This window comes from Platichthys flesus, chromosome 11 (assembly GCF_949316205.1).
Source record: "Platichthys flesus chromosome 11, fPlaFle2.1, whole genome shotgun sequence".
Classification (NCBI taxonomy): Eukaryota; Metazoa; Chordata; class Actinopteri; order Pleuronectiformes; family Pleuronectidae; genus Platichthys; species Platichthys flesus.
The window spans coordinates 15,169,454-15,303,253 of record NC_084955.1 but is presented as its reverse complement, the minus strand read 5'-3'; the positions used below and the strand labels follow the sequence as shown (position 1 = coordinate 15,303,253).

Here is a 133,800-nt window from a genome sequence, read left to right as displayed (position 1 = left end):
AGACGGACGAGAGCAACATCTGATCTCCTCCGCGGCAGACAGGAAACAGTGTGTGTGTTTGTGTGTGTGTCAGTGCGTGTGTGTGTGTGTTACGCACGCTGACTCTGAAGGTCTCGATGGTGCCGTTCAACAGCTGAACCAGGCAGAGAAGGTCCGGTTTTGGCATGTCTGTTACCAAGGTAACTCTGCCTCCCTCTCAAGACAAACACCTCGCCCTCAGCTCGTCACTGAGCGGGGACCTAAAAACACACACACACACACACACATACACACACACGTAAACACGTACACACACGCACACACACACAAAAACAGTGTCAGATGTTTGGAGGAAATGTCTTCCAATGAAAGCCCCTCCCTCAGGATGACATTTTGCAGTGAGTAATATATGTGCTACATGAAGCATCAGGCTGCAGTGAGTAATGCACCATGAATGCAAAGGAGTGACTCTCTGTCTGTGTGTGTGTGTGTGTGTGTGGTGTGTGTGTCTCTGTGTGTCTGTGTGTTTGTGTGATTCCTTATTATTCGGCCTGGTCTGAACATGTCCCTTCCCTCTCTCTGCTGCTCTCCCTCTGCATCTCTCCGCCTTTCGCAGGCAGCTGAATGATAAGAATGTTAAACATTTTCAGAGTTGCACACACCCAGCGGCGGCTCTGCAACTGACCTGCTGGTGGAAGCAGTGCCTGTGAACACACACAAACAAGCACTGCTAATGCATGCATGTGCACAGGCACTCAGAACCCAATAACCGGCCCTGTATTTGCCTATAGTTGCCCATGAGAGCTTGTGTGGTTCTGTGCATGTGTGTCTCTGTATGCATCCGTGTGTTTGAACGTACATGTGTCCTGTGTTGTTCTCCAGGTGAAGGATTAATGGAACGGGGCCGGCCTGTCTCTCAGTGTTTTTCCTGAAAGGGACACACAGTGTTTGAGTTAATGTTTGAACACAAGCGACTGGCTGTGAATGCATTAAGACCAGAGCTGGTCCCAGCCTGGTGACTAGTCCTTCATCACAGACAGGCCTCTGAACAATAAACAAGTGGATGCTATATGTAAAAGCAGATTCATTATGATGTGGCAGGCTTCACTGGCTGTTTGCATCTATTTGTGAACTTCCTGTGTTACTGTTTGTATCCACACAACAGATACACACAAGGAAAAAAATGAGGTTATCATCACTGATGATGCTTTAAAGGGATGGTTCACCCAGAAATGATGGTGTAAATGACTTTGTTTATAGTCAAATTAGAATGTTAGGACTGATGACATTTAGATGACACCACAGGAGCAGTGTGGAGGCATTTTATGTTTTTGTTCTGTTTTGTTTGTTATGTTTGAAGAAGTGCTCACCAGCTACTTCAATTCTTTTGGATCTGTCTGTTTACCCCTGAAATTCCCAAAGTGGATTTTTATTTTTTGGGGTGGACTATCCCTTTGAACACATATCTATACTGTTCTGACTCATCTGTATAAATGAACAATAAAGAATAAATAAACACCATGGAGAGTAGAAGTGTGACAGCCTGGCCTCTCCTTCTGCACATTAGATTTAATGAATAACCAGGAGCCTGACTCTGAGGAGCCGTGTTCTCTCACAGCTCCAGTCGATCATAAACCCTGCTGTGATTTCTCTGCACTTTGAGCCGCAGCGCCGAACAAGGAACCTGTTGACAGGCTGAACTTTCCTGCAGCTACACCCCGGACGAGGAACTCAGCCCGGGCACACTCCGCTCCGCACGTCGCGCTCCTCGCGACTTGGCAAAGTGGCTGTTTTCTGTTAAGTTGTGTTTGGGGGAGAGACGGCGTGAAAGTGTGTGAAAGAGAGAAGAGTCTACCTCGGTCGTCCCGCTTCGGAGACGGATCACACCTCGGCCCGGGGCGCGTCGGAGGATCCAGGTAGAGTCAGGAGGTAAATATCCGGGACAAGTTTCATCCCTGCCTGCGCTGCTCACTGCGCGGCCCCGCCCCTCCGCCGCGCGCGCTCCCGCCGACATGCGCGCTCTCCGGGGGGCGCGCTGCACAGCTCAAGAAAGAACGTCCAACAGAAGTACTGATAAGTACTTGGAAGTACTGAGTATAGTAAGGGGTAAAGGGTATGAAGTAAACGTAAAATATACCCTAAAATTAGGAGTATCTTTAAAAATAGAATTTAAAAATAAAGGGACTATGCTATTAATGTAACCAAAAAGTCTTATTTAAGATGTATATAAACAAGTGTGATGATTTGCATTACATGTCATTTACCTGACACTTTTGTCCAAAGCAACTTACATTTTTAGTATACACTCAACATGTATGAGGGGCCATTTAGGGATTCAGTATCTTGCTAAGGAAACATAGGCATGCAGATGGGAAAGGGTTGGATTTGAACCAGCAACCTTCTTATTGCAGGGCACCTGCTCTATCCCCTAGGCCACGCTCTCCCCGTACCACACTAGATGTATCAATCTGGTATAGTAGGGGTGTCTGGCATAGGCATTTACAGGGGCTGTGGTAAAGCTGAGCAGTGTTGTGCAGGTTTACACCTCTCATGAACTAGTTCAAATTTCAGTTCATACAAGTAAACATGAATAGGTCATGTTCATAGTTCATCATTTAAATTCTGAACTAGTTCATAGTTCAGTTCATGTCATAGTTTTAAGGTGGAAATTGAGAATGAAAGACTTAACTTGTTAAAGAAAACCTTATCCATCGCTACCCCTTGCCTTTACTGTCGGTATCTTTATCAGACAGTGTGTAAAAATCCCTCTCTGCTTCCTCTTGCCTTCTGTACATGAGACCGAGAGCTGTTGTGTTGCAGGTATGGCCTGACCCTTTAAGGAAAGTTTGTAGTGTGTGACGTAGTGCATCTGGGTATTGTGGGTAAAGACGCTAAAAGTGTGTGTATAACGAGAAGTGACGGACCACCTGGAGGTGATGCCAGTGTTGCCCCTGCTGTATATCCAAGAAATAGAGTGGCCGCATTCCAAGTAAAGACACATCTCCTCCTCCTTATTCTACTGCGCACATCTGCGCAGAAGCTCATTGCACATGCTGCGCAGTAGCCCATTGGGCACGTGCTGCGCAGAAGCCTACTGCGCACATCTGCGTAGAAGCCCCTTGCGCACATGCTGCGCAAGGGGCTGCTTAGTGATGGTTGTTGTTTTGAACTTTTCTTTATGCACAGATAATGAAACATTTACATTTTACAACCCTGACATGGGTGAGTTATGTTTTATACCTCTTCACAATACTTGCACAATGCATGAGCAATATATTGATATGTATTGTACTCACTTATATTGCCATTGATGAAGAATATAGAAAGATAATTATTGATATTGTTTTATTTTCCAGGCTTACAACCCACTGGAGTACTTCGACCCTTTAGTTAAATGAAAGAATCTTTGCCACACTGTAAAATGATCCCATTACCTAGTAAAAAGTTCTGCATTGAATCAGTGACTGAAAGATAAATACGGAGCTCTTAACAAAGGACACTATTATATGGAGACTGTTTTGATGAACCACTTCAAGGGTAACATAAGTTCACCAGCTACACTTGAGGAGATACAGGACAGAAACGTTAATATTTAAACCGATTTTTTACCTTTTCCTGATTAGATTCTGGTTTGCCTGAGTCTAAAGATACTCACCGACAGCAGGCAGATGAACTTAATAGTTATATGAAGACAATAAACACTCACAGGAGGAAGAAGGGGAAAAAAGACTACTGTCAGTTCCTCTGGTTTGCTGTCACCATCTACAGGACAGATGGAGTACTGCTGCTGTCATGTGTGATCCAAGTCTTACGTTGTTTTGACCTTTCTGCATTTTAAATGATCCCAGATTTCTGACTATGTGGGAAAAAAACTTGACTCCAGTTTTTCAGATATCACTGATTTGAATGTTAATGCTGATTAAAAAGATAGAAATGAGTTCGGTGCTGAAGGAAAGCGGCTTGGGCAATAGTGGATGAAGGCTGGTGAGGATTGGGGCTTTCTAATATTGAGGCCAGAGGGTGCTGTGGGCTTTGGGGAAAAGCTTGGTTCAACTTGCCTCCTGTTACACCTGTTATAGAACCGTGTGCCACATAAGAAATGGGACAAATACAAACAGGTTACAGCCTCAGTGGGCTCTGTACCTCATTCATTCGTTACCACACATCTAAAAATAACTGAATCGACAAGTGCATGCATACATCTGCAGGGGTTATCAGTATAACAAGTAACCTTCAGTGTCTAACATACATTTCAGAATGTCCGTATGATAACATACAAATATGTAAAACGTTTTTCTTTTATCCTTTGCCATCATTCTTATTATTTTATATGTGTCCTTTATGATATATGTTGTGTCATATCATTAGCTATCTTTGATTTTCAATGACATTAAATTATTTAGCTGTTATTATTATTAGTATTATTATTATTATTATTTCTGATTCTTCATAAGCAAACGTTGTGGCCCCTATACACAGATTTATTTTCTTTATAAAAAACATGACCAAACAGAATATTGTTTTGAAGAATTTATGTTAATTACTTGTGTTAAAGTACGCAACATAAAGGTAGAATAGTTAAACTTATAAATGAAATGTCACTATCAGTTTGTACACAAAGCCCCCGTATCAACAGTGAAAACAGAGGAGAAGAACCTGTGATCACTCTCGAACCGATTCACTGGTCATTACACAGGAAGTAAGGTTGAACTAAGAGGCTCTAGCATTCTGTCAGATACAGAAAAAACAATCAATCAAAATTGATCTACTTTTACTTTTGATACTAATACCAGTGTGTATTGGTAGTACTTCTACCATGTAATTCTACTCAAGTAGTATCTCCAAAGGAGGAGTATACTCTACTTACTTTTCATACTAATGTATGGGTACTTTTACTACTACTTCTTCCACCACCAGATCTGACAGCTGAATCGAGCGCTTTGTGTTCAACATCACCTGTCGCACGCTCCCCCACAGTTTATGCAAACCAGTCCCAACCAGTTTGCATGGTGTCAGTGTGATGAGGCAAGAGGCTGCAGTCTTGTCAGTCAGACCAGCAGAGACCGGTTCACTTTGGGGTGACACCCCCCGTGCACCCCAAGCCACTGTGACAGAGAGGAACCTCCCCCGGTCGCTGTCTGAGGATCAGCTTTCTGGAACAGTAACCGCGACACCCCGGACTCTCACTCTCCAAATTTAGACCCCCACCATGACACAAGGACCAACCTGGCGTTATTTCAGTAGCTGCACCTCGTGTCCCATCTATCTGAATCTCAACCTCTTATTCTCATATCACACTGAAGTCCTCTGCCACTACACTTTTACTCAGTTCCATTCTAAAACAATATTTCCTGTTGAATATATTGTTCTTATTTTTATCTCAGGACAAAGTAGCAGTAACTCCTCTAATCGCTCTTATGTGAGTATATTTTTTTTTACTGATGCACAAGACACATTTTTTTTGCTCCATCCCTCTCTGAAGAACTTGTTGACCACCTGCTGTGTCAGACAGATTCAGGACAGCTCCTCTTTCTATTTCCACTTATTATATAATCACCTGTTGATAATGAGCCGTTCTTATGCTTCTTGCCTTCACGATGTCAGAGAATAACAGGAGCGTATGAGCTGCTGTGATATAAAACAACGAGCCCCTAAAGCTGCATGGGAGCTGATGCAGGAGTCAGCTCATGTATCACAACCATGAAACTGGGTCTGCCATGGAGTGGACAGGCTGTGCCGATTCTCAGGCGCGCGGCAGCCACATGAGACCGGAGGACAGATGTATGGAGTTGTCATATGCCGGTATGCTGTCAAGAATTGACGCATGCCGTTTAGTTTCCATTACCCATTAATGACCCTTTGAAAGTGTGTGTTGCAAAACCTCCCCTGGTAAAAGTGGTACTGACTCTCTATGTGAGCTGGTGTGTGAGTGGAAGGAGCCTTAAACTGACATGTACCAGCCTCTTGATATACATACATGTCACATGGGGTAACACACACATGCACACATCAACTCAGTACCTGTCCCACTGTCAGTCACAGACTTACTGGTGGTGTGCCGGCCTCCCTCCAACCACTAGCGACTGGAATATGTGAGGAGGAACCCACACCCATAATAAAGAGGCCTAGGGAAACAGGCAAATAAAAAATAAAGAAGGGTGTGTTTTCAAAGTCATAAAAATAAGTTCCCTCTAGAAGTAAGTCAAGTGGGTTACTATGTCGCTGGGACACGTTCTTTTTCGCACAGGGAGCATGAGCCGGCTATGCTGCCCTTCACGAGCCAGCAACTCGCCGTGCATTCAGGGACCCAACACCTATCGCCCTCCCATTCATCTCCTTTGACTGCAAACTAGTGACACATAATAGCCCAACTCATTTTGCAGGCTTCTCACAGACCATTTAGCCTTTCAAGCTCTGGCCTGCTCACAGACTACACTTCAATGGTTCATGTCTGTGTGGTAGAAGTGGATTTCTTTCCGTCTTAAGTATATAATTATAATTTTTTTCCTCACCAAAATTGAACAATATCTACTGACTATAAAAAGTACATAGATTAATTGTAAATGATAAAGAGAAAAAAAGACACACTTGGGGTGGGTGAGTGTTTGCTGTGCGTGCGAGTGTGATGGGGTCAACCAGGGTGACTCCAACCTTTAGGTTGGGATACAAAGTAGTTCACCCCTGCAGCACTGTGTGAGGGTTAATAAGATATGATGGATGGTTTCATCAATGTATAATGCAGAATGTACTAATGCTTCATATATGAGCAATAGCCCACTCCTTAAAAACTGCTTATCTAATTTTTAATTGCATTTAAAACTGCAGACATGATGGACTGTATAACACTTTATCAATTGCATTAATGGCAGGTCACTTTTGCTATTGATCAGAAATTGTAAACCCAAAGCCCTGGTATTTATGTATTATTAATATTTATGAGTGGAAACCTGATGAGGTATTAAGAAGTGTGAATTTTGCAGACATATCCTGTTGAACGTGTTAATTAACATTGTTCAAAAATATTTTGTTGTTTTCCATGTTCCACTGACTCAAGAGCCAAAACAAGGTGCCACATGAAATAATATTCAATTGCCAGTGGTTCTCAAACTCGTATTCTGGCTAAATAGTCAATGGTAATAATAACTTTATAAAAACTAATGAATATAGATACAAGGGAATTTTTAAACCTCAAAACATAAGTTATTAAGGCTGAGACCAACAATCTCTTATTTGAGATTTTCCACATCCATGGCAAATCGAAAGTTGATTTTAATGGCTTATTATTGATCTACAAAGCATAAACAAATGGTTTGTTACAGCTTTTAAACAATCTATTAAGTATTTCCTATCAGAAAGTATGTCACATTTCCAAATAAATGTTCCATTAGATGGAACTTTTTTAGAGCCTGATAAGACAGCAGCTTATTCGACATTTCGTTAGTTCTGCCTCAGAGCTTCTTGGTTCTCCTCCCGTAGAGACAGACTCGGGAGTAGAAATGACTGAGGCAGATTCTGAGCCAGATGCTGACGCGGACTTCTGCTCGGTTATAAGCGCGCACATCTCACAGTCGTGACTTCTCCCAGGCGACTCAAACGCTCCGCACCCTCGCGTATCGTGTTACGTAAGCAGTGTGTGAGCGCGCGCCGGTGACGCTGCGGGTCACTCGCTGAGCTGCTCTGCCGCGAGTCGCTGCGTCTCCATTGACTACCAACTTTCTCTCCTCTTTTCAACCTCTATTAAACATCAACGACTCTTTTCACCAGGATGACGGTGACTCCAGAGCGGACGATGACTTACGCCAAGATGACGCGGCTTGTGTCGTTCTTTTCAGGTGAGCGTCCACTGTAACCTGCGTTTTTAAATCATATATTATATTTATTTTATTCTTTTAGCTTTTGATTAACAGCATATTGATCAAATACAGACACATACAGAAAATAACTTACATTTCCTTTTCAAATATCCTCCTACAAGTGACAGATTTGTAAATTTGTGATCGAAAATACTATATTAAAGGGCTTTTAATAAGTTTCAATACCAATAAAGTCAAAAAAGCATGTTTTAATGATCACATACTTTTTTGTTGAAGTGTGTCAGTGCAGCTCACCTTCTGTCCCCCTGTCTGTCTGTCCCCCTGTCCGCCTCACAGCTCTGCTCAAAGGGAAGAAAGTGGCCGTCAGTGATTTCTTACACAAACTTGTCTCCAGTCAACAACTTTGCCAACAGTGAGTGTGAGAGTCTGAAGAAATGCACGTGCATAATTCCTGTTTTGTGTTCAAATGCATGAAAACAACTGTCCTGTTTTCCGGTGTCTTTAATTGAAGTTTGGACGCCCAGAAAATCCTGCGGCCACCCAGAAGACCGAGAAAGGAGAAGGTCAGGAAAAGCCCGGCGGTGAGCACAGAGAGGAGGATTTTTAAAATACTGAGTGTTGACAGGACATGAAACTGAATCTGACCTCCCGACCCTCGCTGTCCCTCTGTGTCTTCCTTCTCCGCAGAGCTCAGTGGACACAGAAACCTCTCAGTAAGTCATTTTTGCCCTCTGCCGTCTCTATAACCCTGAGCAGTCATAAACAGGGTATAATACGTTTCTGCTGAATGTTTCAATAAGGAGTCACAAAACATAAAGGAAATCTAGATACTCTTTGCTACTTGATGTGACCAGAGAAGAGTAAATGATCCCGTAACTTTTGCTCTCTCAGTTTCAGATTGTTCTTCTTGAATTATTCTTACAGATTTAATATTATTATTCAGTCGTTCTGATAATAGAAAATAGAGAAATGTTAATCAACTTGGGCCCCAAAGCTCTAGGGGTCTCAAACGCAGCTGGGGAACCACTGGACAAAGTATTCTGTTCTGTGCACTAGCAATAAATTGTTTATTATCTCAAATCTAAGTGATGAGGGATTTACAGATTGTGCCTGATTATGTAGTTCTGTCAAAATCTGACTGATTTCCATTGCTGTATCATCAGGACGAAGCCGTCAGACTTTGACTACCTCAAAGTTATCGGCGTTGGAAGCTTTGGAAAGGTGGGAATTCCATTTTCTTGTTTTTGGTAATGTTTTTTTTTTTCTCCAGAGAGGGGACAGGCACATGACATGTCATATTTCAAATGTGTACAGGTGCTGCTTGCAAGACACAGAGAACAAGGGGGCTACTATGCTGTGAAAGTGCTGCAGAAAAAGATGATTGTCAAGAGGAGAGAGGTGATCTGTCTGTCTGTCTGTCTGTCTGTCTGTGTCTGTCTGTCTGCTGTCCTACCTGTCTGCCTGTCTGTCTGCTCACTGTGTCCCTCTGGTCTCTGCAGCAGAGGCATGTGATGGTTGAGAGGAGCGTTCTGCTGAAGGGGCTGCATCATCCGTTCCTAGTGGGACTCCACTTCTCTTTCCAGACGCCGACGATGCTCTACTTCGTCCTGGACTATGTCAATGGGGGCGAGGTATGAGTGTGAAAACTCTCTCTGTCATCCGTATGATGGCTGAAAACTGTAGTAACAATAGTAACTCTCACTTTGCCCATACCTATCAGTTTTTATGGACTTGAAGATGAGAGTTGAAGTAATCTGTACAAATCATGTGGCTAAAACCTATAAATACATATGTGTGCATATTTAATTTAAATTCAAAGATGCTGCAATTCTGACCGTCAGTCTTTGTGTCACTTATGACAACGCTGTATCTGTTTGTCCTCAGCTTTTTTACCACCTCCAGAGAGAGATCTCATTTCCCGAAGCCAGATCTGCTTTCTACGCGGCAGAGATGGCCACGGCGCTCGGCTACCTCCACTCCAATGACATTGTTTACAGGTACCGAAATCACAATGAGAGCACTGCATAGAACAGGGTTTTTTTCACAGACACCCACCACTGTCTTCCAGCATCACTTCAAAAAACTATAAAGAGAAAAGAAGCAGATGTAAAATGAGAAGAACATATAAGAAGATCAACAGCAAGAAATCCTCGTAAACTAAACCGACACGTCTGTCTGTCCGTCTGCCAGAGACCTCAAACCAGAGAACATCCTGCTGGACAGCCGGGGTCATGTGATGCTGACTGACTTTGGGCTGTGTAAAGAAGGCGTGGCCGCAGGGGGGGTTATGCACACGTTCTGTGGGACTCCAGAGTACCTCGCTCCGGAGGTGCTACAGGGCGGCCCCTACAGTCCAGCAGTGGACTGGTGGGGACTCGGCACTGTGCTTTTTGAGATGCTCTATGGACTGGTGCGTAGAAGTGAAACAATCTCCTTCCTGTCCATCCTCTTCCTTATCTTTCCTCAGCACCTTCACCTCACTCTCCCTCTTCTGCCTCTCAGCCTCCATTCTACAGCCGCAGCAAAGCAAAGATGTTCGAGAACAAGCTCTACGCTCCTCTGCAGCTGGGGAGCGGGGTGTCTCAGGCGGCCCGCTCACTGCTAGAGGGCTTGCTGGAAAGGGACGTCACCAAACGCACGGGGGCAAGCTATGACCTTGTAAGTGCATCCCTTAAAAAAGAGAAACAAACTGTGACACAAGCACAAGCACAGAGGATCTAATGGCGATGTGTTTGCAGGAGGAGCTGCAGGAACATCCTTTCTTTGCCTCCATCGACTGGGACGACCTCCTGGCCAGGAAAGTGGAACCTCCCTTCATCCCTAACGTGGTACGAGTCATTCGGAAGTGAGTGGAGGGCACTATCGTTTCTAATGAAGGCAGCGTACATGAGTGTGTGTTTGTGTTTGCCACAGTGTGGACCCTGTGATATCAGCCACATCGACCCCGAGTTCACGCTACAACCCATCCCGGCCTCCGTGAATGAGTGCTGCCGGGCGAGCTGTGCCAGCGAGGCCTTCCCAGGGTTCTCCTTCATGAACCCAGTGGAGTACATGACACCATAGCCTGTGTCATAACCACAACCAATCCTCCGGGAGCACAATTGTTCAAATATTTATTTTTTTACATAATAAATTATGAAATTAAGGCTAATTTAAAACAGATTCTTACACTAATACAGCAACAGTGTTATTTCACTGCTTCCACTTGACTAAATGATGTGTTTGCATATTTTATTACAGTCATTTTAACTGTGTTGTCATCATCATAAGAAATAGGCCGGTCACTATTTCACAAGTCCTCGGTACTTCAATGTTTAAGGGGCATGAAACAATAAACACAAAGCAGCTTCATTGTTCAACACTTGACATTTAAGTCTTTGATTCACAACATATATTGCAACATTCCCATTCAGCTTCTACATTCACAGTCTACAAAGGTAAAATACTTCACAGGTCTTATTTAAACCCTGCAGAGTGACAAGGGGATTGTGCATCAGAAGCAAAATACAGAAAACATCTCCTTGTGGCTTTAACATGACAATCCTTAAGCACTCTTTTGATACAGCTCTGACTTAAGCCATTTTCAGACATATGTCAATGTCAACTTTATTCATATAACTCATTCAAACAAGTTGACTTGACTTAGTTGACTAAAGTGCCTTACAAAGTAAAAGAAAACAGCAATACGCAGCATATCATAAAAGTAATGATAATAAAATCTGCTGGGATAAAAGCAATAAAGAAGATATCTGTCTTTTACAATGATTTTGGGGCAGATTTAATATGGAGTTGTAAACTGTTCCATGAGTTTAGGGCGGTTAGTGCAAAGGCTCGGTGGCCTCTGTTTACAAGTCTAGTTTTAGGCTCATCCAGGAGCAGCTGAGTGGCTGAACTCAGCTCCCCAGCTGGAGTGTGAACATGAGGAATTGTCCGGGTCAGACGTGTTCACATCAACATTCAGGTGAAGGTTTAAGCCTGGGTAGAGCAGGAGGCAGGACACAATGTATTCTCTCTGTTGTGTTCTGTTACAGCACATCTACACGATAGCTTCGGCCCTCCTCGGCAAAAAGCTCCAAAGTCTAAATCTATTACATCCTGAGATATTTGTATTATTTTTTCTTTCTTTTTATGCAGCCATTACGTCACCCACTCGCTCGCTGTGAATATTCCGGACATTTTCCTGCAGCGTTCTCTTTGGCTCACTCTGACCTCTGCCAGACATTTTACTAGCTAGCAGGAAAATGTCCACACTTCAGTTAGTGTCTGAAAGCAGCCTCAATAACGCAAAGGTGAGATTCTTTTCTAGAAAAGAGCAAAGGTAACGGAACAAGCCGAACACTGACTGATGTCTCAGGACCAGAGCTTCTGGTCTGATCCCTTATTCTCCTCTTTACAATTCTGTTAATAAAGCTATTCGAAGTTAATCAATCAATCAATAAATTTAAATAACTTCTAAAGAATTTAAAAATTAAAAATACAGTAATTTTCAGTCTTGGACTATGTCATCTTCAGTAGATGCTGATGGAGGAGTAGCTCTGGTCGCTCTGGCAGGTGAAATAAGCGATCAGCTGACCGTTGCAGATCATCAGAAACAATCCGCTACCTATGGATCAACAGAAAAGGCAAAGAGCATTAAAGTCAGCCGAGCTTACAAAGACAGAGGCAATAAGTTACAGGTAGACTCTAATTTAATTTACCTAAAGCCAGCCACCACTGCCACACCATGGGGAACTCCAACATCACTGCAGCATGGAAACAAAACATGCAGTTTCACAACACGTTTGGTAACTTGTGTGACTAACCTGGCTGGATGCGTTGCTATGTTTGTCCTCACCGACGCTGGTGATCGCAACATGCAGAAGTGTGACCGTGAGGGCGTAGTCCCACACCCGCCTCCTCACCACCGCGGCAAACAGGAGGCCGCTGCAGAAGTAGGTGAGCTCCAGGGACAGGAGGTTCACTGAGGGAGACCAAGGCAGCGGGAAAATGCATCATCTGTTTCAAAGTTCACACTCATCGTTCATTGTGTCGGCTGCGTTAGCGGCGCTCACCCAGGTATTTGGAGTTGGATTCAGTGGGCTCGGTCTTAAAGTCGAATGGGATCAATCCGTCGAAGTGATCCAGCCTGAATGAAGAGGGATCACTGTTATTGGTGCAGATTGGTAAAGTGACGAAAGAGCAATAAGTGTTGATGTGCCTCAGCCCTTCAGGTAAATACAGTGGGTCACAGGATGTGGACAAACTAACATAAAACTCATGAAACAGGACTTTAAATCTGAATTAAACCTCCCTCCATCGTACACCACAGCTGTTTGTATGTACTTAATGTGAGGTCATACTCCTGCAATGATGACTCCATGGCCAGATTGACCTACCAATTTGGCCCTCAGACCTAAATGAGACACTAGGGTCCTATTGACCCCCAGTTCCTGCTGCTTTTCTCAACAATGCCATGGTTTGTGTGTGTTATAATTTTTAAACAGATTTATTTAAGAATATTCACCACATAAATAAAATAAGATAAAGTTTATAGCAGAACCCTCTGTCACAATGAGTTAAGGATGCATGAGACGTTAATTTTTTTGTAATCATGTATGGATGAACATATTCCACAATTTGGAATCTGCAAATTTGCCGTTGATGTGTTCTCTTATTTGATAACACTTTATTGTACATAAACGGCAGCTTCCTGTAGCTTCTTTGAAAGGAACAAATATGTAACTGACAGTTCCCGGAAATTACTGTAATTAGATAATAAAGATAATAGAGTCTGGAACACGGCTCAATTGGTACACTTGTACAAATTAATTCCACTAAAATACTAGGGGGACCCAGATATTCATTCAATATTTAAACTAGATAACATTTTACAGTAGTCTTTCTAAACTCGACACAATGTATTAATATTGTTTATTATTTTCTACTATGTCTAATGAATTACACAGATCTTTCCAGGTCGGTACAATAGAATGATTAGAAAATAGTAGAACCTGCTAAATAAAGTGGTAATGCTCCTTATAACTGTTGTGTTAACTGTTTAAACTACATGACGATGCCTTATATGCCATCATATAGTTGTGTGGTATGGAAACTAATAACCAAGCATGAGGATAAGCATTATGATCCGTTATTAGCCACACCCTTGTGGTTATGGGGGATTGAGGTGTGTTTGTGTCTGGGGGGGCAGCTTTCATGAGTGCATTTTGCGTGGTGCGTGCATGTGCGCATGCGTGTGAGGGATTCAAACCTGAAGGCACCGAAGCACACGCTGGCGATCATGTAGAAAAGAGAGTAAAATATGAGCAGACACAGCAGCAGGTTGAGGAGCACGGTCTGTGGGACGGAGACACATACACAGAGACAAGGGAGGAGACATGATTTCACAACAACACACTGTTTTATAATCTGTCAACAATGCAACACACAGACCAACACACAACACGAGCAAACACCTGGAGCTGTGTGAGCAAGCAGACACACACCACCACTCTTTAACTGCTGCAGAACCTGACCTGCTGCACACTTTGACTATTGATAACTGATGAATAATCGATGCATGTCACAATAAAACGCACACGACAGCAGCCTCTGCACCATCGATCTCCTCACAGCCACCGTGTCGCCCCGCACACACGCGTCCCCTCGTCCCTGCTTACCTTCGAGTCGACCGCTTTGCCTTTGAATGCCATCTCATGCTTGTTTATAGGCCCGAGCGAAATAATGCGGGGCTGCTGCGGGGATGCGCGACCCCGTTAATCCCGCGATTCACCGGACCTCTCGCGCCATCTAGCGGCAGAACGCAGGGCGCAGGCACGAAAGCGGCGCCCCTGCGTCCACAGCCCCGAGAGTCTGAACTCGTTTCACCTCGTATCGCTGATCTCAAACACTCTCCCCTGCGTGCGTGCGCCAAGTGATCGCAGAGTCATTCATGCTACTGCAAACAAAGTAATGAATTAATAAAATATAAACACACGCGGAGGGTGCCGTCTATTTCCTGGAGATTTTCGTGCGAAAACGGCGACTTGTGCGAAAACGTCCGTCAGAAGGAGAGCCGCCCTGTGGTGGGAGGGATTGAACACTGCTGCAGGTTAGCTGGAGACGATCGTTTGTGTTGAACAGGAGTGTGTGTGTGTGTGTTTTGACACAACAAACACACACAAGTAACGATCGGTCCACAGTGGTGACTTCAAATGATGAAAACACGTCCCCGAAGTACCACATGTCTTTGTGCGCAGGAGCTCAGGATCCCTGCCAGAATAAAAAAAAAAACATGTCTCCACGTTATATCACCCTGGATGTTATTGTTCATTACAGAGCGGAATAAGATGCACATGTGGTGCCTGTTGTCCCCGATTCTGCTCAACGCGGCTTGTTTCCCTTTGTTATCGCATCATCTCACACACATGGATGCGTGTTAGCAGTAGAATGTACAATTTGACGGAAGATGTCACTTGAGGTGATTGTGACAGGGCTGATCTGATTTAATCCAGCTCTCAGCTCCGGTGTGAACGCACCGATCGCAGCCTGAGCTCGGGAGCTGGAGGTTTGGGGCTTTGAGGGATGTGGGGTGTGGGGGGAAACAACCGGTTTCCAGCCCGCAAGATGAGGCGGCTGCTCCCGGACGTTAATGGGAGAACACTGCGGTCGGTCCCTGCGCTCCGCCGGTCCACACACACTTCTTAACAGGGGAGGAGGGGAGACTTGTGCGTGCACCGGGTGAAACATGAGCCCGGGTGTGAGTCCCGGTTGTATCGGCATGCGAAGTGACTTTTAGTTTTTTTATTCGGGGGCCGTGTCGCGGCTGCTCACGCGCCTGGGATCGAGCCCAGATACAGAACTTTTCCGAGCCCCAAAGTTGTCAGGCAGCGCATCTTGCACGCATGCGCACATCCGTCCTCCGCTGCTCTAAATAAGAGTTAAAACAGAAACGAGGTGAGTTCCACATTTTTTTTTTAAACAACACCGCAGCTTAACACATTTTATTCCCACGAGCCGAGAGGACATTTGAAAAGCCGACATTCGTGCTCCTCCGCGGGGTCAGTTCACATTTATTTCCCTCTGTGATTTAAAACGGAGAGAATAAATCGTTTTTTCTCCCCCAAGTTTCTATTGAAGAAATTAAATGAAGCAACAATGGAGACAGGAGCGTCGTGTTGTTGCGAGGGTTCGTGTTGCTGAGGGAAATATTCGCGTGAGGTAAAATGCGTTTTCCTGCTGTTATTATCCGGGGAAACTTATTTATTACATATTGTCCCTAGCTGGCTGCATCCAGTCACAATGCTACGGAGGCTAGCCGCGGAGCTAACCCCCCTCCGTACGTTCAGCTGGGCGGAGTGGAGCTAGCTGCCTGCTAGCTTCATGTCAGCGGTAGCTAGCAACCTGGGCTGACATTCCGTGACAAGGGGAAAGTGAAGAAAATCGCCGGAGCGAAGGAAAACACCAAGTCGGGAAATTACACCGCAAACATCGGCTCCTGTTCGACGCGTAGCGGCTCCGCGCGGTTTGTTTAAATGGGTAACTTGAGTAATTTACATAGTTTAAACGTGTTGGTGGCCTCTTCCTATGCTCCGCCATTTTGTATAAGACGAATGCTAATCATGGGCGCTCTTGAATACACTTTATTTATGGGCAGAATAAAACTGGGCTGCGAGGAGCGGAGTCAAACTTCCCCCAGTCGCAGTGGCCCGGCCTGTTGTTTACTTTGCACATGGTTATGGCCGCGGTGCAAGCCCCGAAGCATCCCTTAATTCATTGTTGATCCTGCGTCAACACTAAAACGTTATATCGCAATATTAGTCGGATTAAAACGTGTTGAAGTTTGGCCGCTCGGCGCAGCAAACAGTGTTCTCCTCAAATGTGATAAACAAGCGATCGCGTCGTTTGTTTGTTACCAGGCGAACGGCGGATTTGAGGAGATACTGATAAAACAAGAAAAAGATGAACTTGTGTGGTTAACTTAAAGTTGAGGCGTCTCTTCTCGCCTCTGACAGTGATCGGGGTGGAGGTTCGGTCTAACGAGGCCGGTTGTGCGCGTATCCGCCCGCGTGTTGACCAGCAAAACATTATTATTATTGACTGTTTTGTCTGAAATCGAAGTGCATGGTGTCTCCTGCGAGCCGGTGCACAGTCGCCATCTAGCGGTGATGCTGCGCAGTGCTGTGCACAAGTGCAGGTAGACACTGTTTGTGTGTGTGGAGCTCAACGCAGGTATCATGATGATCACACACAGGCAACACAAGAGATACAGACCAAACGGACAAAAAACAAAGGCGTGATTAGATCTGGCCCCCTGACGCTGTCTCATCCATCATTTTTGTATATTTTGCACATCTGTAATGTATAAGGTTGATGTATGACAGTGTTTTTAAACCTGGCTTTTCTGTTGGTGCAGGTCAGGGGTTATTAGAGGAGTGGGAATGACCGACACTCCACCCAGCGATGGACCCCCCCAGGGTTCGGAGTTCGACATGATGGGTGCTCTGGACTGGAAGGACGGTATCGCCACTCTCCCAGGAAGTGACATCAGGGTACATGAGAGACATGTGTTTGTGTTCATGTCCAGAATTCGTCATTCACTGTTTAATTGTTTGTGTAAATTTCACTGATTACACACAGATTTGTCTTTGTGGTTTTAAGTGTTTCCATGTGAAGGGAGAACATCTTGCTTGAAACAAGGGCTGGGTGATTTGGACAATAAAATTATATCACATAAAAAAATGAGATGTCTCTGTTCACAGTAAGTAATTTTTTCCTGAGTGAAGGTTGTGGTATTAAAATCTCTTCCTTCTAGACAGAGAATGCAGTAGATCAATTATTTCTTACTTGAAACAAAGACCACATCTGCAAGTATCATAGACAAAAACAAATTGTTTAAAAAAAGAATAAGGACAAATGCCGATGTTAGGGAGTGTGACGATTGCTTTGGTTGTCATTTGGAGAAAAGCTGAAAGAAATTACCATCTCGGCTTAACAATGTCCTTGTAGCTACGCTGATAAACATATCTGCTTTTCTTTTCTTTGTGCCTTTCAGTTCCGCATGACGGAGTTTGGGACTCTTGAGATTGTCACAGACCCAGAGGTCAAAGGGCGAGAGGCAGTGCCTAAACGGGAAACCTTGGACCCAGCTCCGACTCACACGCCCACCCCTCCACCAGAGGGCCAATCACAGACCAGCAAAGCCAAAGTTCCAGCCAATCAGGGTCAGCCAGGATCATCTCAAGCTAAAGGTACGACAGCACCTGTTTAACCCCTTTTATCAGTGTTTTTTTACAGAGTTGCAGTATTCTCTTTAATGATCTACTCCATATTTTTTATGATAAAGACCTATTTTTTGTGTTCCCTATCATCAGCTTCTGGTCCTGTGCTTCTGTCCCTAGCGGAAGGCCCCAGTGTGGAGGATGGTCCCAGTGTTGAAGTTGGCTCCAGTGCTAACATGGGCCCAAATGGGGAGCTGTCAAGGTGCCGGGCCTGTGGCGGTCGTGTTTCTCGGGATGCCCTCTTTCAGGGAAGGTTCTGTAGCTCCATTTGTGCACAGCCTTCCAGCGGCAGGTGAACTCACATACCTTGTTTACTCTAATGCACAGGTTTTCAAAATGTGAGTCTGTGGGCCACCCCTCGGACAAAACTTAAAAAAGGGCCCTCCCACCACATTGTAGTTCACTTGCTTAGCTTCACTCAATTTCACTCAGGAATAAGATTTGATTCAGGGAAATAAAACAATACAAATATCCTGAATTGAATCTCTGAACCATCCCTTAATTAAATTACATCACAGATTTAGGCAGTTTTACATAATCTCCTCTTTTATAGTTAATATAATTTTCGTATCTCCATTCACTTGAGTGTCCCATATACTGCAGCTGTTCGGAGGAGAACCTGGGGAGGCCTGCCTCCCACTTTGAAAACGTCTGCTCCACCTCCTCCTTGTGGTTCTACAGAAAAAGTTGGTTTGTTATTTTCTCTCGGGTCAAATATTTCTTCCTTTATTTATTAAGATCATCTCCAGGGGAAGCACGGGAGAGTCAGACAGTTGAAGGTGAGAGGCTCGGTAAACGTGTGCGCAAAAAGAGGAAGATCTACATGGACTCCGGTGACGAAGAGGAGGACAACCAAGAGGAACCAGAGGTCAGGAGCATACTTCTCAGCATTTGTTACTAGTATTGTTTTCTTCCATAACTACTGGCAAATTAAAATATAATCTTTTGTACATTTTCAATTGTTTCCCTGAAGAGTTAAGAGAACACACAGGAGCCCTGAGAAAAAACATTGATGGTTCTGTCATTTCTCTTTTGTAGGAAAAAGCCAAGATTCCCAAAGGCAGGAGAGGCTCCAAAATTGCAAAACTGGGTATGTTAGACTACTGGCTGGAGAAAATGTTTTTCTCGTCTCCAGGTCTCTACATCCTATTAAAATATAAATTCAAGGCTGTAAATGGTCGATGTAAAGCACTATTCCTCAAATTAAGTTTTCAAAACGTTGCAACGTTTTTCTGGTGATAAATTAAGTCAAATTCGAAGAGTTTCCTCTTATGTATCACCAGTAGCTTTTATTTTTTAATATTTGTTTTCTGTTTGGAATTTAAAATGTCTTAGCTTCAATTGAACCTTTTGTCTGTAAATTTAACAGTTGACAAGAAGGAATTAGGACTGATATATACTTAAGTTCTATCTCTTTATATTTTGTGCATTTTCTTATCTACATGAAATTCATAGTTATACCATTACGTATACATATATCATACAGATTCTATGGTGAAATTTACTGCCATTTAAACTGGGCTGATCCTTTAAACTGAATGGGGAGTTTTATTGTGTATCCAATAATGTTTTTCATGCCCCTGAAGGGACCGCCCCTCCCACTAAGAAGCGTGCTTGGAGCTGGCCTGCTTACATTGAAGAGGAGAAGGCCGTCGCTGCTCCTGTTAAACTATTCAAAGAGGTATAGTCCCGTTATTTTTAGATTGACTAGATGATGTTTTTGGTTTTACCGGTGTCTGTTGAACTGAATTGTGCTGTGATGTATCTCTTGCAGCATCAGTCGTTTCCTCAAAGCAGGAACAGTTTTAAGGTGGGGATGAAGCTTGAGGGACTGGACCCGTCACACCCATCTTTGTTCTGTGTGCTCACTGTTGCAGAGGTATGAGTGCTAACGTGATTTATGGCTTTCGGTTTAGCCGAATATTGGGAATTTCTTTACATTTGTTCATAATTTTGAATGTCACAGTCGTTTATTCGAGTGTCTCTTTCCCTCTCAGATCCAAGGATACAGGGTAAGGCTTCACTTTGATGGCTACCCAGAATGCTATGACTTCTGGGCCAACGCTGACTCGTGGGATATGAAACCAGCGGGCTGGTGTGAGAAGAACGGACACAAGTTGCTGTTGCCGAAAGGTAGACACAAAAATGCTCACAACATACTGCCTTTTCACAGTCTCACAAATGAACAAAAAAGTGGAATGTAACATTTTTATAAATAGTATTTGCAAACGTTAAGACACAGTTTGTGTTGTAGGTTGTAAGGATGGAGAGTTTAGTTGGAGCATGTATGTGAAGAACTGCAGAGGACAACTGGCCCCAAAACACCTTTTCAAGAGCCTCAACACAGTGAGCATTGACCACACTCTCTGACACCACCGGACAGCTTTGTGTATTCACAGACTAAATTCGAGTTTAAAATGTATTTTCCTTTGCAGTCTGTGACTCCGTCTGGATTCAGAGCCGGGATGAAGCTGGAGGCGATTGACAGGAAGAATCCCTCGTTGATCTGTGTAGCAACCATCGCTGCTGTGGTCGACAACCGCTTGCTCATTCATTTTGACAACTGGGATGACACCTATGATTACTGGTGAGAGCCTGGCTTGACACTGAAAAAACAGGGATGATCCAGAGATATTCGCTAGTCCACCTAGGGCTCTGCTGTAGATTGAAATCAAGTGAAATAATTAGAGCTGCTTTCAGGGAGGCACTGAACCCCAGATAATCTCCTGAAATTATTTGAAGGGGCTGAATGCGTTAACACAAATGGTCGAGTCAGTGACTCCAGACTATTTCAGGAGACTTCTCTTGGAGAATGTCCAAATGAACATGTGTGAAATTAGTCACCACCACCAAGATTCACAACGAGTGACGGACGCAAAATTGGAAAACTATGAAGAAGAGAAGCCATTCAAATAGACGACTCCAACAAAGATGTCAACTTGGAAAGACAGCGAGACTCAAGAGCTTTTGGTGAAAAGGGCCGATGTTGATGTGCTGCAAACAAAAACATGTGATCTCTGCATTGGAATTGATTCGTTACATCCTGTCTTCTCGTCCAACCGTCTCTCAAACTTTTTTTTTCTGTTGTGAAATGTCTGACTAGAGAGGGTCCTGCTGCATTCTTCAAACGTAAAATGCAAACTCAGGAGAAAGTCCAGAGCCCTTTTCCTGGACTGTTGTCCGTCTACATAGCTCCTGAACGATGCTAATGTAGTGTGCACATGAAAAGGTTCACAAAATGAATGCTATGTGGTTTAATAAGTTTGCAAATGGATCAGATCCACATCACCAGATACAGGTTGTATCTGTATGTTCACCTGCGTGTTGTGATGTGTTAAGGTGCGATGCGAGCAGTCCGTACATCCATCCTGTTGGGTACTGTGAAGAGGCCCAGCTAACTCTGACCACCCCAGCTGGTAAGACACAGACCAAGACACATGTGGGTCAGTATAATCTACTTTCATATATTGTAGGGCCGGACTAATATAGGATCTAACTTTAGCTAATTAACGGTTTGACTCTACTAATAAAGCTGAAATTATTTAACACTTTTCTGGTATATTGATTTACCACTGTTAGAATGAATGAGTCAACTCTTTTTAATATTAAATATTCAGGGTAATTTTAAATTGCCTGAATGGTGAAATGCATGCTGCTGTCATTTCTTGCAGATGCAAAGCTAGTCTCGTTTTGATCTGTAATACTATAATGGTGTCCGTGTAAATGTTGGTCTCTGGTCAGTGACTGATGGATCTAATGAGATTGTATTTCACTTTCTTAGAATATAAACAACCTAAGAGTTTTTCATGGGAGAAGTACCTGGAAGAGACGGGATCACAGGCGGCTCCTGCTCGGGCTTTCAAACCGGTACAATTTATAAGCACAAATACACAAACGGAAGATGTATATTCCTATATGTACCTATATGTACAGTAGCAGCCTGTGTTTTTATTATGATGCTCTGTATTTGCAGCGACCTCCTCATGGCATCCAGTTCGGGATGAAAGTGGAAGCTGTCGATAAGAGGAATCCAATGCTCATCCGTGTTTCAACGATAGTCGACACAGAGGACCATCGACTGAAGGTGCGACATCTTCTCCTCATCAAGATGCTCTTTGGTTTCCACTCTGTGTTCAGCTTATGTCTAATTTTCTGTCCACTCCCCCTTTGCTCATCTAGATTCATTTTGATGGCTGGAGTTCAGAGTACGACTACTGGGTGGAGACGGACTGCCCCGATCTGCACCCTGTAGGGTGGTGTCAGAAAACAGGACACCCACTACAGTACCCGAATGGTGAGACACACTGAAACTCTGCCTGTCTCTTCTGCTCTGCCTGCTATTCAATCAGAGGAGTCGTAAAATTGTAATTTCAACAGATGAGTCAGCAGTTAGCAGTCAAAAGAGTTCGCCTCTTCCTTCATTTAACTTATGTAATGAATCCAAAATCCTTGTGTGTGTGTGTGTGTGTGTTTATTTCAGGCTCCAATGATAATATGTTGACTGCCCCAGGACAAGGATGTCCTACCCCAGGATGCAACGGGGTTGGCCACATCAGAGGACCTCGCTATGGGACCCACTACACGTTAGTAGTACAGACTCAGTTTTATGATTTCACAGGAGAAATCCACATATGTCCTCTTTTGAAAATGTGTCAACTCTGCTGCAGATAGATACTATTACTAATAGCGAAGTTTGGAAATTTCGCTTGATCGCCAAAAACTTCGGGTCATTGTTTGGTGTGGACGGACGGAAACAAACTTGCTGATTGGGTTCTTCTGCGATTCGTCGTGCTCCTATCATATGATTCCATTCTAGCAGTAAATAACTGTCCTCATAACAGTGTAGAACGCAACATTGACAATCAATTTCAAGTGTTGCTGATCTTGTTGTCTTCGCTATCAGATGCAGTGAAGTTAAATTCTGCATTTGCAATCCTACAACTGCTAACATTGATAAGATGCAAGCTCTTACTAGAGTAATATGTGTGAATTCCCATGTCTGTCGCTACGTGAATGTCTTCCTGTTTATACAGGCATGCACCTGTCCAGTGTATGATTGGTCATGTGACATGCATTTGGATAGGATTGGATTAAAACAAATACAGAGCCAAAACGCTCTTGTGAACAGAAATTGTCTCTGTTTGACAAAACATGTTTACTTCTTTTCTTACTCTGATAATACATTCTATTTAAATGCTCTAGTGTTGACTCTAAAATCCATATCTTCTACATTTAATTTGAATTCAAAAAAAATCTTATCAATATTTCTCTCGTGCTGCTCAATGAGTTATTTCTCATTGGTAAAATCTCATGAATTCACATTTTATCTTTGTTTGGATTCTGTGCTTTCAGTTAGTGCAGGAGTAGAAGAAATGGGTTCAGTGATCATAAATGTCGATTGTGTTTGTGTGGGTTGCCGCCAGCATAAATGTGTTGCTTGTGTTTGTGTGTGTGGGTGTTTCGAGCCTTTAAGGTGATCTTTTTAGCTGCAATTCCCTCCTAATTGTTGTAACTTGTTTAATGATCTCATTCACAGTTATATAATGAGTGTTTCTGGCAGTGATGGGCCTGGGTAAAGTTTGTGTGTCCTTGTGTGTGTGTGTGTGTGTGTGTGCAGCCAGGTGAGCTGTCCCTATTCTGAGATGAATATGAACAAGGAGGGCCTGCTGCCAGACCGTCTCAGCGGAGAGCGACCCCTCGCCCTCAGTGGACCTCATCCTCGCGGGCGACGCCCCGATCTTCAGCCCAACACTACGACGCAGACCTCCTGTACGCCTGAGCCGCCCGAAGGAGCTGAGGACTCCCAGAGCAGGTCTGCCGCTTAACACGCACAAGGACGACACTCTACACCGCACAAACACACTGTGAAAAACACTTACACTCTCAGGAGCTCTCCAATCAGTGTGTTGAATGCAATTCTATCCAGTGGTCGGCTCTTGAGATGTGGGTAATCTGTGTTGCTAGGAAACCTGGGACAGTGGAAGCTGAGCGTGTGGGGCGCAGCAACCAGCCTGAGCCACCGGGTGGAGCCAGCGACCAGAGCCACAATGGAACGAGACCTAAACGGTGGGAGTTGTGACGCCATCGCACCAAACCGTGCCGCTGCAGCTCAGTACAGAGGATGTTCCCGTGCCTCAACATTTAACTTACTGTACATTGTTGTCTTCCTCAGGACTGCACCAGTTCCTAAATACCTGAAAATGCACTATGTTAAAGAGGAGGTCAGCGACAGTAAAGGTGTGTGTTAGTGTGTGTGTGAATTTATGTAAAATGAGATGACAAAAAGTAAATCACCCCCTCATCCCCACTGACTGCTGTCTCCTCCTCCTCCTCCTCCTCCTCCTCCTCAGCCTCCCCAGATGCCATCTCTCTCCAGCAGGCCCTCCACGAGTCTGTGTTCTCCCCCGGCCTCTCTGCCTCCCCCCCTCACCGGGTGGCTCTCTGCTGGGACAAACACTGCCAGCTGCTGCCCGAGGTCCTGGGGCTGACTGCCAAGAGAGTGGCCACTTGGAGCGCCGAGGAGGTCAGACGTGCTCACTCACTCACACACACAGTGTCAACACATGAAAAGCAGACGATGTCCTTGTTCCCCGAATAAACATGAAGGCCTCGAGTTGTTCAGAGAAACAAAATGAATTAACTGTCACCCCGAGATTCATGTTAGCCACTTAAGATAGTAGATAAACACGTATTGAATAAAATATCATGTGTTTGGCTGCTTGATTGTAACATTTTGTCTCTTTTTGTTGATCAGGTGGCCAGTTTTGTCAAAGGACTCCCTGGATGTAAAGAACATGCTGCTACTTTTAAAACAGAGGTGAGAACTTCATACAGATAGAACATATAGAAACTCAATCTACTGACAAACACTATGAGAAATAATACTTAAATATTTGTTTATATTGTAGATTTGGATTCATATCTTTTATAGTTTGAATGCTAATAAACAATGTAAAAAATCCCGCCCACATGATAATTTCAATGGTTCAAGTTTTTCAGTAATGCCAAAGAATTGTAAAAGGTATGTTATACCCCCATGCAATCCCATGCTATCTTAATTTATTTTCAACATGTTTTCGTATGATTATTAAGAATCATTAGTGTGCAACTATGTTTTATCGAAAGGGGGCCGACAGTGTTTGTCACTGGCTGATGAAGGTTAATGAGCACAACTCAGCAAATCCAATAAGTAGCTGTGTGTTGCCTTGCAACCACTGGATGTGTAAATAATAGATTAACTGTTGTGGCAATGTGTGATGAAGATAAAGAATAGGAATCAGCCACTTCAGTTGAAAGAAGATTGGTCTAAAAAAAGAGTGAAATGAAATTGAATCTTTATTTTGTGCCCTTAGCAAATAGATGGCGAGGCTTTCTTGCTACTCACCCAAGCGGACATTGTCAAGATCCTGTCAATCAAGTTAGGACCCGCCCTGAAGATCTACAACTCCATCCTCATGTTGAAGAACGCAGACGAAGAGTGAGACCTGGCTCTGTGAGGAATCGCTTCCTCATTTCCAGGTTCCTCAGCTCCAGTCTCCTCAACAAACACTCGGCTGAAGAGATTTGAGATTGATTTCACGATTGCTGCATTGATGCAGCTACAGAAAAGAAAAGAAAGCCATGATCTTGAAAAACGTCCATCTAACCCCCCCCCCCCCCCCCCCCCCCCCCCGCCCATCTCGTCTCTCTGCAAGGGGCACCGGTCGACCCTGAGGGAAGACACCATGAGGAGTCCACTTATATTGTGTTTGTTTACCTACCAAATCATATACAAAAAAAAACTACAGCACCTTTAAGGCTTCTTAATATTGTACAGATAATGACTTGGATTTAGTGTCTCCATTCTGTTGCATTTCTTGTTTTATTTGAAAGGTATTGAAATGGTGCTTGAGCTCGGAGCAGATTGAACAAGCGTGTTTGTGGTTTGTTGCTTTTTACATAGCAACCGTAATGCGTGTGTTTCTTTCTTTTTTTTTTTAAAGCTGCAAAATACAATCGTGGGGCGTCGAGGTTTTTCAATGTGAAACCCAGTGGAGCAGAAGCACTATGTAGTTCAGCCTTTCTCCTCTAGATGGAGAAAGTGAGCCACTCCACAGGCCCAGAGGCAAGAGAGTTGGGTTAATTTGGAGTTGGCTGAAGCTATGGTTGAATGGGAGGGGGGTATCAAATTAGTGTGCATGTGTGTGTGTGTGTGTGTGTGTGTGTGTTTGAGAAAACGAGGATGTAATTTCCCAGCAGCCTGTGTGTGTGTTGCTTCTCTGTTGTGACGAGCAGGGCTAAGGGCTAATTGTTAATTCAAGGAAACTTGCAGTTTGTTGCTGTGGAGTGAAACAATGAACCAGCCTGTGTTTGTTTGTCTGTTTTAATTTTGGAAATGGCACATGAAACTGAATGTTTAAAAAAACAACACATCTATAAGTTGTTTTGTTGATAACGATCATTTTGTTTGGTTCAAATAACCTCTTTTCATTCACGTTGTAAAAAGTATATCGCTACAAAACGGACCGTCTCTGCTTCGTTCAAGAGTTTACTCCTGCTTGGTTATGCAAAACCTTGACATCTGTCTCCAGGGAAGGACATTGTGACAGTGGACTGAAAACACAAGCCTGGATTCCTGCATAGATTTTGCGAAGACAAAAACAGAAAGAAAAGGAAAGCATTGCCGGTGTCTTTGTAAATGAGCGTGCACTTCAGCCAGTTGGAATGTGTACATCAGCAACTGTTTATATGCAAACAGCTTTTATTTATGTATTCTAATTTAAGGGGTAATGGTACGCTGGCTGCTCTGGAGGGAGATGTGGCTCTTTGACGGAATGTGTGAATGGATGAAAATAAATGAGATGCACACTGCCTGCTGTCCTCAACTGACCTCAGTCAGCACACATACACCCACACGCAGAAACACACACAGACAGATTATCTCCAATTGTGGTCTTTATCTGTGCATTTTGGAGTTAAAGAGGTGGAAAACACATATACTTAAGTACTCCACTTAGTACATTTTTGAGGTACAAGTAGTTTGACAAACAGTCACAATTTAAGGTTTGTGCACTTTTCTAGAGCTTTTAACAGTATCATGGACTGTTTGGGCAAATAGAGATTCCTTCTGTGGTGCAAGTGACTTGAGCTCTAATGCAGGAGGAATCTTTTTAGGCTGACTGATACGTTTATCCTGTATTTCAGTTTTTCTTCCAACACTGATAGTTGGACAAAACAACTTGCAACTTCAAACTCAACCAATCAAGCCGCATTCATTTAAACATCTTATAGATATCACCTCCTTTAATGTGCCTGGTTTTCTTTTCATTAAGAACCATGAATTGTTCTCTGGAAATGCCTCATCTCACAATGTTAATGAAACTGATAAAAGTTATGGTCCCTTTAGTCTCATGTCCCCTCCCTCTAATTTTGTGAAAATCTGTTCTGTAGTTTTTGTGTAATCCTAAAAACAAAAAACAAACAGTGGGGAAATCATGACCTCCTGGGTGGAGTTAATAATCATAATGAAAACCAAATTTGCTGTATTTATCAAAATGTGGTTCCATTGCCACCAGTTAATTTCATTCACATTAGGTTCAGAATCTCTGGATGGGTTGGGGAATCAATCACAGTGACCTGAAGCTCACACCAGACTGATCATGATGTAATTCACTGTACACGTTTCAAATCAGTCTGCTCTTGGATTTCACTTCACGACTAAAGACCAAGATAACATTTACTTTACAGAAATCTAATGAATGATTGAGGGCAGTTTCTTCACCTGTGTGCTCATAGACATTTATTTACTTCACTGTCAAATCCACGGCTCGAGATTATAGAGATATTATGATTTCAGTCACAAAACTTAAACAAGATTCAGAAAAAAAATATGTATTTTCACTTTCAATTTCTTAAACCTTTGAAATTAAACATTGAATTTTTTATCTCAGAAATACTGTAACATGAAGTTAGGTTTGGATCAGATATGGGAAACATCAGGACACCTGAGCATAGAGCTTTATAGTAAATACCTTTAAACTGAAAAGCTCTGAGGTTGTGGCCCCTGTTGACTGTAAAAAACATGCAACTGGGTCGCTGTTACACCCATGACCCAAATGGGAAAAAATTGTGAAAGCACACCCACACGCCAGTGTGCTGTGTGGGCCACATGTGGCCCGTGTCCAACAGAATGCAACTTCCTGTACAATGACCAGGCCATGTGTTCACTACACCTGGTTCATAGGCAACAGGATGCAGCATTAAAAGCCAAGAATCCACAACCAGCGTGTGAGTATAAAGTGTATTTCTACTCAGCCAAACATTTCACCAGTACACCAGCATGTCCAAAACTCCTGCTCCTGCCTGGTAAGACAAATGACCCACCACTCAACAAGGACACCTAGGGACCCATTGGTCTAATGGTGTCCTGCATTCTACAGGGCTCCTACAAGTGGGGTCCTTTAAGTCAGCAGTATGACTCACTGCTATTTGACTTGATCGTTTCCTACAGGCTCCTCTGGATGCACTCCTCTGAAAAAACACTCGATGGTTGATGATCACTCAGAATAACAGAGCTCACCGTGGGACTGGCCTGGAGCAGCCACAGATTCCCACGACCCCTCCTCCACCACACACACACACACCATCACATACACACACAAACACACACACACAAAGACAGACACACACTCACACACACGGGGCTGCACAGGCGCTCAGGCAGTGAGGAAACAGAGGCAGAGCAGCTTTGCACCACTTTTTTTTACTGAGACTGTTATTTACTATAAAAGCGTCACTTCAGCAGCAGCAGCCGCACTGAAAAGACGAGGAAGAAGAAGAGAAGCGTCTTCATCCGAGGAGGAACGAGGTGAGAGAAGAAGTGTGGATGTAAGCATCAAAGTGCTGGAGAAGAAGAAGAAGAAGCAGAAGAAGAAGGAGAAGAGGAAAAAGACGCACACGGCGGAGTGGGAGGAAAAACGCAACTCTGCCTGATTTATCCCGATGATGCCGAGGATCCAGTTTCTGCTCCGGATTCACGTCCACAACAAGGCAAGTACCCGACGCGATCGCTCACTGGCCGCGTTCACACAGCACGACACTGATCTGCAGTGAGTCAAGCCATGAATTTAAAGAGGAGCCGCATTAAAGATTCATGCGTAAAAGCGCATGTGAAATGTGGCTGTTGGATCAGCCGGTGTGTCGGAGGAGGGAATCAAACAGTGAGTGGAGTTGGGGCAGTTATTGTTCCAACGTGACTCCTTTTATTCTCTCCCCTTTAAAAGACTGCAGTGTGACAGTGAAGTGAAGGGACAGGGTCCTGTCCTGTTCGATTCCACTGATGGAGACATGAGAGGTTCAGGAGCAGTTCAGAGGAGGGGGGCTGCAGGGGCCGAGGGGGGGCTGGCATCTCATTAACTCGGCCACATGTCTTATTAAAGCAGCTATTTCCTGTTGTGTGCAAAGCAGAGTGAACTATCTCCTCCGTAACACCCCCTGTGCTCTTCTTCCTCTCTTCTTCAGTGTGAAGCCAGAGGATGACTGCAGCCAGTCCCGTCTGCAGCACCGCCTCCTCCCTCTCCTCACCTGCCTGCCTCCCAGCATGCCACAGGCACCTGAGGATAGGCAAGGCCTTCCAGACCAAGCTGCCCCTGCGCTCTGCCCCCGGCGTGTGGCTTCTCCTGGGCGTAGTGGTGGTCGTGGTGGGCATGAGCGTGGCGGTGGCGGGCTATGTGTCCGCCGAGCCGAAGCCCGTGGGAGGCCGTGGCAGCACCCACGCCGAGAGGATGAAGCTGACGGGGCCCGTGGTCATGGGGGTGGGCCTGTTCATCTTCATCTGTGCTGCCACGCTGCTGTACGAGAACCGGGACCAGGAAGTCCTCAAATACGAGACGTCTGAAGACCTGGAGGACCTGAAGGGGAGGAACAGCTGGGAGGACTCGCAGGAGCAGCCCAGCTTCGGCTGCCAGGAGCAGTGGGAGTGTAAAGGCACAGAGCAGGGATCCTGGGCCTCTCCAGCCCACACACTCCCACTCTCAAACCACAGCTGGGGGCCTCCTCTTCCTCCTGATCTGCCTCGCACCAACAGACACACCATCAGCAGCAGCACACCGTCTCTGAATGCAGGAGGTGGAGGTAAGGAGAAGGTGGACATAGAGGAGGAGGAGAAGGAGGAGGGAGGTTCAACCCTACTGGCCCGAGTCCTGCACCACCAGGAACCGACTCCTCACCCACCCTCCCCCTGCCTGTCCATCTCCCACTCCGCCGTCTGCTCGGACTCCTGCAACTCCAGTGAGATCCACTTCAACATACGGACAGACTCTCCTCTGCCGCATCAACACTGAACCCCCCCCCCCCCCCCCCAGCTTCTGCTGTCTCATGAAACATGCATGACGAGACGCATTCTGAAGTTTTCATGTGCATACGCAGACTATGCATTCCTCAACGAACTCACGAAGCGTGAGCTTGTACGTTTTAGTCCCTCGGAGGGGCACTGAGGCTCTGAGTCACTGTCTGGGAGGGTTTTAGTTTTTTTTACCCCACTTCGTTCCCTGACTCACTCGCATTTAAAAGATTGGAGCTACGCTGTTTGATGTCAACTCAGCATCTTGTACGACTTTGATCGCTCCCGTGCCCAAGAATCCTTAAAGCCACTGCTTTCCTGACCATATTTGGACGCAAGGAGGTTTGCTGAAAAGTTATTTGGGTGCCACACTCAACTTTAGGCTTTCCCTCATTCCCTCTCTCTCACACAAACACTCACACTCACACAAACACTCACACTCACACATACACACACAAAAGCATCTACATTTCTCTGCTTAAGAGGTTCACTGAAGAGGATGAGCTAGATTAGGGCTCAAATGAGTCTTTATCTAATCTCACACACACTGTAATCTGTTCTTTATCTGAGAAAATTGTGTCTCGGTATAAACAAGAGAAGCACACACACACACACACACACACACACACACACACACACAGAGGCCACACTCCTCTCACTCCCCACCTACAGCCCCGCTATAAATACCCGCTGCTGCGTTGTGCAAGTGTGGACTCCACTTCTAGTTTTTGGTTTTACAGTAATTCAAAACGTTTTTGCGATTCCCACCGCTCAGCTGCTCAGTTCCCTCGAGCGTGGCGAGGCGAAATCTTCAAGAGTTTGGAGAGAGAGAAAAAGAAAAGAGCAAAAATCTGTTGAGGCTGGGACGAGTTATTCCTGACGCAGAGCAACGGAGAGAAGCTGTCCTCTCTCCCACCATCACGACCTTTCATCTCCTCTCTCTTCATCACCACCGCTTTCCTACGCGTTATTCAAATCCTCCTCAATCCTCCTGCTGCAGTCCCCCCCCCCTGCAAAAATAAAAGAAAATAGGGCACAAAAACAATGCAGAGTGAAAAATGTTATCAGGGAAAGTTAAGCCAAATGAGCGTGGTTGAACAGTCGGAGGAGTACGCAGGGTTTTAGGGTTTCAGGATTTTAATTATCACCAGCATTTTCTCCTGCAGCCTCTAATTACACCGGGGATCGGTGTGAAGGTTTTTATAGGTGCTTCAGGACTGCAGAGTATTTCCTTGTTGTTCGGGCCCATGCTGGGATCCTGCCATCCAGATGACGAGCGAGACTGAAGTGTACAGTCATTTGCAGCCACACATTTTGCTGACTAAAAACATCACCCCTCACACACACACACACACACACACACACACACACACACACACACACACACATACACACACACTCAGTCGGTGGAGGGTTTTCTGTAGGGGCGGTGTTTTGTATTTTTCAGTGGCCGGGATGATTCGGAGAGACGTTTGTGAATCCTGCAACGAGCCGTGAGCAGAGTCCTCTGCTCTCATCGCTCGGAGGAGCAGCTCCCTCCTCAGCCTCGCTCACACACACACACAGCAGTCCTCAGTGTGACATCATGGGAAGCAGTGGTGGATCGAGGATTCCTTCGACTTAAGGGGCCATAAAGGGGCCACAATTTACCCAGAGGGGGCAATTATAGGTCCATCGTCAATGCAAAAGTCCTGATTCAGAAAGGTGCCTACTGAAGTCATTCCTTGTTTACCGTTTTCCTCTATGGCTCTGATTCAAAGCCACACATCTCTGAATATATTGGAAAAAATTGCTCCTCGTTCAAGCACATTATGTTCTTCAAAAAATCTTAGAAATATGTTGTTTTCTTTAAATCACATTGTCACATTTATTGTTTGAATTGTTAGGTTATAAAAGGAGAAGACTACTGTCAGGACAGGGGTACTACAGGGGTTAATCCGATTTCAGCTTGGGCCAGTGCCCCCCTGGTCCCACCCCCGGGATCCGCCACTGATGACAGAAAGATGATGGATTGTTGAGCTGAAGCTGATGTTTTCATTATCGATTAACCTGCAAATAATGTCCTGGATTACTGTCATTTTATTTTGTCTTCACTCACTCAGAGTTCTGCAATAAACCCGACATTCATCAAGGTTCTAATGTCCAGTTTGTTTCGAAACACTCTCATGGTGGCGGCTGCAGTTTGTGTTGACGGCTGAAATGATAGAGCTCCACGGTGGAAGAAGCTGTGACCACTGTGATATATGACGGCTTTCACCACATTGGATTACTCTATTCACCCCAATCATATAAGTGAGGATGATGGAAAAACAAACAGCTTATTGTGTAATGCAGCAAGTTTAACAACTTCATTCTCCACTGTGAAGGCTGTCAGAAAAGTAATGGCGCACCAGCATTCCGTTTGTTACCACTGCCGAAGGTTCTGTTTCAACCCGTCTGTTGCTTTTTGGCTGGTGTTTGTTTGTTAGCGAGATAATGCAATTACCAGACGGATTACCATGAAACCTGGAGGAGGGAAGAGTCCGGGGAAACTGGGGATCCGGATCAGGGGCGGATCCAGGAACACGTGATGATGTTATGTTGAGGAGACTGATATTTATGAGTGTGCAATTTGTTGTAGATCCAAATAAAAAATCCTTTATTGTCATAATTTGAACAGAGTTGAATGGAACTTGTCTTGGTGAGCTGACCCAGGCACGGAGAAAAAGAAAATCCACACTCACTAACGTTGAAAAAACATCAATAAAATCAGAGCCCTTAAAAAGAATAGAAAAAAATCCTAAAATCTATTTGAAGTCAAAGTTAAATTAATAAAACCAATGTTTAAATGAATTAAACTTCAATGTTTGAAAGACTTATCAGCAGCGACCCACTAGATAAAGTGCATGGTAAAAAAAGAGATCTGCTTTACTGACTATAATTAATATGACTCATGTTGATTTATATCAAAGTTATTAGAAGTTAACAGAGGTGATTAACTGTTTCTGGCGGCTGCAGTTACCATCATTTATACTGATGGTCACATTACACTTAGATGTGAAATCTCACGCCATGAATTTCAGTATCGTCACACACCTGCACACATCACTGCAGCAACAGAGTGTTCAGGAAAATCTGTAAGGTTCCCCTCCAGCACAGCAGCGTTACATAATTCAGCAACACACGTTTTATGCTGCATTGAGAATATGACTCGAATCGAATCCCCTCCTGTGAGAGAACACGCTGTGTGTGCGCGCGTGTGTGTGGGTGTGTGTGAGTGTGTGTGAGTGTGTGTGCATTGATACATATCTGAGCAGACGGACAGTAGGCTGTAAGCTGCTTAACCCCGCGCTGACTCAGAAAACATGCAATTTCTCGGTTCCTTAAGAGGCAGAGGAGCCATCATCAACATTTTTCTTTGTATAGAAAGATGAGAGGCTGAGGATCAACCAGCCTGAAGACGCTGCTCTGAAAAAGCAGCTTCCTTTTACACCTGTAACAGCAGAAACAGGGATTGGGTTAAGACGTCTACACGACCAGGTGGATGGATGGAGATATGTTTTCCAACACCACCTTTGTCCACATCTGACATTCAGTGTATTTTTTTTTTAAATCAGAGAGAACCTTCTTTTGAAACAGCTTAAAAACCAAATGTCTTTCCCTGACATTTAAAGAGACATAAAATCCTTCCGGCGTCGTTGCCACACTTCTCTTCTCTCCTGCAAATTGCTGCTGTTTCCCTGCTACTTTGCAGTTATTCACTTTGATCATTAGCCGCCTCTCAGTAATGTGACCGGCGCAGGGCAAATAGAAGGTGTATTCCTGACTAATCCAATTTCAGTCCGTGCTTCCGGTCTCCTCCACAGTCCTCGTGGTCCATTCAATGGAGGTAGCATCATGCTCAGAATGAGAAATCTAATATTCTGTGTTCTCGCCATCACGGCGCTCGCCCCGACTCAAGGTAAGAGGACGTAGTATCAGGGCTCTAGATTAAGTGAGCTGTATATTGTAAATCTAGATAGTTTATTTGGTTAAAAAATATTAGTTCTACAACTTCTAAAAAACTTTATTTACCTCTAGTCGATGAGTTCTTGTTGATCAACAGTTTTTTGCTGGTTTGGATTAGAATTGAAATTTAAGGACATTTTGGAACATGACAGCATTTTTGTCAAGATCAGGACACATGGCCCATCATGGATAGATTTAATGAAGAGTTAAGTGATTGATTAGGGATAAAGAGTATTTGTTAATTCATACCAAGTTTAATAAGCTTTTAGATTTGTGAAATATCAGCAGGGCCATCGTCATAACGTGTTACAACTTATTCTCAGTTGACTTGAATCCACTGCAGTCTACTTTCACTCCTGGAACAAGTTTGATCTGCAACTAATTTGACCTTATTCATCAAATTATAGATGATTTTCTTAATTATTCAGGGTCATTATTTGGTTTTTAAAACTTCATGAAATAGTGTAACTTTTCTCAGTGGCTCAAAGGTGAAAATGACCCAAAAATATTCAAGTTAATGTGAAATGAGAAAAAGCTGAAAAATCCTCATATTTGAGAAGCTGTCACCATCACATATTCAAAAAAAATTCCACTCAAATACATTTTCTGTTAATTAATTATTTGCGGGCCTATAAAAAAAAACTCCCTTCATTAATGCTGTAAAGTTTCTGTGGAAAGTGTTTTGAAAGCGGTGTTTCATGGTAATTTGAGATGCTGTTGGACAGTCTGCCCTCATTGATCTAAATGAGACAGATTATGTAACACAGAGCAACAGCCTTACACACTAACGTTACATCCTCTGTAATGAATTCAACTGCTTTCGTCAACATGCACCTAATTAACCGGCGGCTGAGCCCAGATTTAGACCAGGAGGTGAAAATAATGAACGGTGCAGAGTCTGTTCTTCCCTCTCAATAAGCCTCACTCCACTCGTCTTTTATCTGCTTGTTCACCTGAGCTAGCACGAGCTAACAAGATGAGAGGGGATAAGGATTGTGAGTCTCCCTGAAAAACATCTTACGGTCCTGGTGAAGAGATTAGACTTCCTCCCAGCCACAGACGATGGCAGCGCTGAAGCCGGCCACATGGTCACAGCATGTGGTCCGACAAAAAGGGGATAAGTGCTTGAATGCTAATGTTGAAATATGCCGCCTTCGTAGTTATTTGAATATCATACAGATGTGTTCAAATGTGCTTAGAGTTGCCACTCGCGTTTGGAGGAGCAGTGAAGCGCGGTGCAGTAAAGTCACAACCCTCCTCCTCCTCCACTGTGGGTTTCTGCCAACGTTTTCTATTAACTCCAGTATCTGCCTGGTTAAATAAAAACACAATGCTGCCCCTAAGACTTGGAGCCCACTCTAAATAACACAAGTCGCCCAGTCAAAGAAACACATTCCAGACTGCTGCGGAATAAACAAAATGTTTCCAAGATGATGGAGCGCTCGGCAGAACGTGGCTCATCACTTTGGCTCGGTGCCCTCCAGCAGCACGACACTTCCCCCATTCAGCCGCCCCTGAATTATAAATGTGTCCAACAAGATATTACATGAGCGCTTGGAAATCTGAATAATCCAACGCATTTTATCCTTTAACCTAACATGCAGTGTTGATGACTGTATATTCACTGGTATCCTGATTTTAGCATGTCTTTTAAATGTTCATGTTTAATATTTATATGCTGTTGTTTTCTTGCTTTCTATGCCACAGGTCTCCTGTGCAGCAGGTTTAATGGGGTTATATAATGCTTACAATAAATAAATACACCTGTATCTGTATCTGTAGAGAATGGGAATTTAAAAAGAACTGTTGGGCCTTGGCAGAGGTTTTCTCTCTACTGAGTGATATTCTACTTTTGCTTATTACTTTGCTTTTATTTGAGAGTCTCCTGCAGCATCTGAGCTGTTTTGTGTTGTTCTTTGGGTTCAGGTGAGGAGAACAAGCAAGGGGAGCCGCTCATGGATTCATTTACAGAAGATGGAAAGTATCTGGAGTGTTTCCGCTGTGACCTGGGCTTCTGGGACACCTGCTACACCACCCAGACCAAGTGCGGCCTCGGCGAGCGCTGCTTCACAGGCCGAGGGAAGGCAGGTGTGGTGGATAAGAACTTGTATCAATTCATATCTGAGCATTAGAAAGTGTGTCAAGGTTAGCAGGATGAATGCATTTTATCTTGACACAGAACACCTTCTTATCTCCCTAGCGGATGTTCTGGAGGTTAAGACTCTGGGTTGTGTGAAAGCAGAGGAGTGCGATGTGGAGAACTCGGTGGAGCTCTTCCCCAACCAGACTGTCTTCGTCATGACCAAACACTGCTGCGACAAACCGTTCTGTAACTCGGCCCACAGACTTCCTCTCTGTACTCTTTTGTATGTCACTGTGGCTATTCTAACGGCCTGGCACGTCACTGGACCCTCAACGTGATCACAGCAAACATTCTACATTTAGTTACTGATCTTAAGAGAAGAGATGATGAATGGACTGAAAATTCACCAGCTTTTACAGATTCTTTTGTACTGTCTGGTAGGCCACTGAATTATTAAACGTTACTTGTCAAGGCATAAAATGTATTAAAATAGAGTGAATCTGTTTTGTGTCACATTTATTATTCTGAAATGTACAAACAGTACTTACATTGTACAAAACACAAAAGGAAATTGAGCTGGGATTTTGTACCTCAGTGCCACAGTTAATGTACAGTGTGAGAAGATAAATGTAACCAGGTATAATATCCCTTAACGCCCTCTCCCGACACCGACTGACCACCACTGAGAACTGAGACGAACTGACCACAGAGCTGCAGCGAAAGGTTTGCAGAGGCGAAACTGATCAGGTGTGGTTCAGCAGCTCTCCAGCAGAGGGCAGGAGCTCGTCCTTCATGAAGCTCTGCAAATCCAACTCTTTGTCCTCCAGGTTGAGGTTCAGAAACCTCTCCACCACAGACCTGCATCTGTCAGTAGAAACACAGTAGAAACACACACACACACACATGCTTAATACTCGAACACGCACTGTTCTCTAGTGTGGGCCTTGATTTGTCTTTCTGTGCAGTTAAAGTTTAACAAACCGGTTTGCCTGTTCTGTTGAAGCTTTGTCAATGCGTTTGATGGGTCTTCCTGTCCTGTAAAGTTCAGACACCTGGAGAAGAACACAACCACCAACAGTCAGCCTATCAGAGCATAATTCTGTGTACCACTGTATATGTACGTGTGTGTGTGTGTGTGTGTTTACCTCCACTCCTCTTTGTACAAGACTAACTGGCAGGCCTGCCAGAGTTGCAATGTTGGCAGCATAGCTGGAGTGACAGATCCCTTCTTTCAACTGGTACAGAAACACCAACTCATCCCCGTCCACTGCTGTCTCTAGAGTCTAACACACACACATACACACACACACACACACACACACACACACACACACACACACAAAACATATCTGAAATGAAGACATGGTTTACATCAGTAGATGATGGTTATTTGGAAGTCTTCATCATTCTGCAGCAAATTAGTTGGACCTGATGTGTCCGTCAGTACCAGGAGAGACAGCAGGGAAGAGGAGGGTAGAAGGCCCAGCTGCAACAAGCTGTGGAAGTTAGTAGCCAACAGAACGTGAGGAACGTCCACTGGGGCTTTCCTCAGCCAGTGAGACATGGATGCAGCCAGCAGCGACAGCCCGTCCACCTGTAGGGGGACATGACACCGTTTCTGAACAGGGAGGACGCTGCTGTGGGTCAAAGTCTTCAGTCTTAATTCAGGTTAAGCTCTTTACTCAAACCCTTTATAGATTGACATTGAGTTGTTGCCACAGATAAACAAATGAACAGGACTGTCCTTTATGTTGGTCTGTGGATGAAGAGAAACACACACCAGATGTTCCCCTTTCTGTTTGACTCAGTTTGTTTTTTGGGAGTTGTAATGTTTGTGCTCTTTGTTCAGCTTGTTGTTGGCAACACTATTTTTCATTTCGAGTCGTGATTCTAACATCTCCTGAGGGAAATATCTGGCTCCTCAGCACTTAAATGTTCCTCTGTTCACCAGGTGGTTTCTAACTGCGTCTGTCTGTGTCATTGTCACATTGTTTTCACTTTGTTTTTCATCTCTTATATCGATATAATAAAAATAACAATCATAGCCATTTTAACTTCTTGTCATTTTCCTACATGAACCTGGACCCGTCACAGAAATTATTAAATCGAAACTGCCGATTTTATTGGGATGTGTTTGTTTGGCCTCTGCCTCCCACGCCTCTTTTTTTTCTTCTTCAGGCAAATCAAATTGGTTTGGACTTTGGCTGTCCCTCTCCAGAGTGAACTTCCAGAGAGTGATGGAGGACAGAGAACATAATGACACTCTGAGTGTAAACTTGCTAGTATTTACCAGCAAATATGCTCCAATTATCAAAAATAAAGTATATTATAAATTCCAATAAAACCAACACAGCAGCCATTTCAAATAGCTGTTATAACGTTCTATACATGTCGCTTTCACAACATTCAAAACGTAATCCTTTCTTTCCTGCTAAAACCAAAAAAGAATTCCCCTATTTTGCATATGTGTATTTAAGAATATTCAAGTACACACATTCAATAAATTACCTATATCAACTCCTAATCATTTATAAGCAACTGTGTTTATTCATTTATAGTATTTATAGTAGACGTTATACTTGTTGACAAATACTTTACATCCATGAACACTTAAATATTCTTACATCTACTTAGAAAAACTAAACAGAGGCACTGGAAGTAAAGTGTTACTTCCCTCGCCTGTAGGTGGCGCACATCAACACTTCTATAACTGCAGGTCTGAACAGCTGCTGCTAAGTGGCACATGGTGATCTGCCCCAAGGGTGTGTTCGTGATGTAGCTCTAAATGGGATAATATTGTCTGGGATTGTTTTCAGGTGCCTCACATTAATGACACTGTGTGTCCTTGTTATGTGCACACATGTGTTTCTTATTCACAAAGTGCTGGAACAAGTTGGTTCTTACTGTGTTAGTTCCTTTTCCAAATTCATCGATGAGAACTAATGAGTTGCCAGTACTGCAGTTGAGAGCCTGGGCCATCTGGAGAATAAAGACACAAACAGCTATAGTACACTACATTTGTGTGTTTGCAGTTATACACACTGGTTGCTTCATTTTTAATTTCTCGACAGGTGGACAGTGGGAGGTTGGGACTGTATTCCTGGAAGTTCATGTTTTTTATTTCACACAAACGCACACAAACACACATCCACATTGTAGACAACATTTGTGTACATAGAAGTGAGTGTGTCAATGTGTGTGTTGGATACCTGGTTGAGGTCAATCATGAAGGTGCTGAGGCCCACGGACACAGACTCTCTGCTCTGCATGCGGGTGAAGAGCCCATCCACCAGACCGATCTCCGCCTCCTTCGCCGGCACGTTTGAACCAATCAGAGCCATGAACACAATCAGACCCACCTGCCTCAGTCAAATCAGAGAAACAGTCAGTTACAGGTAACAAGCCAAACAACATTTTAACTGAGGTTCTAGAACCGAAAGACAAACTGGTCTGCCGATGCAAAGCTAAAGTTAGACCGTCTGGAATTTTGCTATATATAATTTTTACATAAGATAGTTGTCATTATCTATCAGCATGCTAAGGTAAGTAGTATCTTAGGTGCAACGACTGGTTCTGACTGTTCTGACTGTCTTACCTGTTTGAGGTAGATGCTCTTGCCAGATGAGTTGGGTCCCGTGATGATCTTGACTCTGCCCTGCGACTCTGTGCTCTGGAAGGAGTTGTCCACAAACACAGGAGCACACAGCTCCAACAGTGGATGTCTGGAAAGCGGTGGAAAAATATACTCAATGAAGATTTTTGTGTTGCAACAATAATTCACATCTCACGTGTGAGTGCCTTTACCTGCCCTGTGTGATTGTTATGCTCCTGTGGCTGGTAAGCTTAGGTGAGGTATAGCCATACTCCTGGGAGGCGCTGCTCATAGCCATCAGACAGTCGAGCTCTGCAGCGAGATCCAGGACCTACACAACACAACACAACACATTAAACCTGCTAAAAAGAGGTCTTCTTTCCAGAGACAAACAGTGACAGGTGACGCAAGAGTAATATATTGGAAGCTGTATATTTAATCATTTGATTTAAACTGTAGTGAAATTATAAAAAAAGTAAACATTCTGAGCAAATGCATAACAGAGAAGCACATTGTGTAACTGCAGAGACTAGCCAGTATGAGGGTGGTGAGTCTGAGTGTTTCATTCTCAATAGAGAGATTTGGCTGAAAGACCAGTTTAACAAAGCTTAATAAGTTTAAAATGAGTCTAATGTAATAAAGCTGTTAAATGTTAGTATAAACTACAATCTACCCAACAGCCAGGACATTCTTACCACAGCTAAAATATATTAAAAAAATAAATAATTATTTGTCATCTGCCCTCAAAGATAATAACATTAGCAGTTGCATCATGAAATATCCACACATCAACCATGAGGCAAATATCATAGCACTCAAAAATGACCTTTTAATGGGTTCGAGGCCTGTTTCAATTCAAAATGAACAACATTTCCCAACTTAGGGAAACACAGTCAATCATAACAAAATTCGCCTACGCACATTAACAACATTACTTTCACACCAACAGTCATTTAGTCAGAGTCCTGTTTAAACACTTCAAGTGGACAGTGAATCACGCCAACCTTGTAGAGGGAGCTGCTCCGCTCCAGGATTGAGTTTTGCAGTTGTGTCATCACTGCCGTCTCCATGTCTGAGAAAAGGGGAAGTGGACCATCTGGGACTTGAAATCTTTTGTTTATCTCCGCCAACCACTGCAGTTTTGGTCTATATACAGTCACCATGACCTTTGACCTGTCACCACTGATATCCAAACTGGTCGAAATTTGAGTGAACATTTGTGCCAAATTTAAAGAAATTCCTTAAAAGCGTTTTTGAAATATTGTGTTCACAAGAATAGGATGCCTTCGGCCACTGGTTGTCTTTGGCAAGGGGGCATAAACATATCTTGGGTAGTATGCAGTGATTGGTGTAAATCTGAAAGGGAGAAAGTCAAAGACCTCTGATGTCACAGTGCAGGTCTCCCAGGAGGTGGTCTAACTCCTTGGTTCTCTGGCTGCGGTAGTGCAGACGGTCCTCTGAGAGAAACTAGGTCGCACACACACACATGGTTTAAACACTGATAATGCAGATGAGAAAAACATGAGCGATTTCGTCAGCTTTAAAAACCCAAACAAATACGACAAAATCAGAAACACACCATAAAATCCAGCCCCTCTATCTCAAAATCCTCCCTCTCCACCATACTGGGCAGGCGAGGAACAGTGAGCAGGAATCCAATCTGTAGGAGAGATAACTATGGTATATGAGCACTCATATACAGTATATACAGCTCTAGGTAAACAGTTTTCCGTATATCTGAGAGATATGACTCCCGCAACCAACATGCAGACAAAAGGCAGAAAACAAAGTAAAAATGTTATTGTTGAACAGTTGCAGCATGTAGCAGTGCAGATATAAAGACTAGACCAGAGGGATGTAGATGACGCAACAGGAGGGGATGCGAGCCTCCAGATGCTCCAGCTCTCTTCTGGCGACATCTGTCAGGAAGTCAGACAATCCCATCATCCTCCTCTTCTCTGACAGAGGGAGATAGTGTAATGAGGAGTTCATGTTAAAGTTACACTAACTAAATGTAACACTTTGTACTCACTCTCATCTATAGCTGGGTCCACATTTGGTTTGATGGTGAACCGATTCTCAGCGATGCTGGCTTCGAAATCCACCTGCATGTCCCAGTTCAGAGATGGACTCAAACTCATTAATGAACAATAAATACTTTTTTAATCGGCATGAACAACCAATTAGAAAATAATAAAACAGTAAAAGCAGAAGAACAAGGACTGAACCAGTGAAACCTTAAAAAGGCTAAATGGCTGTTTAGTTCGTGGATTATACACATGTTGATTTACACCATTTTAATCCCAAGAGAGTTGTGTTGAATGTAATAAAGAAATTGGTTCCCTGGTAAAACATATATACAGTGAGAACCAGATATGGTGATCATGGATATTGTGATCAACTGTATGGATCCAAAAGCTTGGGACAGAAATGTACACCTATAGTGATCAAGTAGTCCGCTTACAGTGTTCATTTCTGGTGTTTTTTGGTGTGTGTATCGAGAGAGAGAGAGACAGAGAGAGAGAGAGAGAGAGAGAGAGAGAGAGAGCGGAGTCAGTGTTATCCGGTTATAGTAATCAACTGCTTATAGAGATCAATTTGGCCCGGGAGAAACGTGATCAGTACAAGTGGTTTCCACTGTTATTGAGGTGTAATCAATCCTAAACTCACAACTCGGCTGATGACGGAGGAGATGTGGTGGAGGTCATCGGAGAAGCCCTCACTGATTTCACGAAAGAGCTGAATGGATTGAGGCAGGTGCCGCACTGTGTCCCTGATACACACTGTACTGTACACCGTCTGACAATCACACACAAACACAACATTTTGTTCACATTCAATATAGCTTGTCACATGGAAATAGCGTGCATGTTAACACTGCAGCTCCAACCTTGTAGAGCCCTTGCCAGTCAGTCACTTTGGTGTGAGAGAGTGACATCCTGCGTAGAAGAGTCTAACACACAGACACACACGCACACACAACCACAATGACACGTGATGTTAATGTACTGGTAGTGACGCATTAAGGTTAAGTGTTAAATAGTCACAGATGTGGTCATTCATTTGCTCAGAGTTGTTACTGGTATGTTTCTGATGTTGCGTAGTGAAGACTGCAGGGTGCTCTGGATGTCTGAGTTCTGAGGCGATGAGAAGAAACGTATCACTTCCTGTCTCCTGTGTAAAACAGCCAGGTCCTGTGTGGGCCTCAGAAACCACTGGCTGACAAAAGAAAAGACATTTCAACTTATAGTAAAAGAAAATAGTACAAACTCACAACCTTCAAATGTTACCATTTCGTCCCAGAATTTGTTGTGTACTCCAATATGATTGTGTAAAGACAGACTGAAGATTTACATCAATGTACATTCCCACGGTGATTGCAGCATAAAAATAAAACCACCATAAAATAATCACTTTAAAAGTATATATAACTTAATACCTTGCTAGAATTATGACGTAAAACATTGAACTATATTATATAAGTCAATATTTTATTGGCAGTAGTAGAAACAAACAAAGGCAACACAACTAAATTGAGTTTTGTCAAACAGTATTTTATATTTGCTATTATTGTTTTTTATGAATGATGTAGAGAACATTGAATTTCCCCTATTTATTCACATGTGTAACTGGAATGAGTTGTTTCTCACCGGAGCAATCTGGAACCAAACTTACACCTACAGCGATTTAGTATACCTGTATTAAACAGTTATAAAAGATAGTTGTTAGCGGTCACAGAAGCTAGAGAAAAATTAAACATTGCTATGCAACTGCATACCATAAAGACTGAGTCCTTCTTTTTCGCCTGAATGCAGCTTGTACACTGATGGATGGAGTTCAGACTTGAAGATCTGCAGTACACTGAAACAATTCAAATTCAATGGTGATCTCTCATTCATCTAGTTCTCCTGTGCTCACCTGCTTCAGGTTATAACAAACCTGGAATAAGGTATTTCATATAATCTGATGGGTCACAGCACAATAGGTGCCAAACCACAACACTGAAGTAACACTCTTAAAATTGTAAAAAAAATACAACAAAAATTCAAAGTAAAAGAATACACAATCTAAAAAAAAATAAAAATATATAACATAAGAAAAGTCTGTCAAATGTAAAATCTACTGGTATTCGGTGTCGCTGTATATGGATTACGAGCAGCTAATTCAATAAGAGACTCATCAGATTGCATTTTTTATAATAAAAAAATGTATAATGAATTCTTGATTATTGATTTGTGATCTGTTCATCCTTACCTGTACGTGTCTCGATCAATAAACACCACACCTTTCCTACATAGAGATGAAGCATAAGCAAAAGAGAGATTTAACTGCTTTGGAAAAAAATATGTATTCAGTGTTCTCATTATGAAAAATGTGTAATCACAGTCCTACGTGTGTGTGTGTATGTGTGTGTGCATGGCTACATTTATGTGGGTCTTACAGCGAGTAGGCGTTGAACTGCAGGATAGGAACTCTAACACTGCTGTCTTCCAGTTCCACTCCCACTCTCCTCCTGTCCAGACATTTTAGCAAAGCGCCCACTGTCCTCAGCTACACAAACACAGACACACACACAAACAAAAATGATGGACAGTTTGCAGCCAGCTCCTGCAGGATGATAGGTTGATTGAGAGGATGATATGTAAACAGCCGGCTCACCATCAGAGGCGAGTCAAAGGAGATGCAAGAGGAGAGGTAGGACATTTTGTCTCTCTCTGAAATGGAAGGTGGAAGAGAAGGAAGATGGGCAGAGAGCAGCCTCTGCTTACTAACCTCCAGACCTGCAACATTATAAATCATGTCGTACATTGTGGTAAATAATGCAAATTTTATGCAAAAAAGGAAATTCTGCCATAAATGATGAGAATATTGTTTTCTTTACCAAAGTCAACATATGGATAAGTAACCACCTCTGGTTTGTAGTCTGGGTTTGAACCTTGGATACAAAAGAGAGGAAAATGGCAGAACTTTAAATAAAAGGTAATTGTCAAAGTTGTGGTTTCACATCAAGAAATTGTTACTAAAGTTTGCTCAGAAAGATATTTCTCATATCAGCGTATAATAGTTATACAACCACTAACTGGCAGCAGTGTCAAGTAACTCCTAGCTCGTTTAATTGCCTTGACCCAGAAACAACTTGTCTCACGTCATATCAAAACTAAACTCTCTGTGACATTTTTACGTCTCCCCTTCGCTATGCTAATCACGTCCCAGAGCTCACCCAGTTGTTGCAGGAAGCGGGTCATGCAGCGCTCCTGCTTTGCACTGGTGATGATCACATGGGGACTAACCTCCTGGATAACTAAAAAAGAGAAATAAGATGAGGCTGAAGACTTTTAGACTGAAGTTTTAGACTGAAGTGTCAGTCTAAAAGTCTATGATATTTAGACAATGCAGTGCATAAGAAAACATGAACCAGTCTCTTTGGGAAAAGAAGAATTATTAGTGTGTGAATAACAGTTGTGTTTACCTCTGGCCAGCAGTTGGAGCTCATGGTTGTCAGGCATGTCTATCATATAGTGCAAAGAAGAGTTCTCACTGTTGTAGAAGCAGAGGCCCACTTCTCCATGCTGGGCCAAAACACTGAGTAAAACCTGAAGATATGCAAAACGTGTAAGAGGGTGCATCTGACTTCTGCAATGACCCTGATGGTGAGTGTGACAGCTGAGCTTACTGCAGCTGAGTCTTCCTCCTCTTCATCACCATTTATTCCTGTTCGATCAAAAACTAGTTCTCCTCCTCCTCCTCCTCTCAAACCTTCCAGTGTTGCCATAGACATTTTACTCTGCAAAGGACAAGTAAAGTTAGAATAATTAATTATCTACATCAGTTATTGACCCGCCAAAAAGGCCGGTTCAGGGAATGGCCAACTATACTTCACCTTTGAAAAGAGAACAAAGAGCATCTTAAAACAGCCCTGTACTTTGAAGGCCTTCCCTTACACGCTGTTTTTTACAGACTCAGAAGCTCATTCTTTGAACCACTAAGCCTCAATGTTCCACTGAACCACTAAGAAGGTGTTATGTTCCAGCAGCGGTCAGATTTCTTCATGAACACTTTTAGTTGTGGGCTGGATCCATGGCAGGTCAGCTGAAAATCTGGTCATCAAATGGCTGTTTACGGTGTTCTTATTATTTTGTGAATGCAATTTTTATGTTAGTCTGCATTTGAAGGCAAATGAGTTTCCTGGGAATTTATAAAGGTGTCTAATCCAGTATTGAAGAAGTATTTAAACAATTTACACCAGTAAAAGCAGATGTAGCACACGGTAAAAATACTCCATTACAAGTTAAAGACATGCATTCAAAATTGTACTGAAGTAAAAGGCAAAAGTACAAATAATTTGTGTTTGTGTTGTTACTGGATAGCTTTTAAATGGCAACTATGTGGTCTTATAATGCATCAAAACTTTAACCTCAAATCTTAAACAGAAAATTAACGAAGAACTAGTTCCGGGAATTTTACTGAAGAGAAGTACTTGTAAGTAAAAGTACTTTAACACACTTTAACACAGTCAGTATCATATCATAAGGATAGCTAACATTATAGAGAGCTTTAGCTAGCATTAGCTTAACCAATGTGCGCAAGCTAGCCCATTTTAACCAGAAACAACCGCATTATTAGCAGAATTCAATTTAGTCAGTGGACATACTCACATGTTGGGTTTGGACTTGTTACAGGAAAGCAAAATGAAGCATTTACAGTTAGTAAACACGACTTTAAACAGAAAATTAGCGTTAGCTGTAGCGCTGCTTGTTCTCATTCACTGTGCCAGTGGCGCCATTTTTTCCTGTCTTGTTGTTTTCATGGCAACATCTTTGGAAAGTGGACACTGAGGGTTGAATGTTGAGACAGGATGGGGGCCCTCAAAACAGGTCAATCTGAGGAGGGCTGTTTCAGACAGGCTAAGAAGGTTCTGTTTTAAATGATCCTTGTGGTATTTTGACCAAAATATGTTACAGACATTTCATTAAGACCCCAAGGAACCATATCAACCTGTGGTAAAATGGGCATAATATGTATCCTATAAAGTTTAGTTACTTTTAGGTATCGGTATCGACCAAGAATTTCCATATCAGTGGATCCCTAATAAAGAGAGATACATTTTTAAGTAAGACAAAGATTCAAGTAGAAAACAAGATATATCTGATGAATTCAATCACAAGAGGCACGATTATCAACTGTCAGATAGTGTTTAAGTGTCCCTGAGGTATGAGAGACTCTAGTTACGGGTCAATTTTCAGCTTTTTCCATTTTATAAAGAAAAATCATGTTATGATTATATCTTTGATGATATTATTACTACTACAATTATTCGTTTTATTTATTATTATTTTAATTTATAGTGATGATTTACAACTACAATAACTTTGATGGTAATTTAGTCTTGTTGCCATTGCCACCATTTGTTGTTGGTATGGACTTAAACCTCAAAGTAGCTCTAAACAAAATATCCATCCTTTTGATTTTGTATTTCATACTTAACTTTGTAAAAGGTTCTTCACAATTTAGGCCTAATCTCATCAAGCCTGCTCCCTTATCTATAATATATATGTGACAGATTTAAAGGGGAGTTTGACAATGATTCTAAAAGAGGTTCTGCAGTTTAAGATTTTGAATATAAAATCTCAATGCTGTGAGCACAACCACCAATATTCTGTTCAATTCACTTATTCTATGATAGTGGTAGAAATCTCAGAGATGCTAGCAAAGCAAAACGTGTCTTTATTGACCTCTAGTGGTACCTCTAGTTATTGACCTAAACTTCCTGCTGCGAAGTAGTGGTGAAAGAATGTATTTTGGTTGAGGTGCTGCAGACTCCACAGAAACCCTTAAAGACAACTTGCAGGTTAAAGATATCAGTGAACTATTGGGTAGGAAACTTGATGATGAAACTTGATTTTCTAAATATTATATTTATATTTGCATGACATCTGTGGAGTCGTTTTTTGTGAGAGAAATTATGGCTAAATCCAGCAGTACCACATTTCACACACTCATAGATATGAGTCCTCTTCACATGCCTGTTTTTTGTCATTAAGATCCATTAACCGTTCCCTGGGACATCATGAAATGAAGGTCTGTCGCACAGCGTAAAAGAAAGTGATAAAAAAAAATTGTCACATCTCACTGAACTTAACCCCACTTGGTGTCAGGGTGAGGAAACATTCACTAAAAGGTGTTGCAGTCATATTATACTTTCATTTTCTTATACTTTTATACTCTTAGTTACTGTCATTGCTGTTCAAATACTTTCAGAGCCGTGAAAGTGTATGTATAAAAAATAATAAAGTCAGAAAGGTTTGACTTGGACACTGGATTTCCAATTTAAAACACATAGTTATTGTACATTAGCTGTGTTTGCTTTTCATTCACCAACAGCAGAGAGTTGAAACCCTGAAACTGAAGAAACACAGTTTAACTATTAAACAATGGAGGTGTGTTTGTGATTAAAGAATCCTCCAGTGATTGATTGATCAGTTGACTGATTGGCTAACTGATTAAAATGCAAGACTTAATATGCGATCCACTCATCAGCTGTGTTGAACTGCCATTGTTTCTGCTGTGTTTAATCTCATCCAGGGAGATCTGATGAATCGCTCCTTTGAGGACAGACGAGGCCGGGCCTTCAGTCTGTCCTGCCGCACTGTCTTTATAATGGAGGAGCCTGACACTTCTTCAAACTTGGTGCAGGATCTTCAGCAGATCAACCAGCAGCAGCGTGGAGGAACATCGCAGAGGCCTGTGTAGGTAAAAATCTATTGTGAGGATTCTGTGGGTTGTAATAACTTTATTACCTCCATCTAAGAGGTTATATTTTCATCTGCTTGTTCTTTGTTCTGCTTTCCAGTATATTTTATTTAAACATAACAAGATAGGATTTCTTTATACATTTTCACAAAAGGGGACTGTTGGGCCATTGAACGAAGTATGTACTCTTCTGAGTCTAGTTTCAGATATTGAAAGCATTAGTCGAACAAATATAAAATGAATCACAAGCCCTCTGAAACGAAATAGTTAGTAAAACCAAGGAAGTGACACCTAAATATGCCGCAGAGGATTTTGGGGTCACATTATAGACAGAGAGTGACATCTTGTTTATTCAAGTGGTAATCTGAAGTTAAATCTGTCGACAGGGAGGAAACAAATATGAAACAATCAACCATGCTTCAGGGACTGATATGAGTTTGTGTAATTTGGTGCAGATCCAAATAAAAATCGTGATCCAGTGAATTTAAATATGTTTTCATAAGGGGACTGATTGGCCTTGATTCTACTGCCTGCCATTCTAGTTTAATCTGTCAATACAAACATATTCATTTGGAGCATTCGCATTTTTTTGCAAACACAGATCTGCTGCTGGCTTATCCCCAACTTCCAGCTCAAGCACATATTCCCGACATGGGTAACTCTGGGTCCACCAGCCTCATCATCCCCACTCCCAGGAAACTGTCCTGGGGGAGGCAGAAAGACGACTGTGTCAAGCTGCAGGACTTGATGACCCAGTGCGAGGAGGATCTCTGGAGAGTCAAACAGAAGCAGCATCTTTCTGTGAAGAAGGTCCGACGCACTCGCAGCGCCGGCTACGCTGATCTGGCCGTTCAGGAGCGCAACAGCTTCCATCCGAAGAGGGGAGAAATGCTCAACCCTGCTTTCGTTGGAGATCAGGGTCTGTGGATGAACTGAAATCACCATGGCCAATTGGAACTCAGCCAGAGGATCCTCTCGACTGTGAAGGTGCAACAGCAAACAGCTCATATGATACTTTTGCAACACCTGCTGGTTTGTCACACATGACCTCTGATGAGTGGATTCTCTATTCTCAGCACTGTAGAGCTGATGAACGGAAAGAGAGACCTTGTAGGGCAATCAGCCCGAGATGCGGTAACTTATATAGAAGACAACAGAGACAAGGACATCCTGTCTTCACAGCTCTCTGTTCATGGTGCACACAGTGACAGGTAGAGTGAAGTTCCTTTTCATCGTCTAAAATTGGCTTGATTTCTTAACAAGGTTTGTAATTCTCAGCAGATGAACCTCCAGGGACCTTTCGTTTACTCAACTTGTCATTTCTATCAGCACTTGCTGTAAAGGTTTCATATTTGCCTAACCGGGATCTTGTCGTTGTATTATACCTTCTTTTTTTTCCACATCATATTTGTCCAGCTCTCTGCAGAAAATGTGTAATATAGACGTAAGCAAGCGTGATGGGAAAATACATTCAAACCTTTCCGTCGATACTGTTTTGACCTCTTGATTTAATTTTAGAGACATTGAGTTGTTTTAGAAAAAACAAGTTTGTGGTTTTCTCTGAAGTTTGGTCATGTTGTTTGATGGAGCAAATAAAATCAAACATACACTTCATAAATAATAAACTACAATTCATCGATTTAAACCAAAATGTTCTATTGTTGACTTTATTTCATGTACCACCTGTTGAGCACGTCAGGGCACGGTGAAGCGATTTTACAGCCTCATTGTTTCAATTGTCACCTCTTCACTCTTTCTCTTTGAACTCAGGATAACTAAGCAGTTTACTTACAAACGGCCCATTAGCAGTAATTACGATAATTTAATCAGGTGGGCTATAATCCTTTTAATTATCTGAGTATCTAATGATTAATTAGAACCAGCTACACAGAAGATTTTGGGTCACCACAATAGGTTTCGTTTAAGTGAAATAAAAGAGGAGAAGTAAGAAGCAACTAAAATAAATAAAATGTCCCCACTGTATGTCCAAAGAGGGAAGTGAGAGCAGGGGGGGTCACAGTTGAAATAAAGAGATGGTGATTACAGATGCATAACAGATATTACTTAAAATAACTCTTCTTACACATTTATAGTTTTTTGTGTGTTTTTTGTGAGTAAAAATATGGGGAAGAGTTGGAAGTTCAGTAAACAGCAAGGTGGAAAAGAGGGATACTGAAAGGATGATTAATAAGACTTCCCTAATGTCTCGTGAGACAAAAGTCCAATTTTGTGTGTAACTTAGTGGACGTGCGGTTGAATAAAAATGGAATGGAAACTAGTCATCTCCCATGAGGGGAGGGACAGCGGTGCCACATTAATCTGGGAATGTTTGTCACTTCATCTGCAGGTCCGACCGCGACAGGACAAGATGGACGCTTTGAATCGGCGTCTGTTCTTAGTGTGGCTCTGCTTTAACGGTAAAGTTCATATACAATAATCTTTTATAGTTTTTTTCTCTTTCTTTGTGCTTGTATTATCTCTTTCCTGAGAATAATAATTATATTTTTCTTTACATTTTATGACAGTAGCTCAAACCGAAGCTTCGTCTTGGACCATGAACGTGCCGTCCACAGTTAAAGGGCACCCTGGCTCCTGTGTGGTGATTCATTGCTCTTACAACTACCCAGATAATGGACAGAAGGCGACTCAATTCACAGGGATTTGGTACGATGCCACGCATCATGTTGTCTATCACCCAGTCAAGTCTAATATTGCGCTGCAGTATCAGGGTCGCACAGAGCTGCTGGGAAACATCGAGCACAAGAACTGTACACTGAAGATTGATCCGCTCCAGCAAAGTGACCAAGGGCCGTTTATGTTCCGGATTGAGTTGGCACACTTGGATAAGTTTTCATACAAAGATCACCAAGTCGACATTACAATGATTGGTAAGAAATGAACAACAACTTTCTAAATAGCTCAATTTTTACGTGATTCTCTCTTCTTGTAATAATATAAACATTTATGAAATTATATTCATTTTTGTCTGAGCATTCATGAATCACTCATTCAACTTGAGATGTGATAATATTTTACTTAAAATTAGAAACAAAAAAGACTTAAACACTTAAACACTACCACAGTGTTTTCTTCTGCGGTAAATGTTTGTTACCTCAGCCAAGGAGGTTAGGATTTAATTTTCTGGTTGTTCGTTAAATAGTTAGTATGTCGGCAATAATAAGTAAGTCAGTAAGTAAGTACTCAGCCGATTTCATGCAATTTGGAGGGGAGGAACAATCCAAATCAGGAGCAGATCCAGCATTTTTTTTCCATTTCTTCAAAATTGCGCTATAGGGTATTTTTCATCATTTTACTAGATTTCGCCGAGAATAATTCATGGAACTTGATGATACACCAGGCATGTTTATGGGACTGTTATTTATGAATGTGTGACATTTGGTGCAGATCCAAATAAAAATCAGGATTCTGGTGATTTTAAATGTGGTCTAGTGGCAGAAACTTGGACTATGGGCAGAGAAGGTCTCTGGTTCGTCTCCGGTTCGACTCCACGGAGAGACAACAAAAGACGAACCTGGATTGATCTGTCCAAAAAATCCAAGAGTCTCCCTACCCTGTCTAGTGCCCCTGAGCAAGGCATCTTACTCCCCCAACATCTGCTCCCCGAGCGCTGTAATGGTCGCTCACTGCTCTGTGTGTCCTGCACCAGATGAGTAAAAAGCAGAGATTAAATTTCCCTACCTGCATGAGTGTGTTGTGCATGTCTGTGCATGTGTTTGGGACGAATAAATGGATCTTAATCTTAATCTTAATGAGGGGACTGATTAGATCGAGGTGTGTGCTCGACTGAGTGTCCCACTAGTTGTTACAGCGTTGGAAAGTTCAGGTCATAACCTTGACCCAAAAGACAGAGGTGTCAAACAGCACACCATTATGTGCAGATTGGGATTATTTTAAATGTCTAATTTAAGCAGTGATTGGTTCCTCATTTGTCACTAGTTGGTTTCCCTCATCTGGCTCATTTGATCATAACAGTATAACTTACGATTCACTTCTATTGACAGATGTGTAAAAATTAAGGGAGATACAACAGATCTCAACAATTCCCTCAAGTAAAATATTGTGTCCACAGGAGTTCTCTCAACACGTTTAATAAATATCAGACTGAAAAGTTTAGAATTTATTTGAGCATGATATGAATCAGTGGGACCTGCTGTGTAGAAAGATAAAGTGACTTAAGGGCAACTGCTTGAATCAACAGGAAATAGTTTTCGCACATTTCTCTGCAGTAGTCGGTTCCTGGGTTGAGGATGAACACACTTTAATTTTTTGCAAGCTAATGGTTCCTGTTTTTTGGGCAAACTAAGCTTTGAATATTTTAGACTGGAACACTTATAGTGCTCATCTCAACCAAGGCCTAACTGTGCCCTTATAAAGCCACATTTAAATTCACTTTCATTTGGATCTGCACCAAACTACCCAAACTCATATCAGTCCTCTAAACATGCCTGATTTATAACCAAGATCCTCTGAGAAAACAACAAAAATGTTGAAAAATGCTAAAAAAAATCTCAGAATCTTAAAGAAAGTGAGAAAAGAATTCTAATCTTAATCCTCAACAGAAGTTAATAACAATTATAACTTTATTTGTAGTGCCCTTATCTAAACAAGGTTACAAAATGCATCACAAAATACATGGCAATAAAAGAACAAATGAATAAAACAATAAAAAGGTAGGCAGATGTTAGGGACATATTCAAAATACTTATCGCCAAATCATAACATATTAAGGTTGAGAACCATGGGTTCTTCGTTGGGTCACACCCCACCCCTCCAATAAATTGCCTGGAAAATGGTTGGGTAGTTTTTGTGTAATCCTGCAAACAAACAAATGAAAACATTATCTTCTTGGTGGAGGTGATGAACAAGTGAGTACAGAATACAGAAATTCAGAAGACTGCATCATCGCTTTGAACAAATTAAGTGTTTTCCTTTATTTTCATGACAGAACCCTTACAATCCCGACCTTCCTTTTGTTCCAGGTAAAGTCGATGTGGCCATCTCACTGTCAGAGGACATAGTTGAGGGTCAGCTTGTGGTGGCGTACTGCTCCGTGTCTCCCTCCTGTCCCACCTCCCTTCCTGTCTTCAGATGGAGTCACTCTGGAGAGGAACATTTCCATTCTCTGCAGTTTGACGACAACCAGTGGAAAGCGACGGCCGCTCTGACCTTTAGCCCAACCAGCGCTGACCACAACAAGTATTTACAGTGCACCGTACACCACAGCGGAGGGCAGCAGCAGAAAACATCCAAGCTCCTCAATGTTAAACGTAGGTGTATACAGCGGAGCTGTCAGTAAAAGCAGGTTTTTCAAGAGTCATAACGTTGGATGCAGGAGTGAATCAAGGGGCTTTTGGGACAGTCACAGATTTTGCCACAGTCTATAATGGTGGTGAGGGCCCCCCCTCCCTCCAATCAGCTCAAAGGCCTGCTTTGCCAACCCTGTTGCATCGCCCCTAACTGGATTTAGGTTTTTGGTAACCGCTATATAGACTCTTTTTATTTTGTTCATATATGTGCAGTGGCCCCTGTTTCACCTTTATAAAAGGCTAATAAATATAAACATAATGTAACACATGTTGGTGGAATCACAACCAGTTCCTTTGTTTTCTTGCAGATGCCCCAGTGAATGTGAGGGTTAAGTACAAGTCTGATGTGAAGGAGGGAGAAGCCGTGCAGCTGACATGCAGCAGCGACGCTCACCCTCCCGCCAGCAGCTATGAGTGGTTCAGTGAAACTGGTGCTCAGCTGCATCGGGGAAACCTCTACACGATGCCGAACGTCTCCAGACACACGGGAGCATTGTACTGCACAGCCATTAATACAGTGGGACGAGGCAAATCAAGCCATGTGCGTATCACTGTGTTGTGTAAGTACAATCCATGAAATGTTATGATAAGGAAGGTTTTATTTGGTTTTATTTGAACATTTGTCGTACGGCTAACTCATAATTACTCCTGGTTACAGATGCCCCTGAGATTAAGAGCATCTCCTCCTGCTCCTCAGAGGGAAAGATGGTAAAGTGTGTGTGCATTGCTGACTCCGAACCTCCCTGCATGGTCCACTTTGTGCTTTCTGAAAGAGTCCTACCAGGCACCAAGATAGAGAAACACGGCTCTGTCACCATTGGAACTCTGCAGGCCGAGTTTGAATCCTTTGAGTTTGTCCACTGTCTGGCAAACAACACGGTGGGCAACGGCAGCCTTGTACTCTCCCTACCTGTGAACGGTAAGGAAGTGTTTCAAATTTGAACACATGATATTTCTTATATGTGAAAAAAGTACCGACGGTTTAAACTGTGGAATATGAGGAAAGTGACTGCCGGTGGCTTCTGTTTGGACAGGTGGGATGCAGAGTCTCTATATAGCCATCGGCATCGGGGCAGGCGTGCTCCTGGTGATAGCTGTGGGACTTGTTAAGAAATGGTAAGTGGGAATAGAAAAGTTTTCCTCACAATGAAAGTAAAGTCAGTGATATGGTAAAGCATCTTGGTACTGCTTACTTGTGGTAAAACTTCAAAATAGCAAGCTTAAAGAAACTGAAAGTTGATTATAAAGATGCTATGATTATTTATTATGACTGATATGATTATTGCCTAAGAAAAAAGATGGTAGAGTGCGAGTGAAATGTTTGTGGCTGCAGGAGTCAACACTGTCCGATCTCTCCTGAGAAATCTCATGAATGAATGTATTTGTCTGATCAGTGATTCTGAAAATGAAATCCTCTTTCACTTGGTTTTGCACGTACTTCTGTAGCGGCATTGTTATGGTTGTCTTAATGTTAGACACTCATAATTATGTATTTATATATTTTATCTTTTGGGCGTATGGATCTAATAATATGTCTGATACTAGATAAGCCACTACACTTTGGCCTCTGATGTAGAAGTTTGTAAATGTCTTAGAGGAGATGATAATGTCTGTCCAGGTTTGCAGTTGGCTGGGACAGCACGCTGGTAAAGTGGTTAACACTGTTGCCTCACACCAAGAAGGTTCCGAATTTTAATCTCAGTGGTTTTTGTAGAATTCTCCTCTCACCTGGGTTTTCTCTGAGTACTCTGGTTTCCTCCAACAGTACAGAAACATGCAGATTGGGTTCCATAGGTATGAATGTGTGTGTAAATGATTGTTTTGTCTTCAGCCAACCACCTGCAAGATAAGCCGTATAGATAATGCACAAGGATGGTGTGACTACTTTTTTTTTTGCTGGATTCTAAATTAAAAGTCCTTACTCTTCCAGTAGGGGGACATCTGGAGAAACACCAACACCTCACCTGAGCGATGTGAGGGAAAGCAAAGAAGAGCTCTCTGAATGCGCTAGAGTCAAAAGGTGACAGATATCAGCCTCAGTTTGAGCCAATCAAAAGTTTCCTCATGACTTAACACGACACAATCTTGTATAGTCTCATGTACATTTACTGTGTGTTTGTGTGTTTGCACTCTTCAGCAAAGACAGGAACTACGCGGTGGTAACGAAATCGTCACATTATGTCGACGAGCCTGTGTATGGCAACGTGGAGGCATGTGAAGTTTTCTTTATTCCTTCATTATTTCAGTGAGTGAATACAAGTCTAACTGTTACTTCACCTCCTACACAGAATGATTGGGATGACGCGATCTACGCCAACGTGTAACATCGCTGAGTTTGGTGCCGCTGCAGTTCCTCTGTGTGGAGGATGTGGGTCAAGACAACTGTAAAGACAAATAAATGCTAAAATGCAATTTTCTGTATCTGTTAAACAAGCATGCCATTATTTTCCTGTGTGCTAAAATTAACATATACATTTATCAGAAAAAAGTTTACTGTTTTAAAACCACTTTGTGATTGATGCACACTAGTGTCTGCAGTTATTGTTTCTCCGCTTCAGAACTTTCCCTGTTTGTTTTTCAGATCAACATTATGATCCTGTGTGTTGTGGTTAATCCCCATTAAAGAATTACAATGATATACTTGTGAATGTGGTACTCTCGATTTTATTTGTTTAGTTGTCAGTTTCAAAGCAAGATTAAGCAAAAACTACTGCACATATAAGACGTGGTGGAAGGATGTGATATCGGACAAGAAATTACACCATTACTTTTTCACTTCCTTTCACATTAAGAGATACGGCATTTTTCAATATGATCATTGATTTCTCAGAGAATGATTCATGGATCTTGATAAAACAAATATCAGGCATGTTTCGGTGTGAAATTCGCTGCAGATGAAATGTGGATCTAGTGAGTTCAGACAGGGTTTCATCAGGGGACTGTTGGGCCTTGGCAGAGATAAGCAGCCTTTCTAGTTAATGCAGTACCAGTTCCACAAAACAATTAAAAGTGTTTCCTCTTAGCTTTTACTTAAAACACAGTGAGAACCCACAGCGTTTGAAAAGTCAGCTCCTTGCTGATTACAACTGTTTGAGTCAAATGCGAAACCGACAGAAAGGGCAAAGGGGAAGCTGGTCACCACCTTGGATTGACAAGAATACTGAAGTAAGGCTATCAAACATTACCAATGTCCTATAGAGTGATACTTTCAGTTCAGCTTCACACTTAATGATCATACATCTCGCACGACTGAACTTCACAGTTGTAGATAATATAGCAAGACACACTGCAAAAAGCAAGACACACTGTGGCCTGCACATTAACACAAGTGACACAGTCCAATACTATTTCCTTTTAACCGTTTTTACTTTGATAATGCCATTGAACATTAGGCAACAGGTAACAACTTAATCTCTGGATATATGCAAACAGCATGTAAGAAAACAGAAGTTTCATCAACAGCAGAGGTGAAACAGGAAGTTCATTTTGCAAAAAAATTGAGAAAGAAAAAAAGTAAAAACAACCCAAAAGTTCAGGAAAGGTTATGCAGTCATATGACAAGGCTTTCTTTATAATACCTTACATCACATGAATCATTTCCACAGAAAAAAGATTGGTGCTTTAGTACTCACAACAAACAATCAAACATTTTTACAATAAAAGGATTGACAAAAAAAACATAATGTAAGGCAACAGACTATAACCTATCTGTCTACGGTACCTGCATGTATATATGTTAAGTTGAAGCTCAGTGAGGAAACGCAGTCCACTAAAAACACAAAAGGGAATTTTTATTTTAAACAGGTTTTGGCTATAACAGACTGTAAATTATTAATTGTTAAACTTTCTTAGATGAACAACTTAAAATTTATAAAAATAAATAATGTAAATAAATACCTGCTATTTGCAATTCATGTTAGCCTACAGCCGTGAAGAAATTATAAGAAAATAAACATCTGGACACAGGAGTAACCGACACACATAAAAATGACAAGACAACCAAACTGAAAAAGACACGAAGTGACAACAAATTATTCTGACATGTTGTCCTTATAATATTGAGCTTTTTATGCTCTATTTATGTCTCCTTTTAGTGAATTTGAGTATCTTTGTGGTCGTTCAGGGTCCTTAGAGCAGAACTGGATAGAGTCTATGTAGTTCTAGTAAGGAACATGCTGACACGATAAAACGCCGTTTTATTTTTAGGGAACATCTGGGTAATACAAAAAAAAACAAGATCACATTTTCAAACCTTTACTGGGCGGCCGCTCAACGTCTCTCCAACAGTAAGCCAGAAAATTATAAATAATAAGCCGGTAGTTGCTGGTTCTGCAATAACATTATGACACACAGTTAAACTTCCATGGCCTAGAGCAGTGGTTCTCAAAGTGTGTGTTTGTGTGTGTGTGTGTGTGTGTGTGTGGGGGGGGGGGGGGGGGGTGGCACTCTCCAGGTGGGCGCAATGTCACAGACAAAAAAAAAAAACGACGACCTGTCACTGGTTGGTGAAAGCTCATAGCCCCAAGAGCTAGCCTTCTAGCTAGCTAACTTCTTCCAGCTGCAGCTAGCCCTTTTCTACACCTACCTTTACATCTTCAATCATCAATTTTGCAACAAAAAAAAACACCAGCACTTGAATACTATTCTGTGCTGTCCCTGTCTACATTGTGTACTGTTCGTTTTGTTAGTAACCATTGCCTAGCACAGCCTTACTCATTATTCGTGTTCAAGTCGCTAACAGCCACACATACAAACACACTCACAAGACCACAACGTTGCAATTAGAACTTTATTAACATCACACACACTGTATCAGCTAACAAACACATCTATGGACAAGTTTCTGATTCATAAAAGTCAGGCAACTGATGCGCCAGTTGCGAAGAAGCCAAAGCTTTGCAAATATGACGAGACCTATTTGCAGTTTGGTTTCACCGTCACTGGCACAACTGAGCAAAGTCCTCCGTGTGTTTTGTGTGCCGAGGTGCTGGCAAATGACAACATGAAGCCATGCAATTTAAAAAGGCACATCGACACCAAACACCCCGACTTGAAAGAGAAGCCTGTGGACTTCTTTAAAAGGTAAACGTGATGGCCTCCAGCAACAACAATCCACCATCTCCAAGCATAGCACTGTCTCCAAACTATCTATTTACCTATATATTGTGGTGTAGTTGAGGGCGGTGGTGGTGGGCGGTGCGGGGGGCCAACTACCCCTTACCAGCTTTGGGGGGGCCCAGCTTGCAAAAGTTTGAGAACCCCTGAACTAGAGGATGTTTCACATACATGAACAAAACCCCAAACAAAGCAGAATTCAAAGGTTGCAATTGAGACAAAGGTTTAAGACTAAATAGAATTATGAAATTCAGCTATTGTGCAAATTATGAGTAATCTACATTTCCGTACACATTTTGTACGTGATCCTCTTCCACCTGATCTGTAAGGGCCTGCAAAGACACAAGAATGTCACAGTTAGGTCAGCCATTATTGTGTTAGCTACTTTTTTCTTCGGACAGTACAAAACAAATTGAGTTGGTGTATTGTACCTCGGTGTTGGCGTAGATGGGCTCATCAATATTTTTCGGTTCAGAAAATGTTTTGCTTTGTTGATTTTCACAGGATACCACTCTGAAAAGACAAAATGAACTTGTTTGGTTTCTAGTAGAGCAGAAAGAAGAGAGAGGAGATCACAGATGTGTCAAGAAGAATGTGTCACTTCACATGCGAGTCAGAATTATCCACAAATATCTTCAGGTTTTATGTGACTGGTGCGAAACTTTCACTCTTGTATTGCTCACGTACACAAAATAACGATGCAAAATAACATTGGGTTGTGATTAAATAACTGTATCATAAAACATACCTTTGGGCTGGGTCCTCTGATGCTCTGCTAAAATTTGCATAGTATCCAGATTCCTCCCTGGTGAAAGATTGTGACCTGTAGAAAGGAGTAAAGCCGGAAAGTTTGTGGACGTGGTTATGAATGAAATGCAAAGCTTTAAAAAAAAAAAGGCACTTGAGGATAACCCCAGGATCAGTGGCAAATACTTTTACGTACAATTTACAAACGATATAAAAGTGATGTTACTTTTTGCACTTTTTGTGACAGCAAACTGCAGCAACGACGACGACAAAGAGGAGAAGAACAGAAAGTGGAACAGTGATGGCTGCATACAGGGTTGAGTTGTCCTCGATCATAGGTACTGTGGGGAAATTACAACCACTGAGAACCGTAATCTTCTCTATGAGACAAAAACGACTGAATTAAAGATTTTCACGTGATAAATATTTGTTTGAAGTAAACGCAAAAAACTTACTGATTGTGGTTTCGACGGTGAATAATGGGGGGTTTGTACCTTCAAAAAAACACAAAAATAATTAGTTAATTAGATTACATTCTATAATCTTTGTAATCTGTTGTGATATGAAACATTATACATATTATAACTTGTTTATCTTACCTTGGCTGGGAAAGACAGGTGCAACACCTGGCCAAGTAGAAGAAACATGGGAAGTGTTCATTTAATTTGACTTTTCTCAGGAATAAAAGCATAATTTAGACCATATATAAAAAACTTTGCCGATATTCTCACCAGACACTGAAATGGACACAGGTTTCCTTACGAAGCTGTAGTTTTGACCCTTTGCGATGAGTCTCACATAGAGACTCGGTTCATTGTAGGTGACATTCCGAATCTTGAGGGAGCAGTTTCCTTCATCATTTTTTCCGATTAGCTTTGTGTTTCCTCTGTATTTCTCCACCACGAACGTTTCATTCGTATGACAGACAAACTGGTTTTTGTCATTGTCTCCGGTATTGAAGCTGCTTCTCTCACGTCTTTTCCAGTAAACCAGAACACCACTGGTGTGGTATTCTTTCGGATAAGTAAATGTGCACTGTATGATCACAGTTGAGCCCTTTGTTGCATTAATGCGTTGATCGAGATTGATATCCCATTTTTGACCTGTGTTCAAAACCAAACCCAGTGTTTACATATGGATTTACTAAGTATAAACTTCATAAGATCATATTTAAAACACAACATGTCTCCCACCTTTTGAGAAGGAGGTCAGGATCAATATGAGACTCAGATAAATTAGAGCCGGCAGCTTCATCTGATCCAGTAAAAAAAACATTCTTAAGTTAATTCACATCACAATCCTGAAACCTTATAAACAGCAGCAGTGTCCAACACATATAGGAACCAAAATCGTTCTGTATTATATTATATTCAGTTTTTCACATCATGAGGCAAATACTCACTGTGAGAGGGACCAGAGGCTCCATGCGTTGTGAAAATGCTCATGATGTTAGTGAAATCATTGGGTGTGTTTCCTGTTGTTTAGAGGTGATGAATTGCACAAAAGAAAAAAAAAGGGAAGTTATGACAGTTAAGTTAACGCTGACTTTCTCTTGGTTTAGCTTGAGGGTGAATGTCTTATAAAAATCTTGATTCATGTTGATCTTGCGTGTTCATTGATTCGGGGAAAGTATCCACTACATTACTATGAAATGTGGAGATATGGAAGAAGTTTTTATAAGTTAAATGAACTGCAGTTCTATTTTACATTTCTTGTCTTAACATCCACTCAAAGTTCACAGTTTTTTTTACACTTCATAAATAAGATTCACACATACACTGCAGCGCTTTTCTATCACACCTCCTTCACCAGTGTTGCCACAGTTACTTTGAAAATGTAACTTAGCTACTTTACAGATTACTTGATGTTAAAAGTAGCTTAGTTAGTTTACAGATTACTTGATTTTAAAAGTAACTAAGTTAGATTACAAGTTAATTTATTAGCTACATTCAGCAGCTGCTGACAACGCCCCCGCCGCCTCAACATTAAAATGACAATCGGTTTTGCCAACACTCACTTTATTAGAAACCACCGAAGGGTTCCCCCCGCGCGAACGGAGGGTCCCCCTAACGGGCGCTGTAGCTGAGGTGATCCGCGAGAAGGGACCGACACGCGTCGAGAGTCGATGTCGTGCGGCCCGAGAGAAGGAAAGGCCCCGCACCAGTGACGCCGCAGACGAGGACACCCCCGCGCCCCCCCCCCCCCCCCCAAAAAAAACAAAAAAAACCGTCGAGGCGTGCCGCACACTGAGCCTACGGCGGCGTGGAGAGGAGGGCGATGGGGCGACTGCTCCCCCAGCCGCAGGACGTGCCCAGCTTTTTAACCACAAATACCAAAATAGTAACGCACAGTCACTTGGACAAGTAACTTTAATTTGATTACTGGAGCTCCACCTGCTAAACCACAGCAATCCGCAAGGTCAAAGTGAAATACGTGAAGCCTGTACCATGTCAGACCTTTCCCGCAGATAGGGATGTCAACTTAACAGCGCAGATGGAATGACAATGAATGCCACAATTATATCCTGCAAGAGTATAATTAAAGCACAACCCAACTGCTTACTGTTCAGGTAAAGGCAAGAGGGTCTTGTTTTATCATGGTTTTGTGATATTGTGTGATTATAGATAAACCAGGTAGGATGTCCTTAGACTCAGTGTGGGTGAGTGGCCATCCTACTCGACCGGTGGAGCAGGTCTATAGCACCTGCTCCCCGAAATGTCTCTGGACGGCCCTGGCTGTGATATTATACCCATGTGTTGAAAGGTGGTGTTGGTTTTTTGTTGTACCACACGCTGCTGTGCCAAACCTGTGCTTTGCGCGTTCGAACCACTGGGTGGAGTGAGATCTGCCGCTCACAGACCTGGACTGAACTTTGGCACTGAAGTCTCCACCTGGAATGTGGGCCAAACTCTGCTCTCCGGGTGCGGTCATGTGACTCCCAGCTGAACGAGACTCAACAACGGGCTGCACATCTTCTCCTGGGGAATCGTCTTCCCGAAGCTCTGGAGATCTGGATCTTGACTCTCACCTGTTGGAGGAAGTCGCTCCTGGTGACTGCGCTCAGCCGCGCGCAGGGAGAGATGTTCGTGGGGAGGGCGCAGGGGGCCACAGGCCGATGACCGGTCTGCCTCCAGGTCTCAGCTCCTGCTGGAGGTCTCAGTGTGAACACTGCCAGACATGGACAGCCTGAATGACGGGAGTCCGTGGCAGGAAGCGGTGGAGCAGGAGAGGAGCCCATCATCGGACAGTCGCCAGCCAGATGTCCGCTCCCGCAGGAGGGTAGCGGCGGTGAGCTCTCCTGCTCTGTCCGCCGCACGACTCACCTTGCCGGGGATCATGGACGCCGAGGGCAGGGTGGACGAGTCAAGACTGAGGATGCATATATTCAAAAACGGTATCTATCTATCTATCTATCTATCTATCTATCTATCTATCTATCTATCTATCTATCTATCTATCTATCTATCTATCTATCTATCTATCTATATATCTATCTATCTATCTATCTATCTATCTATCTATCTATCTATCTATCTATCTATCTGTCTGTCTGTCTGTCTGTCTGTCTGTCTGTCTGTCTATCTATCTATCTATCTATCTATGATAAATGTTATTGCTACTCTTACAGCAATAGTAATCAATCTTTCGATTCCATCCAACCAACTAACCAACCAACCAACTAACCATCTCACATGTGGAAATGCACCTTGAACAATCACGTTCTTGCACATGCACCCATAATTATTGCTAGCAATCTCCTAAATAAACTTTTACTTATTACAGTAGAAACTAATGATGAGCACATTCAAATTAAAGTCTTTAGGTATTTCTCATATTGAATATTGTTTTGCATGAGGCCTGATAGAAACCTTCTTTTGCATTGGTCTCTGCATTTATTAGCTTTTTGTTACAGATTAAATAACTAGTTTTATTCCCCTCAAAAATACAACAGTGCTCCTTTTAGCATTATTTGTTATGCAGCAGATTATTCAACTTGGATTTCTATGATCACATGTCAGGATGCATCAATGGCTTGTGATCATTCCTGCGGCCCGAGAGGGAGTCAAGTGATTCTTTGCCTCAGGAAACTGGCTGAGCCACAGACTAAACCTTTCCTTAAAATGGAACACTCTTTTGTGCATCAGAGCCCCTCCAGCCAAGAACCCCAGCATGACTACTGAGATAAAACAACAGGCGATCATAGAACATTTCGGAGAAGCACACTATGATCACATGAGATTCAACACTCAGTGTGTGAAACTAAGAAACAAGGATAACTCTGGATTGGGGACTGCATTGTTAAAACTGATACACACACAGTCCTAATTCAACTTGCCCTGTCTCTCAGACACAAGACAGTAAGTAGTACTGGGGTGATCTTAGTGTGGTTAAACATCACACTGGATCTCGCATCTATGAGCAGGAATGTGGAAACAGCTCCCTCCTTCTCCATGGCCCTCTGACCTTTATGCACATTCCAACTACAAACGTGGAATCCAAAGATTAAAGAACTTGCAGAAGAAAACATTACATAAGAAGAAGCAGGGCAAAGTTGACTACATTTTGGATCAATGATGTTAGAGTTAAGTCTTGCCATGTGATCCACTCAGGATTTGTTTTGATCTGGTCATGATTGGTTGAATGATCATTGTTAAGTCTTTGTTGGAAAGCTCTGCTTAATTGCTCACTATGTGTTGATCACTCTAAAAGTATTTTTTGAATCGCTGTCCAGGTGGTGTGTCTCCCTCCGAGCGGGGCCTGGTGTGGCGTTTCCTGTTCGGGATGTACCCGTGCAGCTCCACGGCTTTAGAGCGCTCTCTGCTGCAGGAGCAGTTGGTCGTTCGATACCGGGTCATGAAAACAAAATGGCAGCAGTTCCTCCCTTCGTCTGTGCGGATGCATCTCAACGGCACCGACCGTAAAGACCCAAACACATATTAACTCTGCCATGATGAAAAGTCTGATGTCTCCTCTGTGCGTCTCCCTTTCATATTTATTATTCTACTTGTGTTTCTGCCCTTCTTTCTCTTTTTTTTTTTAATGTTGATGACCATATGAACCTGTCTCCATTGTAGCTGAGCTGGTCGCGGCTGTCAGCTACTTTGACCAGAGGCAGTTGGAGTCCCAGCAACAGACCCAGGACCAGACAGAGGAGGTCAGGGACAGACTGGCTTTCCTGCAGCTTCAGGCACAGGTCAGTATAATTATAAACTGTTTGAATTTGATCTTTTCTATAACGTTTGCTTTTCTGCTTTGGTTCTGTTACTTAGTTTCCGTAGTTCCTTCTAATAAGTTCCCATTGGCTATTTGTTGGGAGAGAAAAGCTCAGTTGTTGTAGAAGGGAGGAGTGTATGTTTAGGTAAATTACACAACAGGATCTTATTTGACTGCTCGTCATGTATTTACATAAGGTATCAGTCGACCTCTTTATGTCAGCTGACGTTTTCTGTGATCTCAGAATGTCCTACTTCACATGGAGCTTTACAGAACTACTCTTTCAAAGTGTTGGCTTACCACAAGATTACAGTTCACACATATCCCTAGTTCTGGTGCAAAGAAAGGAGAAAATAATGAAAATATATATATATTTTTAAAGCTGATAACACTGTGATAATGATCAGTTATGGTGAAAATACATTTATGTCTACATTTCCCTCCTGTGAACAGATATTATTCGAGCGGGTCACGTTTGACCCAGTGGAGCTCAGGGAAGCCACACGAATCATTGACAAGGATGCACCGAGAACTAACAGAGACCTGAGCTATTACCAGTGAGTGACTGTCAGCCATTTTGATTTATTATTTATTATTGATTCATGAACAAAAGTTCATGAATCAATTTTAACAGCAATCAAAGAGATCAAAGTTTTCTCCTGTCCCTCAGGACCCCAGAACCGTCTGCTTCTCCTGAACCCAAGCATGTACAATACAGAAATAATAGGGAGCGAAAGTTGAAATTGTAGTTTGAGTTTTGAGGAACAAAATTTGTTTTACGATCAACTTATAAAACTTATATCAAATGTCAAATGTCACTGCGTTACTTCTGACACAGTCTTTCAGGAGCAGTGTTTTCTGTGGCTCAGACTTTAGGCGTTCTAACTTTGCAGTTAACTTTGGGGTCGGCTGTGGCTCAGGGGATAGAGCGGGTCGCCCACTTACTAGAAGGCTCGATCCATATCTAATCCATTCCGCATGCATCAGTGTCCTTCGGCAAGATACCGAAGGCCAAATTTCTCCTGACGGCTGTCTAAGGCTATGAGTGGTTTATAATGGAGAAAGTGCTGCACAAAGATGTAGAATGTGTGTGTGTGTGTGTGTGTGTGTGTGTTTGTGTGTGTGTGTGTGTGTGTGTGTGTGTGTGTGTTTGTGTGTGAGTTTGTGTGTGTGTGTTTATGTGACTGGCAAAAATGTAAACCGCTTTGATCGTTCATTAAGACTAGAAAATTGTTATATAAATACAGACTTTTATCCATTTTCCATACACAAAAAAACACTATAACACAGTAGAGGAAAGAGAAAAACTGTAAAAAATAAAAATGGGTTAACTGTTCAAAACAATTTAAGTTTCATTGTTTTTAATCTGTAATTAAAAGGCAGCGACTATCTGAACATCATCTATTCTCTGCAGATGAGTTCCATAATTAAAGGAGTTGATTGTCAACAAATAAGTCATTTATGTCTATACTATGCTCTTCAAACACATTTATCCAGTGTTTTAACTCCTGCTGCTCCCTTCTCTGTGTTCAGGGGTGAAGGTTCAGGTAATCTGTTGGTGTTGAGAGATATCCTCATCACTTACGCTGCATTTCATCCAGGTAAACAACTGAAACAATCCCATCTCATGACACTGACTACATCAGACTGCATTAAAGGCTGTTTGTTGCGCTGATAAATACATGGACTGTTTCTTTGTGCACCTCTTGTCTTGACCGATGACCCAGAGGTCAGTTATGCCCAGGGAATGAATGACCTGTGCAGCCGGTTCCTGGAGGTTCTTGACTCGGAGGTTGACACGTTCTGGAGTTTCTCCTGCTACATGGAGAAATTCTCCAAGGATTTCAGAGCCGATGGTCTGCTCAGAAAAATAGGTTAGGTTATACCACAAAGAAATTGATCTTCATGCATATGTTAGCTGTGGTTTCCAAGATATATGTATGTGTAATAGAAGTCATGACCTCTAGTGGTAAAAGAAGGATATTGAAAACGTATTATATTTCCAATTCACTTGAGATCAGATAAGTTAAAGCTTTCATCAATGGCTTAATTGTGCAATGATAAGAAGTTGGTTGTAGTGCAGACAATTACAACAAAATGTCATGTATGTTTTCAATTTAAAGATTTGTTAATTCTACTTAATGTATTATATATATTTTAAAGAGTTTTGTTTAATGTCATTTTAGAGTTGGAGGCAGCCCTGCTGAAGGAACTGGACCCACAGCTTTACACTCACTTAGTCACAGACAGCATGGAGAGCTTCACCTTCTGCCACAGGTAGATCTTTGGCACTGTTCTCTAATAATTTTCTATGTAAGGCTGTTAGTGTTTATCCCAAGTGCACATATATATTTGTGCATTTGTTGCCCCTTCTTCGAGGTGGCTGCTGCTGGGTTTCCAGAGGGAGTTTGAACACAGCGACGCACTGCGCCTGTTCGAGATCCTGAGCTGTGACCACCTGGAGCTCATCTCCCAGCAAGTAGACCGAGCCAGGTATCAGGAGCGGCTGGCACAGAAACACAGCACAGGTGAAACACAGAAGTCAAAACCGTCTAAGCACAGGAAAGTTGCCTCATAGACATCAGACAAGTAGTGGAATCTCTTTGCTGCTTAATGTTTGCAGAGGAGAGTCCAGAGTCAGAGCTGCAGGCCGTCAATACTGACTTCACCTTTGAGCTCTTCATCTGTGCAGCCATCCTGCTAGAGAACAGGGAGTCTCTGCTGCAGTGTCGAGACGAAGTGCAGCTCATCCAGTTCACTACCAGGTTCGTCTGTACACTAAGACGCCAACAACAATATCACAGAATTTTGTGCATTTGTGAATGGGTTCCAAGTGTTTTTATTTTTATGCAGCCTTCACGGAACACTGGACCTGAATAGCACGCTGAAGAAAGCCGAGCAGCATTTCTACAACTACTGCAAACGCTGCGCTTGGGATTACATGAATGGACACTGCAGGGAACACAAACGGGAAGAAGAGGACTTTCTCTATCAAATCCGCAGTTTATTTGTGTTGAGGTGATAGCTGCTATTTTAACACTTGATCTTAAGAACTCTTATGAAACATGGAAAGTATGGGACACACTATTTAATCCCTATTTTGAGTTGTGATGGCACATAAACACAAAGGTTTTATTTCTGAGGGAAATGCACTGAAATTTTGATTGCTGCTTTACCTAAATGTGTTTTTCTGTGTATTATATCAATGTACAGTATTTATTGTATTGAGGTTAATCAGCACCCATTCTGAGTCACTCTGGTTGTCCTCCTATATCATGAATATGAAAGGCTTTGTGTGTCATATACTCAGGATCAAAGATTTAAAGGTTCAATGTGTAGAATCTAGGGACATCTAGTGGTGAAATTACATTTTGTTTAGAAGGTGTTTAGTGTTTCAAGTTTGGGCTACTGTAAAAAATATGGTGGCCTCCGTACAAAGGACCCTCTCCTGATATTAAATATAAAGGGTACATTCTAGGTTCAAGAAAACAACAATTAATATAAATTAGATGAAACACACCATTGAAAACATCACTAGGATTATTTTATATTTAATTTCGGCCAATAGAACCCTTTCAACTAAATCTTATATGCTGGACCTTGCAAATATTTTTCTGTGTTACGCAACCACCAACTGCCAGAAGGAAACCACTACTTGACAGACAAGTGTGTATACTGATATGTGGCGTGTCACAACAGGTGGTGGCTGTGGCAGTTACTTAGAGTGAATCTAATGCCAAATGGCAGATGTGTAATAGAGTAACAAGAATAGACATCCAGCTTGTAAGCCGTGGAGGAATCGTGCAGAAATACGTCTTGGCCTGTTTCACTTATTTCCTGTTGGTCATAAGTTTTACTTTTTTCATTCAAAACCGAGCCACTGACAAATGCCTCATGTGTAATACTTTCTGCATATCAATGAAGAAAAATACAACAACACAGGACAACTGCAGTTATGATCCACTTTCCAAAAATGTATAATTACTAGAAGCAGACATAATATGGATTCTTCTCCCTTGGAACCCTGTAGACAGTGCTTGACCTGATAGCTAAAGACCAGATGTGGATTGTACAATACCAAAGTAGAAGTGGTATTTCTCCTTATCTCTGAACTGCCATAAAAGTGATTTTGCATTCATTTTGTCATTTATTGCCCACTTGTGGAAACAGTAGGCCAGTTTCTCTATCAAAGCTGCACTTACAGTAGGCAGGAGGGACTGTGCCCTATTTAGTAAGAAACAGACAAGCTACATCAGGTATTCTCTGCAGGTTATTATAGAACTTTATGATCGACCATATGAAACTTTTACAGTCTGGTTGAAAGGTAACAATTTAATTCAGTAAATTACTCAATTCTGCTTCCTGTTCACCCAATCCTTCGAAGATATCTTGAACCACTAACCATGACATGAGATTACGTGAGATACACGTGTCTCTAACACTGCTCACAGATGGCCTGACCTTCTCTTACCACCGCATGCCACTGATGTGCTATATATGTACTAAAGTCATACTTACAGTAGGTAAACTCAACGAACCATCAGTACTTTTAAAGTGAGCTAAACATGTGAGCAACCTTATTCTGTTTCTATCATGCATTAATAACTGGAACACTGATTGTTCATTTGATTGCAAAGGTTTTCTTTCCAGAGATTTTCATATTGGCTCAAAGGCAAGTTGGGAAAACATCATCGGGCGCGCAGCACTGTCCAAAGTGTGGGACAACCTGTGGACAACATTATCAATGTTCATAAACTACTTTCTCAGTGCTTCAATACAGACACGTTTAGCTGAGATGTCAAATCAAAGCCCCTTTAGCAGAATTACAGCTACAGCCGTAAACCAAATTTAGGCAACGAGGAGAACCGTGGGCCTAGAACTTTCCTTGGTGGAGTCACCTGACACCCCGATGAGCCGTCCCTGCGCAGCGCTCTATAAACACTCGAGAGCAGAGACGCTCGCCCTCTTAGTCCGCCTGCCAGGGAAAGCAGAGGAGCTCAGACGTGGGTGTTGAGATCTGGGCGAAAAAGAAAGCACCACTTGAACTTAGTGAACTCCCAAGTTGTGAGGATCTGAAAGAGCAAGGTAAACTGTCTGTAAGAAGCTTTGCGTTGAGCCTGGCTTCCTCGTCTGTCTTGCTTGCTGCTTTAAAAGCTAAACTGCCATATGTGAGAGGATTTCCCACAGAAGAGAGGCGTGCATGGCTTCTGTCAAACAATGGCATGAGGAGCTGAAGCAGAATCCCTTCCAATACATACACTGTGACAGTTTGAATGATTCCTTTCACAGCTCAGACACAGTCGAATGGGATCTCGCCTCTTCAGGATTGCCTCAGCTAGAACAAATTAGTGAATTGCATTAACTATACAGTGTGGCTTTGACCGAATCTAATATAAACCCCTGTCCATGTATCACGTTGCCATAGGCCTCAGTGCTGTTACATGCATGGCTGTTTTTTTGCCCTGCACGTGGAGAGTTTCAGATGTGGGTGTAGGCAGGAGGTGAAGGAACCGTGTCAGCATTTTCTGCCTCGTGTTACACAACTGGACAACGAGTGATATTTCAATAATCTTCTCAAGTAGCAGCTGTTCTGGGGCATTCGAATTTTTACTTTCAGTCATTTGACAAATATAATAAAAGAGAAACCATCAAACGTATTTAAACTTGAATTAAAGACAGTTTTGTTCTTTGTGTTTTTGTGTAGTATATATTCTCTGTGTTTGTCTCTGCTTCTAAAAGTTTCTTTCCTGCCACTATTTTTCAAAGTAAAGTCTCAAGGTGGGCGACAACAGGAGGCTTCGTCGAGTTCTTTACAAATTAAATGGGTTTAGTGTGCGCCTCAAAGCTGCAGGTTTCTGTGGGTATCTTTAGTCACAAGGTCCTTTGCTTGAAAAGGAACCAGGTGCGCTTTTGCCCACCAGTCACTTATAAATGATCTATGAATTTGTAGCCTCCTTCCATTCATTGCCACGCAGAAACGCTGATACTTTTTATAGTAACTGTAAGCGATTGAGAAGCAGCTGTCGGAAAATAGACACACACACAGATTACTATATCAGGTTCAGTAAATCACATTTCACCGGCCTGCCTGAGACACTGTAGTGTTATGTTGCTGAGGGAGAGAAGCAGTGGAGGAATGGGAGGCCAGCGTGATATAGTCATTTGGTATATAATGTCAGGAGGCATATTAATCCACTATGCCATGGAGGCCAGGCCACCAATAGCTGAGCTTCACTTAGCCGGCATCAGGATTTATGTTACTAAGATGGAGAGGCACACTTTTCCTATATGTTGGTGTAATTGTAGGTGCATGTGCATGCTTTAATTAATGCTTATACATTTTTTAATTCCAAGTACAAAACCATAACAACATGAATACTTACGGAATTAAAGGGCTATACAGTTATTGACTGGTATCTTTCATTTATCAAAGATGTCTAAAGGACCAGCAGTCGGCATTGACCTAGGCACCACATATTCCTGTGTGGGCATCTTCCAGCATGGAAAAGTGGAGATCATAGCTAATGACCAAGGAAACCGGACCACGCCCAGCTATGTGGCCTTCACAGACACTGAGAGACTGATCGGAGATGCCGCCAAGAACCAGGTGGCCATGAACCCAGCCAACACTGTATTCGGTGAGAACCGCTACACCAACGAGGCAACAGGCTCACAAACACAGATCAAAACATTATTACATTCCTCCCTGTGTTGATAAATAATCCTTCTGAAGAAGAAAAGGCAGCCCTTTTATTTATTTTGTATACGCTGAACATGCGACTTACAAAGTTTTGTTTCTTCTACTTCAGATGCTAAGCGTCTGATTGGTCGTAAGTTTGACGACCCGGTGGTGCAGTCAGATATGAAGTACTGGCCATTCAAGGTTGTGAACGACTCAACCAAACCCAAGGTGGAGGTTGAGTACAAAGGTGAGATCAAGACCTTCTTCCCTGAGGAGGTTTCTTCGATGGTCCTCACCAAGATGAAGGAGATCTCCGAGGCTTATCTTGGGAAGGTAGTTAATCAAAAGTGTCTTATACTATGTTTGACCTATGAATATTTGGTTTTGAGAAGATTTTGGGTGTCAATGGTTTGATACCACTGTCACTACCTAATATTTGTTGCTATAACATTTAACCTTATCTAAGATATGATACTGCAAAATGATGGCAAACGCTCACATTCTCTGTCTTGTGGCCTCCTGCCTTGCTATGAACATTCAACAGTGTGAGTACACAAAGGCTACTTATTGACTCAAAGTCTTTCTGTCTTTACAGACGGTCAACAATGCAGTCATCACAGTTCCTGCTTATTTCAATGACTCCCAGCGTCAAGCCACTAAAGATGCTGGAGTCATTGCTGGGCTCAATGTGCTGCGCATCATCAACGAGCCAACTGCTGCAGCCATTGCTTATGGCCTGGACAAAAAGGTAATAAACAAATTAAATGCAAACCTTAAATTATTCTCATGTTCCTATGTTCCAGTAACTAGTCTCAACTATTGGCTTTCAGGTTGGCAGTGAACGTAATGTCCTCATCTTTGACCTCGGGGGTGGTACTTTTGATGTGTCCATCCTGACTATCGAGGACGGCATCTTTGAGGTCAAGTCCACGGCCGGTGACACTCACTTGGGCGGTGAGGACTTTGACAACCGCATGGTCAACCACTTCATTGGGGAGTTCAAGCGCAAGTTCAAAAAGGACATCAACAACAACAAGCGGGCTGTGCGACGTCTGCGCACCGCATGTGAGCGTGCTAAGCGCACCCTCTCCAGCAGTACCCAGGCCAGCATCGAGATCGATTCACTCTACGAAGGAACGGATTTCTACACTTCAATCACCAGGGCTCGTTTTGAAGAGCTGAATGCCGACCTGTTCCGTGGAACCCTTGATCCTGTGGAGAAGTCCCTGAGGGATGCCAAAATGGACAAGGCCCAGATCCATGACATTGTCCTTGTCGGTGGCTCCACACGAATCCCCAAGATTCAAAAGCTACTGCAGGACTTCTTCAATGACCGTGAACTCAATAAGAGCATCAACCCTGATGAGGCTGTGGCCTATGGTGCAGGTAGATACCTCTAGCACATTTAGTTTTATACTTATTTTCCTGCCATTTAATTATTTTTGTAACAAAGACGGTAAAAATGTCAGTCATCGTGGCATTAGATTCACCATTTGAAAATGTTTCACAGCTGTGCAGGCTGCCATCTTGGCTGGTGATAAATCTGAGAACATCCAGGATCTTCTGCTGCTGGATGTGACGCCCCTGTCCCTTGGAATTGAGACCGCTGGAGGAGTGATGACTGTCCTCATCAAGAGGAACACCACCATCCCCACCAAGCAAACCCAGACCTTTACCACCTATTCAGACAACCAGCCTGGTGTGCTCATTCAGGTACAGACACCTTGAAGAAATAACAGTTTACTCTCCAGTGACCATTAAAGTGTTTAAAGTAAAGAAAATGCAACAGATTATGATTTGAGTCATTGTTTTCAGGTTTTTGAAGGTGAGAGAGCCATGACCAAGGACAATAACATTCTTGGCAAGTTTGAGCTCACTGGTATTCCACCTTCCCCCCGAGGGGTCCCCCAAATCGAGGTGACCTTCGACATCGATGCCAATGGAATTCTCAATGTGTCTGCAGTGGACAAAAGCACCGGAAAGGAAAACAAGATCACCATCACCAATGACAAAGGTACAGTAGATGACCAGTAAATTAAAATACTTAAAAACTATACTTATATCTAGAGCGCTGAAAAGCTAACTCTGCACCAAAACTAAAAGAGAATAGGAGGTACAGAGCTTTTTATTTCATCCCCCCACAGGACGGCTGAGCAAGGAGGACATTGAGCGCATGGTGCAGGAGGCAGAGCTTTTCAAGGCTGAGGACGAGGTCCAGAAAGACAAGGTTACAGCCAAGAACTCCCTTGAGTCTTTGGCTTTCAACATGAAGAGCACTGTGGAGGACGAGAAGCTGCAAGACAAGCTCAGTCCCGAGGACAAAAAGACCATTGTAGACAAGTGCAACGAAATCATTGCCTGGCTGGACAAGAACCAGGTAAAAACCCAATGAGTGAACCATTATTCATCATAGAGAACAAAACGAGCTTCCTCTTTGCTTCACATTGTGTAAGCAGATTGTATCATGTGTAAATGTAGCACAATTTGCCACTTCCCTTTAGTATTGTCTTTATACTAAGTCATCACTAACAATCAAGTCTTTTTTCCTTCTGTCAACCAGACGGCAGAGAAGGAGGAGTATGATCACCAGCAGAAGGAACTGGAGAAGGTTTGCAACCCTATCATCACAAAGCTGCACCAGGGTGGTATGCCAGGAGGGATGCCAGGAGGGATGCCTGGTGGGATGCCTGGTGGTTTCCCTGGTGGAGCTGGAGGTGGCTCCTCCTCCGGCCCAACTATCGAGGAGGTCGACTAAACACTGCTGACAGTGGATTTATCTCAGATCCCAACACACACTCACTGTATTACACCTATTTTCTTAGCCAGAGTATGACTATAAACACTAGATCTCATGCTTATCTGAACTTTAAATTCTTTGATGATATTTGACAAATCTAAGCAACTAAATCAGACAGCTACACAATTTTACAATATTCACTCACATAAGATACAATACCAATCTGTTTGCTGTTGTCATCATCTATTTCTCCACTGAGGATTTGTATGAAGCTGCCAGTCTATATCTGTGATTTCTAAACATTAAGCCAATAAAGATCATCAATGGGATTCTGATTTTGAAAGATCTGCTGTGTGGTCCTTTTGAATTGGAAAATATATTGTCACATTTCTGAGTCACTCATGATAATTCATATAGTATATTCATTAATACAAAAAAACATGATAAAATAAAGGTGTAAGTGCAGAATTTATCTGTGGTATACCCGTCCTGTGAAATATGGAAAGTATAAGGCTCAATAACTGAACCTGGTTTGAAAATATCCTAAACATGAGTTCAAGAGCACATGGATTCTACAAATACAGAAAACAACCTCTTCAGAGTAATACCAAGGGGGGGTGTTGTGGCCTCTTACCAGTGGAATAATTACACAACTATTTGTTTGCGAAAAGCCACAAAAGTTCACACAAAAAAGACAAACATGAGCATTAGATATAAGACATATGAGTAGATCTATGTTTGGTGTGGAATCATCTCAGGTGCTTATCACCAGATGTTCTCTTCCCTGACCTATCTCACATGTGTGTGTGTGTGTGTCCAAATGAACGTCAGGGTTTGGTATAAAAGTCAGTGTCCCGACACCGTTGAGACACAGGGAGTTGAATCACAGCCGTGACCGCCATGCTCTTGTTCATCAGTTGTCTTGCCCTCGTGGCTTCTGCTCTTGGTGAGTGACGAGCTGGTTAAGCATTTATCCGTCAGATAACTGCTTCAGCAACTGAAGGTCGTCTTGATCTCCGACTGCTTGCACATCAATCTGACTGATACTTGCTGGTATTTATAGTATATGCCATATTCTGGGACGTGCTCATCATGTTTTTAACTGTGTGACTGGGCCTCAGGGTGTGGAAGGCCCTCTATCCAACCCCAGGTGAGCGGATACAACAAGATTGTAAATGGGGAGAATGCTGTGTCCGGGTCCTGGCCTTGGCAGGTTTCACTTCAGGTAACCTCAGTAACGCACCTTACACACTCACTGACACTCAAGGTTTGCTACTGGCTCATTGATGAAAAGGGGCCGAATTTTTTTTTTTTGTAAATATGATTCTTAGGATAGCAGAGGATTCCACTTCTGCGGAGGATCCTTGATCAGCCCCTACTGGGTCGTCACTGCTGCTCACTGCACTGTGTCGTAAGTAACTTTGTGTTCGACATCCTCACGAGAAAAAGTCTCAACACTGCCCCCTCTGCAGTCACTCCTCTGTCTGTACTCCCACTCTACAGTCCCAGGAACCACCGCGTCATCCTTGGAGAACATGATCGTCAATCCAACAGTGAGCCAATTCAGGTCAAGTCCATTGCCAAGGTAAGATATACAACACTTCAACTTTTTTCTTCTCTAAAAAATATATTGTAATGGATAAATCATTTACAGGTTATATGTGTCATTACACTGCAAAGAATTAAAATCACATTGTATTTGCTTATGATTTATACTCATCTCTCCATCCAGGCCATCACTCACCCCTACTACAACGGCCAGAACTTCAACAATGACATCACCCTTCTGAGGCTGTCCTCCCCAGTGCAGATGACATCCCGTGTGGGCCCTGTGTGCCTGGCCTCCTCCAGCACCAACATCCCCTCTGGAACCACGTGTGTCACCACTGGATGGGGCAAGACTGGTCAAACCTGTGAGTGAGCGAATACTATCTGAGTCTTAAACATAGAGGGTTCATTTACACAGACATAAAATGAAGCAGGTATGAACAGCTCTGAAAAATATAGCAATTGAAAAATATCAAGGCACTGCCAAAGATTCACTAAACCTCCCTGAGAAAGATTCACTTGTGCAGCGGGCCTCATGTCCATTTCTTATCTGTTCTCAGCAAGCCCACGCTTCCTCCAGCAGACTTCCCTGCCTCTGCTCAGCCCCGCTCAGTGCAAACAGTACTGGGGTTACAACAGAATCACTGATGCCATGATCTGTGCTGGTGCTTCTGGAGTGTCGTCCTGTCAGGTAACAAATCACCTCAAAGCCTTCAAACACACATTCAGGGGAAAATAAGTGATTCTTCAAAAGCAATTAATTTACAAAGCAAATTCACAATTAAGTTTTGTAAATTTGAGAAATGATTTATTTTGATAACAAATGTAAGTCATGATTACCAAAGAAATGATGAATACAGTTTTAGATACACATATCTATCATGATAGTGTAATTTCAGTATCCACAATATACATACAACTATTTTCATAATTTGCACCCATGTATGCCATCAGAAGTATATATCTAAAAAGCACATTTGTCTCATTTTAGGGCGACTCTGGTGGCCCCCTGGTTTGTCAGAACAGTGGCGCATGGTCCCTTGTGGGTATCGTCTCCTGGGGGACGTCCAACTGCAACGTGCGCACGCCTGCCGTGTACGCCCGCGTGTCCTACCTGCGCAGCTGGATCGACCAGACCGTTGCTTCCAACTAAAGCCATCATTCAACACTTCTGCTCCTCTCTGTGACTCTTCACAGAATTTACCACTGTAGAATTTGAATGGGAGTGAAACAATTCACTGCACCAGGCTGAAAATATAACTTTCAAAACTAAATTTGGTTTCAAGTTGTTTTTCATGTGCAAATTGTGTGTTTAGTTCATGTTGTGGGGACTTAAATAGGTTTGCACAGTCTTGAATTGGGGACTTGAATTCCTTATGGGGACAGGATGCAAATCCCCAAAAAGAGAAATCATTTTATTTTAAACAGAAGACAAGTAGGGTAAGGGTTAGGCTTCAGCAAATTGGGGTTAGGGTTAAGGTTAAAGTAAGTTCAGGAAATCAATGTAAGTTAAGGTAATTTCGTCTGCAATCCAGGAGACACAACTGTGTGTGTGTCTGTGTTGACATGTCCATGAGAATAAATGACAGCATGGTAATTTAAAGATCGTATTGTGATAGTTCAGTGTTATTTTTCCAGCTCTTTGATTGCACTGTAGATTTGACAAGATAACATATCATTTAATAATGTTTATGAACTGACACTAACTTCATCATACAAAAAGTAATCCCAATTCTATTTCTGGTTATGGGGCTCGATGTCTGACTTGGATAGTGAAGCTATTATGCATATCTGAAAGTTGAGTCACGGTTCCTCTATACTGTTATGAAGCAAAACTAAAAATCTCCTAATGTCCACCACCGTTAATTTATTAATCTGCGGCCATATTCACCACCATTTATGTGTTGAAACAAGGAAACAAAAAGTGGAAGAGACCAAAATGAACTTTAATTAATCTTGTTAATGATGAGAATTCACAAGTAAGTTTTTGTTGAAAAATACTGCTAATGAGAGAGCACGTCAGACAACATCACACTCCAAACTTTAAGATTCTTGCAAAAACAAATTGCAATACATTGGACGTATGTTTCATTTAAGGCTCCAGGTTCAGCTGATGCATTTTTCAACTGCAAAGAGTCTGTTCCGAGTTGGTGAGCTAGCAGCTACAATTAGCGATCATAGAGCTCCTTCATCTCCTTCAGGATCTTAATGCTCTCGCTGTATCTTAATTGGTTCTTATTGGAACACTCCTTCCATCTGACAAAAAAACAAGACGTCAGTTAAAGTTGCTCCAGATATTTGGATGTTTCAGTTTTTGCTAAAACAAAGCTTGCACACACTGAAATGGATTTTAATAACATGCATACTTTTGTCTTATCTTCTTCCAACGCTCCATGTGGTCACATATGAGAGATCCTGGTACAGGAACTGACAATGCTAACTGTGGAAACAGAAACCATTTAGATGTTGTTAGTTATAACTCATTATGTTTGTGAACGTTATGTAATAACAGATGTGTGTAATCTAAATTTCACAAGTCAAGTAAAACAGCATTAATAATTTTCATGCACATATTAGACACCACCTTGGAAACACTGGGTTTTTCGGTATGAGGGATCCTGAGATTGACTGGTTCACCGGAGGTGCTGATTGGACAGGAGGTTGGAGGGGGGAGTCTGGTCACAATCTGACCATTGATCATGTCTGACACCTGAAAAAAGACATTTGAAAGACGGAATACAGTAACAGACTACAAACCACATCACAATATTATTTAGACTGTACCTTTACCTATGCCACTATCTACTAGTGTTAGATTTCATCACATAAACGTTTTTTATTTTAACCATTTATAGTTTATGAATTCACACCATGTCTGAAAACAAATATAAAGATTTAAAAACTTGAATTCCTAGCCAAATGTCCTCCCTCTGCTCTGAGAGATCTTTAGGTTCAGATGATGCCTAGAACATTTCAGATTGAATTTATGAATAAAACTGTGTGGTCTCACCTCCTCCTCTACCATGCTGTGTGGGGGGCTTGGGTAAGCGGCCGGCTCTCGAACAGATGGATTATTTCTCATCCAGGCACGGCAGATAGGATACAGTGGGGTGCTGGTGTTGAACTGAGCCAGATCCACACTGCGATCAAACAACTTTATAATGTAAGCATCTAGAAAATAGAGAAAGACAAAAAAAGAGAGAAAAGGGTTAGAAATTGTCGAATTTATTAAAAGACAAATGTCACACAGTAACTGAAGGAAAGGACAAATGCTACAGCAGAACTTTCTGTTGTATTATTTTGTAGGATTTGCACTAAGTTACTTTGTTTATGCTGATTGCTCTCTGGTAAGCCCTCCTCCATCTCTTTTCGCTTCTTCCGCCGGTGCTGTGGAAATCGAGCTGAGGGTCTGAAAATAAAAGGCAAAACATAGATGGAAATTTCATAACATGTGCTGAAAAAGTCTCTGCTTCTGGTACATTTTCAATCATCTTGGTAAGGTGATTTAAATAGATGTAAATCATTGAAAGAACAACAGTAGACAGTGAAATGTGATTTTACAGCAACTTTTACAAAAATGAGGTCAGCTCCATTTTCAATGAGCACACTTGCCTTTTTCCAGAAGACGATGGAGACAAATCCCTGGTGAGAGCAAGCAGAACTTAAGAAAACAGATCTTTATGCTCTCATGTAGATTTGACACATATTAAGTTTATCATTGTTTGTATGAAACTGTGCAGCGCAAATACAAATAATTGATCCTTACTTGCTTAAAGAGTCTGCTGAAGTTTTCCCCGTCTCCCCCTCATTTTGATCCCTGTACAAGATACAAAGATATGGGTTTAACTGTAATGCAATCACAATGAAACATTTAAGATATAAATAACAACAACAATAGGTCTAACCTTTCATTTTCGCTCTTCTCAACCAGCCTATTCAACAGAGCATCCAATCTGGTGCGTGCACCGGCCCCCTCCGCATCTACAGAACAGTGAAACATGGAAATAAACAACTTCAAAAATAATAAGTGAATTTTATTTCACGAACCTCACATTACCTTCATGCATTTGAATAGTGAGAATAGTGACGTTATGTGATTTAAAGAGGTTTCAAACACACTAAGATGGTGACACATGACTCACTGTGGGTTGTTTTGAAACGTTTCGGGGGGGGCTCTTACCTGGCCGTTCAGTCTTGATCTTGACGTGGTGCATTGTCTCCACCTTCTAGACGGAGGTATTCAACACGGTAATGATAGAAAAACAACTACGTCTACAGCCAGACGTTCACGACCGGGACCCACACGGTGTCTGACGCGACTCAGCAGACCCAACGTAAGACAGTGACAGCCAATTGTTTGCTACCAGCTAGCTAGCGGCTGTTGTGCGCTAGCAGTATCTATTGTATAACGTCAACGCAAAATCACAAACTTAATCCACGTATTGTTGCGGTTAGCTGGATGATGGTTAGCCCTTTTCTGTTTCCATACATTCACTTGAAACACACTGTGGAAACTTTGTTTTGATGCTAGCTCGGAGTGTTGCAGCTGCTAGCTCTAATCACCGATGCTAACTTAGCTTATTTTGAGGAAAGCGTAGTAGTGACAGACTTTCCTCTTCCGCGCGCTGCCGCTCTCCTATTAGGTGATTGGCTCCTGTGCCGTGACCACCTGCGACGTGATTGGGTACATGTCTTGTCCATCATCTTGAAGTCGGCGTCTATTGGCTGGTTCCCTTGCTGTAAGTAACGATTGCCGTAAAGAGTGAAGCTTTGTTTTGGATTCCTCGATAATGTTTAATTAACACTAATAGCAAAGCAACTGTGTGTTCAATGACAAAGTAAGAAGAGCAGGAAGGATCTATTTTTAAAATAACAGCGGTTAAAGCCTCAGTTAGAATCTCACGAGGAACCGTGTGGCGCCGGCGTTTGGTTCCATGGTAACTTTGTTTTGTGGACGAACCAAATCATGTAACGTACTCAAAATGCTTCCGGATGATGTGGACATCTTTCTGTTTTATATTCAAGTGAGACGTAAGTAATTCAGGTGCTCAGACGTGCGGATGCAGCTATATAATCTGGTGCCAGAGAGAGCTGAGGTTCAACCAGAAGTAAACACAGAAACAACCTCTGTTATGAACCACCCGTGACTGTCAGACATGAAGTCCAGGTAAGATCTGCACAAATCATTTTTTTTTTAAAATCACTCTAAATCATGAAATCTGTTTAAGAACTGAGGGCAACATTTTTAAATCACTAATTCATAGTTACAGTTGGTCACATGTGTTGTTTTTTGCAGTGGAGCTCTGTTCACAAGGCAGAATCCCTTCCAACCAGTCCCCAGAGAGGGGAAGGTCCACTACCACCCATCCTGCAACCAGGCCCTGTCTAAAAAGGAGAAAAAGACAGTATGATCCTTACACATTGTTACGAGACGCTTCCAATTCCAGTGTTTCTTTCCCTAACTCCATCATTTTTTGATGTTCTCCTGCAGGCTTTGAGTCCTGTACGTTCAACCCGGCGATCCAGTCCACAAATACACACCCCAAACCTAGTGAACCATCAGCCATCTGACAAATATAATCACCGTTTGGCTGCCAAAGACAGGCAACCTTACTTTTCAGAATCCTGGCCCTCTTCTTCTCCTGCTAGCACTGCAGCCCCATCTGACATGGAGAGATTCAAACCCGCTGCTAGAGGAGGGACATCCAAAGTTCCCTCTGCGCTCGGAGTTCAGAAGGATTCAGTGCTGGCAAAGTATGCTTGAGTTTCACTGAGTTAAAAGCAAACAATCAAACATAGTCTTTTGTTATCTTCTTATATAGAGCTGGAACTTTTAACATTGAATTAATGCATGATGTAAGACTTATATTTGACTCCGAGTGATCACCTCTGCCTTTTTGCTCCTTCAGATACGTAGACCGTTTTCGCCATGGTCAGCCACAGAGTCGAGAGGAGCGCCAGCAGGAGCAGCTGTCTCTCTGGTGGATGTCACCCTCATCTTTACCGCCCAATTCAACGCCAACTAAAAGAGCAGAAAAAGGTGTATTTTCCATATATATTTATATTTTAATGTATGGGTTATTGGCTGATACCAGCTCCTAAACGCGGATGTTAGCGACAACCTTTCTTACAAAATCTTTCTGTGTAATCTCTTCCTCTGAGCAGATCAGGTCATCCAGCCTCTGAGAGAAGATCATGTGTCTGACATTTTCAGTCCAGCTGGACAGCGTCGTCATATCAGAACCTCTTCTCCATGCAAAGGTTCTCTAAGTGTAAGTGTTCTAGGAAAGAGACACAATATAACCTGCTATTCTATTGACGTGCTTAGTTGTGAGAAATGTTTCTTTAAAAAGTTGAAAAGTTTAAATTCTGTCATATTTCTTTCTCTTTACGTATGCTGTAATGATATAGTATTGGGTCTCCACTCTGTCCTGGTTTAAACCAGGCTCATGTGCAAGAGAGAGACCTTATTCCAGCGACGTGTGCATATAAATATTTGCATTTCAGCACCATGCCACATATCCATTTGGAAACCTCTGTGTTTACTAGATTCCTTGGAAGCCATCTTTTATGCAACCTTGTTTGATACATTTATGGTTCTTTCACTTTTCTAATTAGTGAACGATTGATTATAAACGAACATTGGGATATCAATAGCAACATAAGGTTGTGTAATGTGCTTGATTTTATTTTTTTATTCAGCCTGTTAACACAAATGTCACAAATTTGATTGATACAGTTTTATTCCTTCAACAATTATTGTGAATGCTCTTAATCTTATAAAGTCAGTGGTTTTTTCTGTACCCCCAGATTTTTTCAGACACTTCCCAGGGTGAATTTGAAGATTCAGAGATACTTCAAATTCAAGACAGGGCCGGCAGACTCCTGCTGAGAGGGCATGAAGACCAGTGAGTAACATTAATGATAAGTTACTTAATTCCCTGAACTGTAAGTCACCTGTTATCTGTCTAACAGGGAATGCAGTCTGAGTGATGGATCTGTCCCTGTCAGCTCAGAGGGCCTCGGCTGCTCAGATTTCTCTTCTCCTGTCAGGATAGATGAGCCGGTGCGAAGACCTTTGATTCCAGGTTCTATTACATCTACCACTGGTGAGGAAACTTTTTTTTGAGAATTGATATTTTAAACTGCTGTTGTGTCAGTGTTGTTTAATGTGTTGATTAATATTTACAGCGATGATCAGCTCATACTCAAATCAAGCCGTTGGCTCCCAAACATCTTGCATTCCCTCTTTGAGGCCCCCCACACGCCCGGAAGAGGACATCTTGTTCCAGTGGCGTTTAAGGAGAAAGATGGAGCAGGCCAGGGAGGGGCCTCAGTCCCTGCAGCACTCCAGTCATCATGGTTCCAGGGTAAACTGGCTTGCTTCCAGTTTACGCCATCCCTCAGCTGGTGAACATACGTACAAGGTTGGAGATATTATATTTATTCCGCTTGGTTTAATATTTATTTCAGATTTACAAATTATTTCAACATCTTCTTTTCTGCATCTTCCACAGCACCAACAACATTCTCAACTTCCTGAATTCTCTCAGAAAGATTCTCATCCTCTCATCACTGCTCCCCTGCCAGAAGCCAAAGAAGTCCTCACAACGTTTCCCACAGCTTCAGGTCCACCTCCCTCCCCTGCGTTTGTTGTCTCTGGCTCTTCTGTGTCTCATCAGCAGACTCTTTCCCATGTTCCCGCCCACATGCATCTACTCTGCGATATCTTGCCCTGTCCAATTCAGTCATCTCACGTGGGCGCACAACAAAACATTTCACAGAGGACGGATGAATTCCACACCAAAGTTGTCAGTAAAAAGACCCAAGTCCCTGATAACCAAACAGATAACTTCACTGAAGAGCCTATTCGTGAACGTTTATCCTCCTTGAATGCCTCATCTGGAGATGAAGAAGAGTTGCCTCTTCACAATAAAAGCTCTGAGATTAACAAGAAAGCTCAGACAAAAGAGTCAGAGAGGAGGAGGACAGCAGCGTCCATCCGAAGGCAAAATAAATCAACAAGGTGACGTGTTGAAAGATGCACACAGCATTCAATATTCAAGCCTAAATGCTTAATCTAGATTCATTGCAGATGTGCTGTGGCCAAGGAACATGCCGATGTCCCGAGCTCCTCACAGCGGAGTTCTTCACAGCGGAGACTTCCCAAAAAGGTAATGCCTTTGGTTGAGCTGCAGCAACAGGAGCGGAGCCAGAGGTTTTCCGCTGGGAGCTGCGCTGGTGAACATGCACCACCACCTTCTCCAGTTCACAGGGCCTTAGGAAAGGTCAGCACATGCAAAGTCTTCCTTGCTTCCACTTAACTTGTTTTGTTTTATGTTCTCTGTGTAGATTCACTAATTCAATCGTCCTAAATCAGTTGGGCTGTCAGCTTTGGCCTGAATATTATACCTTAATAACTTGCAAAGCAGAATATCTGATGTTCACTTTGGTTGTGCTCAATATGCAGCAGATTATGACTGATTTATAAATCTTAGATCTAATAAAGACACTTGTTTCACTTTTTCAATCCAAGAAACACATTCTTGTTGTTTTGTGTGTTGACTTCAGGAGATTTTTCAACTATGTTTGACCGACAAAAATTATTTTACTAAAATGCATTAACAGCAGGTCTTTAAAGGTGTTTCCATCGCTCTGCAAACCTAGTATTGATTTTTTTGTCCTCATATAACTTTGGTCATTAACCAGTAGGGTGTTCTCATTTGGCTCTGACAGGTAGTTTCAGAAGTCCTCTTTCCTACGATGGATTCATCAACCGCCCGAGGGTCTCCTGATTCTCCTCCTTCTCCTCCTTTCACCTCTCCTGCTCCTGCACGATGCGCAGTTCCTCTGTGCAACACGCAGAACTCTGTGGAGGTCATTTCACAGCTGCTGCAAGACGCTGAAGGTGAGCTTCCGGCAGCACAGGGCACCAACCTTGTAGTTAATTGTGGGGGAAATACTCAGACCTATCAATAGATTCCATTCCCCGCATTCCACAACCCCTTAGGTCAGAACACCTCAAACTGTCTATATTTTTTGTTGCGTATGCTGCTTGAAATTTGTGGTATTAATAAGCACATACTGCTTTTGAGGTCATAATAACTTTTGCTGCTCATGACCTTCATTAGCATTTTTTTCCCATTGTTACAGATTCCGATGAAAAGGAGTTTAAAGACGACACTTTATTACAAGTCCTTCGGAAACAAAGAAAATGGGTGAAAGAGCAAATCAGGTAAAATATAAACGTAATCATTGAGCTGTTCAAATTGTCGTAATTCATGTAAATTCTCATCACTCAGTTAATTTTATTGGAATAGTTTAAACATGTCGCCTATAAATTGCTGTATTATTCTACTATATTTTTTGCTTTTTAGTGAAGTGGAATCTTTGCTGACGGAATTCCCGGACAAGCAACAAGTTAAATCAACATCATCCAGAGGCACATGACACAGACACTTTTTTTAATTTTTATAAAAGAAATAAAGTTTATTTGTTCTTTCCACATTAAAGATTTTGGAGATACATAAATTCGCAACATTAATTACAATACAGTGAATTTTTTTACAAAAGTTGCTCAAAAAGAAGCAGCAGCTTTATACGTGGACACGGAATATTTACAGAGACTGGTTCCTTCAAACATAATGTAAGATGGGTGAGTAATAACAGAGCGGTATATACAAACCTTTGAGAGCAGGGAATATTTAAACCATGCCAAGAACAGATCAAATGTATCTTTTGGCACATGTTGAGTGTTGCTAGGACTGAAGGAGCCTGAAGTTATTTCTGTTTGTGCCTCTGCGCTCATAAAGTCTTCTGTTGCATTTATTATCATTAATCCTGGTGATGGTGGAGGGATTTGACTGTGTGGTAATAATGGGATTAGGTCGGGGATGTGGAGTTCTCAGTCTGCATCATGGGTGCAGATATGATCAGGACGCCCTCGGGAGAGACCGCCGACTCCAGAGCCATGGTGTCCACTCCCTTTGGGATCCGGTAGCGGCGGTTAAACTGGCGGGTAGTAAACCCAGGGCCGTCCTTCTAAGAGAAATATGAGTTTAGTCTATAATGCACATCAGAGCTGATGTGAACAAACAAACTCCAAAAAATGCCAACCTTTCTTTCTTCGTGCTTCCCCTGAACCTCAACAAAGTCCCCGATCACTTTGACCATTAGGTCCTCTGGGTTGAAGTGCTTTACATCAACTTGAACTGTAAATCCAGTGCCGTCACAGTTCACCTGAGAAAATCAGTTAAAAATACTCTGTGTTACTACATAGACATACAATGACTAAGTGCAGCAAGTAGCAAACAGAAAGTTCCATTTTCCACATTTGCCCTTCATAGACATCTCTATTGTTTGAGTGTGGAAGTTCATTCTTAGCTTTGGAAACAGTTGTTTTTTCAGGGCATTCAATTGCATCATGGAATCATTATGGGCTGAAGAAGACTGTAGATGCAGTATTAGTATTAGTATTCTCAGCCTATTGAAATTGTTAATAATGGTTATAAGTTTTTAACTTTTCATTCTGTTCTACTGATCCAACATAAATACAATCAGCTTTGTCTTTTCAAAACAACTTACCTCTGCCGAGCTGGTATTATCAGCCTCTGGAATCAGTAATTTCTGGGACCAGTTATGTTGTCCATAAGCCCCGTTCAGCCGAGGAATGAGAGGTGGTAAAACCTTCTCCCATGGGATGCCCCCAGCTGGCAGACTGGGTGGCAGGACGAAGTCCATTTCTAATCAGTAGAAATTTAGAAAAAGAAGAGTTGACTTGACACCAGCTGAAGCCACAACTTTGTCAGACAACACGGCCCACAGCACTAACCTCTTCTTGAATTCCCTGACCAAAGCAGTGCTGCAAAGGAAAAGGACAGCCCCCTGTTCAACACCTGCTTGTATTTAGTCCTGAAAGAGATATGTGTTCCAGTGATGAGCTGCTGCGTCCGTCTGTCTGGCTGCGTGCTCCTCTCCCTCCGGGTGCTGCTGGTGACTGACTGTTGTTGTGGCGTCTGTGTGTATTTTATACCAGAGTTGCATAATGAGCTTGGAATCCGTAGTGGGGCACCTTGCTTCTGTTATGTTCAGGGCGAATGCGTATACCCTTGGGTGTTCAGGCAGGGCCTTATAGGAGGGTATTGTTTGGGCTGTGGTGCAGCTGTTGCGGGCTTAAGGCATTTAACATGTTTATAAACTATTATCAATGATGTAGCCTGCAGTTTATGCCAGGGGTCGATGGGAATAGACCATTGTATCAAGTTGTGTCGCTGTTGTGTCGTGTGTCAGACATGTTGTGCAACTAAATGCTTAAGGCTGGACGTCAAGGAAGGTCTCGCCAAAAATAAGTTCAAAAGACGGTGTTGTTGACCCTCGTGAGCCGACACCAGACAGACGGTGACAGCAGGGGCGTCAAACACATGGCAGAGCACATGTGCTACCAATAAACCACTTTCACCTCATCACTCATTCTCACAGCAGGGGAGAAGCAGTCACATCTTTTTAAATAAGACAACATAGCTCCATGTAAAATAATATTCCACTATAAGTAAAGTATTAAAAGAAATCTACTTTGAAGTGTCACAATGTCCTGTTCAGCCGTGGAATGAGAGGTGGTAGAACCTTCTCTCATGGGATACCCCCAGCTGGCAGACTGGGTGGCAGGACGAAATCCCTTTTCCATTCCGAAGAAATTTAGAAAAAGAAGAGTTGACTGGTTACCAGCTGCGCTACTGCATATCCATTTGTGTTTTTTTCTTATTACTTATGTGTTGATGCATATATTTATTCTAAGTGGAGCTATTTGATATACATTATGATGAGTATTTGAATCTTTAACAATCCGTAAGAAATAGGAAAGGAAGTTAAATTACGTACATAAAAAATGTGGTTGCTACCACTTCTCTCTGAGAATACACAATGGCCATGAAAGGACTCCGGATTCCTGAATCAACTCCCTATAAATTAATTTTATTGGGTGACTCCTTGTATCATGAAAATCCCTCTACGTGCCGACACATCCTGTTCTTGGCACACACAGGTGAAGTCAGCAGTTATGTACAGAGGGCACATGTTCCCTCTGCTAGTAATGTGGAACCTGTCACTTAAGCTTTGACTTCGGGTGACTAAAAATGGCCCTGATTATGTTATGAGTCATATACGATGATAGGGAAGTGGGGACATTTGAAGGGATCAAGCTATTGGGTTTCACAACAGGCGCCGGCGATTGTCGGAGCCCTCTGTAACAATGCTAAATATTAGGAGTACATATATATATAGAGAAATAGCTCACTGATAAGTCATCAAACAGTCTAGAGGGTCTAGAGGGATACTGATATTCCAACACAAGTATGGATGGATTTCTGACTTTTCACTGAGTAAAACACTGACTTGGAAGTTTTTATTCACCATTCATAGACAAGTAAAAATTGTTTTGGGTGCACAATCACATACAAACAATAACAAAAAAACAATGTTAACGTGAAGAAAAAAAAAAAAGTTGAATCAATTGTTGATTATCCTGAACAAACCTCAATGCACATCCAGTTTTGTCATAAGATACTGTACATGACAGTGGACACTGTCTGCTATACAAGATTAATTAGCCTACTCTAAAAACGTTATTGGTTTCCTAGGCTAACACAAAAAAAGAAAGTCCTACAGCATTTATCTTTTGAAGACATGAAGACTCTTAACGTGTTATGTAGCTGTTGAATTTTGCTCCAGACAAATCACCCAAAGATTTCACTGAAGATTTTGTTTTGGTCCATTACAGTGGTTCATTCGTTACTTTCAAAAGACCTATTGTCAAGAAGGATCTTAGGGAATGCCCAGTGGAATTGTAAAGGAGAGGTAATCTCCCACTGCCCCCCACTCTGCTCTGTAGTGCTGGAAGATGGAAATCCATGTGGTGAGTACTGCTACCCAAAACAGCAACCCCAGCCCTGACCGCTTCACATCTAGATGAGAAATACACAAAATATGATTACATCACTGAATAGCAGAAATCATTCACAAAATCATTTTTATATTATATGACTGTCTAAACCTTTGTTTTAAAAGATACAGTGAGTACAATTGCAAATAAACTACTTGATGACGTACAACACGAGTGGCACAGGTGGACCTGGGGAAGTAATAGAAAATTCTAACCACCAATTTCTACCTGAATTGCTGTTTTGAACAGTTAATGTCCTACTCAAAAGTAAAGATGAGCAAAGTGGGTCAAACTAAATTAGGTATAGTTCACACTGAAGTTTGTTTGTCAGTCAATCAACAATTTATAATGAAGATTTAAAAAAAGGACAAATTAAAAATTACAACAAAAAAAAACACAAAACTGTGGCAAATTAGTTTATTATTGTCTCTGACAAAAACCTATAGTTAAATAGGAGTGTATGGGTGTATTAAGAAAATAGATGCATCACAAATGCATTCCCCAGCCTTATGAAGAAGCATTTAATCAACTTGTTTAAACTAAAAAAAGGTTTTATAATAACACTTCGTAACTGTTGCTGCAGATTTCTCTGGATGTGTTTTATTAAATAAGTATGAGTAAAGCAGGGGTTTGTAAAGATGACACTTACATGTTTTTATCTGGAGTTGTTCAGTGTAGGTTGGTTTCACAAAGGCCTCCCGAAAGAACCAAACAACATTGACCAGCCAGAGGAACGGGAGGAACGCAAAGCCAGCTGGAGGAAATAAAAAAACATCACCTCAGTCAACACTACTACAAGTATATTTTTACAAATCCATATTAATTTAAAAAAAGGTCCCAGTCACTGGAGCTACACTGATAGCTCATCCTCCCCTTCACTACGAGCTGAGGTGCAGTTGAATATAAATAATGAAATGATCCCGACATGATTAATTATCTACTACTCTCACCTAGGTAGTATTTTCTGCAGAGGCCGAGCTTCTCCTCATTGGGCAGTCGCTCCAGGTTCATCGTGGATTTCTCTGGTTCCTGCTGGAGAAAGAAAAACAAGTTCCAATGCAGAAATATAAAAAGACAAACTTTAGTGAAAAAGGAGGTGGTGGTGGTGATGGTCTAGATTAAGACACGGTTGTCTACTGAGCAGGGCAATTCTTCAGCTAAGTCCTTTCAAACTCTTTAAACGATGAAGCGGCCCTCTGGTGCCTGCTGACCCAGTTTCCATCGTCAGATGACTGGATGTTTAAACTCAGGGAATGTTAGCATCTCGATAGCTTAGCAGGCGACAGTTACAAAGAGCTGTGGGCAGTAAATTACATCGGTCTTCAGATTATAGGCGGCGCCGTCTTTATAATATGTCTAAGGGGCGAGTATAATGTGCGGCAATGTGGTGATTTACCTGATGTTTAAAAGCCAAACAGTGTGACGATGGTCGCCAGTAAACCACATAAGAAAAATCAACACTTCCTCCTTCTTTGCTCCAGGGACAGACTGATTCTTCTTCGCCTTTTCTCTTTGTTCTTTGTCGGGTAAGTGCATGCTAACGTGCGCTGCCTACCGCCACCTAGTGTACCGGAGTGGGAGAATTGGACTTCATGTGCTTTTATATAAATACAAAATGATTTACAGAGTTATAAATTCAACTAAATTAAAGTTGAGATTACCTCAATTTTTCTCATGTATTCTTCTTTACTCTGCAGTGCATACCAGACTTTACACATGCTTTTTCACATTAATTTGGAAATAGTTCATTAACCAGTGTTGTGCAAGTTCACACCTCTCATGAACTAGTTCAGAGTTCAGTTGATACAAGTAAACATGAATAGTTCACGTTCATAATTCACCATTTAAATTCTGAACGAGTTCATAGTTCAGTTCATTTTATTTTATAGTTCATTTAATGAGAGACATATCTTGTTAAAGAAAACCGTATCCATCACTATCCCTTGCCTTAACTGTCGGAATCTTCATCAGACAGAGTGTAAAAATCCCTCAGATAATATTAAGGTGCATCGGATCTCGGACGTAGTTGCTGAGTCTGCGTCTCTGCTTTCTCTTGCCATCTGTGTATGAGACCGAGAGCTGTAGTGTTGCAGGTATGGCCTGCCCCTTTAAGGAAAGTTTGTAGGTGTTGTGGGAAAAGACGTTAAAAGTGTGTGTATAACGAGAAGTGACGGACCACCTAGAGGTGATGCCAGTGTTGCCCCTGCGGTGTATCCGAGAAATGAAGTGGCCGCATTCCAAGTAAAGAAACATCTCCTCCTCCTTATTCACGGAACGGTCCGGATGACTGGTTACCGGACACACAGCGAGCCAAGATAACCAGTGACAGGGGGAGCTCCTGGTACAGGCAACATAGGTGACTGATTTATCATGACGTGACACATGCAATGTAAAACAATGCATTAACGTCACACCATCATCCTCTAACCCCGGGGACGCACCGGAGCTAGAAGCGCTGCGAATAGCGGTCTGCCTGCTTCCCTCGCCCATATTAAATACTTGGACTGTTCGCATCAGCTCCGTAGTGCCGGGAAGAACCGGGAAGCGCCGCGACCACATACACAGGCACATATCTCCTGTGGGGTTGGCGGCTACAGGCTTGCATAGGTGAAGACCAGTATCAATTACCCCTGAACCAGCGCGGAGAAATTAAAAATGATGATGATTATGATTGGATATTAAATTAAATTAAATTAAAAAAAAAAAAAAAAAAAATGCGCGCACATCCTGCGCAGACGCACATGGCGCACATCCTGCGCAGAAGCCCGTTGGGCACATCCTGCGCAGAACCGAACTGCGCACATCCTGCACAGAAGTCCACTGCGCAGGCTTTACTTTTATATTTTTGCCTTTTAGATACTGGATGACTAACATACTTTAAAACCTATTGTTAGAGAATAACCCAGTACTTGCCAACCTTGTCTCCGGACGCCTTACAAGAGTCACAGTCTGCTGTGATGTTCTGAGGCTGCCTCTGCTTGGTTTGTGCAGCTTGTGATTAACTAAAGTTGTCCATAAAAGAAAATCTTTAATATCCTTCAATGGCAATTTGATGTACAGCCAGCAATCAGTGAATGACAAAAAGTGTATTATTTGAAATCTATCTGGTTCTTAAATCTCTTAGGAAAACTTGGAAGCTTCGCAGAATCTATCGACCTTCAGTTTTGCCTGGTCCCCACCTCTCCATTCGGTCTAATGTTAATTTTAATAGAAACATTTTGAAAAGTTGAATGGGAGTCAATGGGAGCTTTCAAGAAAAGGAAAGAGTGACAGTGATCATAGATCAAATAAATGATGTAGGTGAAAGATTAAACTTTTCCAAGCGGGCCAGTAGAGCCAGTCAGTATCTCATTCTCTCTCTCAGATAGTATGTGTCTCTCTCTCTATCGTTCTCTCAAACTGAAACAGTCTCTGGGGTAAACGGCGGGGAGCACGCTACACACATTAAACATTTCTAGAGAGAAATTGTTTAGTTGTTAGTCTTACTATTATTTTTAGTAGTAGTACTAGTATACGTAGTATAAGTAGTAGAAGAAGTAGATGTAGTAGTAGTAGTAGTAGTAGTAGTAGTAGTACTAGTGGTGTCATATATCAATCTATGGACCCTCTTACATTTCTGAATGGTTGTTTCACGTACAGCCAGCAGAGGTCGACTCTCCTCTTCTTCCTGCCGGTTGGAGCCTCACCCAGAAGACTCGCTTTCCCTTGCAGCATTGCGGCCCCCCTCCCATCTCGCGCCTTCCCTCTTGTCTCTGGTCGAGCTGCTAGCCGTCGGTGTGTGTTGTTGTTGAAGCAATGATGGCGGCAGCGGGATGCGGATCAGCAACCGCGGCTGCCGTAGGAGGCCCAGGTGGAACCGCCACGGCCAGAGGTCGTTTCCCCGGTCGGCCTTGGTCGTCACGCAGTCGTTTGCGATCCGAGAAGCGGTGGCAACTCGGACGATCAGGCTTAGAAGCTGATGATGTGAGTAACGGAGGGCCAAGGCCCGCAAACATGGTCCTCTCGTTAAACGATGACCAGTCTCACTTGCGCTTGCTCGGGATAGAGGCGAGCCACCAGGTCCTTGGCCAGGCTGGGTACAGCTCTAGTGGGAGTGAAGAGGTGAGGTCCCAAACCGAACCAGGAGTTAGTATCTTTATTTCACCTTCTCCCATTTTGTGTGATCGTTAAATGTGTGAGAGTGGGTGCTGTCCACAGCGCTGTGACTGACTGGTGCCATGGAGAAATGTCAACATCCCTCTGCTAGGCTAACGTTAACTTAAGCTTGCTGAGCTACCATTACATGCTAGCTGATGTTAGCCCAGTGCAGCTGACATTTAATTCACAGTCGCAGCACTATCCCACTTCAACAAAGCAGCGGAGCACTGCAAACTTACACCAGTTCTGTCCCTCGGTGGCGCTTACGGAGGTTAAAACTATTAACAGGAGGAAAGCGGGGGTATTTGGTATTTATTCTATATCCAGGTAGTGAGCTAGTCCATTTGTAAACAAGGACCGCAGTTATTTCAAGTGTGGCCCGCTCGTTATCGGGCCAGAGTAGCAGCTAGCTAACATTAGCGAACACAAAGAACGGGAAGGCTAGCTCCTCCTGCAGAGCGGCTACATGCTAACTGCTGCTGTGTTAAAACGCTGCCCAGATGCGAGCAGAGTTTTGAGCGTAGCTAGTTTTAATAAGACTGAATAAACTGCTGCAGGTGTTCCGAACGTCCCCGAGACCCACAGACACTCGGATGAGAAAGTTTTGATTGTGGCTCGGTAGCTTTTCGGTTGACAGAAGAGTTTAAATGTGTTCGAGGGTAGGGCTAACTGCTAGCATATGTTGCCACAGGTTTAATGGTGGTGCAGGAGTGTGCCAGTGCCACTTGCAGCCTTGTTGGTGGAACTGAAACGCGTCACGTTCATGCACATGTAGTCGTTAAGGTTCCCGATCCCCATTCACACCAGTGGAGCTGCTCGTAGACTTTCATGCCTCAGGTCGGGGCATGAAGTAGCGGTTCAGTACTTAGAGAGTGACTGCAGACACCTCGTCTCAAACACCCAAGTGGGATTCAGTGTTGTAGAGCTCAGATCTGGCAGGTGAAAAGTTCCCCCATAGACAGCTAATGCATTTTGATTTTATCCTAATTTAGATCCTTTGCTGTTTTAAGTTGTGTTGGGTGAATGAAAATAGTTGGTTGAATGTGGATCGATGAAAACAGTTGTCCATGGTGTGTCATTGATATTCTTTTTATGTTTTTCTTGCCATTATTATTCTCAGCCATAGCATTTTTTCAAATAAGCTAAGATAAACTTACATTTAGAACTTTAAATTGCCATTATGCTGTAGATGAATCCATCTCCAACATGAACATTTATATACATTTTCCCGCATTGAACTCTGTTAACTTGGTCTGTGCAGTGGATATAGTTTCTGTAATGTGTTTTTTGGTTATACTTAAGCAGCTATCAGCAGAATGGAGTCAAGTTACATCAAGTCTTAATTGCCTGTTTTTATTTTTCAAGGGAGATGACTTCACAGGATTTGAAGCTGATAGAAAAGGTCCCAAAGGGCCTGCTTGGTCTCGACAAAACCCTTCCAAAGGTAAATAACAACGCATCACTGCACTACATGACATGTTTGGTGTTATTCTACCACTACATAGCTTGCAATCATTCAATGTGATGTATAGGAAGCTTGTTTTCTAATAAACTGTAGTATTGACTGCAGTTGAGGAGCTATGGTTCTGTAGTATTTAATGTGTCTTTGTTTTGTAGGTGACGCTGTCAACACAAAAACTAAACGACAAAGTGAGAAGCTGCCACTCAAAATGCCAGCAGTGGAGGCAGCTCTAACCCCACCTGATCCTGTAAAAGGAATAAACTCACTGGAGGAAGTCCCCTTCTTATCTCTTGAGTCAAAACCTGCAAAGGATTGCAAGAAAAGTTCAAAAGGAAAAAACACCGTGGATCGACAGTCCACTAAAAGCGGAGCCTCATCAGCAGCACCAAGGATTACTATAAAATTGGTGGCCAAAAAGAAAATGAAAACTGTAAAGGAACCTGATTCACAGAAGAAATCGGTGAAGAAGCTGAAGATAAAAGGAATTCAGGATCAGTCTAAAACCAAGGACATTCAGGGCGACCAGATTTCAAGTGCTCATGTCAAATTAAAAACTGAACCACTTGAGGATAAACCTGTCACAGAGGATCAGGGAGAGGAGACTGCACCTGCAAGAAGGCGTGGGAGATCTGCCTCAAAGACAACAGAGCCTGTCAGCCAGACCAGCGCCAAAGTTGTGAGTGATGACCAAAAATTGAAAGAGGGAAACGTAGTCACTGCAATGGAGAGTCGGATTAAGGAGCCAAAAACAAATGCAAAGAAATTAAAGCAGAAAGAAATTGCAACAGAACAGAGTTCTGAAGTTAATCAAGTAGGAGTTCGCAGGAGCAACCGAGTCACCATCCCCCTCTCCACAAGTGCAGCTGAACCAGAGAATCTGAGCAAAAGTGATGACATTCTGGTGGAGTCAAAAACAGAGGTTTCTAAAACTGCGGGGGCCAAAGCATCTTCGAGAGGTGACAGACGAAGGCAAAGCAAGAGGCTTAATAAGGATGTAACAGTGCCAGAAAACCCTGATCCGTCATCCAAAGAGACAAAAGAGGACATGAGAGTCCCAAGTTTAAAACTGAAAAAGATCAGAAACCCAAAATTGGATGCCCAGGCCAGTAAGAAGGATTCGAAACGAAAGAAAAAACGCAAAAAATTTATCTGGACTTTAACATTAGTGAAGGGAGGAGGTCAGACTCTGGGGACTGAACACACTGACAAAGCACCGGAGAAGAATGTGAGGGAAGTGGATCCGTCCACTTTTTGTGACACAAGTGTCAATAAGAATGGAATGGATGTAAAATCTAAACTGGAAAACTCTGCCCCACAAGAGAGTAAAAGCATGGACAGCGAGTGTTCTCAAAGAAAAGCAGTCATATCATCCGAGGAAAAACCCACCTTGCATGTTGAAGTGGAACAGGTACATGAAGTTCCTCCTGGAGAAATAAACAAGACGGATTGCGGGAAAGTTCCGCCTCTGCAGATCAAAAAGGTATCCTCTCCTGGTAAACATAAAAGCTCCAAGCCATCATTTTTAATTCAGCAAGTCAGTCCTGTGTCTGAAAAAAACGAAGATGTTCTCAAAGAAGCCAGTGAAGTCAGTGAGGATAAGTCATTGTGTCAGGATACGGTCGTCAACCCATCTAGGAGACTAAGGAGGAGGACGTCAAGCATTGATTCAACACAAACAAAGTCTGTCAGTCATAAACCAGTGACCACTCCGAAACGAAGACTCAGAGCGATTCCACAAGAGGACGCAGCTCCGCTTGTGCAGATTGAAGAGTCTTCTCAGGTTCCAACTGAAGATTCAGCTACAAATGCTCTTCCTGATAACTCTAGTCACGTTTTGGCCGAGGAGCCCTCGAAAGAGACGATTGTAGACACCACGAAAGTTCCTGAAAAGGATCCCTTAAAGCTGGCTGGTGATCCCTCAGAGCCACCAGTTGAAATCTCTCATCAGACTGTAAAGACTGAGGTCGAACCACAGATTACAGAGGCCAAACCATTGCCTGTGCCTTCCAAACCTAAAAGAAGTAGAAATAATAAATTACGAAAAAAGAAGTCTGCCCAAACGAAGAAAGCTGTCATCTCCCCTGAAATCCCTGTCAACACAGAGTTGGCTCCAGTTGAAGCTACTATCACAGAGTGTGTAGAAAAGGACGATACATCTACTACACATTTAGAACCAGAGGCAAGTCAGGCAGAAGCAAAGGATTGCACACAGTCAGAGGCAGCACAGATCTCTGTGTCAGTGGAAGCAGAGCTTATACAGTCACCGGTTAAAGAGGAAACAGACATTCAGTTGATAGATAATCAACATTCTTTGGTGTCCGAAAGCCAACCACCATTAGTGTCAGAATGTCAAGCACGGGACCGAAAAACACTGCGCCATAAAAAGAGATCTCTCAAAAAAGCAAAAAAGAGACGAAAAATTTTGATTGGCCAACGTCAGAAACACCGGCACAGAAGCAGGGACGGGAAGTTTGCTCCACTTAAATTATCTGACGGTCAGAACCCAGTTGAAGAGGATAGTGACATGTCCAGCCCATTGGCAGCTACCACACCAGTCCTGAGCTCCAGACTGATCGGAGTGCATAAAAAATACAAAAAGACACATGCGGCCCTAAAGTTTTTCGGCTCTAAAAGACCAGAACCACAATCTAAAATAATTTCCAAGCTGCTAGAAATTGGGTTTGAAAAAGATGATTTAAAGCAAGAAGAAACGGACACGTTAGTTGATGGGGGGCAGGCAGACGTTGTCGATACCCAGCCTGGTAAATCAAAGTTTGTCAAAAACATCAAGCACTTCATTATGCCTGTCGTAAGTGCTAGATCCTCTCGAGTCATAAAGACCCCGCAAAGGTTTATGGACGACGCTGGAATGTCTGTACTGCCTCGAAGAAGCTCTCCAAAGAAGGGTGTACAGTTTGGTTTGCCGATACGTCCGGGAAAGAGGCGAGACGATGGGATGGACAGACCAATATCCCCCATCCTGGGGGTCGAAGAGGAAGACATATTGAGTGAAGCGCAGCTGGATGTCGATCTGTTTTCAGCTCAGGATCTAGAGGACAACCTTGATTTGGCTGACAGCCTGTTCTCTGAGAGAAAAAGCAGCAAAAGTGAAAAGAGGAGGTCTTTCATGAAGAACTCTAGCTTCAAGTGGAATATGTCAGAGGAGTCTAGCGAGGAAATGTATACACTGGACAAATCTCCAGAGAACAAATGTGAGAATCTGTTTTTATCAGCACCAGTTGATAGGCCCACAGAACTGTCCAGTGACTTCCTGGATCCTCAGAAAAAGAGAAGCTCCATAAAGTTTAATAAACAAACGGCTCAACTCAAGATCTATCAAAGGCTTAAGAAGATGCACTCGCTTCTTCCCAAAAGCAAAAATACAACAGAGATGGACAGCGTGAGTAAACCTCCTCCGCCCCCCGTGGATTTAGCAGAAGGACTGGATGATGAGGCCATGAGCATCAGCCTCAGGCAGCGGAGTACAAACGTTGAAAAGTCCAAGCTCAAGATTGAAGACCTCGATAGTCCGGGAGTAGTTAGGAAAGTGTGTGTTCGGACCACAAACTCTAAGACACTTTTATTGCAGCACAGTAAAGAGAAGAGTTTTGCTGCGAAAGACATCACCCAACGTCTCCCAGGTAAGACAAGTTGTTAATATTATTTACTTTCAAGAAAACAGCATTTTGATGTCATCTTGAAGGCCGAACATCGTAATGGACCCTGGCATTACTTTATATTCACAGGAGAGCTGCAGTCAGAGAGGACCTCGGGCACAGGTCAGAGCGATTACCCCGGGACTGGGGAGAGGGGACAGTCACAAAGAGCGCGCCTCGCTGGTGCAAATAAAAGAATGTTCAATCTCCTCAGGAAAGCGAAGGTCCAGCTCATTAAGATTGACCAGCAGAAACAGCTGAAGTCTTCTGGGGTAAGGTCATGGTGAACACAAGTCCACTCTCAGCTGTTGTAGATTTGTAACTGTTCATTATTACAAAAGTTAGACATTTTCTAGATTTTTTAATGCCTTGTGTTTGTCCATCAACTCTGCAGCTGTTATCTGGGCCGAGTGGTGCCAGGTCTCGAGATGTGAACTCTAAGAGATACAAGAGGAAGCAGAGGGGGCAGCCGCATGCTGCTGTTCCAGTCAAGACAGAGTCGCCCCAAGGACAAGTAAGCTTTTAAATCAGTGGGCACAGTAGAAGAAATCGATTCCAACAACAAATTCTGTCTCTGTTTTCACCACTATTTGGAGTTTTTAACTTTTGAAGAATGATTCAGATTTGCAAAGGAATTGAACCCTTGTCTCTTGCCCCCCGTCCTCAGCCTCAGCTCGTCTCCCCGCTGTGCCAGGAGTTTCGTAGAGCAGGGGGCCCACGAATCAAGCACGTGTGTCGCGCAGCATCTGTGGTGCTGGGGCAGCCTCGAGCTTTGGTCCCAGATGACATTCCCAGACTGAGCGCTCTGCCTCTGCATGAAAGAAGTGGCATTTCCCCGTCTGCCATCACTAAAGGTGCGTAGATGTGACCTGATTGACAGACTCGCGTGGAGTTCTTGTCATAAAATATGCTTATAAACTTTCCTGTGACTTGAATGTGATGACTTGGTGGCGGTTTTTGTTTTAGCTTTGTGTTCTTATTTTCTATTTATCGCTGCAGATGCCGGGTCTCCCTCAGAGTCGGACAGTCCTGGACTCTCAGATCCAAAGGTCACCAAAGTCAAGAAACCGTCGAGTTTCGCGAAACGGAAAGGACTCGGGCCGTTTGGGTACCGCTCTCGGAGGTGCGGCGTGTGCAAGGGCTGCAACCATGAGGACGACTGTGGCGACTGCATAAACTGCCTTGACAAACCGAAGTTCGGCGGTCCCAATACAAAACGGCAGTGTTGCGTGTAAGTTGACATGTATTTAATCATAAGTCATAGCGGAGCACGACAATGGGTTCAGAAATAATGAGGAATTCTGTTTGTTTTCTTCAAGGTATAAAAGATGTGATCAAATTGAAGAGAGGAAAGCACGCAGACTGAGTGGAAGGACAGCACCCAAAGGTAGATCCTTCACCGGAGCACGGAAGCTTCATGTTGTCGTACGTTTATAACATTAAGAGTTCAACGACATGTCTCCTCTCTCTTTTAAGGTGCTTCCAAGCGACAGCGCTCTTCACTTAGCGGGGGTCATTCAAGTAATGACGAAGGAAACGAGGGCGCCGCGGACTCACCATCTGGTCTCCAGGGTGACGACAACAGTCCGTCAGTAAGGAAACAGCCGAAGCGCGTCGTGAAACCCCGTGTGTACTTCGACCTGGTGGACTACGAGTCAGATCTAGACGAGAAAGCTCTCTCAAGCTCTGCGTCGCCAGCCAGGAGGAGAGGAACTGGATACCGTTTCAATCAAGGTGAACTCTCAGAATCCAGTCAGGACAAATGCTTAATTTACAAGTTCTTTTCTCAAGACCCTAATATAAATATTTGCCTAAATATTACACAGAGCTTTAGGCTGTATAAACACATTTCTTTAAACCATTAAAATACTTTTGCTTCTAAGTGGAATGCCTCTTATTAATGAAACCTGTTTCTATCTTTTTTTCAAAGACTTTGTATCACTGGATGGTTTCTTGGGAGACATCTCAGATGAGGAAGTCAGGCATCGGAAGTCCAGTTCACACCGTGTACAAGCTGGGAAGCGTAAACCTGAGAAGGTGGGTGACTTTGAGTACATTGGTGCCAGGTGTAAGTTAGAGTTCCACTCACACACATGCTCTGCTGAAGGGTGGAAAACCAGGCTGTGCTAAAATGTTGAAAAAGTCAGCTGGCCAGCATGGGCACACTGTGTCTTTAGTTCCCAATTAGGGGCACTTTGTGTCAAAAACCTGCCAATTTTGCCTGTTGTTACTACGCCAAATGTAAATGTGTTTGCTTGATTGCCAGCTTGGTGGTAGGGTGTAGCTGAGAGCACCCCCCCATTTCAGCCTTTTTCAAAAACCAAGGCCTCTTTTATTTTTTCAAAAGAGACTCAGTGGCTGACCAAGAGTTCTTGTTGAACGAGAGTTCTTGTTCAGCCACTCCTCAACAAAGGAAGGATATGATACTGTAGGGCCTTCTACATTGTTACAATTTAAGATAAACCAAGGCAAAGATTAGTCAAATGTGTCCAGTTGTTTTCACCTCTGTGGCATCATTCTGTCTGTATCACATTCATTTCCACGTGGAGCACTAGCCACACAAGCGTAATTGTGGAGACACCCAACCTGTGCTATAGACTCCACATTAAAACCTGTGTTCTTCCCTTCCCTGAACCATTCCAAAATATCTTCTTTGAATTTTAAAAATGTTAATAAAACACAACAGTGCAACATTTTATGTTCATGTTGTAAATGGGATCATGGCAAAAAGAGCAGCAGCTGCCATATGCCCACCTTGCAACAGGGCTCCACAATATCCATTGCTATTTACAGACCGCATTGTGCCCTGCAGCATGTCATCCATGATGCACATGAAAACGCATAGTTAAAAGAAAGTATATCAGTGCTTTAAGGTCCATCACTGCACACATTTAATAAGTTATGGTTCTCTTTCAGGGTCAGACACCTCAGGTTCCGTTTGAACAGACTCCCCCCAGTGTGCTGGCAGCTTTGGCTCATGGGTTTGAACAGAGAGACGTTGAGTCATCTAAACCTACTCACAAAATCCGGGTTGATTTCAAGGTAGGTCACTTTTCTCGCAGTGTTACAAATGTTGTAATATAAACAGATTTCTCATGTTCATGTTCAGAAAGAAAAACATATTAATCTCAAAAACACCAAGTCACACACAGTTAAGGAAGGCTATGTAACATTATTAATATTGTCCACTAGAGGTCAATATTATTCCAAAATGAAAATAACTGACTTATATAGTTGTCTTTACTGCTTCCCTCAAAACTCACTTTATAACGTACTGATCTTAAGTCAACCCAGTGAACGTTCGTTACTGAAATGACGTGGAAAAAATCTGCATATGTTTTTATTTGAATATTAACACTGTGTTACACAACTACTGTGAGTAGTCTCCTCTCAGGTGGTTTCTTGTTGTTGATGTTATGATGCTTCCCATTTTCAGGAGGACTGTACTTTGGAGAACGTGTGGAAAATGGGTGGTTTGAGTATACTGACATCTGCGCCTGTCATGCCGCCCTATGTCTGCTTACTTTGTGCCAGTAAAGGGCAACATGAGGTAACTGCACAACACATTGTGCTCTACTTTAATGAAATGTTGCTTGACAATAACCACCTGAAAATTCGAAACTATTAACTGATATGATTATTTTTTTTGTACATAATTACGCATTGTAACACAATATCATACAGGTTGAAAAAAAACATATATTTCATCATGTTTGAAGTGACTTTAATTTCAGGTTCATTTAGAAATTAAAAGGCTTTTATTTTAATGCCAACATCTTTTTTTTTTTTTGCAGATGCTGTATTGCCGAGTATGTTGTGAGCCCTTCCATCAGTTTTGCCTTGAACCAGCAGAGCGCCCCTCAGAGGACAACAAAGAAAACTGGTGCTGTCGTCGCTGCAAGTTCTGCCACGTGTGCGGCAGGAAAACCAAGCACTCAAAGGTCGGAGCTGCTCATCTGACTTGTTTTGTCTTATTTTATTTGGCAAGATTCATGGAGTTCAGTTATTAAATGTTATATTTTTCACGTTTGCCTCAGCCTTTGTTGGAGTGTGAACGATGCCAGAACTGTTATCACGCCTCCTGTCTGGGACCAAACTATCCAAAGCAAAACAAGAAGAGGAAAGCTTGGGTATGTTGACATTGTTTTAAAATAGAATTAAACAGTGAAGTATGTTTGAGGCAGGAACACATCAATTCCTGGTCTGATCTGATGGTTTTTGTGCAGGTTTGTATCACATGCATCAGGTGTAAAAGTTGTGGCGTCACACCGGATAAGAGTTGGGAAGCTGACTGGAACCATGACAAAGGCCTCTGTCCAGACTGTTCAAAACTCTCTGACCAGGGTGAGAATTCAACCTCAAAATTTGTCAGAGTTAGTCAGTCCTGTATAATCTCCATACACCACCAAGCTGTGCTGATAGTAAGCATCTCTCCGTTTCTCCTATAAGGGAACTACTGTCCAATCTGCTTCAAGTGCTATGAGGACAATGACTACGACAGTCAGATGATGCAGTGTGGCACCTGTAACCACTGGGTACATGCCAAGTGTGAAGATCTAACAGGTAATATTTTTGCCCTACATCTTTTAGAGGAGAAAAGAACCCAAACTAATGGAATAAAAGGTTTATTCTTATTAAAGCTTTGTTCTCGGGTGCTTAAGCGTTGTACGATTTTAGATGCATTGCTCTTCATCCACAGCTTAACTCTTGTAACTTCATTTCAGATGAGCTGTACGAGATCCTGTCCAGCCTTCCAGAGAGTGTAGTGTATTCATGTCGGCCGTGCAGTGTCACCCAGCCCAGTGCCTGGAGAGAGCTGCTTTACATCGAGCTCAGGGCTGGGGTGGAGAAGGTGCTAGCGTGCCTGCTGTCCTCCACCCTCACGCAGCACCTTGTTACCTGCTCAAAGGTAAGAGACTCAGCTTTTACATCCACCATGTGACAAGTAAGGCTTTTATGGGATTATTGTACAATATTTACTTGTAAATGAAATACAGTGTGTCACACATGCATTTGTTTCTGCCGCAGTGTGTCAAGTTGGTGGATTCTGACAGCAGACTAGAAGGACAGCCGGCCTGTGACCTCCGAGCTGTCGGCAAGAAATTTGATAAGGGCCTTTATACTACGTTGGTGAGTACAGAGCCTCCTATTAATTTTCCTGAATTCTTTGTTGAATTGAATGAGGCTTTATGGACATGCACATTCAGTGAGAATTGATGGATACTGTTAAGATTTATTTTTTATTAAACCAAAAAATGTAAATGAGTTTTTGAATTAGCCTCTGGAGACAAATAAGGTTGTTTTGAATATTGAAAGAAAGCTTCAGTTCCTCTTTCTACTGTAACAGTGTTTTAGAGTGGTGGTCTCGTTCCTCCACACCTGTATAATGTGGAACTAAGATATAAATGTAATTGTTTTGTCTTTATAGAAAATGTTCCATGAAGATGTTGTTCAGGTGGTTCGAAAGAGGCTTGAGCAAGAAGAGGATCTTCCGGAGGAGAAGAGACCCACTGCCCTGGCACGCTCTTACTACCTAAAGGTAATGTATGACCATAAGCACATGTCTGCTCGTCATTTGTTCATATTTAAGTTATAATGTGTAGAGCCTCAACTTGTTTTTCCGTATTAGCTAATGGTAAAAAAAAAAAAAAAAAAGTGACGTGTTTAGAAATGCAGGTGCTTAAGCATTCATCATTGACCGGTGTGATTTTTGTTATAGCTCCTAGAGGAGGTGTTTAATTGGTTCAGCAGCCAAGACCCAAAGGTGTGGAGCTCTTGTACCAAAGACATGCCTATGTGAGTAATGGTTTCCATTTACTGGTTTGTATGCATGTGTACATTTAATTGAAAATAACTGCACATAAATGGCCCCTGCCAATAACAATTAATCATCATTATGCATTCTGTTTACTTCATACGTTTTTGTGACTGTGACGTGCAATTTAACTTTTTGCATTTCAAGGGATATTTATGAATTTTCAAACTCTAAAAGGAATTCTTTGGTTGATAGGGGGATGCTGTCCCAGGCTGTTCATCCTCCAACAACAGAGCACGTTTATGCTCAGTGGCAGGAGAGGGAGGAGCTCATGTCGAGGCCCCCACTGCGGCTCCTGCAGGAGGACAATGAGGAGAGCTTAGACGTTAAGGAGGAAGAAGCAGTTTCTCCGATGTCTGGGGAGCTAACAAGCCGGAACCACTTCAAAAGCAGCAGGGCTGGCCGGCACAAATTGAAAGGTAACGCTGTCACTTCAAGAGAGGGGATAATGAAATTTGATACATTTTTATATTGCTACACAGTGATTGGGTTTGTAATGTTTACGTTTGCATAACCATTAGGGAAAAGAGGGCGGCTTTCTAAAACAGATCCAGACACTGGATGGTCTAAGGATGATGAGAGACAGTGCTCGTTGTGCCAAAAATATGGAGACCTCAAACCTAATGTAAGTAAAGCTAAACACAAACAAAAGTTGACAGTACATTTGAAATACATAGCTCATTGATTTGTGAAACGGTGGTATTCACATTTTCTTGTATTTATTTTTTTTCTTACAGGATGCGGGGAGGTTGCTGTATTTGGGCCAAAATGAGTGGGTACACGTCAACTGTGCTCTGTGGTCAGCTGAGGTGTATGAAGAGGACAATGGCTCTCTATTACACGTACACAGTGCCGTCACAAGAGGGCGCTTGATGGTTGGTTGCTAATCTATCATGAAAACTGTTTTAGTGTAACAATGTCTGTTAATCTACAAGAGAAATAAATCTGTAACTTCTGCTAAAATGCCTTTTCTGAACTAAACTCTTATAATAATGCATCTCTCAGACTCTACTACTTGATTGCGGACTCAAACTTGACATTTCACTCTTCCCTCCCATCCAACCCAATCCCTCTTAGCGATGTGAACGCTGCAACCAGACGGGGGCCACAGTGGGCTGCTGCCTGACCTCTTGTCAGAGCAACTATCACTTCATGTGCGCCCGTTCCCGCCACTGTGTGTTCCAGGATGACAAAAAGGTCTACTGCTACAAACACCGACACCTCATCAGTGGCAGGGTACGATTTGATCTTCCAACTTCTCTTCTGCTGAGCATGGCTACAGTTCCAGTACTTGGTTTGATCATGCTTTTTTTCATCACTTCTCGTCCTTCTCGTTGAGCAGATGAGATCTGGTCAAGAGTTTGAGGTTAACAGGAGGGTGTATGTGGATTTCGAGGGGATCAGCCCCCGCAGAAAGTTCTTGACAGGACTGGAACCAGAACTGATCCAAGTCATGATTGGTAAGCTTCTTTTCATTAGTTGCCTCTTTCACTCCTGTTAACATTTACCAGCATAAGCTTATACAAATTGTCATTACACAGGTTCCTTACAGATAGACAAACTGGGTATGCTGTCAGAACTTTCAGCTTTCAAAGGAAAACTCTGTCCGGTGGGGTTTCAGTAAGTTGCATTTTACAATTTCACACTTCACTGAATGAATAAAAGATATCGTCCAAAGCATTACATTTAAACCTTTTTGCTCGTTTTTTCCTAAGGTGTTCTCGGTGGTACTGGAGTACAGTTAATCCATTGCGCCGGTGCAAATACACCTGTAAAGTCCGGGAGGTTCGGCCCGTTGTCCCAGAGAAGCCGCTTGAGGAGATGCCTGACCGAGGAGACAATCACACCATCGCTCACGGCCCCTTTCCACTACCTGGTTTGTGTGTTTCCTTATGAAAATTACATCAGGAAGTGTTTTACTGTAAGATACTAATAATTTGTATACGGATGTTTTGAAAAATCTTCAGAATCTGAGGTGCAAGAGGCTAAAATGACAGACCCCCAACCCCCGACAGAGGACCGCTTTGTCCAGGCACCTCCCCCTAAGTCCGATCACAGTGCAAGGCCAAAGATTCCAAACTATCCCCAAACCAGGAGACCGGCTGGAGGAATGTCTCGACCTCTGCCATCTCCAGGTGAAATATAAATAAATTCTAAATATTTGCAAGAATTTTTGATCAATCCATCATTTCAAAAGTATGTGTCAAGCTGCTGATGAATTCTGTTTTCTTCTCAGGTTTAGGCAAGTTGAAACCCCACCACATATTAACCATAAGTGATCTGGAGGAGACGCGGCTGGTTCGTCCCCACGTCCCACATGCACACCCAACAGGCCCCCGCGGTCGCACGTCCCCCCCGCCTCTGGGCCCTCTGACTGGACCGATCACCCTACGTGCTGGAAAATCTTCCCATCCCACTTCCCCACTGTTCCCACTTGCTACAGACAACCAGATAAGTTCTCAATCGTCCCGCCCAGTCGGCGGTAGAAGTGCTTCCTCAGTGAGGTCCGGAAATACAATGACCCACGGTACCTCATCTTTCTTCCCTCAGTCTCCCTGGCAGGACGGTACAGGAAACTTTCCTTCTTCAAGTCTGTCCTTCGCTCGAACTCGATTAACATTTGATCTGAACCAGTCAGACTCAGTCGAGGTGCCGCACAACTTCTTAGCTTCACCAGAGCCCGAAGATGTCTCTCCAGCCAATGGTACTTCACCCCAGGGAGACTTGGACCAACAGAAGGATGAAAGTGAATTTCCCTTCAGTTCATTCCACAAGGATCCCAGCCTGAGTCTTGGCCAAGAGATGAGGACAGAGCTGGAGATTGAAGAGACGCTCCTGAACGAAGGTGTAGCAATGAACTGTGGGGGGCAGATAGTAGTGGAAGGTGATGATCAGGAAGAATTTTGGGGCAGGGCTCAGGACGTGAACAAGAGGAAAAAGCTTGTTGCCAACCTACCTCGGTCTGCAGCTTCAGCCAGGGACGACTTGGGAAGCACCTCCTCTGATGAGGATGATATGCAGCATTATTTTGACTTCTCTCGGACAATAGTCAGTCGTCCTGGATCAAAAGATCTTTCCAAGTCTCCCTCCTCCCCGTCCTCCCGGCCTATGGCTCAACTTGATGGTGTTGATGATGGTACAGACAGCGACGCGAGCATAGTGACCAACAAGGATGTTCAGAAAGTTGATGGTCCTAACCAAACCCGGGTTCAGGCCAAAAACCTGAATAAGAAAAACGTCCCTGAATTGGAAGCTGCAAACGGCACAGAGGGTGTTCAGAGTCTGTCTCCCAAAACATCGTCCATTGATAAATGCACAGATTCTTCATCAGTTACCCTTTCAGTTGGCAGCAAAAGTCCTTCACATGGTTCAAATCCAGATGCACCTAAATCATACGATACTACTCCGTCAAATGACAACATCAAGGGACTTGTTTCTCTAAAAATGTCCACAAGCTCCCCACTCAAAGAGCAAAGCTCTTACACCGAGACTGTGCTTCCTACTCCAGTTCATGTTGCTAACTCGCTCACAAAGGTGCCTGAGACCTCATGTTCAGTGGGGGAATTCCAGGGTTCCATTTTCGGGTTTGCTCCTGAAATGCCTCTTGTTCTTGAGAGCTGTAACACCAGTCCACATTTAACTGACATGGCTCCATTGCTCGAGACACAACAGTCTGAAGCCTCTAAACCACAGAACTCGAAGCCTGACCGCTTTGTATCATCAGCTGAGGCGTCGGCTGTGTTAATGAACCACCTGACAGCCAATACAATGGAGCCATCTCTCGCTGATGCTTCTGATAGTAGTCAGCGCATCTTGTTGGAACTTCTTCAGCCACCTTCAATGTCTGCAGATTCACAAAACCCCTCTCAAGGCCTTGTAGACCCCTTGCAGATGTATACCTGCTTACCAGGTTTACCAAGTATTACACTGCAGCCCGTAACATCCTCACAAGAGTCTGCATCCTCCATAGAGCCTCTGCCTACTAAACTAACCACGCTTACTACTGTTGGAGACATGACACAAACACTGCTTAGTGTTGCTCCACTAAACGATCCTGTTCTGTCAGCGACATCAGGCGCTCGACCTCCAGCAGGAACGAGTGGAACTGTCTCTCTACCCATCTACTCCACACAAGCGCAGGCCCTGGGCTCTACGGCTGTCACCATCGTTTCTTCCACTGCGTCAATACCATCTCTGTCTGTGCTGACGACACAGTGTTCAGCTGCTCCAACCACTATCCAGACCACCTCAGCCCCTCTGATCCTCAATGGTTACAGCGCCACATCGGCGCAGAAAGACCCCCCAACCGGCCACACAATCTCCATCAACTTTTCCACTCCCAGGATGGCTTTAGAACCTCAACAGCCAGTGTTGTCCCAGGCGTTACCTGGTCATGCCATTCTTACTGTGAAAGAGGTGGGGGGTCCTAACGTGGATCCCACGCCACACGTCCTGCTGGTGAACCGCCTCGGGCAGATCTTTGTGAAGAATCCAGAAAGCAACACTTTTCAGCTTCCCACCCCCAACTCTTCCTCCTATAACTGTGTCACTCAGATCGCCAGTCTTTTGCAAAGCAACGCGCTGTCGGCCACGCTGGCAGCAGCTGGCAACCTGCCCGCACCACCCCCCAGGCTCACCGTGGCAGCCGCAGTGCCTCCGTCAGTCACACCTGCAGTTCAGAATCCAACCACAATTACACAGCTGCTCACTAACAACAGCAACGGTGCAGTGGCATCAGTTAATGTGAAGAAGTCAAGGAAGAGCATAAAAACCTCTAGTGACGAAACTGTAACGCAATTGAAAAAAACAAAGAAGAAGAAGGATTCCAGGAAGTCATCCAAGGCCACGGTACAGCCCGCTCCGTCGTCTGAGGAGCCCCCCACGGCCCCTTCTGAAAGTGCCCAAGCAATTATCAACCAAGCAATGGCCAGTAACTACACCCCCAAGTGGAGTGGGCTTCGAACACTCAGCCCCTCCTCGCTGGTTCTGCCACCTGGCCTATTGATTGAGCCAGAGCTTCCCGTGTCTCCTCCCCCTCCATCGCCACCGGCAGCTCCTGCACCACGACCTCGCACCCACGTCCGCATGAAGAGAGTGTCCTCGCTCTCGGACCGCATCGTCACAAAGAAATCCAAAGTTGACTTCCTGCCACCAGAACCTGTCAGCGAGGACCCGGAGCGGCCCAAACCCACCTTTCCCAGCATCTCCAGCAGGGCCTCAGGAGTCCGCATCAAGACACCAACCGTGAAAGGAGTGCTGAACCTGGACGAGTTAAAGGAGGAGCGAATCAGCGAATCCGAAAGCACAGGGTAAGATTTACTTGTTTGAAGTAGGGATTCAACTTATGATTATATTCAATACAGTTTAATTTGACCAACTATCCCAATCCCAAAGAAATATGACCTCCTTCTATTGGTTCATATAAGTCATTACATTAAAGCATCTCTTAACTGAAAACATTAGCTGTAACCTATTTTAAAAGGTGCTAACTCAATATGGTTCATCTGCATCCAGGTATATTTTTTGCACTGTTTACAATTTCAGTGATTTCAGTTACTTACATAAAAAGCATCTTTATGGATGTTCTAGACAAATACTAGAACATCTCAAATCTGGGTTTGGGAAATAGTATACTACATATGAGATGAATTGAGTTTTACACTTTATGTTTCAAGTGTCAGATAAGATGAGAGTGTGTATGTGCTTTTAGAGACTTATTGTGTTTTTTAAATCTCTCTCTCAGGTCTGATCCTTGGGATTACATGTGTTGGGGTGAACAAGGCAAGCCGCATGCTTGGGAACCAGTCGGACACAGCAACTTGACTGACTGGAAGAAATACTCTGGTAAGCATGAGTTGTAAAAGTGTAACAAACGATTCCCCACTTTGTCTGATGTGTTTGACATGACATTAAATAAAGGATTGGACTGAATCTGCCAAGTACTTTGATCGAATGTGACCACAACACAACCTGCACCACATGGCCTCCTGTCCACCACATGACCTCCTCTCCACCACATGACCTCCCCTCCACCATGAGAGGAGTTGCTAGAACAGTAGGAAAGACTAATTTGTATAAATTGTGTTTGTGTGTGTCAGGTGCTGCTTGTACCTCAGACGACGAACCACCTCCGTCTGAAAAGGATGATGAATGTTCAGCTAACAGAGACCAGCCGTACTTACAATTTGAGATCACCAGCGATGATGGGTTCAGTGTAGAGGCAGACAGTATCGAGGGTAAGGCTAATATTTCCCTAATCATCAAAGTGATAACATTAGTATCTCGCTGTTTTGTTCTGAATCCACTGGTGTTCGCCGTATTCACTTACAACTCCACCTTTCCCTCTCAGTGGCTTGGAAAGCTGTGATAGACGGGGTGCAGGAGGCCCGAGCGCTGGGGAGGCTGAGACCTCTCACCTTTCAGAGGATCACCGGTGCTCGTATGCTGGGTTTGGTCCACGATGCAGTGGTGTTCTTGCTGGAGCAACTTCAAGGAGCTCACCGATGTCAACCCCACGCCTTCCGTTTCTTCAAACTGCTCAGCCAAGAGGATGATCTGCCGGTCAATCCCAGTGGCTGTGCTCGCTCTGAGCTCCATCTTAGGTACGTTTCCTCCTTCTGTTGCTGCACTATTCTGATTCCCTGATTGATTATTATTGATCTTGAGTTTTGTTTTGTAAATTACTTTTAACTAATATACTTTTTGTATTTGACTTCAGTACACTAGCTGATTGTTCAGTTGATGCTCACCTAAACCTGACATTACTGTCTCTCTTTTCTCTTAACAGGAAGTCCACGTTCGATATATTTAACTTCCTGGCTTCTCAGCATAGGCAGCTTCCTGACAATGGGCCTTATGATGATGAGGAGGATGAGGTTCTGTTGAAGTCCACAAGGTCAGACTTCACTTGTTTTGTTTTATTATGTATTCACTGTTGTGGTTTTTTTTGGGCATTATGAAAATGTACTAGACACCACATGGTAGCTGTTAAAATTAAAAAGTAAAATTCTGTTCACCTCTAATTATTTAGACCTTTCAGAACCAGAATATTTTTGATGAATTGTTTTCTGCTTCTTCTTTAGACGAGCCACCAGTTTGGAGTTGCCCATGGCGATGCGCTTCAGACACTTAGAACGAACATCCAAGGAGGCTGTTGGCGTCTACAGGTCAGTACTACGTTTTCACAATAATTACAATTTGTGGAATTGAGGACGGCCCACTGGGTGAATAAAAGAAATTGAAGAGCAGATTTAGAAACGGCTGTGAGTGGGTTAGATCTCACTCAACTACAATTATATTCTCCTGCTTAAAAAATATGAACAAAGCATTTGTCAAATTTACATTTTGCCCTGATCGCAGATGTACAAATAGCCTTTTTTACTACATCTCCTGACATTCTTAAGGGTAACGATGAATAAGATAGATGGAAGGCTGGATGAACTTATGTGAGATGGGTGTCGTATGTGTATTGAGAAAATGTCTTGTCAACAAGTTGACTGCAGAATTCCTCACACCGTTTCTTTGCATCACTTCTGCCTTCATGAACTAATCAGCCTGCCTGTGTGTCTGTTGTAGGTCTGCCATCCACGGCCGAGGTCTTTTCTGCAAGAGGAACATCGAAGCAGGGGAGATGGTTATTGAATACGCAGGGATCGTCATTCGCTCAGTGCTCACTGACAAAAGGGAGAAGTACTATGATGGCAAGGTTAGTCTGGTTTTCCCCCCATTGTATCCATCAGTTTCATCTTAATGTATGTCAGTTATGAACAGTAACTGAGGGTTGAGGTTGAGGGAGGTTAGAGCAAGCATCTGTAATTAAAAAAAAAAAAAATGTTTTGCTGTCGCAGGGTATCGGCTGCTACATGTTCCGCATCGATGACTTTGATGTGGTGGATGCGACCATGCACGGCAACGCAGCGAGGTTCATCAACCACTCCTGTGAACCCAACTGCTACTCCAGAGTGATCAACGTGGAGGGCCGGAAGCACATAGTCATCTTCGCTCTGAGGAAGATCTACAGGGGGGAGGAGCTCACATATGACTACAAGTTCCCCATCGAGGACGCCAGCAGCAAACTCAACTGCAACTGTGGAGCGCGGCGATGTCGACGCTACCTCAACTGAGCGACCCCTCGAATGAGGAGGGGGGAGGATCCCCTTCGCTAGCAAGCCTTAATGTCTGATGGCACTGGATTGGATTTTTTGGGAGGACGTGGGCAGTCGACATAGCAGCTAAATTAGCCACTATGAGAGCAGGGAGTAACACTGGGCTAGTTAGATGTGATATGTGGACATTTTATCGGTTGGACAATAAGAGGAAGGGAGCGCGAATTCCTAGGCTCTTGAAAAGTTTGTGTTCGCAAGGTTCTTCTTTGTTCCCATGTCCCCACAGCAGTACGTTTACTGGAGGCAGGACAACATGGTAGGCTCCTGGATCTGTCCGGACGACACCAACAGAATTTATTTGATACACACGTTAAGCCTTATCTGTTTGATTCATCGTTGAAAACCCGTAGTTAAGATTTGAGGGATACCTTATATGTTTTATTCATTTCTGGGTGGGGGGGTGTCTGTTCGTATGACACTTTTGATCATGATTGCTCCATCGTCCAGTGATGGGATCATTTTAAAGCCCCGTTCGTGCAGGTGGTGAAGTCAGTTCCCGAGCCATACTTTCACCCGTACCTTTATTTGTGCATTTTATCAAACATTTAACACTTCTCACGTTGTTGATACATTTTGTTTTTTTCGTTTTCTTTTAGTCTCAGACTTTTTTCATATATAACAAACATGGTGCTAAGCTTTGACAGGTCGTCAGTTGAACTAAGCTGTCCTGTGAATCGGGAATCGTTTAGCTGTTTATTCACCCTGCTGAGATCATGTATCTTACATTTATGCACTCGAGCAGTACTCTTACCTTCATTGGAGTATAGTGTCTGCTAGGTCTCACACTTGTGGTCTGCTGTTTATTCTTCTTTCTCTTTCTTCCTGTGCAGATTTGCAATGTAGATTATTGCAGTTTCGGTCATTGGTGTCATATTTATAAGAATGGAAGCAGGAAACCTTTTTTTCTGTTGATGTACAGTGTATGTAGCAAACACTACCCAAGCCAAAAGCGAAGAGTTGTGGTGAATATCAGTTTTTAGATATATATATATTTTATTACTCTTTTGGCAGATGCTCATTACATATTGCAATAAGACTTTGCTGCCCTGTAGTTGCGCATTAAAAAAACCCATAAAAACATACACATCCTTTTCATCTTTGTGAAACTTGCGAGAGTTTTATCTCTTGATCAGGGAGGGCACTGGCGTAAAGCATCGCTTCTGAGTGTGTGCACTCAGCTCCTGCACCAGGCTTGTTGAAAACAGGGTGCACAGACTTAACAGATGTCGCAGTCGCAAAATAAAACAAGAAAAAAGTCTGAAGTAGGGCTGAAAGAACACACTCAGCACCTTTTGATAATTGTTTTTCATTGTTCTTAGTCCATGTTCAGTGCTTTCATTGACGAGGCTAATTGAAATCACACACTGTTCAAATTGTATATTTATTCATGTTTTTGATTTTGAGTTTTAATGGTTAAAGGTTGTGCTTTGTATAAACGGTGGTGGTCTTGTGTATTAGGAGATCTCCCCCATCTGTATCTTTATTTCTTTTTTTTTTTATTGTTTACAAATTATGTCCTTGGTTTCACTAATTTACTTGAATTTTCATTTGGGGCAGTTATGTCGTGCATTTAAGCCTTTATGACAAATTGTTCTAAAGCAGGTATTTTTAAAGAATCATTTTTTATTTTTTCATTTTATTTTTTCTGTTATGGTAGATAACTGTCGGTCTTAGAATCAGACACAGGAGTAAATTGAGCACTGTTTGCCTTTCCAAGCCCATAATCATCGCTTCGTTCTCTCCAGACAAACTGGAGCAAATTTCCATAATGTTTTGGACGTAATCTTTATCCCATTTCCTTCTTGCATGTCCAATCACTGGGATGGAGCCCAGATTAACATGTGTCAATCACCCACCTGACAACGAGAGCAGTCACGCCCAACTCCTTGCAAAGATTCTACCTCAGCTGTTTAGACAGATGTCTGGGAATACTGATGCAAAAAAGAGAGGATGATAATTTAAGAGTTGCTTGGTTTTAATTTCCTGCAGAGTGTGTGTTTGTGTGTTATGTGCGTGCATGTGTGTGGGTATGTGCATGCACCTGAAATGAAGGATGCAAAGCACTAGTCAAAACCTTAAGTTATCATGACCATCTCTCCCAGAATCTGTTAAGAAAGCTGTATGTTATATATACACACATATATATAAATAAACATATATATATATATATATATAAATATATATATAGTAGGGTTATTTTAAAGTAAGTGTAAAAGACTTAAAGATGAGAAGATATGTGATCTTTAAATTTACGTCTTTGTAACCATGTACAAATAAACCCTGAGTTTGTAAATATTTGTATACATATTTCTAAACCGGTTTAATTTTTCTATGCACTTTTTTTTATTTATAATGTAATTTGCCTAATAAAGATGTTAAGATGTTTGAACAAAAACAATTTCCTTTGTGTGAAGCAGCGTGAAGTTTATTGGAATATTCTAGAGATTTGTTGAGTAATATTGATTATTGTATTTCATTGTTAAGTTACAAACAAGTGGCTAAAGAAGATTCTTAGAAATTTGTCTTAAATTTATAGTTTTAGAAAAATAGTCGTCAGCTCAGCTTGCACAGAGGAAGCACCTGTGGACAAAAGCAGCTGCTAATCAGACACGACAGTATCTTTGTGTCGACGCTGCTCTGAGTCACTTGACGCTGCTCTGAGTCAGGACAAAATCAAATGTGGTCAGAGCCGGAGCAGTAGAAGTTGCTCCACAACTCCCATAAGTTGTCCGTCAGTTCAGTGAGCCACCTTTTCTCTTTGAGTAAGGAGTTAACATTTGAAAGTGTCCATCTCACAGGCATGATTCCATTCTGCATGGGGCTGCCTCTCTGTAGACCCCAGTGCAGGAAGACTACGCGGGTGAGTTGGTCGGTTGGAGTTGGGCGAGAACGGCGATTGCATCATTGCGCTCCATTTGACTGAGCAGCTTGGCCAGGTGTCCCACTGTCCAATCCGGGTGGCTGCTGGTGACCCGCTCCAGCAAGGCCTTCAGGGGGCTCTTGCTGTCCTTCATGGAGTAGGTGTAGGTGATCCAGGTGGAGGGGAAGGAGCACTGCGATGCCAGGTGCTTGGTGTTTTTCAGAAATTGACTTTCCGGATCTAACAAAATCACCAGCTCCTCCAAAACATCCAGGTTGTTCAGCACCGTCTGTAAAGGCGCTGACAGGATGTCAGGACCTACAGACAAAATATGTACGTTGTTATACTGGTGATAAACACACTGGTTTGTGCAGCTGGGATGCTGATACCCAGCCACTTTACATTTCACAGGCTCCTACTCAGTTAATTGTTACTTTTGAGGCCTTTCTGGTATTTTTCAACTTGGTTTGGATACATTAGTGTGGGTGAGATGAATGGTATTTGCTAGAAAGTTTGTCTGTAGTGGCAGTGTAAAATATCCACTAAAATTGCAGTTTTTTGTCCAATAAAAGGCTCAAATTGTTATTTGGAGTTTTTGACGAGAGTCTGACAACTTAACACATGTCTTGCTTAACCATTGAATCAAGACTCAGGGCCCAGTCACACATGTGAATGCCGGCAAATGTCACTGGTCAAATTTCACCACAGTTGAAGTGACCGAGGAGGCGCACTGGTCTGACCTGCTACATTTGTGTATTAGTGACCGTGCCCTTGTGGGACCTGGGTTGTGGAGGCAGACAGACGTGGAAACGTGTAAATGAGGGTGAGGTTGGAAAAACCAATGGAATTCCCCTTTTAACATCATCACAGAAGATCATATCAAGGAAAGGTAGAATGGGAGTATCGCAGTTTTGCAGTAGTTTTACTTCCACTCACTGAGAACGTCGTCGCTCCAGGCAGAGAGGGGAGCGAATCCTTCTTTAGCCAATGAAGACCTTTTGCTGAAATGCAGTAGAGGGCGTCGACCTGCGTCCCCCCCCGACCATGACACACACACACACACGTTAGTAAGAAACATCAGAACTGCTGTAAAATTCCCCCCTGACATATATCCAAAGAAAATCCGTTCCACTTCCCTCCTCTTATCTGTATCAACAGCTTCCCTTTCAATATTCAAACCTTTGTTTCGCTTCATGTAGATGATGTAAGCCGATATCAACGAGAGCGTGATGCAAATCAGGATGGTTAACGGTACGGCCCCTGCACAGACCAAAAAGACGGGCTTGAATTTAGACCTAGAAAGAAATGAGTTCCTGTTGTGTAATCGAGAGAAATTTGAACATACATATTACAACAGAGCTAGAAGCTGCTGGAGTTGGGTTGAAGGTCGTTGGAAGAAGTCTCCCAGTGGGTGTGAAGTTAGTGTGTTTGTCTGAAGGTGGGTCTGTCTGAATCTGAAAGGAAAACAGAGAGACAAATACGTTCACCCCACACTTGGGGCAGTGGTTCTCAAGTCTGTGGATCAGAGGGAAAGTTTCCAGATCCATCCATTCAAATTATCATCATATGTGAGTATTCTGTGTCGATGGGGTGAAAATATTTCTAAAACACTTTCTCTTGTGTTTTCCTTCAAATGATTCAATGAGACGTACATGAGGGGGGGCCCCTGTCCTTCTAAAGAGGAACTAAAGATTGGAAAAAAACTTATGTAACAACTTATGATTCATTCCATGAAATCGGGGTGACTTTTTAAAATTGTGTTATCATTTCCTGTTGTGAAATTAGATAATTTCCTCTTCTTGTGCAGATTGAAGAGCACATGGACAAGTTCCCTTTTCTACATGAAATATGTGAGAAGTTACAGGTTTGATTTAGCCGCAGAGAAACGCAGATAAAGTAAGTCAAATTAAAACTTAGAAACATAGAAATAACACAATAGAGTTACACATGCCCGGAGTGAACTGTACTCACTTTGACAGGAACCTGACTGGTCGAGCCACTACAGAGAATCAGAGAGACGACAAACACTGGGGCTTTTACACTGTTAAACACACAACTTCCTAATTTGACATTGTGTTCTGTGATTTGTCTTTTAGTTTTAGTATTTTCAATTGTGTTTTTTTTTATTTATTAAGTCTTGTGAGTTGTTGTTGTGTTTTGTTTTGTTTGCTTGAGTCGTAGTGTTTTGTGTTTTGGTTTGTTGTTTTGTTTTTTTGTGTTTTGTGATTTGATGTGTCGTTTTGTTTGGTGGTTGTACTTTTTTAACATTACAACGACTCTTCACTGGAGAGAACTCATCCCTTCATAAATGTATACAGGTCTTAAGTTGTGCTGTGGGAGTGATGGATGTTTACCTCGGCTCTTCACACTCCGTGTCAGTAGTTGTGTCACAGGTCCTGATAACGTTACTTCCAGGCGGACATGAAGTGCAATTTACACACAGAGCTCTGCTGCCGTCATTGAAACGGTTGGCTTCGCATCTGCTGTACATTACGTCGTGTCTTCCTCCGTCGTCCCCATAGCCACAGTTAGGATTGACTCCATACCCTGAGTCATTGACATAAAATATAACGGACCATCATATCATATCATACAATATAATATAATGTAGTTCGACAGGATATAATATCGACCTACCTGGTTTGAATTTACACGGCACGCATGTTGCAGTAGTAGTATCATAGTAAGTTGTTAGGTCGGTGCATTTTTTGGAGTGCCCCATCTCCTGAGCTCTTATCTGAACGCGTCGGGATTTAGATCGGGGATAAAACACTTGCTCTGTCCACGTGGCGCCTCCGGCTCCACACACACATTCTGTCAAGAGTGACAAGCTGCGGAAGGGTTTTAATAAGCGCAGCGAAATGGGTAAATGTCACCTGTACATGTCATCAACTTCCTCCCGTCACGGAGAAAAAAAAGGATGTGCAATCTTCATCAGATAGATCTGCTGACTCATTCTCTCTAAATACGACTTAGACTAAGAAAGAGAGAACATCCACACTAGCTAACAACTTTAACTACAGTGATACATGTATCTTTATTATTTCCTAGTTTAAAAGATCGTAATGTGATCATGGACCTTTCTAGTTTTATTATTGCAACGTGTGGTCATGCTTCAATTTCTGTCATCTTTAAGATCATTGTCCCCTCAGCAGTCGGACTTTTAAACCAGCTGTGTAACGCTCTTTTTAGGTATTGTTATGATGTGTATGGGTTGTGTGTGTATACTGTTGGAAACCAAATGGCCCCTCGAATAATAATTTTTTTATTATAGACGTGCACTTTTTTTGTTTTAAAATGTACATAGTGCAAGATATTATGCAATTAATGGTTGGACGTACTATTTCCTCACCACTGTTCAAATGGGACCAACCATGTTGACTAGTTATCACTTAGCATTTTCACTTCTTATATTGATTTCAGCCCTGAAGCAGGAGGATCATCGAGTTGATTTTATCAGTTGTTGAATGGAATTGAAGTTTGTTATTGATTATTTTTTAACTTCTACACATTTATATGATCAGCTGCGACCTAAGTTTCATATATGTGAGAGTTGAACAGAGTCTTTGCATTTAAGTGTTTTTAGCTGCTGACAGGTTGTGGTTTCCTCTTTGGCCTCATGAGGTACTGTGCGTCACTTCTTCCAGGTAGTGGTTTCTATCTTGATAAGAGGTGGAACGTTCCGGCAAGTCTAGTCTAGCCAACTCATGACCTGTGAGATGTATTACAACGAACAGATGCAGACGTCAGATGCCTGTTACAGTAGAAGGGGGTGCCAGTGCCCCGGCTGACTCCAGATCTACCTGCCTCTTTGTTATAAGTTTTTAGTTTTTTTCGTGTAACTGGGCCAAACGTAAATGATGATCGAGGAAATTCGTTCAAACAAAGACTCACATCATTTCGAGGAGGGATTTCTGAGTGTGAGGGTGACGCCAATTATTCAGAGGGAACTTGCGCAAAACAACTGACACAGCAAACACATCAAACGCACTGATGTGGCAACAAGCTACTGACCATCAGTGGTCAGTAGCTTCAGCATTGTAAGCACTTTATATACACTGTATAAATATATATATTGCGTTGAATTTGGGTCTGAGGATTATGTCAATTGCATAACAGACCTTTTAAAATAGCAAAGAAAAGACTGTGAAAAACATCCTAAACCAGGAAGTATGAATACAAAGTCGGGGTGACAGCAAACACTTGTTGATGCTTGAACTTCATTTATACATCATCTGCGTTGTTTTTTTCTTCTTCTCTAATGGGTTATTCTCTCACATCTGCAGCCAGAGACTCTCTCTCACTTTTTTCAGAAGAGCGTCCGATGCGGCACACGAGGCTCATCCATTTCCAACGTCACGTGCGAATGTTCAATCTCAACTTTTCAACAGACGGTTCCTGATAAGGCTTCCTCGTCCTCTCGGGGGGGGGGGGGCATTAGGAATTGATCACATCAGTCTTGATGAGGAGTCAGAGCCTGACTCTTGAAGTCTGGAAACAGGCTCCTCATGGGACTTTCCAAAAGTTCAACAAGCTCTGTCGTCTGTACTAACATCAGCACGCTCACACGCTCACAATGACAACTCATAAAACCACATGTTTAGCAGGTTTTAAGTGTACACCATGTTCTTTGGTGTAGTGTATTTACATGCTCATACTTCCTGAAGAGCAGTAAAAACAAAGTAAAGCAGCATCGCCTTTATAGGTTGATCAATTCCTCCTGCTCGACAAGAGACTCTTTAAAACGAATCCTGGGATCAATGTTTCACGAGGTGGCAACGCCCAGTATCTCTATTTGAAGAGTTACGTGGCTCACACAAGACAATGATGCTGCAGAAGGACATTTTCACAGCATAGACAAACAGAGGATTAGTTGGAAGGACCGGTTGGAGGTGAAGCACATCCTCCCTTCAACCACAAACCTCCAACAGTGGCTGAATCAAGCTCCGACATCCGCCAGTATATACAGCGGGTAAAATACGTATTAAACACGTCACCATTTTTCTCAGTAAATATATTCCTAAAGGAGCTACTGACCTGAAATTCTCACCAAATGTCGGTAGCATCCCAAGTAATCCATACATACAAAGAAAACCAAACAAATAACAAACAAAATATATAAATAAATAAGTTCAGAAATTAAGTTATGTGTCATAAAATGGAATGAAGGGAAAACGTGTTGCTGCTTCAATTTCATGAAGTTTGCCAGTGCCGTGTTCTGGAAAACCGCCCCACCCACCATGATGGTCCCACCTCCACACTTCACTGTTGGTGTGGTGTTTTTGGGGGTGATGTGCAGTGCCCTTTGACCTCCAAACATGGCGTGTATTATGGGATCCAAAGAGTTGGATTTTGGTCTCATCTGACCAGAATATATTCTCCCAGTATTTCACTGGCTCGTCTAAATGTTGTGCAGCAAACTTTGAGCGAGCTTCAACATGCGTTTTATTAAGCAATGGACTCTTGCGTGGTGAGCGGTCAAACAGGCTTAGACGGCTGATTGCATTACTTGATGTTTTCTTTCAAACAATTGTACCTGCTAATTCAACTCTTCTAACTTCCATTCACTTAACAGGGAAATGATGTTCTTTCCACTGCCGGATTATGGAGCCACAGTGCTCACTGGAAGCTCAGAGGTTTGGAAATCCTTCTGTAACCAAAGCCGTCAGTATGTTTTGCAACAATAAGGTTAGGAAGGTCATCCACCTTTAGAAACATTTTAACTGAGAAAAAAGATGACGCGTTCAATACTTATTTTAGCCGCTGTTAGTCTAAGTATGGGTGTACTGAAATGCCCAGGAAAAATAGAAATAAAGATAACTGCAACCAGTGCCTTGACTTCCCGGAAACTATTTAAAGGACACCATTTGGACAGATGAGCAGCTTCAGTTTCAGACATGTGAAACTGAAGCAGACAAGTGAAGGTGCAACAGCTGCGGGCACCACTATCTTCATGCCTTATTTTGTTTTATTCCTCGTTTTGTTGCTATATTGTTTTTATTTATTCTATTCTTGTTAATTAAATGTATTGTTATGCACGGTGTATTCCAACCCTTTGTTTTCAACCCTCTAAAGCGGAAATCCTGATGTTTACAGTGTGAAGACTTGAAAGATAGCGACATCGTGTGGCCAGTAATGTGTACCTCAGTTTAAAGAGGGTGGTGCGTTCAAGATCTTTGACTGATTCGTCAAAATATTCACGTCCAGCTCATTATTGTATGCACAGGTATGATGTGTGAGGCTGGAACATCTTATATTGATGCAGAGAGTAAAGGTGCGAAGTCCCATTCTCCTCCAGCTCTTCTTTGAACATTGAACAACACGTGTCTGATCAAACAAAAGTCATTGTTTATTTTTCATTTTAAATAATTTAAACCTATAAATGAAAGATGTTGACACATTAACATATTTATCTTCTATCTCACACGCATGAAACCAGCAAAAACTCTTCAGTGGACTACAGAGGTATGACAGTTAGAGTAACTAACTTTACGTTTGAGACACACAGTACTGTATATCCATGTGTGTGAGGACAAATGAAGGCGGTGAATGATCATGCAGAGAAAAAAACTGAACTAATCCTTGTCGCTAAAGAAGCTCATTTATTTCATATCGCCCCATATGAACGACCTCACACACAACCTTCTGTATTTCCTGTGTTAAATACAGCAAATCACTGTGTGGAATTTGACTGACTTTGGTAACACAAACAGTGTCGAGGCTCACAGCCGTCTTCTCGGCACTCATCATTCAAAGGGCTAGAATAAATTTATGTCTTTGAAGGATGGACTAAATACATAGAATGAGATAATGTTAATATCACATTAGGTAAGCAATTAGGTGAATCTTGCATGAAATGTCCTGCAAATATTAGTAAATCGTTTTTTTTTTTCCTGCTGCAAATGTGGCATCTCAGCCACTGGTCCCTTTTTGACATGCTGCTGTAGAGCAATGCTGCAGAACATAAAAAAGGTTGTTACAGTTGTTCCCCCCATGAGGGCGCTATCCACCTGGATTTAATTTATCCAGCTAACTCAACTGGTCCAGTGATTGTGAAAGTAAAGGGAAGACGTCCCTGACATTGGATGAATACGAGCTGTTTATGTGGCTTTAATGCACAAACATGACCTAAAGTGAAATAGTAAACTCTGTGTGCTCCTGTTGAAACGTGCATGGAGAGATTACTGCTACAGTAAAGCCCTGGTTTGTGGCCCTCATGCATTGTGACCTCAGAGCTGTGGTCAGTGGTGTTAAAGGACATTCTCACACAACATCATGAGTTGATCCAGTTTAACTGATCCTTATCTCCGTGACTCAAATAAATTGATGCTACACGAGAGCCACAAACTAAGGCCACACTTTATGAGAACTTTGTGCAGATGGAGGTGTCTGTGGGGTGTGGCTCAGATGTGGGAGGTGTACAGGTAAGTGCTGTTGATGTTCCAGTCAGGGGGGAAGTCATGCACTGTGTGGCTCTTGACATGTCTGTGCATGGCGACCAGGCTGCTGCAGAACTCCAGGCACACCGTGCACTGGTAGGGCGCAGCCCCGCCGTGAGTTCTCAGGTGCTTGATCATGGCTGAGTAGTCTCGTGAGCGCTGACCACAAAGACGACATTCGAAGGGCTTCTCCCCTGGAGGCAGAGAGAAGAGAGAACACAGGCCCACAGGAAGAAAGATCAATATTCTGTCATATTAAATGGATGGACTTCATCAAGATCTCATCTATGATTACATACTAATTTAATAAAAAGTAAATTGATGGACATATCATTCTGAAGTTAATATATCAAATACATGTAACATTAATGTAATAGTTATTAGTTTCTGTAGTTTTCTGGTTACTAGTTTATTTTTATGATTATATTCATACCAATTTTGTTATAATATAAGTTGTCTATTATTAACTTAGAATAAAGTTGATTGTATAATAATGAAAACATACAATCATACATATAATAAATTATGATAAATGTAGATTTAATATGTATATATAAATATACATTTTATTTATATAATGCAGTATTGAAATACTATATCTACAATTATTATAAGTATTATTATAATTATATATGTATATGCATATGTACATACACACATATATATGTATATATACATGTATAATAATAATTGGATATTACTGTTGTATGGTAAAAAAGTTCACTCGAGTCTATCAACTTTCAACTTTCTGTTTTTCTGTTTCAAATGACTCTGCTTTCATTTGTGCGTCCATGTTAACAACTAACCTGTCTGTGCCCTGTCTGGCTTTATACACTCATTGACTTAATGGGTGACAGACCTAATCTACTACATTCACTTTTCAGCATTTCAACAAGAGTGGCTTCTTAAAGTCCCAGTGCACTAATGCCTTTGGCCCATTTGACTTCGATTTCACTGGATTTTTGACCAAACTACATAAATATATTACATTATTACTCACAGCTTGTGAGGTTTAACTCTAGTGTTCCACGACATAGAACAAAGATTAACCAGCCATCATTGTATGAAATCATAGTGTTTTATTCTAGTGACTTGAACAGACAATGAAAAGTGAAAAAAATAAAAGGTAGTGTTTACCGGTGTGAACTCGGTGGTGTGTGTCCAGTTGATGTTTCAGACTGAACTTTTTGGGGCAGTGTTTGCACTGGTAGGGTTTGTCTCCACTGGTTGATTGTCGCTCTAGCTGATTGGACGGCGGCTCGCGTTGCACAACATCTCTTCTTCCACAGAAGTGACACCCTGCACAGGCCTCACCTGTGAAAAGGGGGGAAACAATTGAAGGTGTGAATGATGTGGTCGACACAGTGACCTGACTGAAAAACACCATCACAGTTGCTCTGTTTGTTGCCGTAATTGAGTTCTCTTTAGATTTTCACTTTAAAAGACGTTCTACAGTTCTACCAAAGGGCGAGGTGAGCATTTTCTTTAAAAAAAGTTTAAAGTATTTGAAATAAAAATACTTGCTGAGTCTAGCCTATTCTGCATTGCAACGTCAGCACTACTCGATTATAGCTGAGTCTCAGTGGTGAATCCAGCTCAGGTGTTTCTTCAGTGATTCTGGTGCAGGAGGCGGGGTCTAATGGAACCTGCCCGCTCTGATTGGATCAATGGACCAGTTCCTATTTGATTATTGATTACTTTTAACAATCTTGAACATGTAACTGTAAAAGTAGTGGTGTAGAAGGTGCAGATATTTGCTGTTGAAAGTACCTGAGGGTAAATAAAGAACAGATACATGAAAAATGTACTTAAGTACATTGAGTATATAGTATATAGTAGTAAGTAACTGAATACATTTTTTTTCAGCCTCAATGTTGAGACTGATTAATGAGTCAATTGAAAATAATTCAATAGTGTATAGTCAAAGTCCCGATCTCCAGATCTCCTAACCCTTTTTAAATGTGATGCTTTCCAGCCTGTCGGTTTATAAACTGAATCCCACAGAAGTTTGGACTGTCAGTTAAATAAAACAAGACATTTCATTAAGTCACTTTGGATTCTTCAAACCAGTGGAAACAATCAATCACTTGAGAAGATAATCAGCATTTGTAGTTTTCAGACCAGCTAAAGTTGACAGCGGCCACTTAACTATAGTAATTTATCAGCGAGATGTATAACATTTTAAACAGATGCACACTCTTCAGATGCATGTCTATTTTAGGTCTACATCCTGTTGCAAGACAATGAATTCAGTCTGTATGAAGTTACTTTCCTGTCAGTCAGCATGCACGTCGTCTTCAGCCACGTATGTTAGCGATCGTTTAAAAATATAAAGGTGTGACTTTGAGGTTGAGGTAGTGACTTCAGACTCTTTCGGAACCTTATATATTTTTTTCAAGGTTTCAAGTAAAAAAGCCTGGGATCGTCTTATAGACAGGATGCAGAAAGAAGAAGCCGGTGTACTGTAGTAGAGGAAAATGACAGAATAAACCACAACTATTGAACACCCACCACTGCCTAATATTTCTCACTGTATAAGACCAAACATCTTATTTAAACATCACTTTAACTTCCAATGCCCTTGTTAACATGCACTGATATGATTTCAGATTTCTCATTTTAAATAATCATGTCTCAGATCCTGTATTAGAGGCTAATTTACCACATTGCTTGTAGAGCACAGTCTTAATGTCATCTTTTGACGTATGAACACAATGTTCCATTGAACAGAGTCAGATAAAACATCTGTCAGATTACACATTACAAAAATGATCCCACACACATCCACAACAGACTATTTTATTTTATTGAAGTGCCTGAAATTCTATATAAGAATTAATGATAAGATGAGTTTTTTTTTTCTTCTAGTCGCCAAACCGCTGCTGCGATGCAGTACATACTGTACTGCATGTATGTCGCTGTATCTAGTAACCACACTACTGCTCCTTCTGCACCAAGCTCTCAAAACCACAACTCTCTTCATCACTTTCCATTGCGTAGCTCAGTATCTCGAGGAGTCAGGGGTCAGGACAAGAAGCGTCTTGTACTGACTTGTTAAATCGATCATTTCTGTGCAGAGCCACCCTCATTACAGCCTCGATCTGACTCTATATATCAAATCTGTTGGTTTTTTCGATCATATCAATACCTGTTGCAGAGGAGGCTGACTCCTGCTGCGCTGGATCACCAGGGTCACGTGTCTTGCACTCCCTGCAGTCTGTTGCTCTCTCCGCTCTGTCTTTGGGCACTTCAGGGAAACTGTGGAAAAGAAATAGTTTTCTGCTGCAACCGTCAAACAAATCTGCACAAATCTCACCTGTTACCATAATAAATTAACTCTTTTATTTTTGTGAGAAATAGGTACTTTAGATATACAGCAAGTAAAAGTATTACAGAGTAAATATGTTGGTCTGCATGAAACTTACAAGATGTGTTATCGCAGATTTGATCCAACTAGCATATTTGATGTAAAAATCAAGTTAACACTACTCTAGAAGGAGTGGTATAATGAAGTGACGTTGTTGAATAGCTATTTTTTATTTCCACAAACAACCATAGATGGCAACTTCTTGTGGTTTCGTTTGTGGCCAAACACTGAACTTTATGTTAGTGGGTGGAAAATCTTGAATTCTGCAAAGTAGGGGAGAAATTTAGGGGGCTCCCCGTGTCAGTTACGCTGTGTGGAACACTGCACAATAAACAGTGCACTGACTTCAAAAGAGTTAAATCAACCAAAAACAGAGTCAAATCGGTTCTTAACACTATTTAGCGACACGAAAAGTGTGATTTGTAAAAGATACATAAATATAAATATATATTTATAATATAAATGCACTGACTTGAATTAAGATGATTAGAAATTATTAAATGATTCTATTTTATTCTAATTGTTGAATTCATTTGTATATCTTGGTCTGAAGACCAGGACTACGGTGATGGTTCTGAAGAGTCTGACTGACTTGGGGCTGACAGTGAAGGGTTAACAGGTGAAACTGCCGCAGCTGGAAAGTGCAGGAGGCTCGATCACACGCATCTAGACCCAGACAGCAGTGAGTCAGGTGCTGCAGCTCTCGCAAGGGAACAACTGAGCAAACTGGGGGATTCTAAATGAGTGTGAGAGGGAAAATAAGGAGACACTGATTGAGAATAAAGAAGCTGGACTTTCCCATATGGTGTGTCCCAGTGCTCACTCACCTCGGCTCGACGCTCTGCACGGCCCCGTGAAACGCTCTCTGGCTGGACTTCTTGGCTTTCAGCAGGCCTTGCTTGATGATGCTGCCCATCCCTGTGGAGCCAGTGTAGAGGTTCTGTGCACAGTGGGGATAAAGGCCGGAGTGGCCCATCACAGAGTGGTGGACTCGGCTTTGAAAGTGGGGGCTCAGCAGTGGGAACATGTGGGGAGCAGAGAGGGAGAATGGGTATGCTACTGGAGAATGATGAGGGGACTGTGCACCAAAGAAGTTTGAGTAGTTCTCTGCTATCTTCCTCAGGGTGCTCACAGAGTTCCACATGTTTGCAGGGAAGGCCCAGGGAGAGGAGGAGGAGGAGGAGGAGGAGGAGGAGGAGGAGGAGGAGGAGGAGGAGGAGGAGGAGGAGGAGGAGGAGCTGGAGCTGGAGCTGGTGATAACACTGTTGTGGTGTGCTGGTGACAGAGGGGACAGTCTCGGCCTCTTTCTTGAGGATGGGGATCTGCTGTGGTTCTCAGCAGATTCAGGGGGTGAATGATTCTCTGTGACAATGCTGTTGCTTGTTTTCTCCGCTGTTGAGGGAGACTCTGGGAGTTTCTCCTCTTGAACCGGACTTCCCTTTCTCTTGACAGCCATGTCCTTTGCACCCTCTGTTTCTTCTTTGACATCTTCTTTGGTCTCTCCTCTCTCTTCCTCTCTCCTGGCTCTGTGGTCAAGGGTGTCCAACTGTTTCCGGCACTGGTCCTCCAGCGGCCGCATCTCCAGCAGCTGGGCGGCCCTCAGCAGCAGGTACAGGTCCTCCACGGACACCTCTACAGCCTGGGTGTAGGTGAAGTCCAGGACCTGCTGGAACGTGCGTGGGGAGAAATACTCCAGGGTACAGTGGACTGGGCTGTCCGTGTCGGCCTGGGCCAGCTGTTGCGCTAGTCTCCTGCTCGCACAGGCCAGCACCAGGCGATGAGCCCTGAACGTGTGACTCTTCACCGAGATGATGGCATCGCAGAGTGACCCTGAGCGACGCAAGGCGTCCGCCTGCTGCAGGAAGTGGAAATATTGGGTGTTGTTGATTCGGAACATTTCTGAAGTTTGTAGATATACTGATGGAGAGAAAAAAAAATCCAGAGCAAGATAACATTAGATTATGCCCACACTGTGGTTACAATAGTCAGATTATCAGTATTTGCCTGCCGGTTACCAGGAATGTGACATCTGTAGATGTGCTAGATGTACTAACCCCGACCCAGTGTGAAAATCCCTTTTCAAATCAGCAGCAGGAATTGGCTTCAGATGAACTGATGAAATGTTTCTCTGTTTTTATTTTCTTGAGGGGGCAGAGCGTACTTCAGCTACTTTGCAAAACACAAGAGATTTTTATTTTAAAGCAGAAATAACAACCCCCCAAAAATAAAGGTAAATCTTCACAAACAGTAGAAAAACAAACAATTTCCTTTTTATTATATCATCATTCCCTCAGTAGAACATCCCTCAGTAGCAGTTTTGTCTGATGTCGTGTCTGGTCGACGGGTTGAAATGTACTTTTTGATATTCGTCGCTCACATACACACTTTAAAAGCCACAAAGCCCTAACAGTACATGAAACCATGACTAATGACTGTACGCACGAGTAAACATGAGTAAAGGTTAAACATCAACTACAGTGCCGCTGTATTTGGGCACCACAAACATCACAAAGACAAGCTTGTGCAGAGGTGGAATATGTAAATTTGTAAGCATGTTACAGAAAGGTTTCACATCTATGAAAACAATGTAGTTGTAGCTTCAAGGTAACGGACGCCTGAGGAGTTTTCATTTAGTCTGAAGTCTCAAATGAAGTTTTGTTGTTAATCAAAGTAATTTATTTAAGTTATAAAAAAAAGACCATTCATTTAAAATTATTTCTAATCTAATGTAATTATTAAAAAAAGTGACATGTTTTATTTAAATGCAGGTTTTTGCAATATGTTTTTCCCAGATGTTAATTGTATGTATTTGGTAGCTCCTGAATGAAGGAGAAACCTCCTCTCAATGGAATGGAATTCATATGGTATTTATGCTAAATGAAATTCCTATGAAAATTAAGCATGCGTCGCAAAGTGAAAACGGCATTCAGAAGCTTTGGTCTGCCTGATTCAAAATTGTTATGTTATCGCTAAAAAATACACAATGTAACTGAAACTTTCATTATTACTAGTGTTATTATTATTATTCTACATTTCTATTTCCAATTAAAGTGGTCATTCTAGTGCAACATTTTTATTTTCATTAATTACTATAGCTTATTCTGCAGTTACTACTACTACTACTACTACTACAACTGCGAATAATATAATTAATAATAATAATAATAATTATTATTATTATTATATAATAATAATATACAGTGGCGTATTAGTACTCGTACCAGCAGCACTGTGACTATTCCAATGCAGCTGGTGCATCCATGTGACGTTTTACAATGCGCTTTGTGATAAAGACGTTTAAATCGACGTTAATTATCGCACAATGAGATTTTGCTTTAAAGTAGTGTCATGTTTTATGTAATGATGTGTAAGGTACAAACCTTCAGAATTTCCACAGGGACGATCTCTTTTGATTTACAGACAGTCGATAAGTGCGGCTGTGCTTCCGTGCGTCAAGTCAGAAACTTTAGTTGTAGCCGTTTAGCGGATTCTAGTTGTAGCCCCTCAATCATATTACTGTGATGCACCTGACACGTACACACTGTCCAAGTTCCAATTCAATACGAATTTAGCAGCGCTCTCCTGACCCTGTTGGCCCTTGAATCAATTCTTCCGTTGTGTGTTTGTGTGCATTTTAGTCCCCGTCTAAATCTTTTCATCTCCAGAATACATTTGGTCTGTAAAATAAATTGTGCAACAATCGATTCTCCAGCGATGCTGCTCAAGTCGACTGCGCACTCTTGCAGAATTGTGACATAGTTTAGCAGGTCTCTGAGCTCCCTGCAGGCTCGCTGCTATCACACACGGGGAAAAACCTTGCATGCATTTGACAGACCTACACATCCTTTGACAGGACATGAACTTATCTTTGCCACAGCTCTCAAGCTAAAGACTGGAGTTTAGAGATCTAAGAAGGCTCCACGGGCCAACTGGAGATCAATTACAGCACATTAGTTTGTGTTGAGAGAAAAATCACAGAAAACGCAACGTGAGAGACCGATGATGAGCAAAGTTAAAATGCGTCTGCTTGTGGTTTTCACTCTCAAGAAAATTAAGAAGCAGCAGAGTTTGTGGTTGAGAAACTTACCCGGTGTTGAGTGACTGTTTCTCCCTGGAGAAAGACAAACCACCTCACATCATGACTGTGGAATGACTTCTAAAGAGACATGAGTCTCTGGGTACAGGCTTTGCTGTGGGACAAGGTGGTTTCCTCTTCAGTCTGTGCAGTCCCTCCTCTTCAACTCCTCTCTCCCTCATTGGCTCAGTGATTACTCTGCTGAATGGCTTGCTGCTTTGACCTTTTCCTAAATATATGACCTCTTTGTTTGATTTTGTTCAGTTTTGCTAAAATCATGGAGCCGGTTTATGTATTTAATATTCTTTAGGTTTTAACTTGTATAGTGAATCGAAAGTGTATGCGAAACACAAAGTTAAGATGATTTTTTTTAAAGCAGTGTCTCTTCTGAAGCGGATAAAAGGTTGACCTTTGTGTGTGTGTGTGTGTGTGTGTGTGTGTGTGTGTGCGTGTGTGCGTGTGTGTGTGTGCGTGTGTGATTGTGAAAGAGGAGGAGAAATGGGGACAGCGGTTTGAGGGATATTTGCGTGCTCGCCCTGTAGATGCTGTGAGCCTGTGGAGGCTGTACATGATTTCCTGCCCTCAAGCCTCCCTCGCTGGTCACTACATTAATAAGTTGTTTTGTGCTCAAACATAAACCACTTCAAAGACACTGATCTGTAACAGGAAACATACAAACAATAGCCCAGTGGCACCTGAACGCAGCGCGAGGCTTCGCTGAAACCTGCATCCCTCAAAATAGAAATATCTTCTCTTCAAACGATGTCAGGTACAGATGTGAAAACAGAATAAAGAGGGCTGACGAGACTTCAGGTTAGAAGACTTTGAGTATGATTTGCATTGAGAACAATTTCACTCAATAATTTGACATTATAATTTAAAAAAATTGTAAGCGATGAAATTACCATTTCAATTTAACTAACTTAAAGAGATCAGTACAAAAAACCACCACAGATTGTAATATAAGTTATAACAAATATGCATGTGGAAATACTTTTGGAAACATTGCAAATGTGTCGATGTTTATCATATTTTTATTGTGATACTTAAACCTCATTTGTATAATGGAGACCCGACAGGTCGGTGTTTCCGTTGCACAGCCAAACAACAAATACATGGTGTTTGAATTGAGATATTTAGCCGCTAGAAAAACAGAAAGGAGACTGGATTCCTCAGCTGCTCAGAAACATGACAACTCATTGTTGCTCCATGTCTGCGGGATGTGTGAATGGTAAATGGTTTGTATTTGTATAGTCTTGATAACCACTCTAAGTGCTTTACAGTACAGTTTATTACCATTCACCCATTAACCCACACATTCATACAGTGCATCTTTGTGCAGCACTTTCGGGTTCAGCATCTTGCCCAAGAACACTTCGGCACACGGACTGGGGGAGACTGGGCCTCCTGAACCACCACCCCCTACCCCCCCAGTTTACAGTCTGTGGTGTCAGTTTAGAATCTGTGGTTTTTGTACAAGCGTGAAGTTTATGCTGTACAAAGAAAGGAGTTAACAGAACAAAATGTTTACTCCAAAATGAAACAAAAACTGAATACCAAACAGAGTTAGCAAAAATTCTCCTGTTAGTTTCCTGTTGAACAGACTGGTGTGGAGTTTGAACATTGCAGTTGGAAAAAATATGGTATATTTCTGATGCAATGAAGTCTGATAAACGGGAGAGAGCGTTAACTCATGTTAATATCACTTGGCAAAATTCCCAGTCACACCAGTCACATCTGGTGTGAACGGAGATCAGCAGAAGGAAGAGAGAACATCATGAACCTTTTCTATAAACTGATATTGTGTGGATAGTTTTAAAAAGTTTGCTGTCAATTGCCGGGTTTAGTAATGTAAATATGTGTCTTTAATAATTGACAAAAATAATGTGTAATTATTCAGGTAAATCACATATGAAGTTGAGTGTCATCAGCATAGCTTTGACATTGAATGCCAATTTCACAGTTGCAGTTATGAAGACAGGAAGTAGATCAAAAATAATTGGTGCAAAACTAAACTTTGTGATTCTGAAACGTTTCCAATAAAGTTACTTATCCAGATAGAACAACAACAAAATATACAATATAGTACTGAAATACACCCAAGAGGTTTAAGACATTAGTAGTTTTGTAGTTCTGTCTTATCTTATCTTATCTTATAAATATTACTGAAGAGAAGTCTTTTTTTCTCCAAAGTAACCTTATGGGTAATGTTAAAAATAAAAGTACTGTATAGATCAGGTTAGAAATTCATTATCAGCAACAGTCCTGATAAGTTTGAGGTTTTATCCATACTACCGAGCACTATGCTCTTTAATCAGACCATCAGTTAGTGTTGCATCATCGGAAAGTGATTTAATATTGATAAAGCTCGTCCAAGTTGTCTGAATTATGAACAAGGTCTACACCATTATGTTCCTTCCTCATTACAGTGAGTATATATAATCATATCTACTGCCGATAGTGTAAATTTGAAGGAATCTAATCCCACTTCTTTAAGGTTCTCACATCACCTCTCGCAAGTAGCTGTAAACAAATTATACTGTGGATTTTATTGTATCATTATTAAGAAGGAGGATAAAAAGGCACATCACATTATGAAGACCTACAGTTTTTCTACCTTTTTGGGTAACCTTACAAAATGGCACCTTATATGATAACAAGGATGGAAAATATATCATATGTTGTCTACATTGCATCCATGCAGTGAATCATACATCAAATGATGGTGCGGTAATGTTGGAGTGAAAGGTTAGAGAACAACAACAACCTCCGTGAAGAAAAATGGGATCTTTGGGCTAATTCAGTTCTTGAGGTTGAAAATATTCATTTTGTTAATTAAATATTACATAAAAGAAGTAACGCTTAACTTACATGGTATGTTGCACTCCTTTGTACGTTGCCTGTGCAGTTCAATGAGCCAGGGTGCCATCCAGGTTTTACGGATGTTTTACAGGCTGATGCTCAAGGGGGTAGAGGGGGTTGCCCACTAACCAAGAGGATGGCGGTTCGATCCCATTCTTCCCCATTCTGTGTGCTGACGTGCAAGATACTGAAACCCTAATTTCCCCAAACTTGTGTGAAATCCAAAAAGTGCTGCACACAGATAAAGTGTATGAATATGTCTGTGAATGAGTAAACGACAAAACTGGGCTGTAGAAACGCTTTGAGTGGTTCTGAAGACCGGGAGACTCCACGTACATGCATTGCAGACCATTTAGCATTTGCTGTTTACAGAAAGAGTCAATGATCATTCCGATTGACATCTTTCTCACTCAAACACACATTCAAACCCAATATTTAATCATGAACCTTCAAATGAAACATCTAATACAGGAAGGTCCACTCCTCTAACTGAGAGTGTATAGATGTGTAGCACCGTGCCTTCCTCATGTCAGGGATGCATGAAGTGTTAACCACAGGGTGCTTTCCTTGTAATTTTCCTTGTGATGGTTTCCTTGTAATCGCAGGTTTGACATGTTAATGCATCGGGGGAAGTGCAACACTGACACTTGTTGTCTTTTCCACCCTGTTCCACTGGATCGGCTGTTTGCACCTCTCCCTCTCTTTCGGCTCTGTGCTTGTGTGACATTTGCGGACGCTGTGTGAACTCCATCGGGTTTTGTGCGAGCAGTTGAGCGCCGGGTGCTGCTCAAACCACTGGACAGTCAGACATTAGCATTTAAATGTCAACTTGTGCTATATGGTGAGGAGATGCACATAGGGCTGCACCTAACAG

At 42.4% G+C, this 133,800-nt stretch overlaps 19 protein-coding genes across 38 annotated transcripts in view; 10 read left to right on the top strand and 9 right to left on the bottom strand.

Annotated features, from left to right (window-relative positions):
- Window positions 1-1,980, bottom strand: part of ptpn3 (protein tyrosine phosphatase non-receptor type 3) — a 15,529-nt gene extending 13,549 nt beyond the window's left edge. The window contains exons 1-3 of one of the 3 annotated variants that reach the window (XM_062399078.1): window positions 1,835-1,980; window positions 839-907; window positions 98-239 (exon numbers count right to left, since the gene is read on the bottom strand). In XM_062399078.1, the coding sequence (XP_062255062.1) occupies window positions 98-166 (69 nt within the window). In that variant the 5' untranslated portion in view covers window positions 167-239; window positions 839-907; window positions 1,835-1,980. The remainder of the gene's footprint in view (window positions 1-97; window positions 240-838; window positions 908-1,834) is intronic. The other 2 variants (XM_062399076.1, XM_062399077.1) reach the window with 2 other exon arrangements.
- sgk2b (serum/glucocorticoid regulated kinase 2b) lies at window positions 1,687-10,948 on the top strand. 2 transcript variants are annotated; one of them, XM_062399090.1, is made up of 13 exons: window positions 1,687-1,908; window positions 7,744-7,811; window positions 8,130-8,205; window positions 8,305-8,374; window positions 8,481-8,506; window positions 8,957-9,014; window positions 9,108-9,191; window positions 9,293-9,424; window positions 9,678-9,790; window positions 9,984-10,203; window positions 10,296-10,451; window positions 10,532-10,621; window positions 10,707-10,948. In XM_062399090.1, exons 2-13 carry the CDS (start codon window positions 7,745-7,747, stop codon window positions 10,854-10,856), a joined length of 1,242 nt encoding a protein of 413 aa, XP_062255074.1. In that variant the 5' UTR covers window positions 1,687-1,908; window position 7,744; the 3' UTR covers window positions 10,857-10,948. The 2 variants fall into 2 exon arrangements, with proteins under 2 accessions (XP_062255074.1, XP_062255072.1); XM_062399088.1 differs by lacking the exon at window positions 1,687-1,908 and having other exon boundaries at window positions 7,656-7,811.
- Window positions 10,949-11,470: 522 nt separating this feature from the next.
- LOC133964828 (putative transmembrane protein 244) lies at window positions 11,471-15,437 on the bottom strand. The gene is made up of 6 exons (XM_062399091.1): window positions 14,450-15,437; window positions 14,041-14,126; window positions 12,845-12,918; window positions 12,628-12,753; window positions 12,491-12,535; window positions 11,471-12,396 (listed from the first exon to the last, which is right to left on the bottom strand). The coding sequence occupies exons 1-6, from the start codon at window positions 14,480-14,482 to the stop codon at window positions 12,302-12,304; spliced, it is 459 nt and encodes a 152-aa protein (XP_062255075.1). The 5' UTR covers window positions 14,483-15,437; the 3' UTR covers window positions 11,471-12,301.
- Window positions 15,438-15,594: 157 nt separating this feature from the next.
- Window positions 15,595-26,899, top strand: l3mbtl1b (L3MBTL histone methyl-lysine binding protein 1b). Of its 7 annotated transcripts, none has more exons than XM_062399084.1 (22): window positions 15,595-15,725; window positions 17,185-17,320; window positions 17,824-18,019; window positions 18,143-18,341; window positions 18,788-18,917; window positions 19,088-19,139; window positions 19,636-19,730; window positions 19,824-19,928; window positions 20,047-20,182; window positions 20,304-20,395; window positions 20,485-20,636; window positions 21,389-21,492; window positions 21,831-21,916; window positions 22,023-22,133; window positions 22,229-22,343; window positions 22,530-22,632; window positions 23,667-23,861; window positions 24,014-24,115; window positions 24,222-24,286; window positions 24,400-24,572; window positions 24,804-24,866; window positions 25,402-26,899. In XM_062399084.1, the coding sequence occupies exons 2-22, from the start codon at window positions 17,210-17,212 to the stop codon at window positions 25,528-25,530; spliced, it is 2,514 nt and encodes an 837-aa protein (XP_062255068.1). In that variant the 5' UTR covers window positions 15,595-15,725; window positions 17,185-17,209; the 3' UTR covers window positions 25,531-26,899. The 7 variants fall into 7 exon arrangements, with proteins under 7 accessions (XP_062255068.1, XP_062255069.1, XP_062255066.1 ...); XM_062399085.1 differs by lacking the exon at window positions 15,595-15,725 and adding an exon at window positions 15,739-15,829; XM_062399082.1 differs by lacking the exon at window positions 15,595-15,725 and adding an exon at window positions 15,903-15,989 and having other exon boundaries at window positions 18,170-18,341; window positions 21,389-21,465.
- Window positions 26,900-28,732: 1,833 nt separating this feature from the next.
- On the top strand, window positions 28,733-32,499 carry LOC133964359 (uncharacterized). Of its 2 annotated transcripts, XR_009923767.1 has the most exons (3): window positions 28,733-29,077; window positions 29,549-32,072; window positions 32,255-32,499. XR_009923767.1 is itself a non-coding variant. In XM_062398387.1 (2 exons), exon 2 carries the CDS (start codon window positions 29,563-29,565, stop codon window positions 30,367-30,369), a length of 807 nt encoding a protein of 268 aa, XP_062254371.1. In that variant the 5' UTR covers window positions 28,733-29,077; window positions 29,549-29,562; the 3' UTR covers window positions 30,370-32,499. The 2 variants fall into 2 exon arrangements, 1 of the variants encoding a protein (XP_062254371.1); XM_062398387.1 differs by having other exon boundaries at window positions 29,549-32,499.
- A 1,221-nt stretch (window positions 32,500-33,720) lies between these two features.
- Window positions 33,721-36,927, top strand: LOC133964535 (protein Bouncer-like). The gene is made up of 3 exons (XM_062398689.1): window positions 33,721-34,308; window positions 36,282-36,443; window positions 36,556-36,927. Exons 1-3 carry the CDS (start codon window positions 34,245-34,247, stop codon window positions 36,774-36,776), a joined length of 447 nt encoding a protein of 148 aa, XP_062254673.1. The 5' UTR covers window positions 33,721-34,244; the 3' UTR covers window positions 36,777-36,927.
- A 39-nt stretch (window positions 36,928-36,966) lies between these two features.
- On the bottom strand, window positions 36,967-45,803 carry msh5 (mutS homolog 5). The gene is given in 25 exon segments (XM_062398688.1): window positions 36,967-37,302; window positions 37,420-37,490; window positions 37,584-37,721; window positions 37,886-38,032; window positions 39,343-39,417; window positions 39,648-39,797; window positions 40,034-40,160; window positions 40,243-40,361; window positions 41,035-41,102; window positions 41,410-41,497; window positions 41,610-41,721; window positions 41,817-41,988; window positions 42,063-42,135; window positions 42,701-42,829; window positions 42,921-42,983; window positions 43,111-43,307; window positions 43,681-43,726; window positions 43,809-43,891; window positions 44,316-44,320; window positions 44,472-44,581; window positions 44,690-44,811; window positions 44,913-44,966; window positions 45,252-45,332; window positions 45,501-45,624; window positions 45,705-45,803. Coding segments are annotated over 25 exon segments (2,574 nt in total). The 3' UTR covers window positions 36,967-37,181.
- A 4,081-nt stretch (window positions 45,804-49,884) lies between these two features.
- LOC133964527 (B-cell receptor CD22-like) lies at window positions 49,885-56,756 on the top strand. Of its 2 annotated transcripts, none has more exons than XM_062398676.1 (10): window positions 49,885-49,992; window positions 51,129-51,198; window positions 51,310-51,669; window positions 53,782-54,069; window positions 54,417-54,668; window positions 54,767-55,027; window positions 55,143-55,224; window positions 56,039-56,128; window positions 56,246-56,318; window positions 56,397-56,756. In XM_062398676.1, exons 2-10 carry the CDS (start codon window positions 51,150-51,152, stop codon window positions 56,430-56,432), a joined length of 1,491 nt encoding a protein of 496 aa, XP_062254660.1. In that variant the 5' UTR covers window positions 49,885-49,992; window positions 51,129-51,149; the 3' UTR covers window positions 56,433-56,756. The 2 variants fall into 2 exon arrangements, with proteins under 2 accessions (XP_062254660.1, XP_062254659.1); XM_062398675.1 differs by having other exon boundaries at window positions 51,307-51,669.
- A 2,123-nt stretch (window positions 56,757-58,879) lies between these two features.
- Window positions 58,880-62,891, bottom strand: LOC133964530 (uncharacterized). Of its 3 annotated transcripts, none has more exons than XM_062398680.1 (10): window positions 62,777-62,891; window positions 61,373-61,444; window positions 61,164-61,224; window positions 60,702-61,073; window positions 60,570-60,596; window positions 60,426-60,464; window positions 60,197-60,311; window positions 59,972-60,046; window positions 59,655-59,736; window positions 58,880-59,555 (listed from the first exon to the last, which is right to left on the bottom strand). In XM_062398680.1, exons 2-10 carry the CDS (start codon window positions 61,394-61,396, stop codon window positions 59,490-59,492), a joined length of 861 nt encoding a protein of 286 aa, XP_062254664.1. In that variant the 5' UTR covers window positions 61,397-61,444; window positions 62,777-62,891; the 3' UTR covers window positions 58,880-59,489. The 3 variants fall into 3 exon arrangements, with proteins under 3 accessions (XP_062254664.1, XP_062254662.1, XP_062254663.1); XM_062398678.1 differs by lacking the exon at window positions 62,777-62,891 and adding an exon at window positions 61,988-62,066; XM_062398679.1 differs by lacking the exon at window positions 62,777-62,891 and having other exon boundaries at window positions 61,373-61,557.
- Window positions 62,892-62,907: 16 nt separating this feature from the next.
- On the top strand, window positions 62,908-69,322 carry si:dkey-238d18.4 (TBC1 domain family member 15). The gene is made up of 10 exons (XM_062398677.1): window positions 62,908-63,364; window positions 64,703-64,888; window positions 65,046-65,164; window positions 65,638-65,741; window positions 66,718-66,785; window positions 66,912-67,058; window positions 67,371-67,461; window positions 67,564-67,712; window positions 67,808-67,949; window positions 68,038-69,322. Exons 1-10 carry the CDS (start codon window positions 63,148-63,150, stop codon window positions 68,204-68,206), a joined length of 1,392 nt encoding a protein of 463 aa, XP_062254661.1. The 5' UTR covers window positions 62,908-63,147; the 3' UTR covers window positions 68,207-69,322.
- Window positions 69,323-70,115: 793 nt separating this feature from the next.
- hsc70 (heat shock cognate 70) lies at window positions 70,116-74,938 on the top strand. The gene is made up of 9 exons (XM_062398674.1): window positions 70,116-70,269; window positions 71,618-71,822; window positions 71,994-72,199; window positions 72,462-72,614; window positions 72,697-73,252; window positions 73,377-73,579; window positions 73,682-73,880; window positions 74,011-74,243; window positions 74,427-74,938. Exons 2-9 carry the CDS (start codon window positions 71,618-71,620, stop codon window positions 74,619-74,621), a joined length of 1,950 nt encoding a protein of 649 aa, XP_062254658.1. The 5' UTR covers window positions 70,116-70,269; the 3' UTR covers window positions 74,622-74,938.
- Window positions 74,939-75,419: 481 nt separating this feature from the next.
- On the top strand, window positions 75,420-77,425 carry LOC133964531 (chymotrypsin-like protease CTRL-1). Its single transcript, XM_062398684.1, has 7 exons — window positions 75,420-75,549; window positions 75,725-75,828; window positions 75,935-76,014; window positions 76,107-76,188; window positions 76,336-76,516; window positions 76,712-76,842; window positions 77,143-77,425. The coding sequence occupies exons 1-7, from the start codon at window positions 75,504-75,506 to the stop codon at window positions 77,302-77,304; spliced, it is 786 nt and encodes a 261-aa protein (XP_062254668.1). The 5' UTR covers window positions 75,420-75,503; the 3' UTR covers window positions 77,305-77,425.
- A 653-nt stretch (window positions 77,426-78,078) lies between these two features.
- On the bottom strand, window positions 78,079-80,764 carry lin37 (lin-37 DREAM MuvB core complex component). Its single transcript, XM_062398685.1, has 9 exons — window positions 80,332-80,764; window positions 80,057-80,132; window positions 79,918-79,968; window positions 79,764-79,793; window positions 79,475-79,560; window positions 79,162-79,322; window positions 78,736-78,861; window positions 78,518-78,591; window positions 78,079-78,407 (listed from the first exon to the last, which is right to left on the bottom strand). The coding sequence occupies exons 1-9, from the start codon at window positions 80,363-80,365 to the stop codon at window positions 78,320-78,322; spliced, it is 726 nt and encodes a 241-aa protein (XP_062254669.1). The 5' UTR covers window positions 80,366-80,764; the 3' UTR covers window positions 78,079-78,319.
- Window positions 80,765-80,889: 125 nt separating this feature from the next.
- proser3 (proline and serine rich 3) lies at window positions 80,890-85,664 on the top strand. Of its 2 annotated transcripts, XM_062398672.1 has the most exons (14): window positions 80,890-81,088; window positions 81,177-81,318; window positions 81,448-81,556; window positions 81,643-81,905; window positions 82,061-82,191; window positions 82,317-82,423; window positions 82,962-83,059; window positions 83,127-83,260; window positions 83,343-83,578; window positions 83,669-84,177; window positions 84,247-84,439; window positions 84,888-85,059; window positions 85,305-85,386; window positions 85,529-85,664. In XM_062398672.1, the coding sequence occupies exons 2-14, from the start codon at window positions 81,308-81,310 to the stop codon at window positions 85,599-85,601; spliced, it is 2,118 nt and encodes a 705-aa protein (XP_062254656.1). In that variant the 5' UTR covers window positions 80,890-81,088; window positions 81,177-81,307; the 3' UTR covers window positions 85,602-85,664. The 2 variants fall into 2 exon arrangements, with proteins under 2 accessions (XP_062254656.1, XP_062254657.1); XM_062398673.1 differs by having other exon boundaries at window positions 80,890-81,318.
- Window positions 85,601-87,227, bottom strand: hspb6 (heat shock protein, alpha-crystallin-related, b6). Of its 2 annotated transcripts, none has more exons than XM_062398687.1 (4): window positions 86,983-87,227; window positions 86,736-86,893; window positions 86,268-86,390; window positions 85,601-86,189 (listed from the first exon to the last, which is right to left on the bottom strand). In XM_062398687.1, the coding sequence occupies exons 2-4, from the start codon at window positions 86,889-86,891 to the stop codon at window positions 86,034-86,036; spliced, it is 435 nt and encodes a 144-aa protein (XP_062254671.1). In that variant the 5' UTR covers window positions 86,892-86,893; window positions 86,983-87,227; the 3' UTR covers window positions 85,601-86,033. The 2 variants fall into 2 exon arrangements, with proteins under 2 accessions (XP_062254671.1, XP_062254670.1); XM_062398686.1 differs by having other exon boundaries at window positions 85,601-86,192; window positions 86,983-87,213.
- Window positions 87,228-88,537: 1,310 nt separating this feature from the next.
- Window positions 88,538-90,619, bottom strand: psenen (presenilin enhancer, gamma-secretase subunit). 2 transcript variants are annotated; one of them, XM_062398670.1, is made up of 4 exons: window positions 90,485-90,619; window positions 90,039-90,120; window positions 89,738-89,842; window positions 88,538-89,110 (listed from the first exon to the last, which is right to left on the bottom strand). In XM_062398670.1, the coding sequence occupies exons 2-4, from the start codon at window positions 90,097-90,099 to the stop codon at window positions 88,971-88,973; spliced, it is 306 nt and encodes a 101-aa protein (XP_062254654.1). In that variant the 5' UTR covers window positions 90,100-90,120; window positions 90,485-90,619; the 3' UTR covers window positions 88,538-88,970. The 2 variants fall into 2 exon arrangements, with proteins under 2 accessions (XP_062254654.1, XP_062254655.1); XM_062398671.1 differs by having other exon boundaries at window positions 90,039-90,117; window positions 90,485-90,603.
- A 2,215-nt stretch (window positions 90,620-92,834) lies between these two features.
- On the top strand, window positions 92,835-114,723 carry kmt2bb (lysine (K)-specific methyltransferase 2Bb). Of its 3 annotated transcripts, none has more exons than XM_062398665.1 (36): window positions 92,835-93,189; window positions 94,591-94,669; window positions 94,843-98,328; window positions 98,434-98,615; window positions 98,738-98,857; window positions 99,011-99,197; window positions 99,343-99,574; window positions 99,663-99,730; window positions 99,820-100,077; window positions 100,274-100,380; window positions 101,260-101,385; window positions 101,780-101,893; window positions 102,138-102,284; window positions 102,381-102,473; window positions 102,570-102,687; window positions 102,793-102,906; window positions 103,068-103,252; window positions 103,372-103,473; window positions 103,772-103,882; window positions 104,063-104,139; window positions 104,354-104,577; window positions 104,680-104,783; window positions 104,896-105,033; window positions 105,236-105,394; window positions 105,501-105,618; window positions 105,700-105,778; window positions 105,874-106,034; window positions 106,126-106,293; window positions 106,395-109,467; window positions 109,902-110,002; window positions 110,257-110,394; window positions 110,508-110,760; window positions 110,946-111,053; window positions 111,241-111,324; window positions 111,734-111,863; window positions 112,006-114,723. In XM_062398665.1, the coding sequence occupies exons 1-36, from the start codon at window positions 92,884-92,886 to the stop codon at window positions 112,279-112,281; spliced, it is 11,526 nt and encodes a 3,841-aa protein (XP_062254649.1). In that variant the 5' UTR covers window positions 92,835-92,883; the 3' UTR covers window positions 112,282-114,723. The 3 variants fall into 3 exon arrangements, with proteins under 3 accessions (XP_062254649.1, XP_062254648.1, XP_062254650.1); XM_062398664.1 differs by having other exon boundaries at window positions 92,835-93,213; XM_062398666.1 differs by having other exon boundaries at window positions 92,836-93,051.
- On the bottom strand, window positions 114,700-118,039 carry igflr1 (IGF-like family receptor 1). 2 transcript variants are annotated; one of them, XM_062398669.1, is made up of 7 exons: window positions 117,821-118,036; window positions 117,538-117,730; window positions 117,155-117,182; window positions 116,529-116,637; window positions 116,363-116,443; window positions 116,120-116,209; window positions 114,700-115,501 (listed from the first exon to the last, which is right to left on the bottom strand). In XM_062398669.1, the coding sequence occupies exons 1-7, from the start codon at window positions 117,903-117,905 to the stop codon at window positions 115,176-115,178; spliced, it is 912 nt and encodes a 303-aa protein (XP_062254653.1). In that variant the 5' UTR covers window positions 117,906-118,036; the 3' UTR covers window positions 114,700-115,175. The 2 variants fall into 2 exon arrangements, with proteins under 2 accessions (XP_062254653.1, XP_062254651.1); XM_062398667.1 differs by having other exon boundaries at window positions 116,120-116,443; window positions 117,821-118,039.
- A 3,497-nt stretch (window positions 118,040-121,536) lies between these two features.
- zbtb32 (zinc finger and BTB domain containing 32) lies at window positions 121,537-130,140 on the bottom strand. The gene is made up of 5 exons (XM_062398626.1): window positions 130,077-130,140; window positions 126,817-127,906; window positions 125,771-125,880; window positions 123,760-123,936; window positions 121,537-122,816 (listed from the first exon to the last, which is right to left on the bottom strand). Exons 2-5 carry the CDS (start codon window positions 127,884-127,886, stop codon window positions 122,587-122,589), a joined length of 1,587 nt encoding a protein of 528 aa, XP_062254610.1. The 5' UTR covers window positions 127,887-127,906; window positions 130,077-130,140; the 3' UTR covers window positions 121,537-122,586.
- Between the last annotated feature and the right edge of the window lie 3,660 nt (window positions 130,141-133,800).

What these genes read in the sequence shown, in the direction of transcription:
- sgk2b (XM_062399090.1), top strand. Translation starts at nt 7,745, where the DNA reads ATGACGGTGACTCCAGAGCGGACGATGACTTACGCCAAGATGACGCGG. An exon ending in AGGTCAGGAAAAGCCCGGCG is followed by an intron (nt 8,375 to 8,480) that starts GTGAGCACAGAG and finishes CCTTCTCCGCAG; the next exon opens with AGCTCAGTGGACACAGAAAC. An exon ending in CGGGGGCAAGCTATGACCTT is followed by an intron (nt 10,452 to 10,531) that starts GTAAGTGCATCC and finishes ATGTGTTTGCAG; the next exon opens with GAGGAGCTGCAGGAACATCC.
- LOC133964828 (XM_062399091.1), bottom strand. Translation starts at nt 14,482, where the DNA reads ATGGCATTCAAAGGCAAAGCGGTCGACTCGAAG. An exon ending in GTGTGCTTCGGTGCCTTCAG is followed by an intron (nt 12,919 to 14,040) that starts GTTTGAATCCCT and finishes CTCTTCATTCAG; the next exon opens with GCTGGATCACTTCGACGGAT. An exon ending in TGTTGCGATCACCAGCGTCG is followed by an intron (nt 12,536 to 12,627) that starts GTGAGGACAAAC and finishes TCCATGCTGCAG; the next exon opens with TGATGTTGGAGTTCCCCATG.
- l3mbtl1b (XM_062399079.1), top strand. Translation starts at nt 15,916, where the DNA reads ATGAAGCAACAATGGAGACAGGAGCGTCGTGTTGTTGCGAGGGTTCGT. An exon ending in CAAGTTGCTGTTGCCGAAAG is followed by an intron (nt 20,183 to 20,303) that starts GTAGACACAAAA and finishes TTTGTGTTGTAG; the next exon opens with GTTGTAAGGATGGAGAGTTT. An exon ending in GCTGAGGACTCCCAGAGCAG is followed by an intron (nt 23,862 to 24,013) that starts GTCTGCCGCTTA and finishes CTGTGTTGCTAG; the next exon opens with GAAACCTGGGACAGTGGAAG.
- LOC133964359 (XM_062398387.1), top strand. Translation starts at nt 29,563, where the DNA reads ATGACTGCAGCCAGTCCCGTCTGCAGCACCGCCTCCTCCCTCTCCTCA.
- LOC133964535 (XM_062398689.1), top strand. Translation starts at nt 34,245, where the DNA reads ATGCTCAGAATGAGAAATCTAATATTCTGTGTTCTCGCCATCACGGCG. An exon ending in GGCGCTCGCCCCGACTCAAG is followed by an intron (nt 34,309 to 36,281) that starts GTAAGAGGACGT and finishes CTTTGGGTTCAG; the next exon opens with GTGAGGAGAACAAGCAAGGG. An exon ending in CACAGGCCGAGGGAAGGCAG is followed by an intron (nt 36,444 to 36,555) that starts GTGTGGTGGATA and finishes TTATCTCCCTAG; the next exon opens with CGGATGTTCTGGAGGTTAAG.
- LOC133964527 (XM_062398675.1), top strand. Translation starts at nt 51,150, where the DNA reads ATGGACGCTTTGAATCGGCGTCTGTTCTTAGTGTGGCTCTGCTTTAAC. An exon ending in CAAGCTCCTCAATGTTAAAC is followed by an intron (nt 54,070 to 54,416) that starts GTAGGTGTATAC and finishes GTTTTCTTGCAG; the next exon opens with ATGCCCCAGTGAATGTGAGG. An exon ending in GTGGGACTTGTTAAGAAATG is followed by an intron (nt 55,225 to 56,038) that starts GTAAGTGGGAAT and finishes TTACTCTTCCAG; the next exon opens with TAGGGGGACATCTGGAGAAA.
- LOC133964530 (XM_062398680.1), bottom strand. Translation starts at nt 61,396, where the DNA reads ATGGAGCCTCTGGTCCCTCTCACA. An exon ending in CCTGACCTCCTTCTCAAAAG is followed by an intron (nt 61,074 to 61,163) that starts GTGGGAGACATG and finishes TTTTGAACACAG; the next exon opens with GTCAAAAATGGGATATCAAT. An exon ending in TCAGAGGACCCAGCCCAAAG is followed by an intron (nt 59,737 to 59,971) that starts GTATGTTTTATG and finishes TTGTCTTTTCAG; the next exon opens with AGTGGTATCCTGTGAAAATC.
- si:dkey-238d18.4 (XM_062398677.1), top strand. Translation starts at nt 63,148, where the DNA reads ATGGACAGCCTGAATGACGGGAGTCCGTGGCAGGAAGCGGTGGAGCAG. An exon ending in TCCTGCAGCTTCAGGCACAG is followed by an intron (nt 65,165 to 65,637) that starts GTCAGTATAATT and finishes TCCTGTGAACAG; the next exon opens with ATATTATTCGAGCGGGTCAC. An exon ending in TGGTCTGCTCAGAAAAATAG is followed by an intron (nt 67,059 to 67,370) that starts GTTAGGTTATAC and finishes ATGTCATTTTAG; the next exon opens with AGTTGGAGGCAGCCCTGCTG.
- hsc70 (XM_062398674.1), top strand. Translation starts at nt 71,618, where the DNA reads ATGTCTAAAGGACCAGCAGTCGGCATTGACCTAGGCACCACATATTCC. An exon ending in CCGAGGCTTATCTTGGGAAG is followed by an intron (nt 72,200 to 72,461) that starts GTAGTTAATCAA and finishes CTGTCTTTACAG; the next exon opens with ACGGTCAACAATGCAGTCAT. An exon ending in CTTATGGCCTGGACAAAAAG is followed by an intron (nt 72,615 to 72,696) that starts GTAATAAACAAA and finishes ATTGGCTTTCAG; the next exon opens with GTTGGCAGTGAACGTAATGT.
- LOC133964531 (XM_062398684.1), top strand. Translation starts at nt 75,504, where the DNA reads ATGCTCTTGTTCATCAGTTGTCTTGCCCTCGTGGCTTCTGCTCTTG. An exon ending in CCTCGTGGCTTCTGCTCTTG is followed by an intron (nt 75,550 to 75,724) that starts GTGAGTGACGAG and finishes ACTGGGCCTCAG; the next exon opens with GGTGTGGAAGGCCCTCTATC. An exon ending in AGGTCAAGTCCATTGCCAAG is followed by an intron (nt 76,189 to 76,335) that starts GTAAGATATACA and finishes CTCTCCATCCAG; the next exon opens with GCCATCACTCACCCCTACTA.
- lin37 (XM_062398685.1), bottom strand. Translation starts at nt 80,365, where the DNA reads ATGCACCACGTCAAGATCAAGACTGAACGGCCAG. An exon ending in GATCAAGACTGAACGGCCAG is followed by an intron (nt 80,133 to 80,331) that starts GTAAGAGCCCCC and finishes ACTGTTCTGTAG; the next exon opens with ATGCGGAGGGGGCCGGTGCA. An exon ending in TGGAAGAAGATAAGACAAAA is followed by an intron (nt 78,408 to 78,517) that starts GTATGCATGTTA and finishes TTTTTTTGTCAG; the next exon opens with ATGGAAGGAGTGTTCCAATA.
- proser3 (XM_062398672.1), top strand. An exon ending in AAGGATTCAGTGCTGGCAAA is followed by an intron (nt 81,906 to 82,060) that starts GTATGCTTGAGT and finishes TTGCTCCTTCAG; the next exon opens with ATACGTAGACCGTTTTCGCC. An exon ending in CTGGTGAACATACGTACAAG is followed by an intron (nt 83,579 to 83,668) that starts GTTGGAGATATT and finishes CATCTTCCACAG; the next exon opens with CACCAACAACATTCTCAACT.
- hspb6 (XM_062398686.1), bottom strand. Translation starts at nt 86,891, where the DNA reads ATGGACTTCGTCCTGCCACCCAGTCTGCCAGCTGGGGGCATCCCATGG. An exon ending in ATAATACCAGCTCGGCAGAG is followed by an intron (nt 86,391 to 86,735) that starts GTAAGTTGTTTT and finishes TGATTTTCTCAG; the next exon opens with GTGAACTGTGACGGCACTGG. An exon ending in GGAAGCACGAAGAAAGAAAG is followed by an intron (nt 86,193 to 86,267) that starts GTTGGCATTTTT and finishes TATTTCTCTTAG; the next exon opens with AAGGACGGCCCTGGGTTTAC.
- psenen (XM_062398670.1), bottom strand. Translation starts at nt 90,099, where the DNA reads ATGAACCTGGAGCGACTGCCCAATGAGGAGAAGCTCGGCCTCTGCAGA. An exon ending in CTGCAGAAAATACTACCTAG is followed by an intron (nt 89,843 to 90,038) that starts GTGAGAGTAGTA and finishes TATTTCCTCCAG; the next exon opens with CTGGCTTTGCGTTCCTCCCG. An exon ending in ACAACTCCAGATAAAAACAT is followed by an intron (nt 89,111 to 89,737) that starts GTAAGTGTCATC and finishes TTTCTCATCTAG; the next exon opens with ATGTGAAGCGGTCAGGGCTG.
- kmt2bb (XM_062398664.1), top strand. Translation starts at nt 92,884, where the DNA reads ATGATGGCGGCAGCGGGATGCGGATCAGCAACCGCGGCTGCCGTAGGA. An exon ending in CACGCTCTTACTACCTAAAG is followed by an intron (nt 103,883 to 104,062) that starts GTAATGTATGAC and finishes TTTTTGTTATAG; the next exon opens with CTCCTAGAGGAGGTGTTTAA. An exon ending in CTCTGTCCGGTGGGGTTTCA is followed by an intron (nt 105,779 to 105,873) that starts GTAAGTTGCATT and finishes TTTTTTCCTAAG; the next exon opens with GTGTTCTCGGTGGTACTGGA.
- igflr1 (XM_062398667.1), bottom strand. Translation starts at nt 117,905, where the DNA reads ATGGGGCACTCCAAAAAATGCACCGACCTAACAACTTACTATGATACT. An exon ending in ACGGAGTGTGAAGAGCCGAG is followed by an intron (nt 117,183 to 117,537) that starts GTAAACATCCAT and finishes GATTCTCTGTAG; the next exon opens with TGGCTCGACCAGTCAGGTTC. An exon ending in CTGGAGCGACGACGTTCTCA is followed by an intron (nt 115,502 to 116,119) that starts GTGAGTGGAAGT and finishes TTTTGTCTGTAG; the next exon opens with GTCCTGACATCCTGTCAGCG.
- zbtb32 (XM_062398626.1), bottom strand. Translation starts at nt 127,886, where the DNA reads ATGTTCCGAATCAACAACACCCAATATTTCCACTTCCTGCAGCAGGCG. An exon ending in GTGCAGAGCGTCGAGCCGAG is followed by an intron (nt 125,881 to 126,816) that starts GTGAGTGAGCAC and finishes TCTTTTCCACAG; the next exon opens with TTTCCCTGAAGTGCCCAAAG. An exon ending in GTCAGCCTCCTCTGCAACAG is followed by an intron (nt 123,937 to 125,770) that starts GTATTGATATGA and finishes CCCTTTTCACAG; the next exon opens with GTGAGGCCTGTGCAGGGTGT.